This window comes from Leuciscus leuciscus (assembly GCF_965113295.1).
Source record: "Leuciscus leuciscus genome assembly, chromosome: 3".
Lineage (NCBI taxonomy): Eukaryota > Metazoa > Chordata > Actinopteri > Cypriniformes > Leuciscidae > Leuciscus > Leuciscus leuciscus.
In genome coordinates, this window is record NC_138727.1 from 37856298 (window position 1) to 37982840 (window position 126543).

The window sequence follows — 126543 nt, forward strand, 5'->3', positions numbered from 1 at the left end:
CAAGTGACTACACACGCGGTAATATGTTTTAAGGGGAAAGTACACACACAGTAGGCGGAAATATTAATTGGATAAAAAAAACGAAATAACCGACTTGGTAAAATTACGTCGGTTACAGGCTCTGAATTTCGGTTTCGATTACTTTTCGATTAATCATCCAGCCCTAGTGTGTCACATGTTGTTATATAAGCCAGCATATGATCCAGGAGCAGGAATAGAGTCCTATTTGCAAGTGACAAGGGGGTCCTTGTGTTATCTCAAAAGTACACTGGGAAGGCATCAACTGTGTGGCATATACATGTAGGTACACATGAATGCACCGGCACAGCATGCAAACACCTGCGCGCACATTCGCCCTCACATAGGTATTTGACGGATTTGAAGGCTTAAGTCACCAAGTAAAGTTCTCAGTGTGTAATAGAAAAGCAGCCACTGAATGGATGGAATCTTTTGCATGTGTGCTTTTTGAGTATATTTGTGTAGGCTATATCTGAATTTGCCCCTAAAGACTGACCTGCAGGACACCAAATGATGTTTTGGAGTTTGATCTTGTCCCTCCTATGCGGGCTGTCAGGCCCCTCTGGGCCCTTAATAGAACTGGGAACCAAATCTCAAGTGACTCCCATAAGCAATCATTAACGAGAAGAGAGCTTCAGTGCATATGAGTTTGGATTAATCCGTCATCATGACAAATGTTACACTTCGCAGGGGCCGTAATTTGTTTACAGTGCACAGTTTTGTGGGGGCTCTAAATAAATGCACTGCTGAAATCGTCACGGATAGACAAAGTGAACAGACATGTCTGCTAACAGCTCAAGAGCTCTCAAAGCCCACAAACACACAAAACACACAGCGGGAGAGGCAGAAAGTAAAAATTCAACGAATCATAAACAGTCACTCTCTTTTTCTTACACCAAAATTTTGAAATTAGCAATCTTTTTAATTTAAATTTTTTTTGTAGGTGAGATGGAGGAACTTGAGGCCCTGTGGCTGACTGGCATCTGCCACAATGAGAAAAATGAAGTGATGAGCAGTCAGCTGGATGTAGACAACATGGCAGGTGTGTTCTATATGCTGGGAGCTGCAATGGCCCTGTCCCTTATCACATTCATCGCAGAGCACCTCTTCTACTGGCAACTGCGATTCTGCTTCATGGGTGTGTGCTCGGGCAAGCCCGGCGCCACCTTCTCCATCAGCAGGGTGAGTAGCAGGTTTACTTCTGAACTTTTGATCTGCAGGCAAACAACCACAAAGGTTGACCCAACTATTATTCTGGAGCCAACAGCCTATTGAGTTCAATTAGTTCTTGAAGCTTTGGAGACTAGGAGCATTTTCTTAATTGGTGTTTTTGTCTTGCTGCCCAGTAAAAATATCTTTCCTATCCTTAAAGTTGCGAAGCAATGGAAGTACAAAAATATCTTTCTTTCCCCATATTGTGATGTACATCCAAGTGTAGCATTTTGTGAGGGGAGGGGGGACTTCTATGCATCTTGGTTGTTGATTGGATTTTGAGATGTCGGCTTTACATTCAATTGGAGGCAGATGAACGCAAGAATACAAGGGGCGAAGAAGGTGCCTTCACACCATGTTGAAATTACCGTAATTTAAGGTTTCAACTTGTAAAAAACGTTCACGTCCTTTTAGAGCTCATAATTATAGCTTGTAAGATGGGACTGTTCTGAGAGCTCCTACTTGTACCACGTGAACGCTGTACCACCTGACCGCTGCAGATTCGTTTAGGCATTGATAGTGTCACCATAGAAAAGCATAATTCCCAGTCGGAGGACGTGAACAGCTCTGAATAGAACGTCACGTGTTGTCATCTCAAGCCTACGATAATTATGACAGGGCGTGAACGCATCATGAAGTCTTGTCATTTTCATCTGAAGATCCAGTTATGACATTTTGATTGGTCAAATTAAAAATAAATAATAATAATAACACATGAACGGTAAGATCTATTACATGCATTTAGAAAATAGGGTGAGTTTCCATTTCATGCCAACTTTAAAACGAGAAGTTTTCCTGAGAAATATTAAGATGTGTTTTCAACAAATGTTTCTTGAATGTAAGTTTTAATGATTTTAATAGCTTTAAGCACAAACTTAACTTTATGCAATTGGCTCTTTTTGGCTCTTGAGTGAATTTTACTATTTTAAGAACTTTTTACTGGAAACTACACAAATACACTGATTAAGAAAATGATTTTGCTGTGTAAAAAAAAAAGAAAAAAAAGAGAAAAGTGTATAAGTATTTCCTTTTACATTAAAAGCATTAGATCTCAAGACTGAAACTTTTGGCTGATGATTACATTTGATTTGAGTTTTGTATTTTTTGTACATTTATTGAGTTTTGTATTGAATTTGTATAATTGTGATAAATGTGGTGTATTATGCAAAAAGGGTACATTCTGTTTTGTTTCATTCTGATGTGTGTGGGGTAAAGGGCAAACACTTTCAGTGCCCATTTTGTGCATATGCAGTATTTATAAATCAAAACCTTGATCTTGAGCTAACAGGCAGTTAGCTCAAAGCAGCAGTCTCTCATTCTAGACATTCGGACATCAAATCATGCCTCAAGCAATTTGGAGTGGTGCCATGACCCACATAATGTCTGGGATGAACACAGAGGGAGTAAATATCAGTTTATCGGACCAAATTGGCAAGTGGCTCAAAGATAAACCTAGGTTTACCTGAGTTCCCAAATTATTGAGGCTAACCGGAAAAACGATTACTATATTGGTTTGTTAGCCAACAGGGCAATTTGCATGACCAGTTTCCTCAGCTACAAGTACAGACACAGGAAACCGATTTTCTTACTAGATATATTTCCCTTTGAGATGTAGATGCGTGTGTTGCTGTGGTGGGGGTAAGAAGAATCCAAAATAAATAGAGGGAAAAAGGCAAAAGACAAAATGGGAGAGAATGGAACCTCTCAAGAGAAAGAAGGAAAGAGAAAAAGAAATGAGATAACACTGAATGGAGAATATGTTCCAACCCAATCGGATTGAAGGGTCAGGAGATGAATGAGAATAAGAGTCACACTGGGAAGGATGACCTGAGTTTAAAAAAAGACAGAAGGTAGTGGAGATAAGAGGAACATAAAGAGAAGAGGGAAAAATACACAAGAGTGGATAGGACACTAAGCGTGACTCAGAGCAAGACAGGAAACATTTCTGACATGTTGCCTCACTGGAGGGACAGATCGCCAGTAGAAGAGTAACCTTTAGCCTTTGAAATGTTTTGAGGAGAATTCTATTTGTTCCACATGTGTTTCATGTATTATTTGTTATGAAAAGGTTTTATATGGTTTATATATATATATATATATATATATATATATATATATATATATATATATATATATATATGTGTGTGTGTGTGTGTATGTATATGTGTGTGTGTGTGTGTGTGTGTGTGTGTGTATAAAGAATTTTAAAAGACATTCTAGTATAGTGCATCACAACATTTATTAGTCTGAATATAAATGGACACACCAGCAGTATAAAAGATAATGAAGTATTTTGACTCCCAGCCAGTCTCACAGTTTACACATTTGCCATTAAGAAATGAGTTTGATAAAATACAGCCAAAACTACACAGATAAATGGATTAAAATGCAGTAAATCTGCATCATCGTGAATGAGCTGGAGAGGTTTATTAGAATATTGTGTAATTAATTTGTCGTGGCAGTGATGAAGGAGAGACACAGATGAGTAGACACAGTGGTGTCAGCTGAATTTTAATCACATTGATTGAAGACATTGATAGACAGTCAAAACCACAGAGTTACCGCAACACTGTCACCATGTCATCATCAATCACAACCTCTTTCGCTCCTACTGTTTCTCTTTCTTGAACTAATTCCATTCTGTTTTTCTCTCTCTCCTTTCAATTCTTTATGACTCCCTCATTTTCCCTTTTCTCTTCTTGTATTTATAATCTCAAAAGTTTAAAGACAGTGATGGATAAACTGTTCATTTTAAACATGACGTGATAAAAGAAAATCCCTGAAATAAGTTTTTAAAATGTATAATAATAATTTTTTCCTCCAGCAGGCTTTATAAAACTAAACTACAGCATAAAGATGACTGTCAGAACAGTAATTACAAAACTAATTTGTAAACATAAATACTTAAAAACTATAGAACTACAAGATTTAAGACTTAAGGTTTGACTTGAACTTTGCATCAGAATTGTGAACGTTTGCTGCTAATGAAACTTTTCATTAAACGAATCTAATCCCACATTGTTTGTTTCTTCTTCTCTTTTCCTTTGTTTTTGCTTTCCCTCATTTTATCTGTCCAATAGGGCATCTACAGTTGCATCCATGGTGTTCAGATTGAAGAGAACAAATCAGCCCTTAACTCACCATCAGCCACTATGAACATGAACATGAACAACACCCACTCCAACATTCTCCGTTTGTTGCGTACTGCCAAAAACATGACCTCTGTGCCTGGGGTCAATGGTTCACCCCTCAGCGCATTGGACTACAGCCATCGTGAGTCAGCCGTTTATGACATCAGTGAACACCGGCGCAGCCTAGTAGGCCACACAGACTGCAAGCCTCCACCGTACCTGCCAGAGGACAACATGTTCAGCGACTATGTAAGCGAGGTGGAGAGGACTTTTGGGAACTTGCACCTGAAGGACAGCAACCTGTACCAGGATCATTACCTACACCACCATGGGGGCACGGGATCCGAACTGGCTCTCGGTATGTCGGGTCCCCTGCCTAACCGACCTCGTAGCTTAGGTAGTGCCAGTTCATTGGAGGGTGGGTACGATTGTGACAGCTTAGGGGGAGGGGTAGCGCCCATCTTCACCACCCAGCCACGGCAGTCGCTGACACATCGGAACAGGGAAAAGTTTGACCTGATTGCAGGTCACCCAACCCAGTCAAGCTTCAAGTCTGGCCTGCCTGATCTATACGGAAAGTTCTCCTTCAAGGGTGGGGCATCCAGTTCAGGTTTTATAGCAGGACATGACAGGTACTGTGGGGGAGGTGGGGTGGGATCGGGAGGGGACGATGGAAACATTCGATCCGACGTGTCTGATATTTCCACTCACACCGTGACCTACGGAAACCTCGAAGGGCACGGCAAACGGCGCAAGCAGTACAGGGACAGCCTAAAAAAGAGACCCGCTTCTGCCAAGTCTCGCCGTGAGCAGGATGAGATTGAGCTTGGATTCAGGAGACGCCCCCACCACACTATCCATCATCACCACCATCATCCAGCAACACAAGCACACCGCTCAGCCACCCCACCCGTGGAGCGCAAGAGCCAGAGAGGTGGTAACGGCACCTCCTATCTATTCAGAGACAAAGATGATTTGAGGGACTTCTATGTGGATCAGTTTCGAGCCAAGGAAGGGGCATCTCCATGGGAACATTTGGATTTAAGTGATGCTCCAGGAATGGGTGGAGGAGTGGGACTGGGCGGAGGCGGTTGCGGTGGAGTAGTTAGTAGCGGTGGTGCTGGGGGAGCGTGCACTAGTTTGGTTCCCATTGAAGATTTCCTGAAAGGTAAATCCAAGAAGACAGATTGTAAGGGTGGAATGGGAGGAGGATCACCTGGGCAACAGGGCCATGCATGCTGGGAAAAGGGCATCGGAGGGGTGGGAGGGTTGGCTGGAGGGGATTGGGAATGTCGCAATTGCCACAGTGGAGGGGTTGGAAGTGGAGGAAGCAAGCCAGTTTGCATGCATGGGGGAGGCGGGGCCGGGGCCTATCCAGCTGCTGGGGGAGTTGGGGGATCCAGTGGAGGGAGTGGACAAATCTCAAGCCGCCCTAGTTCCGCCTCCTGCAAGCGGTGTGATTCGTGCAAGAAACCGGGCAACTTATATGACATCAGTGAGGACAACCACCTCCTCTTGGATCAAATTGGGGGCAAGCACCCTCTGGAGAGCGGAAAGGGAGGGGGAGGCACAGGGGCCCAAACCCAGGTACAGAGGCGGAAATTTGGCCCAGGTGGTAAGGTTTTGCGCAGGCAGCACTCTTATGACACGTTTGTAGAGCTGCAAAAGGAAGGGGCGGGCAGGATGGGTGGGTTTGGAGGCAGTGGTGGAGCGTCAATGCTTCCTCCACCCCGAAGCGTGAGCCTAAAAGACAAAGACCGCTACATGGAGGGCGCAAGCCCCTACGCCCAGATGTTTGAGCAGTATGCGGGAGGGGAACGGGAGACAACATATTTTGGGGACAGAGGGAAGGGTGGGGGTTCATCATTTAGCTTATTTCGTGGGGGTGAAGGTGGGTTGCACCGTCGCTCCGTGGGTGAGAGAGACATGAGGGACAGGGATAGAGGCATGATGGGAGGAGGTGTGGGCGGTACCCGAGGGGTCGGGACTTACTCCTTGTCTAAATCTCTCTACCCAGATAAGGTGAACCAGAACCCATTCATCCCAACCTTCGGCGACGACCAGTGTCTATTACACGGCGCCAAATCATACTACATCAAAAAGCAGCAGGCACAGCCACAGCAGCAACAGACGCCACAACAGCAGCAGCAGCAACAGCTCCTCAACAACAGTCGGGCTGACTTCCGGGGCTCCATGGGGGTGACTTCCTATTTGCCTGCTTCCGCAACTTCTGGGGTGATGTCCAATGTGGCCCCTCGGTTCCCCAAGGAGCTATGTCTGGGCGGGCCTCTTGGCAACCACCACGGTGGAGGACCTAGCAACAACAAGCTGCTGTCAGCAAGGGATGGGTTAGGAATGGGTCAAGGACAGAGACCGTTTAATGGATCGAGCAACGGACATGTTTATGAGAAGCTTTCCAGTATAGAGTCTGATGTCTGAAGATGGTAGTCAGAAGCAGATAGAAATGTGGAAAAGAAGCCAACGGACATGTGGAATGATGAATGAGAGACAACTGAAAAGACAGTGTGTAATTAGTACCTTCATGCCCACAAAAAGAAGAAGAGGAAACCGTGTATAAGGAACTGACTCATGCTTTCATTAAGTTACGCGGATCATGTGCTGCCAAGCGTACGTATGTAAATAGAGAGGGGACCTGCCCACTGTTGAAAAGTTGAGATTAAGGGGAAAACCTGTTTATTCCTCTCTTTTATTCTCATGTTTTTTTTGTATATCCCACTATTTCCCTGCTCTTAACATCAAAATAGTGGCCGATCCAGATGGAGACAACCGTGTACAATCCTTTGTACAATTGTGGATGGAAATCAGTTAATCTTTTTAAACAACAGGGTAAAACTTACAATAATTGTATTGATAATGTTCTTGATAATAATATTATTATATATTATTACAATGTTTATGATGTTCCATTTGGGCTTGGTTTCTGGATGTTTTATGCTGTTATATATTTGTACTGTAGTTTCAGTTCTTGGTTAACAAACCACTTTGCGGGAGGCTTATTTGATTTGTCAATTGACCTAATTTGATTGTTAATTGAGTTGTAGACAAATGTGGATTCCATAAAGGTTCTTTATTATTGGTTATTCAAGTTTATTTTACCAGTATGGAGTGCTGTAAAATGTGTGTACAAGGCATGATTTGCAAAGTACTTCAGCTGTACTTGAGATATCATTGTGAAGGAAATGTATTCTTTTCACCTTATTTTATAATGTTCCGTTTGTTAGAAAAATATTGGTTTAATACACAGCACGTTATGTGCCTTACCAAGACTTACAGAATACCAGATTTACAGGTCATATTGCCATGGTAACTTTCTGGTCACTGCACACAGATTTGTCATTGGATGATTCATATTATTCTGGAACCTTCCTTTTAATGATATAAGCACTGATATGGAATATCCAGCAGGGAGGAGACGTAAAGTACCCTGAATGTGTTCATAGTATTAATATCGAGAACTTGGTTCTAAAGAAAACCAGTTAAATTATCATTCTGACAAGTTCTAATAATAGGAACGTAGGATATTTGAGGTTTGCACAACATTGTACAGTGCATAGTATCCTCCCTGAGAGTTGAGCTGCAGTTGTATGATGTTATCTACAATATAGAAACAAAAATCAACTGAATTTTTTTTCTCCACTGTCCCGCATTTCTTAGGAAGTCTTTGATCATGCAGTAAAATAACAACTGTGTCATGGATTTGTTTCCTCTTAGAATGCAGTTAGTATTGGATATGCTTATCTCTACTTTCCTTAGGGATACACCAGTGCACAGTATGTAGGGGTTTGCAAGATTCTCAGCAAATGCTTGCATTTTGTTATGTAAATATAATTTTTTTTCCACTTTGTACAGTTAATAGACAGAAAGGATGTAACTCTACAGATTTATGTTTTACCATATTTGTTAGATATTTTAAGAATTAGAGTGAAGGTTAACAATCCAACTTTGCTGCAAAATGTATCAGTTAAAACTCATTGGTATGGATAAACATTAAGAATTTTTCTATATCCTCCCTATCGCTGTCCAGGCTAATACAATCCTTTACTGCATCTGTACAGCAGAAGTGAAATTTTCTAGATATTTTCGTTATATTCGCCAGTCCTTTTTTAACAACTTAATAAATGATAATGGTAGGGATGACTCCAGTTATTTCCCCTAACCATTTAAAGTTAATTTGCAGTTTTAATACCCACTTATATGAAGTAGAGGTATATCTCAGGAATTTTGGATGGGCACAGGCAAAAACAAACATATCATTTAGCTAAATTGCCTAATTACCTAAATCAATAAACAAGTGAACTCATTTAATTGGATAAACGTGAGGTTCGTTGCAAGCATTTAACTTTATTTATTTTGGAGACCACAAATGACAGGGCAGTCTGAACACATTGTCTTTTTTTGAACTTTTGGCCGACACAGCTTAGATAAAATCCTTTACTTGAAGTTAGTTGTGTTTATTGCAGATTTTGTTTATACATTTTCTTTGTGAATGAACTGTTAGCCAAACAGATCTCCACTTTAAGCACAATATTTATAATATTTGGTTTTGATGTATAGCTATCAATTTGTGAACTTTTATCTTAACTTTTGCCATTCTTATTTGACTCAGTTGTCTTTTTTGTGAGTTTGTGTTTAAGACGAGCATGCATGTCTTTTACTTATTTATTGCCATATCTTTCATACATTTATGTCTATTTAGATATCATGCCTGCTCTTGTTCTTGCAATATGTTGATAAACTGTGCATCATACAGGTTCAGGGTGATTCAATAGATGTGCTGATTCTAATGAACTGATAAGACCTTTGAAAAATGGATATGTATGGAATAATACCTCGTTAGGGAAATTATCAGGCAAACCCAAATAATTTTGGTGATAATGCTAGATTTTGTCAGAACATTGCTATTAGGTAAGGAGATGACCATTTTTGTGTCCAAAGCTAATTTTGCCTTTTTTTTTTTGTCGCACAAGATTTTCTCACTTGCTCTCACGATACATTTCTTTGCATGGTACCTTTTTTTTTTTTTTTTTTTGTACCCTTAAGATTTTTTTATGCTTGATCTACTTTTTTCTTTTGTTTAGTAAATCCTTTAAAGATATCTCACAAGATATCTCATAACAGTGTGGCATTTTTTAATAGCAAGAGATGTGTTGACAGACTTAGACCATTGCATTTCCTGTCAATCTCTGTTTGTACTGGAGAGTCAAGCCTATAGTTTTTATTAGTAGCCTATACTACAGTATGTAGAGGAAGTTTTGTGTGATTGTGTGTGCGAGTGTCAGGGACATTTGCCTTTGCTCTTCCTGAAAAGCTTTCCAATTTTATATTTCATTTCGATTTTAAAGATGTGGCCTTGTAAAAGCATGCTAATATCATTTGATAAATACAGGTTTAGTGTGAGACGCAGAATGAACAATGGACATGGGCGGAAGAGGACAGGAGGGACAGTAGCCAATGTTCTGTGTCGTTACAGTGTTTTATTTCTCTTCTTATTCATTCTCATTTTACCTAAAATGTTCTTGATGACTGGTAGAAGACTTCAGTAGTTTGACTATTTTATTGGTTTGTCATTTTAGAGTCCTCCCTAGTAAGGTACGTCACATATGATTGTATGTGTATCTGAAATCATATGCTTGATTACCTGTGTGAGAGTGGGCAAGTGTGCGCACAGGTGTTTGTGTGTGTGTGTGTGTGTGTGTGTGTGTGTGTGTGTGTGTGTGTGTGTGTGTGTGTGTGTGTGTGTGTGAGAGAGAGAGAGAAGAAAACAGAGCACAGTGCAATGGTTATCTATTATGTCTGCTGTAAATAATTATGTCCCCTTTCCATAGCCTTTTAATATATGAAGACAAATATTTAAAATATTGAAGTTTGAGATACATTTTTGTCTGGAAGATTTTTTATAGCCTCATGGGGAAAAGTTATTAGACCACTGGACCAGGAGCACAGTGCCATTCTAATAGCATCCGAGAACCAGAATTTAAGACACAAATTTACACCGTTGTCTTTAATTCTGTCTTTCTTGTATTTTAACCACTTATTTTAAATCTTACTTATGGATCACAATTGTACAGATTCTGTAAATATGACAAAAATTGTTTCTTTTTTTCTGTTTTTGTATAGAGAGAGATTACATGTGTTAAGGCTACAATAATAATTTAATGAGACATTTCACAATACTTAAGCTATTGAGAATACAGACACAGTGTGAAAAGTGCTAAGATATATTCTTCTGTCTCTTTGTACAAAACAGTGTTGACTAAAAACAAAATAAAAGGGAGAGATCTCAAGCTTTATAGTCCTGTCTTTTTCCATACATTTCCAGCAGCGAGAATCTGAGAGGAAATGGTGACACTCCCTTTTTTCTTTTTTTCTTTTTTTTAGTGTCATCATCATGTTCCAAATATGAATCTCATTTGGTTTTCATGTTGTTAATATGAAAATTGTGGGACAAATTTTCCTTCGTTTCTTCGTTGTGCTCTACACAAGCTTAGGTTTGATTCGTGACATAATGTACATGAAACGTAAACGAGAGCTTATTATCCACTGTTGTTGCCCTGGATACGTCTGATTCACTGCATCATGAACAAATTGCAAGCAAAGTACTTATCGCTCTTTTCTGTACCTATCGAGTCATGTCAAACATATCATTCTGATTATTGATTCCTGTGTGCAAGAGCTGTTTTTAATCATGAGAATGTCATACATGCTGTTTATTTTTAAAGTAATAGCGGTTTATTTTAAAACCATTTGCAATTCAATATTTCACAAACCTACTCTTTCTATTCCTGTCTCACTCCCCCACTCTCTTTTTCATTCCCTTTTCTCTCTCTCTCTCTCTCTCTCTCTCTCTCTCTCTCTCTCTCTCTCTCTCTCTCACTAACACGTTTCCTTCAAGCAGCCAATCACAGAATACATTGCAACACATGTAACTATTTCTTGACAATTAACTGTTACCTAGCAACTGGACCTTTAGAGAAAAAAAGAGAGAGACAGAGGGAGAGAGAAAAGAAGAAAGATCTGTGTAGTAACTGTGACTTGGTTTGGTTGCTACAACATATAACACAGAAACAGCAAGTAGAGATGATATGCAACACCCACACGTGTCCATGGCGACAGGGAGAAAAAGAGATAAACGCAAGCAGGGAAGTTTAACGAAGAGTCACGGATAGAGGGAGGCGTGAATGGAGACTATATTCAGAAAGTAATTAATAAGGCATTAGTTTAAAGTTGACATGAAACAGAAATTACAATCTTTTTTCTTCGTATCTATTGTGACGTATATTTGAATGAAACGGCTTTTCGAACAAGAACAAATGTAGGGCAGGACTGGATTTTGTCCATGTGGTATTGGTTGGTTTGCCATTGTTGTGATGTCATGTGAGTGACAGGTTGTCCCGCCCTTGCGCCAGTAAACACATCATCAGAGAAGAGATGTCAGGGAAGTTATTTTGATTAAAGATTACGAGGGCACATGAATTTAAAAATGATTTGCACGGATAAATCATTTACAATGCAATAATCCATGATTAAAAAAGAAGAAGAGATTTGTCAATTTAGATGTGGTGACTTTAAGGAACGGTCACAGAAGAGGTCGTGAATGGAGAGATTCAGAATAGTAATAAGGCGTGGCAAGTCTAACCCTTAACATTAATTTAGAGAAGGTCAGATAACAGGGAGTCAATCGTTTACGTAGAGGTGCTAAAAGTTTTGCCAAAGCAAAAAAATCTGTACAGTAGCCTACATTCACGTATTTGCGTTCATACGTACCAATATTCTGTCAGACGTCCTCACCAGCACAGAAATACACGCAAGCAGACCCACATACTACACACTGGAGGTCTGACGTGATCTTGTAAACGCTTTTAAGTCCTGTGCTGTGCTGGCCAAAAAATAGCGCACGCAGACAGACCCACTGACTTCAGACCAGACACTCACTCCTGTCAAACAGGCACGCGGTGAACTAACCCGTCCCAACACTGCCACCATGTGGCCGGAGTTACAAAACACTCCAGATTCATTTTGCGCACATCAGTGGTGCGCAATGGTTTGTATTTCCAGCTGTTAAAATTATACCACTATGATCATGTCAGTCCACAACCTATTCTAGAAAGCATGTGTTGGGTTAAAGTGAGCTTATAAAACATTATAAACAACTGTGTTCCTCAATGCAGATGCATATTGTTTGAGGGAATTAATTTCATTAGTGATTTGTTTCAGCAATGCTGAATACTTCTGTTCTTTATTTTGTGCATATGTGTGTGATATTTAGTAATGATGTATTTTATATGCAGGGGTAATGTGTGGTTTATAATAGGATGCTTTCATAAATACATAGAGATGGAAACCATATTTAATGTAAGATTTGGGAGCCTGTGATAAATGAGGCCACCTGGCTGATATCATTTATGAAAAGCATGTGAATAGGGTGGTTGGAACATGGATTGTAATATGAGAATAATTTAATTATACAGTACAATGCTGCACCTACCTCTTTATACATGCAGAAACACATGCATATAACAGTGCCTGCAGAATAGCCTATGTAATTAAAAACAACAACAACAACAAGGTAAAACTAGTTCAAATTAATCACAAACCATAAATGAATCGTACTAATCCTAAAAACTAGTTTCAGTTGTAGACATTTTATATTGTTCTTTCTTCACAATTAAGCACTGTGCCATCCAACCCTAAATTGCACGAATCATTATTTTCTTTATAAATGAAAAAAATCAGGAATGGGTCTGTGTTGTTTTACTCAAGTAGGCTACTAAAGATATTATTTGCAACTTATTATAGTTTACTACATTAACAAAGAGATGTGAGATATTCAACAACGAATATTGTCTATCAACCCCTGTATTTAGACCTTGTATGCCTCTTTTTTTTTTTTTACAAGATGTAATAAGTCTCAGGTGTCCCCAGAATGTGTCTCTGTCCCATTTTTGAGCAGAAGGAAAAACATACTATTTTCGTGCATGTATCTTTAAATGCAAATGAGATTCTGCTCCCCATCGCGCTTTCCAGGAGAGGGCACAGCCAACAACTTTTGCCTTGGTCCGGATACTACCAAAAACTAAAACATATTGGTTTTGACTATCATCTATCAGACGTCCACGCTCATGTGACATTGCAGTTCTTCATCATCATGTAGGTTTTTTTATTTGCTTGCATTTTAAAGCCATATCAGTCTAAACTTCAGATATTTGATTTTCTGAGCGCACACAACTGATGCACGCGCGCAGAAACCTGGCTGTCAGATGGTGTGTCTGGTGAGTATTAAACTAATTTCTCTTCTGCTGTCTGAATGAAACGCATACTTTTCTAAATACATCACAACACTGAAATAAAGTCGGTTGAAACTTCCGGTTCACTGGACTTTAAATGCTCTGGCAAGCAGATAAACATGGCGGACTCGGTACAGCCATAGACAGTAAAAGAAATGGACACAGCGACCCCATTGGATTCAACGGAGAAAAGTGAAGTCAATTAGTTCAAGCACTCACTTCCTGATGGTCGAGCGTACTGCGCAGACTCAAACAGAGCTTGACGACGTAGATGTGATGTGAGCAACCCGTCTGTCTTCTAGGGGCTGTTTACACCTGGCCACTTCATGCGTTTTCTCAGATCGGATAGCTATCCGATCGTGAAAAGACCAGGTGTAAATGCCCTCCAAAACGCATTCGAGACGGATTTGAATCCGATCGCTCAAACCACTTCAGGAGGTGGTCTGGGCCGCATTCCTGACGAAACTGGACAAGTGTAAATGCATCTGGTTGTTGAAACCACATATGTAAATTGTACTCCTCCCAAAAATGCTAAAAAAATAAACGTGTGAGAGCGTGTTATAGGCTATATGTAATGTTATAGCCAGATATGACGACGCTACTGGAACACGCATCACCTCAGATGAGAAGCTGAGCATCTATTCATTAAGCCAACGTGCAAACTATCGCAAATCAAAGTGAAAGTAAGTCGTAGACGCTTAACACACAATCATCATCATTAAAAGTAAATTCTTAAGAAACGAAATGATCTTACCAGGGCTGTTGCCGCTCTCTTTTATTGCGGTCTTTGAAATTTTAGCTGATGATCAATAAAATGCAGCTCATATCTTTTGCTTTCGGTGACGTACACTCCATTAAATCTGCATATAGCGCGGGAATTGAAGATCGGATTTAAATCCGTTTCGCAAAAACACATTTATGTGACCAGGTGTAAATGGAATCGTTTTGATAAATCAGATAGCTATCCGATCTGAGAAAACACATTAAGTGGCCAGGTGTAAACAGCCCCCTAGTAGCTGTGCCAAAGAAATCTGAATCATTCCCTTCCGAAACTTGCAGAGACGGAGAGTGTGAGTAGGAGGTGTCCATGAGCTAGGAGCAGGAGAAACTTTTGCCAAGTTTTCTGATTAATTACTTTGTCATTTTGCCTCCACGTCCCCCCGATTGCGGCGCGAGCTTCTCCTCCTGTCCATACGGTAATCTCTCTACTGTGCGACAGAGAGTCGCGTGGTTATGACGCAATTGTTTGCCTATTTTTACAAAAACTGCTTCTACGGGGCCATAACGTAAGATACACGGCAATGGAGCCTTTTATACATTTTCGTGTTTCTTTAGAAATAAATAATGGACAAATGGAGTCTTTAAACACTTCAGATGTAAAGTTATTCGCTGTCAAAGTGACGCCAAAATGAATGGGAGTCAATGGAATGCTAACAGCAGGTGATGGTCTGCTAAACAATGGCGGCTCCCGGGGATGCTTCAGTTTCCGGCTGATGGATTACCCCCTTGGGTACAGCTCACTCAAGGCAGGGTTTATGCTAATAAGGCAGATTCCGTCAGCAGTTGTGGGCAGGGCCTCAGCATGTGACATCACATTGGAGCACATTCCTGAACGGCTCATTTTGTGACACTGTTTCAGATTTATGGGGAAAATAACAAATGGGGTGGATGGATTTTTACCACAATTGGGTTGTTGTGTAAAGAACACACACTGCAGACACATAAATATGTTCAAAAACAATATAAAAGTGAATTGTGTATAATAGGTCACCTTTAATATTTGAATACAGTTAAACACAAGTAATCAATCATAAAAAAAAAAAAACCCAGACAGAATTATATTTTAAAGTATGAACATTTATTCACCTGATTTTATTCCTGTCACACAAATGGCTCTGTGTAGCAAAGCTTCCATAGAGATTCCCCACATAAAATAATAGCTGATTGAATAGCTGTAGCTTTGTTTGGAAAAAGCTAGAGTGTGTGTTTTTACTCTCAATGTTTCTTTTTGTTTTTTCATTATCCTGCTGGGAAAGTTTTCCACAATCCACATTCCCAACATTTGTTTTTTTGCCAAGGAACTTTAATCTCACCTTCGAGACCTGAACATGAAGGAGTACAGACAAAAGATGATGTATGCACGCTAGTATACTAATATGCGAATTGTTCTATTCCCACTATAAAGGATATTTCCTGAATAACATTAATGTTTGATTGTAATCTTTTACCACCCTCTACCTCTCACTTTCGCTCGCTTTGACCCTTCCGTTTTGATTTTTGAACACTTTCACTCGTCTGGTTCTCACCACCCTGTTCATAGGATGGACTACTCGAACCATGTACCGTCGTGAATACTTTGTTTGACTCTGTCCCATTCCTTTCACACTCTGAGGAGCCAGTCCCTTGCCGTCCCCTCCTTCCTCACCCTCCTCTCGGTAACCATGATGACGGAGGAAGGGTTCCAGGGTTGCTAGGCGATTGTTAAGATCTGTGATGCGCCTCTGTAAGTGGGAGACTTCTCTGAAGAGATCATTTAGGGACTCCGAGAGAGGACGAACCCTGTGAGAAAGAAGAGTGTGAGACAGGACTGGAATGTGTGAGAGTGAGTGTGTTTGTGTGCAACATCTGTACGAGAGAGAAAAATAGTGTATAATCGTTCTTCTGTGCTTCTTCCGTAAGGGTTTATACAACAATTAAAAAATATATACTTAAATGGCATGAAACAAATTATTTTTTCATATAAGGACATAATTCATATTTTCATATTTCATATAAGCCCTACACCTTAAACACTCAACTCTGGATCAATGTACCAAGTGAGACCTAGGAATAAGAGTGTTAATATGGGAATGTTGTGTCAATTATGCATTATTGATGTGAATAAGGAGATTTCACATTCATTTTAGTGCACTATATGTGGGTAAGTCAAAGAACATACATTAACAGGACGTAGTTTAAAATGACAAGGCTGAGCTTCTGGTCCTTCTAGCCAAGACCTGCCTCACAAAAAGGTCACAGCGCTACTGCCTCCAGGTGTGTTAAAACGCTCAGTGCCAGAGGATGACGAGTCCTTTGTACACCACATTATGACAACTGTCCGATCCTGCTGCTTCACGAACAACAACAAAAAGAAAACAGCCTTTTCGCTCGGTAGCTCATCTGGTCTATAGCATTTTCACAGCTGGACTAGGCCTAATGCTAATCTCTCTTCTGGCGTCTACCATCCCTTACAAAAATTAACCATGGTTTTATTATAGTAGCCTAAAGCCCCTTTCACACAGAGATTCCGGAAAATACACGGATAAAGTGACCCGGGATTTGACCCGGGTTCGTTTGATTTTGGTTCACTTTTGACAATTACAAGTCACATCGATGTCACGTGTCTTTACGGCATTTTTACGGGTTGTGTGTGAACGCACTCTCTGATTCCGGAAAATCACTGGCAGTGTGAATGAACCAAAATCAAACGAACCCGGGTCAAATCCCGGGTCACTTTATCCGTGTATTTTCCGGAATCTCTGTGTGAAAGGGGCTCATGTTTTTGGTGGATTGATTACCATTTGTATAACCACAGTTTTACTACAAATAGCATGGTTAAACTATAGTTAGTGTAGCAAAACCATGGTTAATTTTTTTTTGTACAAAAACCATGGTTAATTTTCGTAAGGGATAGGCTACTTATCCTCAAATGCATCCAAAATCCTGCCATCCAGTCATCGTGTTATTTGTTCCTTTATGCTTTTACAATTTTTTACGTGATACTTATAGGCCCATTTATTCGTTGTGCTGCATCCTGATGCTTTTCAACCGCACTGTTTTTCTCACGAGCACCGCTTTTTTAAACGCTGTGTCAAGTTAACCCTTAAACGCATAGCCTACTTCAGGTCTTTTGTGACCCGGGACGTCATTCACTACCCTCCTCCTCCTCATTCATTTTTTTAAAAGATAGACATTGACTATTCGTAGTATTCCTCAATCAATTCATTATAAACTATATAACAACAACAACAAAAAAATTCTAAAAGAATTCCTGTTTTCCCATTCAGTTTTTGTAAAAATTGTGAAGGGTCGCTAACGACCCGAGGTGTGTAACTGTGTAAGTATATTTTTTTCTGCACAATAATAATTGAATCTTTCATGACTGAATAAGTGCAATGTCTGACAAGTCTGATTGCCTGATTGAGAATATATGTTTGAGATCGTGAACATGAGCCAGATGCTGAATGCACTGGGAAATGAGCTCTGAGGAGGACAGTGGTGATGGTATAAAACATCTGCTCAAACTGAACCCTTCCAAGCTCCAAAAGGTATCGAAATATGCTTTATTTTATTGTTCTGTAATTGTTACTCTGATATCAGGAGAGTTTTATATTATCGTGACAGATCCATCCATGTTAGATATTGATCCAGGTCGCTTGTCCCCAATATGTAATAATGATTGGCGAAACATTCATGCATTTAAGGATTAAAGATAGGGTAGGCAATTTTCGGAGCGGCTTGCAAGTTATAGCATACATGCCCTGGTGAAAAAAAAAAAAAGCTAAGTATACTTGCAGCCAGACTAATTTGTGCTAACACACTAAAGTGTGTTAATGATTAGTTAACTTGAAGTGTGCTATTTTGAAACAACTAATTTTGTACTAAGTATATTTTAGTTGTAATTCAATTGTAGTAAAGCACAACTTTAAGTGTACTTTTGTGTACTAAATTGGAACATCTTCAAGTATACTTGTATACTTTAAGTATACGCCTGTGTAGGGACTAATTACATGCTTGATTAGTGATATTAAAGTGTACTTTATTTGTGTTAAAAGTACATTACAAATTAATTATGAGTGTCTTCGAAACATACAAGCAAAATACCATAAGTGTATTTATAAATATATATATATATTTTTAAAGATTTATTTTTGCATGTTATTAAGATAGGACACTAGCTAGACAGGAAGTGAGGTGGGAGAGAGAGAGGGGGGACGGGATCTAGAAAGGTCCACAAGCCGGGACTTGAACTTGGGTCTTCCGAAGCACAATGGCCCATGAGGCTATCGGCACCGACTACTACAAATTACAAAATACTATTGTATACTATAATGTATGTTGAAAGTATACTTTCATTGCATTGTTACAATGATCATTTCTAGCACAGTTAAAATATACCTAAAATATATTTTTAATAAATTGCAAATAAATACACTTTTAAACAGAATTTTCACTTCTAGTATATTTTTTCTAAAATGTATTTTTAGAAAATACAAAGTAGGCCTACAATTATTTTAAAGTGTGTTAAAAGTTGCATTGTGAAAATAGGTAAAAGCATGATGCTAATATACTTTTAATATATTTAAAGATAGTAAACTTTTTGTAAGTATATTTGCAATGCACTATTGAAAAAGGGAATATATTTCAAATACAATAAAGTCTCCAAAGCCCTTATAGCTTCCGCATTTAATTGGCGGTAAATGTCTTGTAAACCTTTTTCATCTGGACTTAATTTGTTAGTATACATTTTTTAGCTAGTTAAGTAGTTTAGGTGTTTGTTATTGGTGCTTGATGTCTAGCTTCACATGCTTTGTGTATTATTAGCTTGATCTGGTGATTGGCACTAGTCGGATACTGAACAGTTGATAAAATAAAAGAGATCAGCTACCTTCAACAGTCTCAGTCTGAATTACAAGAGTCATTATTTCATGTACATGCAATACAGTCATTCACACAGCATGTGTGCCTGAAAAATCTTTTCCTGCCATTTTAAGTGCTGTTTCAATGCTTGTAGCTTAGAATGAGCTTCATGAAAACAATCTCCTTAGGGCTAAGGGAGTGAGTCTCTTAAACTGCCGACTTCAGGATAACAAACCCCAAAGGACGCTGCATTTTTCTTGTTTATATAAAACCGTCCAACAAGCAGCTTTCATGTGCAAAACAACTTTAAGTGAAAGTGGGCAAAACAAGAAAGCTTTAGTGAACATAGCAAAGCGAGATAGGCTTAGCTACTTGTTACAGATAAGTGTCGTAAGAAATGCATGTTATAACATATTGGTGGTTGGTTAACACTAATTGCTTTGTACTTCAACACCATAGTAAAAAGTCTTTGCAATGAATTTGTACAGGTATCAGGAAGTACAATGTGTTACCTGGAGTAGTCTGGCAGAAGGGCATTGGGTTGTGAGTGTAAGAGGGTCTTGATATCTTTGAATATGCGTTTGCCCCAGGCGTCCAAAACTCGAGTCACGCTGCGTATGTTAGCCACGTTCACATTCTCCGCTGCCGTGAGGGCAAAGACAATGAGGTTAGTCTTTAATAAGGCCGGCGACCACATGACAAGAGGCTGTCTGATACTTCAGAATAGGTTTAATCAGGTTTCTTTCGCCAGACTACAGGGCTTTAACTTCAAAGGGTGGAATTAGGAGATGTCTGTTTGTGTTTTAGCCAGGCTGACAGATAAGGGTATGAGTTATTTGGTGTACACTGGTGGTGGTCAGCAATGTGACTTGAATTGAATATTAGATATTAGCTCTGTAAATCCAGACTGACCAACACAATGATTTGATTGTTTGTGAAATGGACGCATCACAGAATATTCCCTCAGAATTAATCACAACTTTAAGCAGATATCCTCAGAATTTAACCTCTACACCACTTGCATGCTTATTATGAAATATAAGGCTAAATTGATATAAAAATAAGAATAAGTAGTCTCAACTAAGTTTAACACATTTTACCATTCTTAAATCCATTCTATATATAAAACCGATACATATTATTTATCTGTTTTACCTCCTTCTCTGTAGTTCCAATTCCCATAATCCACTTCGTTGCTCATCCCAAAGCATGAAGACAAAAACGCCATGGCCACCATAGGCACCATCAGTATCTTCTTTGCCGTGGGAACAGTCATGGTGAAGAAGGGGCTGAGATGTAAAGGAGAGGCAAGGAGAAATGGCAAACATTTAAACAAGTACTAAGAAAACTCCCAATGTAAGGCAAGAGATTTAAACCTTTACCCTGCCAATATATCTGGCACATGGGAAAGCACTTTGTTTTTTCCAGGATAAACAGCCAGAAGTGTTTTAGGGTCCAATGATTCTGTGGAAAATAGTGCAGACGCCTGTATTTTTATACGATTATTCATTGTATTCGTTGTCAATTTCTCCTCAGGACAATTTGGGCTCTTTTTTAATTTTTTTTTATTCAAATTTAATATTAAAGTTTTCAAGGCACAAATGTGTTTACTTATTTATTTCTTTAATTTATTTTTTTAAATGTATTTATTTATTTTTAGATTACCTTTTCTACACTATCCAACTATTAAAATCACACAACAAAGTAATCATTTTCACTTAATCTGTTGAAATAATATTTAATGAATTATAGTAGGCCTAAAACTATTTCAAATTAGATTTTTATTTACCAAAATTATTGCTTATTGATTTAAAAAAAAAAAATGTTACATCCATTTGGATTACTTCTACAGAAGGGCCTACATCATATTTTGAAAATTAAATAAAGTAAACAAACTCAAACTCACTTTCCATATTTTCTATATGTTAAGAACTTCCTCTCTTTGACCGTTGATTGAAAAAGTTAAATTGACTTTATTCTATTAGTTTCATGCTTTATTTCCGTGGCCTCATGCCCTTCACCTCCAAAGAAGAATCAGTCAAGTGTTGGGTATTTCCAGTCTATTTAAATGAATGGCTAGTTCATTCAGGATCACAGAGGGGAGATGGATGACGGGCTGATTGTCTTGTGACTGGCCTAACTGATAGCAAACTCAATTAGTTTTATTTGAAAGAAAATCTCCTTTGTGCTGCATTGAGCCACAAGTCTCAATGACTGAGGCACAGAGAGCTCTCTGAGGTAAGATAACTGTGAGAACGCACTATCAACATGATCATTAGACTAAAACAATCACATTGCAGAGAAATGCTGCAGTAAAGCAAAGAGAAACTGCAGTGAGAGGGAGGCCAGAAAGGAGAGAGAGCTTTACATAATATTGAACTTGGAGATCATAGTAATTGACTTTGTAGAGTGAGTCAGAAAAGAGGCATTTCTTAAAATGGCTCCATGACGTCGTGGCGTAGCAGAGATCTGGATGTGCTCGAGAATCCGAAAATCACAGGATTAATGTTCGATCAGGACACTTCTGTCAGTTTGAACCCATTTCACACATTTTTTTTTTTCTCTTCAAATCATGCAGTCTCTCAAATTCAGAGAGAAGGAGCTGACATACAACATGGATATCAATCAAACACTTAAAACAGACATAAATACATCCTAAACATTGATTTCTTAAACTTGCTGTAAAATGTATTTTTGATGCTTTATGAGTTCTAGACTGACCCAATTTCAAGATACGAAGGATATATCCAGCACAGACAGGCGAAAAAGCGGAGTAGTAAAACTGCAGGACACAGATACCACTTAAGTGCAATATTATAGAACACTTAATTCCACTTAAAGTTACTTACTTTTTCAGGGAACGAAATGTGGCTTTCCTCTCTCTTTTTTGTCCTCCTCTCCTCTGCTGTAATATCTCTGTCCTGTCCACTTCTTCTTTCTGAATGCCGTGTTGAAGTCTATTGACAGTCAGACACACTTAAACTTATTTCTGCCCTGCATAAGAACTTGTGTACATTCAACTCTCTCTCTCTCTCTCTCTCTCTCCTCTATCTTATCCCCTCCCTTCTTTTTTTCTTTCTATCCCCCCCATCCATCTGTTGGCCTCTGCCTTCTCACTCCTTCCCAAAATATCACCCTTTCCAGATGTGCACCTTTTCTGTAGATTTATTTTGTTTTCTCTGTCTGATCATTTGCCCTTACACACACACACACACACACACACACACACACACACACACACACACACACACACACACACACACACACACACACACACACACACACACACACACACACACACACACACACACAACCTAGTAAATACCTTTCATAGACAAACCTTTCACAGACATTATAATAATAATGTTATACCCAACCTCTAAACCAAACCCTTACAGAAACCTATTGACATTTTAAAGCAAAACACGATTTAGCTGATTTATGTGCATTTCAAATAGTGATAACCACTTCATGATAACTCATCTGTCAGTTTTTAACATGTTTGATTTTATGTGTGAGGACATTTTCTCACAAGAATAGACAAATCTACACAGAGAGAGAGAGAGAGAGAGAGAGAGAGAGAGTCAGGTAGTTTCACATGATTTCTGTTATTCAATCAAAAGGCTCTTTAACACTGCTGAGCAAAAATTGCATGAACTTGCATGTGGCTTTCAGTTGGAATGTTCTTTTATTAAAAACACTGCATTCATAATTCAATCTTCACTTCTCACTGTATTATTTCCATGGTTACAGTTGGCGAATCTTTGTCTTCCACTTCAATAAATGTCTTTTAAACCTGGATAAAAAAATGTCCAGATTTGTAATAAAAATATGTGCCAAAGGTAATACTATTTACCTTGATTGTACTTTTGAATTCAATACAAGACTAAACAATTGTTACCAACCTCAGAATCAAGATAAAAACTAGGTTGTTATGCCATTTATATCCAGGAATTGCAGCAGAATAAATATACACATTTATAATTCAAAATCAACTTCCTTTTTTTATTTCTCAAAAGTAGCCTGGAATGAACCTGTTCTGTTTAATGCCTTGTGTTTGACTCCAGAAAGAAAAAAATGAAAAAGATTATGGGACATGAAATATTTTGATTCCCTGGTATCCAGATGTTATATTTGTTGTGCTCTTCTTTGGCTCTCCCTCTCCCTCTGGTATGTGAGGTCAGTTTTGCCTGGCTTATACGAGTTTGTGAGTATTCCTTTACTTCAGCTCAGCAGTCACAAGGCACACATGCACCTGTTTCTCATTAAATAAGGCAATTTGTCACCTCTAGCTGAATTCCTTGCTCTTTTCTTCTCCTTGCTCCTCATTTATCTCTCTATCTCAGTCTTTTTATCTTTATCATGGAGTATTTGAGGTGCTTGTGCAGTCTTAATGGCTTAAATTTAGTTTTATGTTGGTGACTTTTTACGTTTTCACTTAAACACTTATAGACGTTATCATCTGCCTGTTATCTATTTTAAATCAGATAGGCTAATATATATATCTATAGTTATTTTCCTAATATATACTTTAAAGTTATACTAAACGGTGGGAAAACTTTATTTGACTACTCGCTACTGCTGTTTTTGATTTATCTGCCCTGGCGCTAATTATGTGTATTTCAGTGATAGTGATGTAATCATTACGTAATTCAAATTTGATGATTTTGGAAGTCCTCTTTATTTGATGTGAGTCAGGCGCTCTTTTGCAAAGTATCACGTGCTCTTCTGCTGCCACCTGGTGGTCAAAGACAAGGTGCACTATTTTTAAACCAAATTATTCCTTAATTCGAATAGCAAACTAGCATAGTAAAGACGCCTATTGTTTCTGCATTTAAATATAGGCTATAATTAAGCATCTGACGCGAGCATGTGACCTTTTTTTAAAGACCTGAACTGAATTTTTCCCACACGCTTTGTAAAGAAACTACATTTCAGTGTTGAAACTTTGTTTAAAAACTGTTTATATTCAGACTTAAGTATTACTACGTTTTTAATATACCAGCCAAAGAACAACAGTTCTGTTAAAGGACAACATTAAGAAAGTGAGCTTGTGGTGTGGGAGAGGAAGTGTTTACTGAGGATTTCATGAGATTGTACTTCACGATGTTTAGGGTCCTGTGAACTTCCACTCTGATGTAATATGGCTTAACTTCCTGTGTTGTTATGAGTGGTTTTTTTTACCATTTCTATTGGAAACTTTGTGCTGGATGGTGATATCTGAGTTTGATGAAACAACACAAAGAAAGAAAAGGTGGATTCTTTTGTTTTTGTTTGTTTTTTAAATGAAAGGACATGTAAATTTTGCACATATAAAGATGTATGCTGTGCTGTGTTGGATCGTAATACTGTGCTGTTGGCAGGAAACTCAAGGTATAGTTGACCATTATTTATGTGTCATTGCAGTGTGTTTCATTTCATTTTCGTTATTGTATTGCTGGATTTCTCACCCACACTCTCTCAAAACGAATTAGAAAGTTATGAACATATCATGAGAGCACAGATGGTTCAATAACACCATGATCTGTCCTCTGTCCCTCCAGCCAAATCTAAAATCTCTGTGTTGAACAGAACCAGAGTGGCACTAGCAGGAGACGAGCTTGAGTTCAACCTGTCAGTGGTAATTCCAGCAAACCTCAGCTCGAGCCTTCAATGCTACACCCAGAACAGGATCATTTGGAGTAATAATTTTATAAGTGAATTTCTTGACAAAAGAGAGTCGGTGACAGCACGTATCAAAATGCACAACAGCTCCAATTCTGGCAATTACTTTTTTCGTTATACATCTGGAAAACGTGGGGAAAATTTGGATGTGCATTGGGTGGTTCATGTGAGAGGTGAGTCTGCAGATCATTGATCATCCAGGATTGGTCTTACATTTTATGTGCGCTATGAATTAAATGCACGGGTGCCTTTTGCTAACTTAAACAGTATTAAAATATGTATGAATCTTGATAGTGGTTTTTACTTCAAAACCTTTCATTTGATAAATTTGTGGCTTGTGAGCCAATAGATAGGCTTGACTGATGAATAAAGAGGATCATTATAGATTCATAAAAAATGATGACAGCGAAAGAAGCCTGTGAATTCAGCCATGTGACATGCTAGACTGAAACTGTCACTTTCAGCAAAAGAAAAACATTTCACTCTATTTCCCCTTTTTTGCTTCTCTCCCATGTCCCACCCTAACTCTCTGTTCTCCAGATAAAGGTTATCAGGAGCCAGATGAGGAGTTAGAAAATGGCATCATCACAATGATGGCTTTCTCAGGAATTCTTCTCATCTTCAGTGTTGCCGGCTCACTTTACATATTAAAGAGCTACAAGGTAACACTTGGCCACACATGTATAGCACATACTGTAATAATTCAACCTATTCTCAAATTGTGTATACTTTATTCAGTACTTTGATGCATAAGGGGTTATAGATATGGACTGTTAACTAGACAGTATTCTGTCTGTCAGTTCAGAAAAGATTATCTTTGTTTTAGTGCTGGGCAAAGATTAATCGCGATTAATCGCATCCAAAATAAAAGTTTGTGTGTGTATAATATAAGTGTGTGTACAGTGTATAATTATTTTGTATATATAAATACACACATATGCATGTATATATTTAAGATTTTTTTAAATGTATATATAAATTATATTTATATATAATATAAATTATGTATAAATGTATATACAGTATATACATGCAAATATTTCTTAAATAAATACATGCATATGTGTGTATTTATATATACAATATAATTATACACAGTACACACACATATATTATGCAAACACAAACTTTTATTTTGGATGCGATTAATCGCGATTAATCTTTGCCCAGCACTACTTTGTTTTATTATGCAAGATGTGTAATTCCAGAGTTGCTTTGATTGCAAGATAGTGCTGTTATGAGCAGAAAAGGGCAGACGTGTACAATCCAGAAAACCACATGTGTTACTGTTAGTTTCAGCTCTAGGTTTGCCTCTTTTTTTAGGATCAACCTCCTTGTAGAGATGACAAAAATGTAGTAGCAGAGCAGAGACCCGAGGATAGTGATGATGTGATGTTGGATGAGAATGCTGCATCTGGATCACTCTACACAGTGAGATTTCTTTTTCTTTGCCTCAATATTTGGAATTTATTGGGAAATGGTTTTAGTAAGAATTTTAGGCTTAATAAGGGCTAAGGTTTTATGCATCACCTTATACTCCCTTCCAACAGGCGCTACAATACAGATCAAGCTCCATTTATGATACAATGAATCCAGAGATTATGATGCATGAAGAAAACACAAGAAAGAAACAATCTGATAAAAAGGTTTGTTTAATAGGGGAAAATTGTACAGCATTCCATGACCTGTAATAATGGCCTATGTTAAATTAATATAAATTATATTACATGTAGGTCTACATTAAAAATATGGTTGTAAATTTAAATGTAGTCTTGATTATATAAACGTTTCTTGAGGATAGAATCATGCACTAAAGGTACTTCATGACATACACTTTGCATTTATAGTAAAAAATACTTACAAACTCAGACACACAATTAAATCACAAACCACTATTATTAACAACAATACAGCATTCAATAAAAAAACATTTTTTTTGCAGGGGGGTGGTGGGGTGGTTACAGGAATTAAACCTGATGTCTCCCTTAATCAAAAAGAAAATTTGTCATAATTAGAATTTTAGTGTTGTTTTATAATACCAACAGTTTCTATTGCTGTGTTCTCTTTCAGCACTGCAAAGCCCAAGAAGAAGTATTTGAATCTATTTATGAAAACCTGTGAAGGAATGAATGAATTTTACCTACTAGAATGTACTTAGAGTCAAATAAATATATTTTGTATAATTAATATTTTATGGACCAGTGTAACATAAAATAAATGAAAGATTAAAACAACTGAAAGCTGTGTCAATATGTGTCGTTTCCCCCCAAACCTCTCGCCTCATCTCCTGCATAAAACCGATTTTCTGTAGCCTGTGAAGTGTGAAAACCAATCAAAAGACAGCTTCATATGTGTGCAACCAATGGGAACACTCGAATTGGAACTTCCTGTGTGTTTGCCCCTCCTTCTTAAGTGTCAACAATGGCAGCCGAGGGAGATTTTCTGATGCGCTACCGGGCAGTGTCAAATAAACTGAAAAAGTAAGAGCTAAAATAAAAGATTTATATTAGTAGTAAAATAATATTTTCAATGTTATCTCTGGTTGAAAATCAATATTGTATACAATATTGAGCGTGACCAAAGAATGTCATGACAGCACTACACAACCCACACTAGCACGTTGCTAACTAACTTAAATGTAAAGAGATACGAAATTAAATTATCACATTAATGTACGATTTATGTATAAACAGGTGATGATCACATCTTTTAGTTGTTTATTTGTATGCCAGCTTCTTCGCATAACGAACAATTCCTGCCGAGTGGCTAGTCGGATGTCCAGCATAACAATTTAATCTCATTTAGTGGCGTTTTAATATTTCGCTCTTCTTCAAATCACAGACGTTTTCTACGGAAGCCTAATGTTGCTGAAGCAAGTGAACAGTTTGGTGAGTACTGTATCTGAAGACTGCTCAGATAATGTGTAGCAATGCTAGTCACTGTTTATGATTGAATGACATCTTTCCTCAGGTCAGCTGGCCAAAGAGCTGAAACAGCAGGACTGTCCTCAGTATGCTGCCTTCTGTAATCTCGCCATGGCCCGGTAAACGATTCATTTATTAATGCTTGTGATTTACAATAAATTAAATATCATAGAATAAATGTACATGGATTAAAATAATAATAGTAAAATAATTTAAATGAATCAAAATGTTGATTTAACTAAATTAAAATAAAAAAAACGAATACATCTAACAGTACAGTTTTATAGATTTCCAAATAATATTTGACACAATGAATATAATTTTAATTGTGTAAATTGGGTCTTTATACATACACTCACCTAAAGGATTATTAGGAACACCTGTTCAATTTCTCATTAATGCAATTATCTAATCAACCAATCGCATGGCAGTTGTTTCAATGCATTTAGGGGTGTGGTCCTGGTCAAGACAATCTCCTGAACTCCAAACTGAATGTCAGAATGGGAAAGAAAGGTGATTTAAGCAATTTTGAGCGTGGCATGGTTGTTGGTGCCAGATGGGCCGGTCTGAGTATTTCACAATCTGCTCAGTTACTGGGATTTTCACGCACAACCATTTCTAGGGTTTACAAAGAATGGTGTGAAAAGGGAAAAACATCCCGTACACACAGTCCTGTGGGCGAAAATGCCTTGTTGATGCTAGAGGTCAGAGGAGAATGGGCCGACTGATTCAAGCTGATAGAAGAGCAACTTTGACTGAAATAACCACTTGTTACAACCGAGGTATGCAGCAAAGCATTTGTGAAGCCACAACACGCACAACCTTGAGGCGGATGGGCTACAACAGCAGAAGACCCCACCGGGTACCACTCATCTCCACTACAAATAGGAAAAAGAGGCTACAATTTGCACGAGCTCACCAAAATTGGACCGTTGAAGACTGGAAAAATGTTGCCTGGTCTGATGAGTCTCGATTTCTGTTGAGACATTCAGATGGTAGAGTCAGAATTTGGCGTAAACAGAATGAGAACATGGATCCATCATGCCTTGTTACCACTGTGCAGGCTGGTGGTGGTGGTGTAATGGTGTGGGGGATGTTTTCTTGGCACACTTTAGGCCCCTTAGTGCCAATTGGGCATCGTTTAAATGCCATGGCCTACCTGAGCATTGTTTCTGACCATGTCCATCCCTTTATGACCACCATGTACCCATCCTCTGATGGCTACTTCCAGCAGGATAATGCACCATGTCACAAAGCTCGAATCATTTCAAATTGGTTTCTTGAACATGACAATGAGTTCCCTGTACTAAAATGGCCCCCACAGTCACCAGATCTCAACCCAATAGAGCATCTTTGGGATGTGGTGGAACGGGAGCTTCGTGCCCTGGATGTGCATCCCACAAATCTCCATCAACTGCAAGATGCTATCCTATCAATATGGGCCAACATTTCTAAAGAATGCTTTCAGCACCTTGTTGAATCAATGCCACGTAGAATTAAGGCAGTTCTGAAGGCGAAAGGGGGTCAAACACAGTATGGTGTTCCTAATAATCCTTTAGGTGAGTGTATAAATAATATTGCTGTTTTATTTATTTTTTTATTGTAGAATTGGGGTCCCTCGCATGAGGCTGATCATATTTGGGGGTCCTTGGTGGCTAAAAGATTGAAAGCTCTTGCTCTTGTCTAGAGAACATGCTGAAATGTTTCTGTCTTCGTAGCTGTGAGCAGACTCTGTTCAACGCTCCAGGAGAAGCCCTAGCTCTGACTGAGGCAGCCCGACTCTTTCTGGCCTCGGAACAGGAGACTAAAGCGCTGATGGCTCCCGGTTTCGATGAGAATATGCAAGCAGCAATGAACTGCTATAGTTTTGCCATTAAGGTATTTATCTCAATCAAATGTATTAATAGTTACTTAAACTCATGCAGATAAGCATATATAAACATGTTATTCATTTGCAGAAAGTTGGGCTCAGATTTGAATAGAAACAAGTGCAAATAAAACAATGTTGCTCCTGCTTAGCTTAGCTTGCCATAGTTTTATTTGAGTATCATTGAGGTATTAGCTTTTACTTTATTAAAAAAAACAAATCTTTTAATATAGTTTTTCTACATTTTTATTTCAGTTTTAGTTATTTTAGTACATCAAAGTGAAATTAAATTTAAATGTTTCCATGGGAACTAGCTGAAATAAAACGTTTTCAACTAAAAATGAAAAACATTTTATGCATTTTGGCGGTTCATTTACACGACAACAGCGTTTTGGGGGCCTGAAAACACAGACTTTTGAAAATGGGTTTCAAAGTGCATGTTTTTGAAAAGATACCGTTATCGTCTCTGTAGCCTAAACTAGACACAAAAACACGAATTTGTGAAAACGTCATACTCATGCATATTATGTGTTCAGTCTATAGGCGCGTAGTGTTTCTTTACAAAGTGACATCGCCAACTACTGGCCTGTCAGCAGAATACTGCGATTTTAGTAGTTTTAGCAGATCCGTGTGAACTGGGATCGATTTGACAACGTTGACGTCTGTACGTGAAAAACGTGAAAAAAAACGGGGTTTTTTACACTTTATTTTATTTCAGTTAACATTTATTCTATTTCAACTAACAATTTATTTATGTTTTTAGTTTTAGTGAACTATAATAACTTTTGCCTGACAGATAATCAATCCCCCATTCACTTACTATTACCGCCTCGCTCACAGTTGAGGATGGAAGGAGGATGAGGATGGAGGACAGTACAAAGCAAAGCAACATTTGTTATTATAGTAATAGTTCACCCCAAAATGAAACGGTTTCAGCTAATTTTGGCTTGCTGCTAGCTGCTATTTCACATGCTTCATGTTAAAATGCTCTTAAAAATGTATTGAAGTCATTTGAAGAGTACTGCTGGATTAATATAGTAAAAAGCCTCAAATCTTGCAATCACATGCAGATTTTGTGTTTATTTAGATGTTATACTGCAAATATGTACTTATATATTGTTTAGGTCTATATTGAGATGAATCAGCCTGTTATGGCGGCCAGTCTCTCACTGGAGCTTGGCAATACTCTGAAGGTGAGACATTAATCATTGTAATTCATGGGGAGTCTTTCTCTTAATAAATGAATTTAAAATGCATATCGACCTTCTTCCACAGTGCCTCGGCATGATGTGGTCCTGTTTATATATTTGTGTGTAGGAGATGAATAGACCGGGGGAGGCGATAGTTCATTTCCAGAGAGCCGCAGAACTGCAGATTCAGACTCCAATTGAAGCCCTGCTATCACTGTGGGAAATGGCCTCCTGCAAAATACTGACCCGTGAGTTCAAACAGAGGAGCGTTTTCCTGATTCGTTTCATGCATTGAGTTTCAGATGTGGTTCTGTGGTTGTCAGAGCAGTGATGTGATGTTTGATCGGCAGGTGATTATGATGGTGCACTTGCTGTGCTCTCAGAGATGCAGCACATGTGTCAGGAGAGAGGACTACAGCTCCCCGGCACCAACACCCCTGTCGGTAAGAATATAATGCACTTTCACTACATTCAATAAATACAAACAATCGTAGTTTTGAAATCTAGGTGTGTGAGGTAAGCCTGTTACGATTATTTATTCATCATCTAATCGTGGTTTTTCGACCTAATCGCAATTATTTGAGATAACCGTAATAATTTTGCAGTTTAAATTTCAATCGCATTTTGCCAACAAATAAAAAAAAACTCTGTTGCCTTTTTAAATTATTTTTATTATTATATTATACACAATTCCGAGTAAAAACATAACGTATTAGGCTTATACTGTAAGTCACATGACCTAATCAGAATTAAAGTGCCCCTATTATGCTATTTTAAATGTTCCTAATTTTGTTTTGGAGATCTACTACAATAGGTTCACATGCATCCAAGGTCAAAAAACACTTTCATTTTCTCAAAATGTCCATTGCACATCACCTCATTTCTCAAAGAGTCTGAAAATTGTTTGTTTGAAGATTCAGTCTCTCTAAACCCCTCCTTTCCGTGAGCTACTTTGCTCCGATTGGTCAGACGGGCCTGTCTGTTGTGATTGGTCTACCGCTTACAGCGTATGACGGAAATGAAACGCCAGTTATCATATCTGATATTCAGCCCCGGATGCTTCCTCAGCACTGGCGTCGGTTTTTCCGTATCAATTCCAGTACGAGTCCTCATCCATTTGAAGTGAATGCAAAGTGGATTCACAGCGCTAAAACAGCGTCTTCTCAACATGTCGACAACATGAACCAAACTCTTCCAGTCTCAGCTACAACTACAGTGTTTGAGGGTCAAAGTATATGTCATTTGCGGGCAGCCAATGAATACCATAGACAGGCATTATGCAGATGTGTTACGTTGTCATGTCGGTAACAGGAAGTGAGATGGAATTGCTGACAATGCGTTTCAGCAGTTCAGAATCTGTTCTTTCTATTAGGAGACAATAACTTTATTTGTCATGCACTTTAATTTTAAAATTTTGCAGACCTTTTTAACTTCACAAAAATATGTATTATACACTGTATGAAAGGTAATATTAAAAAATATTAGAAAAATTCGAAATGATAGCACACAATTCATGATCATGAAAGGAATGAGGTTTGGTGGCCAAACTTTAGGGACTTTCACCAGATGTGCTGTTTATTTGGGTTTTCTGATCACATATTTATAAGCAGCAGTCATATTATGTTTTGTGACTGATATTCATGCTTGTCAAGAATCTGTTTTGCTGTTTTACTGAGTCAGCAGTCCTTTTCATTTTTTGTGGACATCAGCTAATAATAATGGCAAGGAAATGAAATGTGCTGTAAATGCTAAAGATTCATGCTTCAGTTGTGTTTGTCTTAATTCCAGGTGCATTTATGGATATCATAGCAAAGTGTGAAATCTCCAGGGTATTGCTGTTAATGCTGCTTGAGGTAAAGTAAATATTTTAAATAAGCTCACCTCACACGTTGGACAAAATATTAATAAATCAGACCTATACCATAAGTGGGTTTATTTACTATCCCAATAAGCATACTATATGTTTGTGTCTGTGTTTTAGCCTCCCCCTCAAAAGCTGCTACCCGAACACGCTCAGACACTAGAGCGATACGCCTGGGAGTCCTTTGACTCACATAGTCAGGGTAAAACTTTCGAAATAATAGAGAACCAGGCACAGTGTTTTATTTGGTTGCTATTCTGTATAAACTGTTGTCACCTTCTGTCTTCTAGTAAACTTCCTTCCAGAAAACGTGTTCCTTCTCCTACAGTCAGTTGTGGTATGTATTTAAAATCTATTTATGTAAAATTAGGTTGTAAAAACATACAGTGTCCAACACTCTGAGATCACATTTTAATATTTAGATCACATTTAGCGGTATGGCATTAAACAAGGAATAATAATACTTACTAAATATGCAACATAAACTACCATTCAAAAGTTTTGTGTCAGTAATTTTTTAAAAAAGGAATAGTTTTATTCGGTACCAATTCAGCATATCAGAATGATTTCTGAAGGATCATGTGACACTGAAGACTGGAGTAATGATGCTGAAAATTAGGCTTTGCCATCACAGGAATATGTTACATTTTAAAATATATTACAGTTCTAATAATATTTCACAATATTACTGTTTGTTCTGTATTTTTTACCAAATAAATGCATCTTTTACTGGCCTGTTTACAGATGGCATGTCAGGAAAAGGATACAGAATCTCTCAAAGCTCTCCAGACAGAACTATGGTAAGCTTTCTGTATTTCCCACCTCATACTAGGCATTTATCCATATTATATTTAAGCCTTTGCAATTAGATAACCATTTTGAATCACCTTGCTCTTGTCTCACAACAGGCCTCTCCTTTCGGCAGAACAGAATCATCTCCTCCACTTAGTGGTTCAGGAGCGAATTACACCCTCCGGTCAGGGCATATGATTCAGCGCCATACACCCCCACAAAACACTTCTTATTGGAACATTCCTATGCCAGTGCCTGGTGCATTTTGCATGAGGACTGTAGAAGGTCACTGGACCTACTAGAACTGTACAATCACATGTGAGAAAGCTTATAATTTCTCAATTGACATCAGGTTTCAATGTCTCTTATACAAACATGCTTCTTATCCTCCATTTTCATATTATGATATTGTGTTTAAAAAAATGCTTAAAGCTGTTAAATATTGATGTGGTAAATAATACAAATTAAAAGAGATTCTTATGGCAAGGTTTTTATTTGTGTGATTTACTAAAATTAATGTCCTCCCTGGTTTACACTGTTTGGCTTTGCAATGAAAAAATAAAATCCAATCTGCAAAATAAAAATACATCTAGAACTGACTGAAACCAAGCAAAGCAGAAACTGCATAACTCAGACAAGGAGCTTCTTCTTTGAGATGATATTGAATAATTACTCCCATAAAAATAGTACATTTTGAAATTTAAAACAAGAAAAGCATTCTGAAAGTTCTTTTGGAATATTCTGTGCTCTAGAATTAGAATCTTACAGGGTGATCATCTGACCACATGAACAATCATTCATCATGCTAATCAAAATAGTTGGCATAGCAACAGGACCCATGATGTCATTATCAAGAAAACCACTATTTTAAAATAGTTCAACAGAGTGTTTGTACAATCAAATTACAAAAAGTCTAAATGACCAAGTGGATGATCACAAACTGAGCAGCACCATAATGTATAGCAGTAACGAAGATTTTACTCTTTATCTTGACCTACAGTAGAGACTATCCTGTGCTATTGCAATCAACAACATAAATTTAAAGAAAATATGAAATGAAATAAACCCGTTTAAGACAAAGCTAGTTCTTAAAGTGCAAGTGATGTTTAAAACTACACTTTATAACATTTTTCTATATGTACTTTATATGTACAACTTAGTTTTTTTTCTTTATACATGTTATAAATACATTTTGTACAATTAATTCTTGTATATACTGTATTTACTTCATCTTTGCCATCTTTACACACTAACCCCTGCAATAAAGTTTGTTCAGACCCTCTAACTGCCCTCAGTGCTTTGTGGAAGTAGGAAGATGACCAATCAAACCAATCTATAGCATTACTCCAAATAAAAATGCTGATTCAAGGCTTTCACCTATTTTAAACTTGCTCAAATGTTTAAATGAACTGCTGATGCAATTATTTGCAGTGCAAATTTCTACATTTCCATCATAGGCCTGTATTCAAGACAACTCATTAATTTTCAGGTACTGTACCTACACTGAAGTAGTATAGTTAGTCAAAGTCCACATTAAAGTTAGCATGACAAAAGAAAGGAATATCCAAGGCTGTACATTAGCACTGAGAGCGAGGGCTAAAGTTTAATCCACTCTCTTGCGCAGGACGATGTACATAATTCCCGTAAAGAGGGTCAGCAGCCATCCAAACCAGGCCATGATGTAGGACCAGCCATACCAGCCATCCTTCTCACCTCTGTGAAAGTGATCGGTGTAGACTGACAGAGCCACCATTATGCAGAAACCTAGAGGTGCAAGAGAAACATATAAATGTACAACAAAAATGAATGTCTGTACAACCTGTATGTTTTTTTTTTGAAAAACAAAATGTGTAAAAAAAAAAAAAAGTACAAATTTTGAGACGACAATCCACACTAGTGGTCGACCAAGCCCAATATTTGGCCGGTAAGTTTGTCAGTTTGTCCGATACGTGTCAAGCGAACTTTTATTTTTGACAGTGCTGGGACTTTTATTTTGACAGTGATTAGAACTTATTCTCCATCTTTATTACTTTACTGTCTTTGTTTAACAGTTTTGTCTAAACAAATTGACAGAATATTAGACAGAACTGATAAAGAAAGAAAGCAAACAGTATATAAATAAAGTATTATAGCGTTTACCTTTCTTTTAGTCATAGAAAAGTAAACACTATAATACTTCTAAAGTATAAATCTTTTTTTTTTTTCAGATTTATTTTTTTATCAATTTAAATTTTTTGCATATTGATATCTTTTCCAAGTAATTATTTCTAATTTAGTAAATAAAAAAATTATTGCAGCAACTGTTATGCATGTGTTGTTTAAATTAAAGTGGGCGATATAAAATATATTGTCTTTATATCGGCAACCCTACTCTCTAAGATATCAGCATGAGCCATCAAAAAATCGATGGATCGATGGTGGCGATTTTGTATGAATTCGTACAATTATTAGAAAAAAGTAAGCATGAAGGTCCACCCTAACTCCACCCCTAAACATACCCGTCACTGGGGCGTAAGGAGATTTTACGAAAATGTATGAATGAGAATGAATGCGAATTAGCCACCAATTAGCCAAAAAGAAAATTGTTACGAATTGCCATGAGATTGTGTTGTAGATTTTCAGAAGCAGGGACTTACAGGAGATGAGCTGTACAACTCCAGAAATGGTGAACCGCTTTCCTTTACCCAGAGTTAAGAGTTGGAATATGAACACGCACAGAGATAACACAGCAAACAGGCAGGACAGCACTGCAAACGCCTGAACCGCCTGCAGATAGTCTAGAAGGAGGGATTGAAGGGACGTCAGTGAGTGTCCCAGTCTGTACACTCTTAAAAATCAAGGTTCTTTATTGGAATCTATGGTTCCATGAAGAAAATTAATCATCCAGGAACTTCTCCATTGCACAAAATGTACTTTATATTGGTAAAAGACTTCAGATGATTAAAATGTTTTTCACACTAAAAAAATGGCTCGCTGAAAGGTTCCTTGGGAAACCCAAAATGGTCCTTCTACGGAAATTACACAAACCCCGTTTCTGAACCTTTATTTTTAAAAGTGTAAAAGAGCCACCAGCGAAAATACACAGATGCCTGAAAATTCCTACTGCTAAAATGATTTGTCTTACCTTTCCTGTATGAGGTCGGTATATCCATGTACACCCAGACATCATCATTGTTCTCCATCACCCATCTGCCCCACAGGTCTGTGTAAAGGGTCCTTGTGAACCACCATGCCTGGGAAAATACAATAAAAAAAAAACTACCATTAGCAAATAAGAATATAGTTAACAACTGAAAATGATTGACTACTACAGTGACAATACAAACACTTACAATGCACACATATTTAATAATAATAATAATAATAATAATACATTTAATTTTAGGCGCCTTTCAAGCCACCCAAGGTCACCTTACAAATATAAATAAAATAAGTAAAATAACATTAATGTCTAAAAATAAACTGTTAACTGCTATTAAAAGAATTTAAAAACAACTAATTAGCTAATGCTAATGAGGTGGAGGGGTGCTTAAAGTTTATAAGCTGACTTGAAAAGATGGGTTTTGAGAGTGGTTTTGAATTGAGAAATAGAGTCTATAGCACGAATATGAGGGGGAAGAGAGTTCCAGAGTTTTGGTGCAGCATGGGAGAAAGCCCTTGCTCCCATTGTGGAGAGTCTGATGTCTGGTTTACATTTCATTACATATCCACATAAAAGAGGAACAATATTAACTTACATCATCTATAGTTGCCCAAAAGAGGAAGAATATTGTTGTCAGATGAAGCAAACAGATTCCAGCCAGAGCCTTCAACATATTCAGAGGATGAGAGGAGGAAACAGGGTGGAACAATATCCCGCTGAAAGGGAGGGAAATATTATAAGACATGACATCTTGTGTTTAAGAAATACTCCACATCGAAAGGTCCTGTGCGATTTAGCATCTATCTTATGATGACTGAATGAGAATTGCCACGTTTTGAAATGAAAAAGTTGAAAGAATGTATGCCAAGTGTTTAACTGTGTCAACCAGGTGTTGAATGGAAGAGGGGTTTGATGACATCTTTTCAAAATTAATATACGCTTTTCATTCACACAGTTCTTTTACTTGTGTGCTAATAATAATTAAAGCCATGTGTGTTTGCATTTAAGTCAGGCAGATTTACCCAGTATGCTGATAACGAGCAGCCATGGCCTATGACATCACCACATTAAAGCTGCATGATCCAAAGCGATAGATAGCCATTGTTTTGTTATTATAGGGTTACCTCTACTTTTTGAAAACTAGCTTTGTTTCCACCACGATTACATGCACAAATCTCCAACGACTGTTAAACTACAATAGATGTCACGAGGGAGTAGGTTTTCTTTAATGACCTTTTCTTAAAGTCACACATATGAACTGAGACGTCATTTAAAATGCTGATGCATGCTGTTCATACAAACAAGAAAGTTAAGAGAAAATATTGTGTTAAATCCCATTTAAATTAAAAACTATAACAGTTCAGAGCAGACCTTTTGCCAATGCATTCATTTCATACACATTGTATGCCCGTTCAAAATAACGTTGATGCGATCAACAATGCACAACAATCTGTTATTTATTGTCACACATACATAGCCTACATACATTAGACGAATATACAATAGAATCCTGATTGTTCCCGCGAATTACAGATGTGCGACACAGAAGCAATTCGTGTAACGTCATACTTTCGGATGCAGCTTCATCCAAATTCTAAATTATCTGAAATATATTTCCCTTTGTGTCATGTCGATTCTAATTCTAAGATGCTTAATTGCCTCAAGAAATACTAACTTAACAACCTGAATTCTACAGCGATGGTACAGATAATAAAACATTACCTTGGGTATTTTAAGCTCTCAATTTATTTCTTGCTTTTCGTAGCCTATCTGATGACCCACCATCCGAGGATCCGCACTTCCCCGCACCTCGTCCGCTGTCTCGCCCCCCTCCCGCACTCTTTTGCTGCATAGAGGACCCCACCCATCCCAAGGACTTACTTTTAAGTCCTTTACGCATCCCACATCCAGATTGCGAAATCCTAGAACTGTAATTGTCGCTCACGGGAAATGCATGCACAATGTGTAGTAATAGACACACAAACGTTGGTTTCTCTGAATGTCAAAACAGCCACCAACATATTTTATTCAAATGCCGAACAGCTCAATGTTAAGACGCCTCCTTAAAAGCACTGGAAACTGTACTTTTGCCGCATGCTCAGTAATTCTTTGCAAGAGTTTGCGAGGTCGTCATCCTATTACCTAAAGCTGTGATGTGCTACAGCTACAGCGATCTATCCGCATGCCGCAGCATCCTAACTCAGCTCTTCTGGAGATGCACGGTGACCGCAGACTCCACGCTCGCCCGGTGTCGCACACATAACTGCAGGATTGGAAGGGATTCATTGCACGGGGTCAGGGTATATTCTGGCAAACCGTTTGCCAATCACGTCTAGCAATCGGCAAAGCAAACTGTGGTACACGCCATTTGCCAACAAGCGATGGGTAATTCGCAAAGCACAATGTTATTTTCTGTATTCCCAGCACGGTACCATAGAACGGCATAAAGTAAGAGGTTTGAGAAGTAAGAGGCGGGGCACCATGTTAAAAAATTTCAAAGTTAAAGTTCACGCAAACAGGTATTAATAGACAAGGTTTAGTCAAATATTGATTGTTTATAGCTGAATTAGTAGAACGCAATTATATTTGGAACATAGAATATAGCCTATCCAATAAAGAATCTAACGATATAAGATATTGGCATGAGTAACCCCATTCTTATGTAATATCTTAATTAATATTTTTAAGTTCACACCTCCATTTTGTAATATAATTGTAAAGTCCGTTAACACAGATTTTAGCCTAATAGTGGTTCTCAAACTGGTGGCCATGCTGTAAGGCTTCCAGATGGTACAGGGTAGCCTAAGCCACACTTAAGACATTTTATGAACTAGGCTATATATTTTTTCAGAAATTCAGTGTAGCCAATCATCAGAGAAATAAGACTTCCAACCAACAGAATTTATTGTAGGCTATTATTTCATATGTATGTTTTTTAAGTTTTAAATGGTTTTGTGTCATTCATTTTCTGTGGAAAAAATCATCTAAAGCTTGATCGTTTAATACTGAGGCAAGATGCGCGGATCATATTAAACGTCACCGAATCGGCTGCTTCTAATTAATAATGCACCGCCACCCACCCGCAACATAATGCTCTGATTTATAGATATCCGCACCCGATCGCCACATTACAATTATTCTAAGGCCGGTTTCATACAGCACGCCTGAGTGGCGCGTCGGAAGAGCGTTTGCTGCGCGTGCGTGCCCATTGTGCTTTCACACCGGCTGCGTTTGCAGCCCGCACCGCGCACAGAAGCCTACAATAATCGCAAGTTCTTTATTACTTTATTTTACATACATTTATAAGCAAAACGTTTTGACTGTCAATATAGTTTTAATAACTGTGATTTGTTTAATCCACATGTGTTCGTGCTTTTCTGGTCCAGCCTACTGAAAGTTATCAGACATAAAGTTATAACAAAAATCACATAAAAATTGCAGTAGGCATACAGTGTGTATATCGTTCCTGGTGCAGAATGTCTGCTCGTTACATTAGTAACCTTTTATATTGTCCATGTAAAATGACATAAAATAAATTTTTAAAGTTCTTTAAATCGGATAAATAAGCGAATATACACTTTCAAACATATGCAAACGTAACTAAATGTGTAGGTCAAATACATTATATAATTATTTAAGAAATAATCCAGTCAAAGGGCTGTATGGTCATAATAAACCAAGTACCCCAGAGTGCAGTCTGGACGATGGGGCAGGGCGACACATTTGGGCGGGTCAACACGTGTCGCTCCGCCCACCCCCAATTTAATTGGTTTATAATACCGCAATCTTGTAGACCAGGGGTCACCAAACTCGGTTCTGGAGGGCTGCTATCCTGCAGAGTTTTTCGATTTTGTGAATGATTTGGCCTAATTAAAGAAATATTAAATGCTAACTTTAATCGTATCTTATTATCTGTTTACCATGGTAATTTTAGTCAAGATCTATTGACTATTGTTTTATTGTAGCCTACTTAAGACACAGAATAGATGAAGTTATTGTTTAAAAACAAACGCTTGGTAACGGCACCTGGGAGATGTTTTACATTAGCGCGTCATTCACTTGGCTTATTCATATTTCTATCAGGATCCGTGGATCAGCACAAACTCGGGATGATTTTATGCAAATTGATGATAATTCACTAGCCGCGTTTCCATTACCCTTCAAATTGCGCAAATTGAAATTGCGAATTGAAAATACGCTTAATGGAAACACGTCAATTTCGCAAAAACTACCATTTATCGCAAAAAAGTTTTTACGCTCTCATGAGGTGGTTTTTCAGGCAATTCGAAAAATGAATATTTCGCAAAACTGCAATGGAAACAGTTTTTGCGCATTTACAGTCACCTGACTTAGAAGACGCAGTGTGTTTGAAGTCCATGTATAGCTACGCAAATAATAATAATTTTATATTATTTTATTATAACATTTAATAGGCTATATTTAGAAGAGGCTTTTATGCAAAAAAGGAACAAAGCTGAGCGTGGAGCGCGCACTGCATGACACGGAGGCGCGGCCGCAAACACTTGCATTTTCCTATCAACAGTGGAAACAACTTATACTCTATCATTTCTGGTCAGACAGAAAATAATAATACATTATTCTCAACCACTTTTATTTGTGTAAACTCACAATAACAAGAAAATGCTGTGCTTTTGTAAAATAAAAGAAACAATCAGACGCACATGATCTCCGTAAACTGGGGCGCGAGAACTGAAACAAAATATAGCCTGTGTAGGCTAAAGCTTGAAATGTCCACTTTAAAACGAACAAATTCGAATCGAAAGCTAATACCTTCTGATTATGTAGGCTAATCCGTATGAAAGTTGCATTTCTCTCTAAAAGCGCATCTGATAACAGCGGAGATGGAGATGTGATTTTAGCCGACACTTAGAAAACAATAGTTTATTAATTAGCCTATATTAATGGCTCTTCTCATTCAGCACTGCGGGAAATACATCAATTCCAGTTTCTAATTTGGCCTTAGAAAACCAGTAAAATCGACATGTTTTCCATATTAATTTGTGAATATTTTAAATGTTTAATAAAGGGGCAAAAAGTCATAAATAAAGCACAGCAGTTGTGTGTAGCCAGTTCAAATTAAAATTTTGGTGTTCAACTTGTTTTAAGAAGACAACAACCGTTCATTTTTCGTTTTTCAATTAGGGGTTAAAAAAGGAAAAACAAATAGACACAAAAGTTGCCTACATGGATCATTTGGACAGAACACGAGACAGAATTATTTATTAAATTCATAAAAGAAACAATAATTAGCCTATAGGAATACTGGATTCTAAATCTCAAAGAAATGCCACAATCGGAGCAGAAATGAGGGCGAAACACCCAGAAACTCCTTATATGTGTCGTTCGGGGGTCTTTCCCTGCCATTAATGCTTGGATAACACGCCACGTCTCCTTCCATTAATAATAATAATAATGTCTAATGCGGTGGCTGTGATATTATAACCAACGTCCGTTGCCGTGATTTTTGGAATGACTTATCGCGAGAGAAAAAAAGACGTTTTAGTCGCATAACATCGGTTAATGGAAACGCCGTCATTTCGCAATAGTTTTTTTTATCGATATTTAGATAATAGCGCAAAACATTTGCGCAAATCTGTAATGGAAACGCGGCTACTGTAAGAATGTAAGCTGCTGATTATAAATTCTAAAGCACGACCGTTTTTTGTTGTCATTTTTTAACGAGATTTGTTGTCCAATTATTTGGTACAAAGTGCAAATTTACAATGTTTAATGGCGAACTCATGTTTCCTTGTTGTTTACCTGTTAATAAAATATGAGGGCCTATATATTGGTTTTGGTTCTGTAAAGCCCTGTTTTTTAAAGATTCATGTTTTCTAATAAGTGTCAACCGGTTAACATAGGCCCTACGAGTCTGTGACATCATATTAAAAATCCAATTATTTATTTATCCACCCCCGCATTGTGTGTTCATGTTTTAATCTGCGTATGTAATGTATGTAAAAATGGTTTCAAATATTAACACTCACATATAGCTAGCTGCATAACCATAAAAACCACTGCTGTAAATCTGTGCAATTATAATATAATAAAATAATAAAATACCCAGCAGAGAAGTGATATGAACATGTAGGCCTATTGCTTAAATACGCTCTTGAGCACGTGTATACATAATAATATTTGCTAAAGATCGACATAGCCTAATAACATCTGTTTTAGTAAAAAAAAAAAAAAAAAAAAAAAAAAAAAAAAATTATTTTCACATTTTAGCACTGCGCGGTTTTTATTCCCATTGTACGCACAAAACCGAAGAAGCATGAAGTAAAATTACGGAGCCATATGCATAGCATGCGGAAAAATATTGTCTATATCAGACTTTGACATGCCAGTAATTTCATGCAGTCATGCTCATTGCCCACTAAAAGTGGCACTGATATATCGGGTAAATTAATTTAATAGTATAACCAGAGAATGTCTAATATGGCGAGAAGTTTCACTCTCACTACACTTCCGGCTTCTGAACTGGTTGCAGTTCCACTCTGATTCCATATGAGGGCGCTCACAGGACGAGTGCAGAATGAATGGAGGTCAATGGCGGTATACCCCTCAAAATCCACTTTTCTCAGGATATAATTTTTTGTCTAGTAATTTGAATGTTGTATTCGAAAGGAGATGCAAAGAAATTACACATTGCTGGGTGTTAGATTTTTTAGAGTCACTTATTTGATTTAAAAAAGTCTTTCAAAATGTCAATGACGTCAGAATGCTGACGTCATTAGCAGAATGCTAGCGTGTTATGGGCAACAACAACTCAACCTGTAAGAAATCAAAACGACATAAGTACTCGTTCATTCAACTTTCGACCTAAAACCCATGTTGAACTTGCAAAATCTACAATCACATCTGAGATTTCTCAACGGCAATCGGGTGAAAGAGACAAATTTAGCCGTCTAGCCCCATTGACTCCCATTCATTTTGCACTCATTGCGAGCGCCCCCAGTGGAACTCTGGTGGTACTACAACCAAAATTCGGTACAATAGGGCTTAATAGGGAGTGGACAGGCTCTCCGTAGACGGGCTCTGGTATAACTAGGCTAACTCTCAAACAGTGTATCATTTATCAGCAACATATTTCGTGATATCGTCTAGCCATAAACCTGCTCAATAAAGCTTACAATATGACTTTTTGTAAAACTTTGAAACGAAAACGATGTGAATTGAGCTCTATACGAATACATTTTTACAGTAACTTCATCTAACTTGATTCGTAAGTTCATCAAAACATTATCCAATTGATTGTTACTGAAATCGTCATGGTTATCACTTAATAATTCTGTAGTACGGCCAAACAGCGTCATAGATCATTCATAAACTAGTACCAGACGTGTACGTCGGCTATGCTCATGCCTCAACCGTCTACGCCAATAAGATTGCTGTAGGCTATAAACCAATAAAATCGGTTGTGTATAATTGTATATATAACTAATTCAGCTATAAACAATCAATATTTGACTAAACCTTGTCTATTAATACCTGTTTGCGTGAACTTTAACTTTGAAATTTTTTAACTGGTGCCCCGCCTCTTACTTCTCAAACCTCTTACTTTATGCCGTTCTATGGTACCGTGCTGGGAAAACAGAAAATAACATTGTGCTTTGCGATTTACCCATCGCTTGTTGGCAAATGGCGTGTACCACAGTTTGCTTTGCCGATTGCTAGACGTGATTGGCAAACGGTTTGCCAGAATATACCCTGACCGCACGGGCCAAACGCAGCACATGGCTACCCAACAATAGGGCGAACCAAGCGCCAATCAAACCCCATCTCTCCAATCATGATAAAGTAGCGCAGGCAGAAAGTGATGCGCAGGTACTTGATGACTCATCTAAAGTAGGTTTGGAGCGACACCTACTGCGGATTGAACGGAGCAGAATAGGTTAGATCAAGGCTAGTTGTCAGTGTTTTTTTCTCTGTGCGTTGTACATTTTGTTTCCAACATTTTGTGTGTGTGTGTGAATTTTTTCCTACTTTTTTTGTGAAAATTAATCATAATGGTTAGGCTATGTGTTCGTATTGTTCATAAATGCCACGTCGAGTGTTTTTATAAATAAATAAATATTTATTTTTCTAAATTATATTTACATTTATAAATATTTATAAAAGGAAATTGCAAATGTAAAAAAAAAAAAAAAAAAAAAATCGTCTATTTCATGAATTGTTCTGTGTTTATCATGTCATCTCTAACACTTGTTTAGCTTCAAGAAATTTCAGAAAGAAAAAGAGGAAGAAAGAAAAAGAGGAGAGTCATTGAATGATTAACTCTGATCGTAGGCTACCACATAAACAACCGTTGAATATAGGCTGTAGTTCTCCATATTAAAAAAAAAAAATGTAATGTCATTAGACAATTAGCTTCAGCTGTGGTGCACAGCCTAGGCTACAGCTCAAAGGCGCCGGTTCCCAACGCGACACTTATAATCAGTAGTTCTCAGGCCCGAGTTACCATATTTTATAAGCTATAGCTCGTTAAGTAGGCTGTTTGTGCGAGCATAAGATGAGTTAAACATCAAAATTGATTAAAAGTAATTGTATCACTAAGAGCGGGAGATTCAACTATCTGAAATGAATGCGTACGGTCATCTCTTAATATGTTGCATTTTATTCGATTTTCAGCTTGTTTTCTGTAACGAATTTGCCAAGAGGGTATTCCCCCTGTTAAGGTCTAATGGCTACGACGAGATTTCAGGTGGCGATTTCTTCAAGGTTTGGCTAAACTCAAAACAGCGAAGAAGTGTGAAATCTGTTGGAGACGGAGGACTGAATGCATCTAAACAGACACGACAAATTAAACCGCAGTTTGAATGCGGCGACCGGGTCTTTAAACTTTTTCTAAAGCAAGCCGATGTCGTCAATCTCCGAATTCGTGGACGTAAGTGTTTAACAGAATGTCCTCGAACTTACTGTTAATTCCATAAACCACTAAATTGCAAGTGATTTTTATGTCAGCGAATAATAATTTATGGAAATTTAGAACGTAGGCTATTTTGTCTTTAGCCATTAATAATAAATGAATGTATATAGCCAAACATTAGTCGGCGACTTCAGATATCATACGAAATTTTCAGAGAAAGTCTTTTTAGAGCGCTGTTAAGGAAGTTGAAATTATTTGCTAATTGCACTAAAATGCATAGGCCTCAGGTCCATTTTTGTACAATTAGTGTTTTTTTTTTTTATTTAAATCCCACTCCTAGTGCCTCATTAGAGTTCCACTGATTTGTGTGAACCATTGTTAAAACATTTTATACATGAAGTTGAGTGTATTGTCTAATATAGGCCTACATCTCAACATTTTTATACTCTAGATAGAATCGCCTATTTATCTGATCTCTTTCTCTTTTTCAACCTGTCACCTTTACAGCTCTGATATTGTTTATATGAAGCCCTCATTCTGTCCCTCTGATGTTCTGCCTTCTCATATTTTTAAAGAGGTTATTCCAGCGTTAAGTCCAGTTGTTACTGCTATTATCAATAGCTCCCTAGCAAATTTAATTGTACCAGGCTCTTTTAAACATGTTATAGTCCAGGGGTGCCCAGTCCTGTTCCTGGAGATCTATCTTCCTGGAAAGTTCAGCTCCAACCCTGATCAAACACAACTGAAGCAGAACTCTGCAGGTTGGTCGGCCTATATCGCCAGGAACAGGATTGGGAATTCCTGCAACAGTCCGTCCGTTGTTAAAGCACCATCTTGATTAGCATGATCTGAATAACTAAAGACCAATTTCTAAGTTATCTTTAACTTCAAAACTTTTGGTAAAAGTTATCTATTCTTAGATTTCATCTTACCTGAGTACTTTTGATATTTTTTGACTGCTGAATTGGTTTGCATCTTACCTTAAGGGCAGATCTTTTTCTGTTAATTTGGGGAAATGATTCTCATCTCGTGCTTAAATCTCCTATGGTGTTCAGCAGGGCTCTATTCTGGGTCTTCCTCTCTTTGCCTTATGTATGCTTCCACTCGTCATATTATTCAGAAACAGAACTTATCTTATATATATGCCGATGACACTCAGCCTTACTTTCCTGTTAAAAGCAACGGTTCTGTCTAATCCGTTTGCATGTTTTCAAGACATTAAATGCTGGATGGATTTACTTTTTTTTTTTTACAGTTAAATTATGATATAACTGATTCATTGTATCTGGGTTTTCCTAAATCAGCTCTGGAATGGTTGCAATTGGTGAAAAAAGTCAGCAGCCAGATTTGACTGGCACTTGAAAACGTGAGCCAGTACTCGTCTCTCTACACTGGCTACCGGTCAAGTTCCGTGTTGATTTTAAGTTTCTGCTCTTTTGTTTTGAAAGATTTACATGGTCATGCTCCCCAGTGTATTTTTAATACTACCTCTAGATCTCTTCCGTCTTCTAGTCAATTTCTCCCCTCGGTCACATTAAAACTAAAGGTGACCTGGCTTTTGCTGTGGTTGCTCCTAGGCTCTGGAAGAGTCTTCCCCTCCACATAAGATCTTCCCCTTCTATTTCTGTTTAAATCATCTTTGAAGACTCATTTTTATTTTGTTTTAATTCTGATTGAGGGTATACAATTTTCTTTTGTCCTTTTGTTTTGTTGGTTATGTATGTTTTATTTAATTTTTTAATTATTATTTTTTTTACATTTATTTTACAGCACTTTGGTTTCAACATCTATTGTTTTTAAATGTGCTTTATAAATTAATAAACTAAACTAGTCCTGTATTTAAACTGCAGCTATGTTTTCTTCCGATAGCGCTTGGAGACCTGCTCCGCTTGGACCAGTTAGCAGCTTTTTGTGGTGTTTCCATCAGGACTTCACGCACAGATGTCCACCTGCTATTCAACTATGATTCATGTTATGTCAAACAAGAGGTAAGCGGCCATTTTGCTTTTAATTTCAGTCACCGTATAAGTGTTACTTATTCAATAAGATCTGGTAGCTTAGTCTCCTGTATTTCTTTTTTTGCTAGACAAATGAAACTTTTTGGGGGTTTTAAAAAGGTGCACTCAGTTTTAATTAAATTGAATTTTAATTGTCTAATGTTATAAATGTTAAAAATATTTCATTTAAATGAAGTGTAAAAAAAAGTTTGAAATGAATGAAGAATTGTTTCGTTCAGAGTTCTTGAACTAATGATTCATTAATAGATCAAATACATTTTAACTGTCGCTTGTCGCCATATACTGGCATAACAATTTATTTGAAGAGTTAGGCTACATTGGTTTTAACGGTCACTTACTCATTTTGATCGTTGTCACAACTTATCCAGACTATAAACATTTATACTTTTGTTATTTTATGTTTGCAACACAGAAATCGCAACACCGTGAAGTTAAACAGTTTGTGAAGTGGTTTAAAGTCCCCATGAAATCAAAATGGAATTATTATTTTTTAATTTTTTTTGGCTTTTAATACATGTTAGTCTTACTGTTCCCCATAAGCCTGTGTGCTCCAAAATAATGACTGTGCATTTAAAAGATACAAGGATTCAAAACTTGGTCTCTCACTTCTGCCAGAATGGATCAATAATTATGACATCACTCTGCTCTTCAGCTTCTGGTCAGATTTTCTGTCCAATCAAATGCTCTCTAGAATCTGAAGCTTCCTGCCCCTACATTATAAATAGACGCAGAAGCTGCTGCTAAAATCGGTCCCTTATATATGGAATAAGAAATGATTCAGACTGTGTAAATATGCTTTCCATCGGGGCGAATTAAGTTAAACGTATACAAAATGAATTGGACCCATTTGAATTCTGCACAGAATGCCATATTTTGAAGCGACATGGATGAGATTAGGAGGAGAAAAGGTTAGAGATTAGGAGGAAACTGCAGCTTAACCAAGCTAAATGGCTCTGGGCAAACTGTGATATAAGCTAATAGCTATAGGCTATTGTTTGTGTCCCGCCCTGTCTTCCTTTTTCTGTGGAAATTAGGTCAACCCATTGAAAAACGCTGCGCGTTTCAAAGTTATTCAGTGGGCCTTTAAAACGTACAGCTTTCATGACCGCTGCTCTGGCTCAGCTGCAGTGCAAAAGCAGGTTTAAATTTTCCAGTGTGATCAAATGTTTAACAAAGATAGCAGAATAATTTTAATTCAAATAAAATCATGTGTGTTTGAATTGAGAACGCAATCTTATAATTTTTAATCGTGCATACATATGGGATTATAGGCTATGCATTTTTGTATTTCATATTTGTACCAGACTTCAAAAGTAACCTGGGCCCACTTCCACGATTTATGTCAGGATCCCTTGGACATCTATCACTATGGATGTAGCAAACAAATGGTTTCATGATCAGCCATGTTTGTGAGCAGAGTCCAATAACAGGGTTTACTGGGGGTAAAGTGAGTGGTGTTTGGCTGGTCATGTAATCTCAATGTGTGGGACTCAATAAGATCACCTTTAAAATTCACTTTATTCATTTTGTTCAAAAACATTCCAGGAAGCTGAATATGTATTGTCTCTGAGCTGGTATGGGACAGAGCAGGTTCTGTCCTGTCCTGCAAGTGCGACCCCTCCCTCTATTGTCTGTAAGAACAATGCCATGGAAATTACTATTGTTGGTGATGGGAGAGCAGATGAATTGTCAGTTGCATGTAAGTATTGAGTAATGGGAATGAAGAGAAATTCAGTGGTTATTAACACTTGTGGACTTTCTGATATGTTAATATCACCTGTTTCCACAGTAAATGGGGAATGGGCACCTCTGCTTTATGTGGCCACTGAATGTTGGCACAGAGAGCAGTCTAACCAGGGACAGCTCACCTTCTCTGTTCCATATAGGAGCTGTGGTGTCAACTTCAGGGTGAGTTGTGGGTTTTTGGCAATATTTTACAGATTTGGAAATATTATTTCTGATGTTTGGTTTAAATGTGATTCAGGATGGTCACGTCATTCTGGTTTTGAAATCAAAAGGCAAGATGATGCCACTGTCCTGTCCATATGAGCCAATACCAATGTTTCCAGTCAAAGACCCGGGGCTTTCTGAGACAACCCAACCACTGCCACAAAAGCAACTCGGTGTATACCACAAGCCACCAACTGTATTTCCTAGTCAGATTGTGAAGCAGGTGCAAGCATTTCCAGTTGAGCAACAGCAAAGAAATGTACCTAGATCACCCTATCTACACCCAAGGAGTCATTGGCTGCCTAAATTACCATCTTTGCCTGGCTCTTTTAATCTGTCTGTAAACTTCCCATTTTCACTTCCTATACAAAAACAGCCGATGCATTTCAGTGATCCTATGACAAGCAAAAATGTGGTTTTGATTCCTGAAATGATTCCTCAATCGACTACTGAACCGACTACTGAACCAACTACTGAACCGACTCCTAAACCGACTACTGAACCAACTACTGAACCGACTCCTGAATCGACTCCTGAACCGATTTCTGAACTGACACATGAACCGGAAATTGAACATCGACATCCCCGTCTTGAGCCTATGGAACAGGATCTCGCTGCTACAGCCTCGACGGCTCCTGACTCTCAACCTCAATACATGGACTATCGTTATAGGTTCGAAAGACCTGTTCCACCTCAATCTAACCCTTCCTCTGCTCTGAAATATCAGTTTTCAAGGGTTCCTGTCCCTAGTACTTCCCTGTATCAGCCTTTTGGGTCGGCTCAGAACTACAACTTTCCTAGCCCTGATCCGCTTCAAGTAAATCCTTCTTTTGCCAGTTTAGCACAGCATCTTCCACCTGGGTATTTCATATGCTCTTACAATCAAAAACCACTGGCTCTCCCAGAGATGTTTCTGCCTACTGATCCAAATCCTGCTCAACCTTTACAGTATCAAAAGCCTGACATTACTTGGCCTGCACATGCTAACCCTGCTCTTCCTCCCATGAATGTTTACTCTCAACAGCCACTGACCAGTGCTGTGGCTTCTAACCCCTATGGTTCTGGTAGTCAACTTTTCCAGCCAGCTCAAGATTTCCAGCCTTCTCAACACCACCCACACTTTTACCAAGGAAGTTATGGCCGTCAGGGTTTCTCCAGAACTCCATCCACATCTCCAGCAAGTCTTTATCCCTCTTACCCTGCTATGCAAGATGATGGACTTTTCCGTCCAAAACGTGTCCAACAGCCTTTGTCAACCAGTCACCTTCCTGTAAAAAGGCTCTCTCAAGAGTCAAAACCATTGGTGCTAGCTTCAAGCCGTACACCAGAGTATCTTGAGTATCAGACTGGTGGAGATCAGTCTCTAGATCTTTATCAGAGGCCTGTTGGCAGAAAAATCTCAAGTCATTCACAATACCCACCCAGTCAGCTTTCAGATGATTTTTCTAGTCCTAAAGGATTTTTCCAGCCACGATCCATGGCTTCAGTTCCCAGTCCACAGGCCCCAACGTTTACTGGCAATCATCCCATTACATCCTTGCCACAGCCCATGCCTCGTTTTTTTCCTGTAAAGGAAGGTGCTCAGGCTGCTCAACTTCCTTACAGTCAGGGCCCTTCAGTAAGGGGCATGCGGATTCCCCATGTCTACTCTGAAAGGCCAAGTGAACAGAGCGGTCAGAAGCCTCAGAATGACACCCTGCCACAGTACCAGTTCTACAGACCGGCAAGTCAGGAGAAGGACATTTTTGGGTCTCCACAATTCAGATCTACCTCCCAGGAAGTGCAACCGCCAAGAAAGGCATCACACTCTGGATCATATTTCTACAGCCCTTCAGCTGCTGAAGCTCCTAATTAAAATGTGGCCTGGAATGGTGTACAATGATGTATTTGAAAAGATAGTCTTAAAGGGTTGGTTCACCCAAAATGTTTTATTCTGTCAGTAATTACTCACCCTCATGTTGTTCCAACCCGTAAGACTTTCGTTCATCTTCGGAACACAAATTAAGATATTTTTGACTGTAAATCTGAGAGCTGGATCACTGCTCCATAGGCTTCTATGGGATCTCAACTTGCCGGCCCAGAAAGTTAGTAAAGACAATGTTTAAAATAGCCCAAGTGACTACAGTGGCTCAACCATAAGTTTATCAAGTGACGAGAATACTTTGTGCACAAAAACCCCCAAAATAACGACTTAATTCAACTATTTGTTTTCTTCTGTGTGGGCCGTAGAAGCGTTGCGCTGTTACACTACATGAACTTACTCAGAGGCTCACACAGAAGAAAACAAATAGTTGAATGAAGTCGTTATTTTGGGGGTTTTTGCGCACAAAGTATTCTCGTCACTTGATAAACTTATGGTTGAGCCACTGTAGTCACTTGGACTATTTTAAACATGGTCTTTACTAACTTTCTGGGCCGGCAAATTTCGATCCCATAGAAGCCTGAGGAGGAGTGATCCAGCTCTTAGATTTAGTCAAAATATCTTAACTTGTGTTCCGAAGATGAACGAAAGTCTTACGAGGTTGGAACAACATGAGGGTGATTAATTACTGACAGAATTTTTGGGTGAACTAACCCTTCAATAAACTGTCTTTTCAGAGAGAATGAATTGGTATGGTGGTGTTGAAGTGACTTGATTAAACTGTTCTACTGATAATTTAATAAATATTTTGTAAACTACTTGTTGACATTATTTTTTATATTATTATATAATTGAATGCGTTGGACTTACAATACATAGTTTTTGCATGAATTGTATATCCCTAAGAGTAGTGTATATGCTACAAGAATGTAAGAGTTTTTTTTTTTTTTACTTTACGTTGACTGTCATTTTACCACTGACTTTAAGAACAGCAAAAATATCAAATGTTGATCATAAAAAGGTTTGTTTTTGTTTGAATTGTCAACAAAATGGCTTCCTACATATGGCACACTTGCTTTGATTTTTAGACATTATAAGCAATTTCGTTTTAAGCAATGATGTTTTACTATTTCAAGAGTTTTAGCCTTTTAAAAGTCTTATACAATTCCATAATCTATAGAACAATAGTGACAAAGTGACTACTATTTGTAAAAGTTCACTTAGTAATATGTTGACATGGGGATGGATGATCCTTATTTACCTTGGCATCATTTTGAAAATATTACTGACATAGATACTAGTTCTTAAACTAAATATAAAAAATAACAATTTATGGGTCATTATAGCCAACATGAAGCAATATACAACAGCTGCATGAATATTGAAATAGTACCTATCCTTCCCAACTATGTTAATGATTTCCACCTCAAAGCTTTCAAAAGTGACAGGACACCTTGAGTGTACATTCTTTTACTTTAAGTGAATTTATCTCTAAATTGTGCACCATTTATTTATATATTAAATGTATAATTTTTTTTATGCACTATTTAAGAAATAAAATAGAGCAGAACTTTTTGAAATCCAATGAGGGGAGGTAGATTGATGTCATCTGGTGGAAAGAAAGAAAATATTCTGTAATAGTTGAGTAGCTAAATATATACAGGGATGTAGTTGCTGAGAAGAATGTTTTCAGACATAATGACTTTTATTGGGTTTTGAATTTGGATATATGGTGCGGGACAGTGGCTCACTAGGTAGCACTGTCGCCTCACAGCAAGAAGGTCCCCGGCTGAGACCGCAGTCCTTTCTGTGTGGAGTTTGCATGTTCTCCCCTTGTCTGCTCCGGTTTCCCCCACAATTCCGGAGATCATGCTATATTGTCCATAGGCGTGTGTGTGAGAGTCATGTAATGGGGAGGGTTGGGAAAAGACCTAGGAACCTACCCCGGAAAAATCATTAAGTATGGGGTCTCTGCGGAACAAAAGTGAGTGTTTCTAAATTTGTTGGTGTTTTCAAACTGGTGGGTGTTTATAAATCATGCATGATGCCCTTCACACGACCCCACCCCTAAACCCTAAATCTTCACTGTGACGTGGGAAAATCAGGTAACGTGGTCAAAAACGCCCCTCTGTTTATGGCCTCGCCCACTGATCTGGTAACTCCTAATACTGTCCTGCAGAGACCTATACTTGATCTGGGTTGCCAAGAAAATTCATGGACAGTCTCTCAGATGGCCATATAATCACTGTTGGCTACAACTGAAATGCTGTTAAGTATAAGTTGGATATATATTTAGACTTTATCAAAGACTATGTTATCAAAGTTTCAAAATGTTCTAAATTGTTTATTTATTGTCTCAGTTTTTTCATTATTATTACACTCAAACCTAAACACAGAAAAAGCATTTTGACCTCTTAACTGAATCTTCTGGCACAATTTTGCCATATTGTTACAGCCATACCAGTGTGTGTGTATTATGTTGCACTCTTTGCTTTAGAGTATAGGAACCTCTTCTTTGCTGTGTGCTTTGTTTGTTTGTTTGTTTCAGGGCTGATTTGTGGTTTGTTCCTCCTAAAGATTCTCTGTATTTTTGTAGCCTATTTTTTCTTCTTCGTATATTCATTTCCTATGGCGGTCAAGTGTAGTACAACAACTACAAAAGGAGTAGAAGTGTCCAAGAATGCCCTTACCAAATACCTACACTTGCAGTCTTGGCCACTTGAGAGCACAAGTGCGCAAGACTGTCCCATATCTTAAAAATGCCAAAGTGCAGTGCCCTTAATGCACACTAACCCACACTCGAATATCACTTCAGAGTGCTATTCTAGGCTAAGCGTATCCTATCATGCATCATGTTTGGAAACTTGTGTGCCCCGAAATCGCAAGATGTCCAGGAAAACATTCCACTGTAATTCATATTAATTTGATATAGCATATAATTTGGTAGTAAAACATAAAGTGTTGCACATTTTATTGGTGCAAAGATGACTAGGGTATTTTGTACAACATTTGCAACTCTTTAAAATTGTGTCTTCTGTTAGTTAAATAGCGACTACTGAACAGACATTTAGAAGTTTATTTTAAAATGCAAAGTATTGAAAATAATAATAATTTTAAAAAAGCTCAGTAAACACTTTTTTTGCAAGACTAAGTTTGTCCCATCGGGTTCTACACCCGAACATAAAAGTTCTACACACTTTCAGTCTTTAGCCTACTTGAACACTTGGGGCAAATACAGGAAATACGTCATGTACAAGTGGTCTAGTGCAAAGACCGCAAGTGTGGGTATTTGGACAGGGCATATGTGTCACAATTCACCAAGTTTCGTAGCATTCCAAAGTTACAGGTGGTCTACATTAATTTGTTGATTGGACTCGCCGTTTGCCCATGCGAGCTTCGGTGCGCATGTGAGGTGAAACAAACTGGCGATGTCTTGCGAACTTAAAACCTCAATTACAGTGTTTATATTATCAACAATAGCACTTCATCTCAGTTATCTTACTTTTAGAGCTACGTCTGAGCAGGAAGGTTACTCAGAAGAATACAGTTTCAATATTTTTAAAATTTTTGCGGACGAAAGCGGTGCTTTGGAATTGAACCTAACAAGTCCACATTTAAAACGCAGTAGACGCGCGAGTTCAAAACTTGACGTCTCAGCAGATTCTTCCTATAGAAATGCGAATGAAATACCTCTACAGTCGAGTAAGTACATGTATGAATCGCGATCAAACGACAGCGCATCTGCACTTGAACAATGAAAAAACTCATTGTTACCAATTCATTGTTTTCCCCCCCAAAAAAGCTTTTGAAATCGAAGCTGGGTTTCAAGGTGACGCACCAGGTGTGTTTTGCTTTTTCTTAGTATGAATATAGCCTACAATTAGTGTGTTTTTAAAATGGTTAATACATAAATACGCAGTTCCTTCAAGAACCATGTTGCACGTTTTTGTGTTTTATGGACAGCATTTGGGGGACCAGGAATCTCTAGGAAAATGTATCGAAGTGGGTCTAGCTCCCAATCCACAGATAGGCCTATGTGGCAGCCATTACCCACGGTTCACTGCTCAGAAGAGGTAATGACCTTAACAGCCGCTGGGAGAGAATACACGCACATCTTTGTAGATAGAGGTGAGAATAAAGTGTCTGTGTTATTCATGTTCAGGTTCAGTGTTAACGCTGGATCACTTTTTGCTTAACATTTTAACCTGCTGGTCCTACAGACAATTATCTGGTGTGCTTCATTCACAGTGAATGCAGCACCACTGCCTTTATTCCAGGTGCCTGCATATTGTGGATATTCTGTAAGGGTCACATGGAAATATCTGGTCCTAATGGCCCCATACAATGGTTGCTACATCACACAAGAGGTGCCAAATATGTCATCTTATACTGTAGTTCCTTAGTTTGTATTTATCAAGCATGCAAAGAGAAATAACAAGAAAAAAGTAATAGCTATATTGGTTTGTGCATGACAAACTTTTCAAAGTTGTTGATGACATTACTAGTCCAGAATGTAGGCTAGAAATCCCACTGTTTTGACATATTTCTGACGTAACAGTTTGCTTGCTGTTTAATCAATAGTAATAAATACATTTTTGCCCAGATTCCACCTTTTAATCAGTCTCTCCCCTTTTCAGAATGGCAATTATGTTCTATCACTGCTGTGGGGGGGCAGTCCCGTAAAGATATTCTGTCCTATGGCACCTGTGATCTCAAAACCAACTCCTTCTTTCTTGTGCTCTCAATTTGGAATGGTCATTGCAATAGAAGGCACCCAGGAAGATGCTGAGAAACACAGGGTTAAAGGTAAGAGTGTGTTACACACACATTTGAGATCATGCTGTTTTTTGTTCTGGTTGTCACTGGAGCAGAAGCCTCACCTTTAATTAAGCTTATGGTTTTAACCTCCTTTTATTGGACATTGTTCTCACGTCACATCTATCCAAATTAGAAGCTTGCAAAAAAACTGTTATTGATACTTTTTTCACAGCTGAATCCTTTTGTTGTTCTTGAGGTTTGACATTCTTCATGCATTTTTTTGTTTAAGTGAATGGGAATGTACTGCCTCTCCTATCTGAGACGTGTGCATATCGCATACAGTCTCCTCCTGAGGTCATTCTACTTCATACCACTTTCAGTTCTGAATGCGTGACTGTGACGGTAAGAAACTGACACGTTTTAAGAGAAATTAAGGTAATCTGAGTGTTTTACACTTGAGATAAAATGACCACATTTGTGAATCTTTTACACAATTTTGTAAACCGTAGTTTGTTGATGATTGATTTTTATATAGATTTTTATTTGATCTATCCTTAATGGTATGAAAAATATCGAAAACGTGACTCTAGAGTGTGTAAAAGTTCACTTACGTGGGGATGGGTGAAAAAATAATTGAAATTGATACGAATGCTTACATTGTAGTAGGAGTACCTATCCTTGCCAACTACTGGATGTTCTACCACAGTTCATGGTTTTCACCTCAAAGCTTTCAACATCCATTGTTTTTTTTTATGGAAGCTTGTTTCCACCATGGACGTTATTTTTTTGTTGTTGTTGAATTTGCTAGTTCATATCTCAATTCTAAGTAAAGTCTGAGTTTCTATTCCAATTCTGAGTTGTTGTTTTTTTGTGAGATATAAACTAGCAATTGCGGGGAAAAATTTCGGACCTTCGATAAATATAACCTTGGAAATCCAAGGGGGAAAATACTTTTTTCCCCTCTTGCAATTCCTAGTTAGCTTGTAACTCTGACTTTTTCACAATTTTGAGGGGAAAAAAGTGAGTTATTTATTTATTCTATGGTGGAAACAAGCGTTTCATATTTAAGCAAAATGCTAAAGAAACACTTAATGTCCCTTATGTCACAAGATCCTTGATTTAAAAAAAAGTCACTGCTTGCTTTGAGAAGATATGAGCTATGTTTCAGACCAAGAAGTTTCATTTGTTTTTCTGTAGGATGGAGAGAGCATTCTTGTCATCATCTGGGATGGAAAGCAGTTCACTCTCTCTTGTCCATTCCCTTACCACCTGTCTGGGTTTCCTCCCTACCTTCATCCTGGTTCCACATGGCAGCTTGCAACACCTAAACCAGATTCATCTAAACATGCTGTGATCCCTCACCTTCCTTATAAACAACCTGCAGTACCACTGTTTCATCCTGACACGCGTCCCGTCCATCAGAGAGACAGTGTTTATCAGCACCAGAAACCGCCTGCTCACATTTACCATCATCCAGCACCTCAACCTGTGGATCAAATTCCACAAACACATGAAGAGATGGTACCCCAATACCCAGTGATGCCCCCTCCACACTATGCACCGTACCCTATATCCTGTCCCCCTTATCCTGAGTCATTCTGTTCTAAGCACCCCATCCTGTACCATCATCAGCCAGCCATGACCACTGCTTCGCAACAGTCCATCCAGCCAATGCCATGGACTTCAATTCCTCGACCCACACACAAGCCACTTATGCAAGAGCCCCTGTTCCCCCAGATCACTGTCTTTTCTCCGACTCCACCTGCAGACCCCCCCAAAATGTCTCCATCACTTTTTTGCAAGAAGAACAGATTAATAGTAACTTTTCCCTCAACAAGAATGGACTCCATTAAAGTCAAAGGTGAGCTACATTATGACTTTATTTTACGTTCCTGAATATAAACTGCTTTGATGCACATATAAAATATATCAAAACTTAATGTTTTTGCTCTTTTCTGGTTTGGTAATTTTTGAAGATGTGAAGACAAATACCTGGATCTCCATCGCATCCGTCTCAGCAGCCTGTAACTACAAACTCCGCTCCAGAGGTGGCAGTGTTGAGCTCTCTTCACCACTACCTTCCTGCCACACACACAAAAAGGTGAGCCCTCAGTGCTGAGATTCACCACATTCTTCCTATGTGTCATTTGAATAACCCAGTTATTAAATTAAAATGGAATAATAAACTTAAATTCAAACTTTTGTATTTTTCACAAATCTCATATAAAAGTAACAGTAATTGTAAGCAAATTTAGGTAAAGATTTCAGCAAATATATTGATTTTTAAAAAAAAATGTAATCAAATTAATTAAATATGGCAATGAGCTAAAATAATTACAAAAAGTGACTTTGGAAGTTAATATATTGTTGTTTGTATAGTTTACAGACACAATGGGTATGAATAAAGGGTGCTTTTTTAAAATTGTTCAAGTTGAATAAATTAATAGGTTAATGCATAACAAACATTTTCCTGTATTTGTAGAATGCTTAGAAGAATGTTAATAAGCAACTGGTCTTGGTAATGAGACGATTCACCCCTTTTCCAAACAAAAACAATGCTGCATAATGAAATGTATATATTTATTTAAATAACACTATTATATTATTTTATTATTTAAGATGCATATTTAAAAATTTACATTTAAAAAATAAGATTTTTTTTTTAATCACTTGTTTAGGGTTGAGTTAGGAATGGCATTCGGTTACATTCTGCACATTGTCCTGTGTTTGTCAGCTATCATATGACACTTTTTCACTCTTTCTCCTTTCTTTTCCTCTCCTTTTTACCTCTTCAGTCCCCTACAGTGATCTCTCTATATGTCAGGTTCTGGTATTCCCCTCAACTGCGATTCCGTACCATACAGCTTCAGTGTCAACATGTTGGAGATGGAGGCACGGAACCTACAGTACCTCACTTTACAACTGTACACACACCTGCTCAACCACCACCTAAATTTCAGGTGGCGTGTTTTAGCCAACATATGAGTGTAAAACTACCACCTGGACCAATATCTGGCATCATTGTGCAAGGTGAGTTTGAGGTTGGTTTAGGCGAAAACATCTGTGTTTTATCAATTCCCATGAAAATGGGGCATTTCTAGGTTGTTTGAGGTCAAGTGATTTATGAAAATTTGTTTAATATTTGAAAAATGTTTTTATTTTTTTAAATCTGTCATTTTCTTTTATAGATGCTTCCAGTGGGATCAAAACAGAAGCTGCACCTATTTTGGAGGCTCCAAGTCATTGTGGGTATTCTGTAGGAAAGGATAAAGATGGTGCCATCAACGTCCTCCTGCCTTACTCTTCATGTCACATGACTCATAAGGTCTGTGATGTCATTCAGTGTTATGCAGATTGTATGACTTTGACTTCATGAATATTTGTTTCTTTTAATCAGGATGGACAGTACCGAATTATATTAAAATATCAAACACCGAATGGGCGCACAGTTGAGTCCTTGCTGTCATGTCAGGCTTCTTTCAGTCAAGGTACAGTATGAATCTTTCTAGACAGTGTTGGTGAAAGTAACTTATAAAAGTAAAGCATTGTTACTTTTGCGACACTTTTTCTCATCTGGACTGGGCTTATTCTCAGCCTCAGACGTCACACCCCAGCAATCAATGGCTGAACGTCAATGGCTGAATCAGAGAAGAGTAGCTCGCGGAAAGGAGGGATTTAGAAAGACTGAATCATCCAACGAGTCGTTTAAGAATCATAGAACAATGTGGTGATGTGCAATGTATATTATGAGAAAATGAAAGTGTTTCTGCATCTTTGATGCATGTAATCCTGTTGTAGGAGACCTCCAAAACAAAATTAAGAACCTTTAAAATAGCATAATAGGGGCACTTTAAAGCTGCCATGGACTCCAGACCTTCTGCCTTCAGTCTGCAGGTCTGGCTTCACTAGACTAGGTTGCCAACCCCTGTTACTCACGCTACTTGTACTGCATTACCCCTAACACTGCCTATGAATGGATTCAAACATTGTGACTTTCTAAAAAACATTTTTAAATTTCACATTTTTGTTGTGTAGAATCATGTAATGTCGCACCTGAGCAGCGGCTGGTCTGTGGATCTGTGGCTATATCATCATCAGAGTGCCATGACAGAGGCTGCTGTTATTGTGAAGACAGCCAGTCGTGTTATTACCCCATGGACGGTGAGCTGGACAAACATTATTAAATTCAAACGGAATACTAAACATTAATTCAAAATTGGTACTTGGTGTGTAGTATTTACCAGTCTCAAAGTAATTACATAAGTATGCTTGCAATTGTGTATATATATATCTCAGTAAATATTTTGAAAAGCAGCCGCTCCTTTTTTTTTACTTTAAAACACAAAACCAACCTTTCATTAATTGACTATGGTGATGAGAAATTATTTACAATTACAAAAATGTGGATGATTTAGAATTAAATATATGGGCTAAATAATTGCTTAAATTGTTCTTTTTAACCTTTTTAATAATTTTTTTGTTACAATGTTAAACTGACAGCCATATTTTACATGGTTTTTTTTGGGAAGTAATTATTTCTTAGAATCAAACAGGAACATTTTCCGTAAGAGAAACATGGTACTTAACACCTGTGCAATTTTGTGTGTATCCCAATCAGAATGCACAATGGATCGACATTTTGTTTTCTCGGTTCACTCATCTGCCGCCGATCCGCCCTTTTCCCCAGCCACCCTTGTCACGGCTGGCAACAGCTCTTGCACACCCCACAAAGTTACAGCTGACTTGGCCCTCTTCAAGATCCCGCTGGATGAATGTGGGGTGCACAGATATGTGAGTAGATTAGTTGCAGTAGGTATGTATCTGAGGGTGTGTTCACACTTGTAGTTCATTCTCTTTTGATCCAGAACAAAACAGAAAATTATACATTTAGTCCTGGTTCGCTTGGCGTTCACACTGTCATGTTTAACACAGAACCTAAAGATACAAAACAAAAACAAGACTTTTTTTCCTCACAATTGCGAGTTTACATCTTGCAATTCTGACTTCTCAGTATTGCGTGATATAAAAGTTGCAATTGCGAGTTATAAAGTCAGAATTGTGAAATATAAACTCGCAATTTTGACTCTTTTCTTCTCAGAATTCTGTTATCGTTGTCTGCATTTTGTCGAGTCTCAATTCCAGAGCAGCAAAGGTTGCTTTGAAGTCGGCTGCAATACTAGCTCTGTGGTCTTCTAGCATACTAGCTATGCTAGCTAGCGTTGTGCTGCTGCCCGTAGGAGAAGCGTCTGCTTCAGTCTTTTTAGACGCTTTTGATGCTTTTGTCATTTCTCTAGGGTGTTCAAGGTTCTAATGTTAATTCTTCCACTCTCAGTTGGTTGGGGGTTTGAGGAAAAAGTAAGTTTTCAAAGTTACCGCTGCGGGAGCCTGAGACAACGCTGCTTTCACATGCTCACCCAAACCGGAAGCTCCCTTTTCTTCTCAGAATTGCATGTTTATATCTCACTATTCTGACTTTATAACATGCAATTGGGATATATAAAGTCAGAGTTGCACGATATAAAGTCGTAATTGCATGTAATAAAGTCAGAATTGCTAGACATAAACATGCAAGTCTTTTTTTCCTTAGAATTGGACTTTATAACTCGCAATTGCGAGTTTATATCACACAATTCTAAGAAAAGATGTCAGAATTTCGAGATATAAACTCGCAATTGTGAGAAAGTCAGAATTGCGAGTTTTATATCTCGCAATTGTGAGTTTGTATCTTGCAATTCTGAGAAATAAAGTCAGACTTTTAATAGCAATTATCTTTTAAAATGTTTTATTCTGTGGCGGAAAGCTTTCGAGCTTTCAAATGACACTCATTTTGCGACGGAACTAACCAAACATCTGAAACAAAACAAGCACATTAATCCCAGCACGCAGCATTATGTGTCTACAAGTGGTGATATTTTTACCAGCTGAGAACTCACAAAGAGCTTATAAAATCTGTAAAGGAGTCAAAACAGCGGCAGGAATTCATCTGTTGTACACAAACGAAAGATCTGCTGCAAGAAGACAATGGTTCCAATGCCTGTACTGAACTGTAATGGGCAATGTAGCTCCTATGATGAGAACAACCAGGTATTCTGTTTCTCTTTTTAGGGTCGCATCTTGTGAACGTCGTGTTTTTGGTTTGTTTAGATGTTTTTGGTCCGTGTTGCGTTCATATGTCAGTCGAACTGCACTAGAGCTCATTTGGAGCGCATCAGGGTTCGGATAGCAGTGTTCACATTTATTCAAATGGACCGAACCACATTACCAGAGCAATCGCAAAAGAGTTCGGTTTGTGTGTGCCCTGAGAGTGTGTGTCCATGCAAGTCAAACTCAATGTCTGTAGGAGGTGGGTAAAACGGTCATCTACATGGTCGAGATCCTGAATAAAGTGCAGCCCATCAGACTAAATTACGGCACCATCACTAGAGATTCGCCTGTAAGGTACGTGTGAAAATAATATCCCACCAGTACTCAAAGAACTGATCCACATGCTGAGACTTCATGTTCCCTTTCGTCCCAGGCTAGTGGTTGAGTGTCGGTATTTACCCGGATCTGTGGTAAGTGCGGGTTACCTGGTGAAAAGCCCTTCCCTCGGCCCTTCTATCAAAGCTCAGGGGGTGTTTGGAGTTCAGCTCAGGATCGCAGAAGGTTTGTTCACAACAAAACCTTGATGAATCATCTTATAAAGCATTTTCTTTCCATGTTTGGGAAACTGATGCGCACATGAAATACTATTGCAACAAAAAAAGTGGTTTGTGCATCAACTGCAGCCTCTTTTCAATCAGATGAGCTCTACAACAGCTTTTACCCACAATACCACCAGCCCCTGCGTATGCTGCTGGGGAAACCCCTTTACCTTGAAGTGCGTCTGCTTAACCCTCCAGACCCCACAGCTATACTGCTGGTGCATTACTGTGTGGCATACCCGCGCTCTGCAAAATCAGCCTGGATCATTATTTATGACGGGTACAAGAGAGATGTTTCTTTTTTTTCTTTCTAGAAAATCATCTATCTATTGAACTATCTGGTCCAGCAACTAATTATATACCTTTTTAAGGTGCCCAAATACTCTTGACCAGACCCCAACCCACAAGCCTCCTGCTACACCTGCAGAGGCCCTGACCAATCATGTTCGACGGTTCACGATCACTACGTTCCAGTTCCTGTCTGAAGATGCCAACCTGCAGGCAGATGAAGAGGTATAGAGCAGCAATAAAAGCGTTTAGAAGAATAGAAAATTTGAATCAACTTTTAAAACCTCTTCTTTTTTGCCTTGTCACAGATTTATTTTATGTGTTCAACGGAGGTTTGTCTGCCCTCGGATGATCTGTGTGTCGAGGGCTGCTTTGCAGGTGAGTGTCAGCCATTGTACTGTCTTCCCCCTGTATGCATTTATGGCTATAATTTATATCTCTGGCCATGAATAGGTCTACTATAAAGTCTCTAGAGCTCTTGACAAGAGAAGCTCAGTTTTCCTGCTCTCCTGTTTTAGTCATTTGTTCATTTTGCTGGTTGCATTTCATTTACCCAAAGCACTTTATCTCTCCAGATCCCTCTGTGAAGTTCTCAGAAGACTTTTAAACTGGATAAAGCCCAACTTGTAAACCATCGTTCTTTTTGTTTGACAGATGTACACTGTCTCACTAACAAATGTAAAGCAATAAAGCTTTGAAACTGTCATTTTCTTGTTATGCTTAAGTTTTACTTGTATGATAACTAAATAGATTTTAGAAGATAAAGCTGTGAAAATACTGACCGTCTTGAATTGTTGCGGATAGTGCATTTATACACAAGTTCAACATAACATATATTGTGAAACAAATAGCTTAAACACATGTTCTGCAGTGACTCAAATGAACCTGTGGCCGTCAGCTGTATTGCTGTTTGACTAATTTCTATATCACTGGATATGAATCAACATTGCATTTAATTGTGCACTATTTTTCTTTGCATTCATTGTATTACTGGTGTGCAGCTATGATGTCACTTTCACTCAACGCTGGCTTAAGAAATTACTTGGTTAACGTATAGAAGAAAATATGCACTTGATAATTTATAATACTTTTTGTGTTTTGTAAAGCTAATATATGTACATTCACAAAGGTTGTTGTTCAGTAGCGGGTCCTCCTGAAGGAAAAAGTTTGTGTGTGTGTGTTCAGCTGAAGGGTCTGTAGTGTTTTCTGCTGTGTGTGATCAGGTTGGAGCTCTGACTGAAGGCTTTACCACACACTTTACACACATGGGGCTTCTCTCCTGAACAAAACACAAAGTAAACCATAGTTTAAAATGTGGAGCAATCAAAACATGCACTCAATGTACTGTGAATAGAAACATTTGTATAGATTCAAATGGGGGAAAATGCAAAAGTTGTCTATTGTCAGAACATTAGAAAACCACTGCAATCTGCATTATATACAATGTTTCAATTCAACTTGTCTCACCGGTGTGTATGAAGGTGTGTTTCTTCATGTCGGATTTCTGGTGGAATCTCTTGCCACAGTACTGGCAGGGATATGGCCGTGTATCCGAGTGGATCAGGAGATGGGTGGACAGAGTAGATGAGCGTTTGAACACCTTCCCACATTCCTTACACTCAAATGTTCGTTCCTGAAATGCAAACTGAATAAATCATGCACATGCACTGTGACAATATGACTAAATGATATGACTGCTTAAGCAAACGATATATATATGTCTTTTTAAAAATTAAAAATAACTGCTTAAGGAGTGAATAGAATTGTATAAATATGTATATAATGTTTGCTTTTACAAAAAAAAGCAGTGAATAGAATTATATATACACACACACACACACACACACACACACACACACAGAAGACAGAAGTTATAATCTTAGAATGATTTCTCAAGGATCATGTGACAGACAAAGCTGAATTTTCAGCATCATTACTCCAGTTTTCAGAGGAATGAATGCCATTTTAAAATATCTTAAAATAGAAAAACGTTTTTTAAATTGTAATAATATTTTACAATATTACTGCTTTACTGTATTTAATCTTCACATAAATTCAGCCTTGGTGAGCATAAGAGACTTCTTTAAAAATGTTTATTAATTATTACAAACTTCCGACTGTATATTATGTAATAACTAACTATAATATATCATTTGTTTTAAAAGTAACTAAATTCCCCTCAACTACTAACTAAGGCTGCAGTTACAGTACGCAGCACCAGAGGGAGACATTTCACTTTTGATTGTGAATACACAAAAAGCTTTGCAAACTAATGCTTGTACCTTTACCCTGCATGTCATCCCTGGGTCCTTGCTGTCATGGAATACCAGAGAGCGTCCATGATGATGACTACCATGCGATCTGTACACGTGAGACTCCAGGCGAGCAAGAGACGAGTAAACCTAATGGAAAAGTTCAAAACAGACCTGTTAAAAGACGCCTCAGGAAGTGAAAAGCTTTTTCCCCTGTCACTGGAAAGTCTTGAGAGGCCAAAATATAGCAGTACTACTCAAGGAAAATGTTTTGTCATGTATTATTTATGGACTGGAGGAGCTGATCAAGTGACCCCTGATCACACAGTGGATTTGAAACACAAATTGCTTCAGTGTTTCATTTGTGTTACATGAGAACATAACATTGTCTTATGATTACTATTATTGTTATTTACTTTTGACGTAAAATGTTCTACCTTGCCACATAAGCTGCAGTGTTTGGGGCCCAGATCCCTCCGAGGACTCGTCAGAGAACAGTCTCTGCTGTTGAGCGCTTGCATGTCTGCTATGTCTCTAGAGTTGACAGGTAACCAGGGCACTGGAGAAGGAGGAGGGCCGTACCGGAAACCTGCTGGATCTGCAGAAACCAATGAAGAACCAGTATTAATCACACAAGACGATCTGATTATATCAACACACATTTATTGCTGTATTGGCTTCGCTACAAAAGCAAAGGTATGTGTTTTTTTAAGCTTTTGCCAAAAAAAACAAACAAAAAAAAAAAGGATCCCCCCTCACTCCCTCAATAAATCTTGTTGATCAATACCTGTTTTCCAGCCATTATCGGGACTCTTGAGTGTGCTATTTTGCTGCATGATTGGAGAATATGGTTGTATCTCTTGGCCTGGTTCCTCTGGCAGTGTAGTGACTTTTACGGGGACAGACCAGCCCACCAGGCCTAGATAGGGCACGTCAGCTATGGGAAGAGAAGAACGAAAGCCTCCCTTCTTGCTCTTCTTCACCAGAAACGAACGAGGCATGATGAACAGAGAGAGCTAGAACCAGTGACAGGGAAAACTGTCGTGCAGGGCTAAAAATGGAGAGAGGAAAATATACAGGGACATGATGCATTTTAATTACATGTTAAATCTCACCATAACATTGATTTAAATGAGGATTGAATATTGATTGAACAAATTTCCTTTTTTCCACACTATAGAGGAAAGCACAGATTCCGTTGAGTGTAAAATAATGTTTCCTATATCGCTTTGCATGATCAGCTCTGATTCAGCATATTTTGCAAGTAACAGCCTTCATGAGGGCAAAAATGCATTTCCCAAATAAAAGGATAAAGCATTTTTTTTTAGAACTAATGAAACACGAACCCAGGATACTAAACGGAAATCTGTTGTCATCTTGCAAGTCAGACTCTCAACTGCTAACCAGAACTACATGACAGCGTTTTTCTGTTGAAACACTAGACTTCTCATTATTTACAATAATTTTAAGAAATGAATTAGATGTTACGTTGAGCTTTAGCCAAGGGGAACGCTATTCAAATATGAAAATAGGAATTTCTGTAGCACCTGCTATTTTACATCGACTCATTTTATGATGTCAAACAGGCCTATGTTAAAATAATTATTTAATTTGAAATATTATGGTAATCTTCTAATAATTTTTGATATTGTTATTATATTGTTGTATATAGTTATTGAGTTGATATTATAAAAAAATTAAAATAAAAAAACTGAAGATAACTCCTTAATGGCTGTATCTGGTGTACCTAAAATATATATTTAACAGCATATTAAGTCAAATGTAATATATTAATTGAATGTGAGCATGTTACCTCATCGTATTGCCTTAGAGTTTAATTAATGCTCATACTGTAAGTTGAATTTAAACAGTGATGATAATTGTTATGATAAATCACTTTGGTCTTGTTTATGTTTGGTATATCCTTCGACATCATGAGGTTGGCAAAATATAAACACACAAACACAAAATAATACTCACTGATTATTGAGTAATGGGACAAAAGCAGCCTCCAAAACCTAAAACAAATATTTAAAAATGGTATAAAGTTTGAAAAATAAAAAGCAAATCTAACCATTTCTTCAATGAATGAATGAAGACTGCAGTGGTTTAAAAGTTATTTTTATCTATTGAATCACCACAGACAGAAAATATTTTGCTAACATTACTGTTGATTAAACATATCACACATGTATTAAAGCCATGGTAGAAGCCATTTTGTGTTTCTGCTATTGCAAGGTACTAATGAGAAAAAAAAATAATCTGTGATTACTTCAAATTAATAATATTAATCATCACCAGACCTTTTGTAACCTTGTTTAACAATAATCTTCAGGATGAAGATATTGATATTACATAGCCTATACATTTTTAAAATGTTTACATAAATATCTGCAAAACCCCATAGCAATATATTAACCCCTTCCTTCCAGGGAACCGTAGTATATCGTTTCAAATATATATATTGATTTTTTAAGATTAATATATGAATTAATTATTTAAAGTATTAATGTGGACATGCGGTTTTAGGGTTATTATCAAAATGTAGACACGATTTTGTATAGGCTAACATAACATAAAACATGATAAAACCGGAACCTAATTTCAAATAAAAAATGTTGCTATATTCAAAAATATCCGCCAGTTTAGATGCCATACGAACTTATCTTAAACTTAAACTTATCTTAAATAAATTGTCAGGACTTACCAGTAGATGCGCCCAGAGCCAGCCAATAGTTTTTTCGAGGTGTTTCTATAATACAATAAACATTAAATGCAGTAGGCTATCTTTTATCTAACTGTATTTATTTCAAAGAGATTAGGCCGAACTACGGCGTCGTATGTGTCTCTGTCACCAGCAGTAATAAATCACTGAGGACAGGTGCGCGTTCCTTAAAGCGCAGCAAAACTGAAACTTCGCGAGGTAACGCGCGTTCACAGCACCGGCCGACCACAGACGCGTCAGTTTCCGCCGCGCGCTCTGCCTCGAGCTCTACAAACTCGAATGATACTGACTTCTGCAGTGCGAAGGAAAACTACCAGCAAAATAAATCAGGTTGGTCTCATCGAAAAGAAAACACGTTCTGTTGCATACATCTGAAAAGCACTTATTTTGTTCAGCGGTGCATCGATGTGACTAATAAAAATCACTCTTGAGTTGCAAAAATTCTTGCAATAGTCATTCATTGCAAATCTAAACCATATATAGGCCTAACAGTGCGATATGGTTGTGAAGGTGTGATTATGACACATCATTCAAACTCAAATATGCTTTTGCCCCTGCTAGGAAGGCAGCAAACAGATTCAGCCCCCCATGCAGATGGATGAAGAAGAGAGGGAAAAGTGATGAGACTGTAGAAACACTTGACGAACCGTGGAGAATGTGGTTGTGTGAGGTGCAACAAGACTTTGCTTTTTTAGCCCATGCCTTGAAACCATATAGATAACTGACATTAAGTCCTCATGCATTTAGGCCAACCAATGTGACATTTCACTATAGGGCGGAGAATAGGAAGAAACTCTTTTGGTTAGACTAGGTTTACTAGTTAAGCCAGATGAGTTTTAAAAATGTTTTCCACACAAATAAATTGATCACTCTAAATAATGAGTAAATAGTTTTAACATCATAAATGCAAAATAATACCTACACAATACCAAAATGTGCACTTTGCGAATGTAAATGTTTATTCTTTTTTTCTTCTTTTTTTTTTAAATACATTTTATTTATCATCAAATACAGAACACTGGATCATCATTTGATAACATTGCCATTTATATAATCTTTAGTACTGTCATTCTTAATAACACATCAGTAAAATTGTAGGAGAGAGAGGATGTAAATTGATGGGTGTAACAGGGAGACAATTGGACATTTACAGACTGGTGAAAGGAGGTAAGGCAGCTATTGGAGCACTATAGAGGAGATGATGTCAGATCAGCCTCTGCTTTATGACTTCATGCCCTCGCTGGCCATTTATTTAATATGGCTACATCTGAAAGCATAATGTGATGACGTTTTGACCTCTGCTTTTGGGGTTGCTGTTTTAATGCACACTGTGTTTGAAATAGCACAGTCATACTACATTTGAAAACATACAATGCATAGTATTCACATTTTCTGTATGCTTGTAACACTGATGATATTACATTATGCTATATACAAAAATAAATCAAATAAATAAAAATAAATAAAGCAGGGTACACCACACTTTCTTCTCATCTTAAAAAGAGGAGGACACAAAGAAACAGGTATCGTTGGAATGATTTAGTATACTACCATTTAAAACATATCCTGATATAGGAGGCAATAAACAATACATGAACAGTGTTCTTTTGACCAGCAGTTTGCACGCATAAAAGGGTGCATCTATAGAGTGTTGTTGTAGTTAAGAAACAAATCGGAGTTTCATTATGAACATTGTTGACATGACAACCTTAAAAACAAGCAAAAAACAAAAATGGTGAGCGATAAAACTCACGAAAGATGCTGCAAATAACAGTAAATAAAGGTATTCTGCTTTAACTGGAACAGTGGTACAGTGTTTCTGAGATATGTGAAGGACCTTGTGCAGGGAAAACTGACTCACAATACCACATCATTATCATCACCATGACATTTTTCATTCATTTTTTTTCTGCTGATCACAAAATAATTTAGCCAAAAGGCTGAAACTCGAGCTCAATGTGAGACAGAAATGTGTTCGACCATACTTTCAAAATGACTTTAAAACAAAATCGACTCAATTAACAACAATGGTTACCAAACTCATTCTCTCAAGTTAATTTCAAAACAGACATTTCTGATTTCCTATTAGCAAATATTCTTCAGAAGCTAAAACGCACACCACAAAACCGTTGTGTGTTGTAACCAAGTTGTGAGGACAGTTTCCTTCGACTGTTTGAAATCCAACAGTCCCAAACCAGAACAAATGTTGGTAAAATGACTGCGTGAATAAGTTCTTCATCTACTGGGACCCTCTGAGGTTTCACTTTGAAGACCAGCGAATGAAAGGTTTACGGCAACTTCCTTTACTTGCTGCTTTTCTTGTAAAGAACACCGGTTTATAAACGTTACACAGTTCTGAAACCAGTTTTGTGGATGATTTTAAATGTTACAAAGGTCATTGCAGAACAGGAAGGATGTGCTAAATCAGAGTAAAAACCTAGTAGGAGCTGATGCTGGAGGTGTTAAGTTACTGCAAAATGAAACAAAATAAAAGTCTGTATGCATAAAATATTATGACTGAACTAATTTGCACTGTCTATTTTCTTTTTTCTTTCAGCTATAACATGTCCATGAGATATTTTGAAAAGTAAAAGGGTTATAACAGGTTTGATGAAAGGAAAAATAGCCACTCCACACAATCAATTCCATTCATAAACAATTCTGGAGAAAACAGAAGACAAGTGTCAGTCAATACAACACTGTGAGAAGTTAAAACAGCAACCCCAGATTATCTTGAGAGCTGACCACTCAAAAGTAGATATGCTTTATGAACACACTTAAACGGCTTCCCATTCAGATTCAGCACATACTGTAAATGCCTTTTTTGATGTCTTGTAATGCATCAATGTCAGAGACATTGAGAGCAGCTTCTCACTGTTTTTTGTCAATAAAGGGTGCAAATGTCGCGTCTGAGCAGAGGGACGGAAGTGTTTTGCTCTCAGAAAGTCATGTAAACACCTAAAATGTCTGATTAATGCAACGATCGATGAGCTTTAGCAGAATGAGGCAGTAGTGGGGAAAGGCAATGACACTGATGCACCAAGTGTGGTCAGACAAACACGACATCGTAGACAGTACCGAGACAGATGGAAGTCTTAGACAGGTTACGAAATAGTGGGTAGAATAATTAAAGTGACCAAACTTGCTTAAAAGGAAGAAAATTGTTATCAATATACGCATATATACAAAATCTCACATTATTTCGTATCAACTGTCATTTAGTTTAGTAGTTACGTTTGTTTGTAAACCTTCTGTAGTTCAATCAAATGCAAGCAAGCAGTAGCTCTACAAGTCAAAAAGACTTACTTCAATAACACAACCATGAGCAAGTCATCACAAACACTTCAGGAAGTTGCTTTAGAATCAGCGCAAACTCAAAATCTCATGTTAACCGTTAAAAGTCAGGATCAGTAACTGACTATAACTGGTGGTTAAACGCAGATTTGTGAAATGCAAATCAAGTTCGAATACAAGTCTAGGCAACTCATTGCCGATGAGCATCAAGTCAATAATAAGTTCACAGTATATCTTGGACATATAGATCTACTCTACATGGGAGAGGGGTTATCCTTGTGAACATATTTAAAAATAATAATAAAATAACTAGAAATGTCATAGCAGCAGTTGTTTTTCATTTCTTTACCTTTTCTGGACTAATCTCTTTTCTGGAGACCCTGTAGTTTCAGCCTCAAGCTGTTTTTCAGGATTGGCACAGAAGAATAGTATGAATTAAATATTAAATATTTTGGCCTCTGTATGCATGAAGTACATGTACATTATAAAAAAAAACAAGAAATAAACATAAATAACATAAAAAATAAACATTTGGCAATGTTGACACATAATAGTTTTCTTTTGGAATGGATTTTTTTTCCATCCAAAATTTTGATCACCTTTCTTTGTTTTTGTATAAAACACACACAAATACATGGATGAGCTACGGTAATATTCATCTATGTATGTAACTATTAACATCCCTATTATATTATATAATACGACTTTGTTCATTCTTATTCTCCTTCAGCCTTTACCTCTCATTAAAGTGATTGTAGTGTCTGTTGCGTTTGAGGAAAAACATAAGAGGTGAACATCCTCTTCAGAAGAACAATACAGAAAAATGAAGAACGTCCAGCACCATTTCTGCTGCAAGCCTCTAAAGAAACAGTAGACAAAGAGAGAGATGGTCCCTAAGTTAGGCACCAACTGAGCGTGACAATCCTATGATTTCCAAAGCCAAAGATTTGATAGGATGTTGCTAATCCAAATTCCTGCTTAATTTTTCTCTCCTCTGCCACCTCATTTCAAGCCAGATGGCTGTTGTATTGGTGAATTTGGTATGCTCAAAGGGAGCGTCTGGTTAAATTAGGGTGCTTTCACACTAGTGCTTTTTGTGCGCACCCGGGTTCGATTGATGTAAGAGTTTGGATGATGTGAACGTTGTTTTCTGAACTCGGGAGCGCATCCACAAAACGTACCCAAGTCCGCCTAAAACAGGGAGGTCTGGGGTACGGTTCGCTGCTGACATTTGATTCTATAAATCCGTAGTTGCGTCCCAAAGGATGCACTATACACAATACTGGGGTTGGGAATCAAAAATCCTTACTTAAGGTACTTACTTAATCCTAACTTAATACTTAAGTAATACTTGTTATAAAATTGAGGGATTTTAAACCATTCAAGCGCAAGAAGATTCGTGCACTTTTTTATGTGCTGCGCACACATTCAAAAAGTGTGCATAGAAAGCTGCCTCTCATACTGAATAGTAAAAAAAATCAAAATATTTGCATGTTTTGCATTAAGACTTAAAAGAACTGTGAATGATATCCAAGTTTGGAATCGAAATTAGGAATCGATAAGAATCAGAATTAATAAACAAAATCGGAATCGTTAAAATTCAAAAGATACCCAAACACTATGCACGTACACACTATGTACTTATGCACTATGAACTCAACAGCGTATGAATTTTATAAGGTTATTTTGTCATTCAACATCGGTCTGAAAGCCGAGAGAATGTATATGTAATTTCTGCTTGCCTTCAGCAGAAATGGACTCCCGCGCTCTTTAGAACATTTGCAGTACATACGCGGCAGATAGACGCAAGTGCCATTATGTGCTGACGCTTGGAAAACAAAACCAAAGGTTCAAAAACCATAATATAAAATTAAGTTGAGCAACGCTGTGTTTTACCGCCTTCTCCTGCGTCGTGAAGAGGGGGGAGCGATCGAACTCGGGTTCGGACTAGGCAATCGTGACAGCACCCTTAGAGGTAGTTTCAAAGCCACACTGTTGTCTTTGATAGGAGAAAATGGCGAAAATGACCGACCTTTCTACCACTCTGAGAGGAGAATATCTATGTTGGTAGATGGTACACAGAACTCAAATTCAGTCCTATGAATACAATACGTTTAAGAATTACATGTAGCGCAACAGACACACTAACAAAAAGACAGTAAAAGAGAGAGTAAGGCAAAGAGAAAGAATAAGAGAGAGAGACAGAGGCTGTGTCCGAAACCGAAGGCAGCTGCCATGTGGTTGTAGGAACGTACCGCCTTAGGAAACTAGTTTCAGGCCAGCTTCCAAGACACCAAACGTCACGTCTAATGATCTAGAACAAATTCAAGTGAAGTTTAGACATAAACCAAAGAAATACTTTTGTGAATACAATGCAATTTCTGTATAAAATGTAATCTCAAGTTTTCAAAAACATGAAAAAGAATCTTGTATTTCTTATCTCTTTATCAGAATGTCATTTTAGCACAAACCGCCAAACTGAATGCACAGGTTTGTGGTAACATTATAAGTCGAACAGATGGAAGGCAAACGTCGGATCGGGATATGCCTTGGTGCCATCATACTTTCGTATACTGCCAGTAAAGGCGGCGTTTTTTCAGATTTCGGACACAGCTAGAGTGAGGGAAACATATACTATGAGAGTGTTGCGCTATGCATCAGTCTCCTGCCCTACCTCTGACAGCTTTTGGGTGAATGTACATAATCTCTCTCTCACGCTATATGTGTGTGCATTTTGTGCAGTCTAATCATGTCTTTTTCTAAAGTTTTCAATTCTCCTTGTCCCACAAATTCAAGGAATCTCAGTTCTCGAGTCCTTCGGCACACACCATGCCCGGGTAAAGCTGCTGCTGGTTAGGCAGAGGGTCTTGGCAGGGGTTTTGAATGGGGTTCCTTTCCTCTCCATCGCTGTCCGTGCTGCCTTGACTGTCCAGACGAGGTGACGAGTGATGCGGATACAGGGCGGTCACAGGCAGGTGGCTCTGAAGAAGGTCCTCGTCTGAACTGAGGTAATCGCCTTCTGCAGACGCTGGGCTTTCCAAACATAGGTCCTGATAAGCACCACCACTGGTATTCTGGAACTTGGAGCACTGTCCACGCAGCTCCCTGATCTAAAATGTTCAAGAGAAGGGCAAGTTGACAAGTTCTATATTCCAGCAAATATTCTTACAAATGCACAGCCCTGCAGAAAATACCTGTTTTCAAGGTAGTTTATGCTGTATTGGTGCACGTCTAGCCAGGGTTATTATAGTTGAGTAAAACGAAAAAACTAAAACCATATGAAATTTCTGTCATTAATTACCCTTTTAATTACCCTCACCCTGTTGTTCCAAACCTGTAAGAACTTTGTTTATCTTTGGAACACATATGAAGATATTTTTGATGAAATCCGAGAGGTTTCTGAACCACCCATATGCAGCAACATCATTGCAACTTTCAAGGCCCAGAAAGGTAGTAAAGACATCTTTAAAATAGTCCATGTGACTCCAGTGGTTTAAATGTAAAGTTATAAAGCGTTGAGAATACTTTTTGTGCGCAAAACCCCCCAAAATAATGACTTGATAATAAAAATAATCAACAATCTCTTCTCTTCTACGTCATTCTCCTACACTGTTGATGTAGTGTAAACAGTGCAGCGCTTCCGGGTTCTACGTCTGAACGGCGCCTTACTATTGGCCGACGCTGGTCATGTGAGCACCCTGACACATGCGTGTGATGCTGACGCAGGAGCTGGCCAATAGTGAGGCGCCGTTTTGACGTAGAACCAGGAAGCGCTGCACTGTTTACACTACATCAACAGCGTAGGAGAATAACATGGAAGAGAAGAGATTGTTGAATAAAGTCATTATCTTTCTTTGTTTTTTGCGCACAAAAAGTATTCTCGTCACTTCATAACATTAAGGTTGAACCACTGTAGTCACATGGACTATTTTAACAATGCCTTTATAACCTTTTTGGGCCTTAAAAGTTGAAATGACGTTGCTGCACATGGGTGGTTCAGAAACCTCTTGGATTTCATAAAAAATATCTTCATATTTGTTCTGAAGATGAACGAAGGTCTTACGGATTTGGAATGACATGAGGGTGAGTAATTAATGACAGAATAAATAATAAATAAATAAATTCATTGAAACTGAAATAAAATAAAATATAAAAAAACGTATTTTATTTCACATTTCTCATTTTCATCTAGTTTAACTTGATGTGCTAAAATATCTAAAACTAAAACAAACATTCATAAAACTATAGACATAAACAAAATGACATAGTGCATAGCAAAATTACTAAACTGATGAAACTCGTTCAAAATATTAATAAAAACTGTAATAGTATCGGAATGAAGCAGTGCCAGCATATGGAAAACGTAGTGAGGGTGGTTGACCAAGGAAGTATAGCTGATTTAGCTAATTAAAAGGCCTGGTAAGCATCCAAAAAACAAAATACACTATGAAAGTGATGCGATTTATTCATAACCATAAAAAAGAACAACATTAGCTAAAATAGACACTAAAATAAATCACTGACTCACTTTTGCCCTGTTAAAAAAGGGTTAAATCTGAAAATGTTCATAACATGAGTTTGTGGTTTATTTTCTGAGAATCAAACAGAAATTTCTTTAATTAATTATCGGTAAAATAAAAACATTGACATTAAAAGGCACACCACACCACATTTACCGCAATTTTTTTTTCAACAGGTTGGTATGTTTCCATAGCAACAAGTAGTGGTCTTCAATGTGTGCTGAATTAAAGTTCTGCTTATCAGAGCAAAGTATACACAAGCTACGTGATTAAGATCAGTTTGTCACTGAGACTTCTCTGTAAAAAACCCTGTGGTTTGGTTTTAATTGATGGTCACGATTTGTTCGAAGATGTTGTTACTGTGTAATTACACAAATAAGTACTGAGTAATATGAATTAACTACATGTACTTACTATAGGGTTAAGGTTAGGGTTAGTTACTTGTAATTATGCATAATTTACTGTTATTACGATAGAAAGTATTATGTAACCTGTAACTCGCCTTAAAATAAAGTGTTACCAAATTGATTAAGAGGCTTTTTACTGAAATGTTACACAATTCACAAATGATATAATAAATTTTTGCACGAAAAGCACTACAAGATGTATGTCTTTAATTTTAATTGGAATTTAGTGGTTTTATCTATTTACCTTATTTTTTTTACCTATTAGTATATCTAAATGTATTTTTTAAATCTATTTATTTATTTTAATTTGGCTCCATATCGATCTTCAAGACTTTTTGCATGTTTGTTTTGATATGTAACGTTTGTTGTACCATTTGTATGCTTAAATCTACATGTGCCCTTGGTGAATATGCGACTATGTGAATCACGTAGTGAGTGGATTTTCTTGCGTGACAGAAATGGACCACAATTTTTCGCTCTCATTTCAGATCTTCCCTTCTGAGTCAGTGAGCCTAAGTGAGTGTGATTGCGTGTGTATGTGTGTGTCTGTCCTTACATTCGTGAGAGACTTAAACAGGTATTCTGCTAAAATCTCAGATCTGAAACGTCATGGGTTTCCCAATAAGTTCTTTAGCAATTTGTGAGTGTGGGAGTGGGAGGGGCTGTGGTTAACCAATGGAAAAGCTTCCTGAGACAATCATCTACACAAGCCCCACCTCTCACTTCCTCTGTCTGGTTGATCTCGTTTCAGCCAAAACCACAGAGCAAAAGTCAGTGCACAGCACTTCCGAATTAGGACATCACCGAGATTTTTTTTTTTTTATCTCGAAAGGCAAAAAAATTATAAAATAATAATAATAATAATAATATATATATATATATATATATATATATATATATATATATATATATATATATAGATAGACAGCCTTGACACCAGACAAATGTAATAGAAATAGATGGTTGTGAACTGCAGGCTAGTGACTGGTTTATGTTCAATGACATGGAAATAAAACAATGCATTGATATATATTGCTACCTAAAGCCACCTTTTGCGATGTCTATTCAATGGATTTGTCGGCCACCATAAATGAAATGAATGAATGTTTTTGAATGATTTAAATTTTCTGTCTAAATAGTGATTTGATTTGAATTCTTTGGCATTTCATGTAAAATTTGAATCAGCCCTAATAAATACACAATATATAACAGAAATGTTTTTTATGGTAAAGGTTAACTAGTTAGTACAGATTCATTTGACAGTATCGAAACCCCCAATTATAATATTTACCAGTTATTTTATACTGTTAAAGTACAAAAAAAAGTTGCTCTGAAATTCGCAATCATCTTGTGTTATATATTAGACTGTGGGGTTTCTTCAAGTTGATTTGTTTTGATCAAAAATGATTCTAAATCTTTAGCACTACAGAACATATGGTGACCTGATTTCATGGCTGAATATGAGCACATGTAAAACGCTGATGTAAATCCGTCCTTTGAAAGCGCCCACAATGCATCTCAACTCAGTGATTACAGTAACCATGAAACTGGAGCATAATCACTTCAAATTTGTATGTAAACACTGACACAAGCAAAGCTATCGAGCGAGAGGAAACGTGAGTGGCGATGACGAAATCAAAAAACGAAAAGATGGATGAAAACGAGAGATGAAAGACGGAGTGATACATGAACAGAGAGGTGAAAGGGAGGGAAATACATTCAAGAGAAACAGAATGTCAACACACTCTCACACCCCCCTGTCACGAAAGGTTTTTCTACAAATGAGCAAGATCATCACATGAAGTGCGTGAGACCGGGTTGTGACAGGGTGCGTGGGTAAAGCACCACAGTATCAAACCATCAAAGCCGCCTGTGTGTGTGAGGGCATATGGGGAATGGGGAAAAAGATTTTCGAGTGGTTTTTATTGTGGTTAGGGAGGCTCCCAAAGGCCAAGAAAAGCACTACAATACCACTCTAAAATGAGGTAGAAATGTAACCACTCATAGAGTGTACTAAGAAAAATGGTGGCAAAGTGCAGACTATGAAACATATAAAAGAGCCATACTAATAGGAATAAATGAAAATTTGAGAAACCAGGTTTGTGTAGTAAGGATCATGGTACAATAAGTGCTTTTTTAGCTACAATAATGTGGGTTGTAAATGTTACGGACATTTTTTCTGATCACAGATCACGATGCAAGTGCAAAGACCGTTACAGATAGCAGCTGAACTTGCATACTAGTGCATGTATGGGTGTGTTTGTTCGTGAAAATCTCACCTCGTTCTTAAGTTCAGCGATCTGCTGCCTCAGTTGAGTTATATACTGTTTGGAGTCTGAGTGATTCAGCTGGCCTTGGATCAGTCCTTCCTCTTTCTGTAGGCAATACATACACACACATTTACACTTGATTATACTCTGTATATGCCAATATATACACAGAAAACATACCATATGTAACACACACACACACACTTAGTGGTCAACCGATATTTATCAATATTGAGAGAGCTTTATCTATAGAGCAATAGCCAATGTAATCCTGATATTTGCATTAAACTATTTAATGAGATGTACACAACATTGTTAACTTATTGCTAATATTTCCTCAAAATTCAACAAAAATTGTGCATTATACCAAGTGGCATAGCTGTTTTACAGAAGAGAAATACAACTTCTGTAAAATAGTCAAGTAGACACAGTTATTGCACATATGTAGGCCTGTATTTCTCACCTGTATTTCTAGGTCGGCTATCTTTTGCCGGAGTTCAGCCATAGCGGCCATGCTGTCAGCTTCTCTTAGACGCACTGCCATCACCTCTTCTTTGCTCTAAAGGTAAGACAGCTAAATTATTTCTACTGCATTATACACATACAATTCTACATTCTAATTAATGCATTAATCTATAAATGTAATTTTGGTTGTAGTCTAGCTATGTCTATTTGCTAGGGATGCACTTATGGAAGTAGAATAATGTCAAATGTTTTTGAAATAAAAAGCCTGTTGAATTGCACTACTTGAAAAAAAAATAGGCATTGCATTAACCATGCTTGCATTTTAATGCATTGTATTTTTAGTGCTTACATTTTTATGGGCTGAAATTCAACATGGTTGAATATTTAAGCTGTGAATATTTCAATTAAAAACATTTCAAACACCTTTTCATTATTAAAAATTCAATAATCCATATTCACCTTTCATATTTCACTTCCAAAATATTCAAACTGTTTAAAAATACAACCAATAATATTCAACAGGCAATTTTCGGTCCATTTTATTTCGCTTTGCAAATTCGCTTCCACAAATTCAGTGGTTCAAATTCGACAGTAAATTCAACATTGACGTCCAGGAACTGCAGGAAAAGCAGTAGATTGCCGAGCATACTCTCCATCTGCTGTTAGTCTACCTCACCAGCAGGTGGTGCAAAAGCGCTTGTTGCTGACGAAGACATTCATTCATAAAATGAAAATGATTATCTGTGTCAGTACATGCGGAAAAGATGATAAACACACAAAAGCTCTGTTAAGCGTTGTATATGTCCAGCAGGGGAATCCTTAAGTATTGAGGGAAACCCTAATAGCCTGCATGCAGCACATCGCCACAATATAACGTTAAGGCAACTAAACAACCAAGAGAAATATATGTCAACCTCAAAAATGTAACATTGGATCTGTATATCCGCATCGGGGAATAACATTATAATCTCGTTCACGGTAGAGAAAGATGCATGTAGGCTACACAGGAAAAGTAACCGAGACACTGAATTTAACATAAAACCGCCGTCATAATAATCACAAATACACTTACATTGCTGTAAATGAGTTTTATGAATGAATGACTTGTTCTAACTGTTGCTGGTCTTCAACACGCGCTTTTGCACCATCTGATGGTGAGGTAGACTAACAGCAGATGGAGGGTATGCTCGGCAATCTACTGCTTTTCCTGCAGTTCCTGGACGTCAATGTTGAATTTACTGTCGAATTTGAACCACTGAATTTGTGGAAGCGAATTTACAAAGCGAAATAAAATGGACCGAAAATTGCCTGTTGAATATTATTGGTTGTATTTTTAAACAGTTTGAATATTTTGGAAGTGAAATATGAAAGGTGAATATGGATTATTGAATTTTTAATAATGAAAAGGTGTTTGAAATGTTTTTAATTGAAATATTCACAGCTTAAATATTCAACCATGTTGAATTTCAGCCCATAAAAATGTAAGCACTAAAAATACAATGCATTAAAATGCAAGCATGGTTAATGCAATGCCTATTTTTTTTCAAGTAGTGCAATTCAACAGGCTTTTTATTTCAAAAACATTTGACATTATTCTACTTCCATATGCACTGATATTAAAATTCTGGCTAATACTGATAAGGGGATAATTGTTTTATGTTATGGCTGATGACGGATAAATGGCATATATTAAAATTATATACTATTGTCTAAACATATAAATAATAAAACAATAAAAACTAAGATTAATCATTGTAAATGCTACAAGTGAATATAGTCATTACAGCAAGAGCATGATATTTTTTATTTATTTTGACACTTAAGAGAGTGTTTTTAAAGATTTACTTTAAGTGAGCGTTAGATGATGAAGGTAATCTAAGAAATGTCTCATGCTAGGCAATAACCGATGTGGCACAGATTTATTGTGCATCCCATTTACTGTTTATCTCATTGAATCTGTCAATCCTGAATTATATGACTGTGAATGCGTTGTACCTTGCAGTCAAACTCGGCCTGCTTTCTCTTCATTTCGTTGAGCTGGCTTTGTAGTGTTTTGTTGTGAGAAAGAGCATTCTGCAGTCTCTCCTGCAGACTGGCGCTCTCTTGCTCATGTCTGCCAACTAGTTTACCGTTGATCTGGTTCTATGGAGACCAGGAGAAAAGGCAAGGTGTTGTTTGAAGAGTTTTTTTTTTTCTATGGGTATATTGGATGTTTTCATATTTGTTTATTTTGTGTAATGGCTATTATGTGTGTGTATGTGTTAACTGGTGCTGGCCACCAATGTATAAATTCACTAACTGTGTATGTACGTGGTAGTTGTGTATAAAGATAGAGCTGGTCCTGTAGTCCATAGACCTATGTGGGTTTCTTTAAGAGGCAAATACAGTAACCCAACTTTATTGTATAAGTTTCTTGGTCTTTTTTTCTATTTTTCCATGGTTTTCTTCAGTGGAGTTGCCATATACACATACACACACACACACACACACACACACACACACACACACACACACACACACACACACACACACACACACACACACACACACACACACACACACACACACACACACACACTATATATATTTACAATTCAAAATATTAACAAAAAATATAAAAAATACATTGCTTTTATACTAAAAATATACTAAAATAACACTGATACAGACAGACATTGTAGTTCTAACCTGGCTCTCCAGCTGCAGGTTTTTAAGTTTGACCTCTTTGAGTTCAGCCTGACCCTGAGCCTCTCGCAGTCTCAAACTCATCAGTTTATCCTGCAGCTCATTCAACGCATTCTTCTTAGGAGACTCTTTCCAATGGCCTCCTCCTCCTCCTCCTCCACGAGACGTATGATTCTGAGATAAAAAAATAAAATAAAACAAAAAGGTTTGCAAAGAATTAGATTTGAAGACCTGTAGAAGAACCAATAAAGTAATGGAATGGGGGGAGAATGGGAAATAATTGTATTAGTCCATTCTTGATTAACAGAAATTCATACTTTTTTATGAATGGCAAAACAATCAACAAATGAAAATGACAATGCAGTGCAAAACAAAAACAAATTTGAATTCTGTAGAGTTCAGAGGATTTGGACAGAGTTTAATTGTGTAAAGATCAATTAAGTTGTGTAGAGTTCAGTAGGGTTGTGTAGATTCTGCACCTGCCAGCAGTGGTTGAGATCAGTAACGGCCTCTTGCATCTCTCTGAAGGAACGTAGGGTCTCCTGCTCTCTCAGTTTAACCAGCTTCAGCTCCTCCTGCAGCTGAGCTACATTAATCTCATCAGGCAGAGAGCTGTTCCTCTACAATATGCAGACAATATACCATTAAGTATTATACATCAGCACCATTTAGTACCAAAAAGCAGTATATTTTTTCATGCAGTTAAAAATAATTTCACTTTGTGTGCGCACAAGCCATATCAGCCGTATCATCGCCACTGATGATCTAATCATCACCACTGGTGCAGAAGCATCTTTCCAATTCATACCAAATTCTGACTAAAAAGTCAGAGACACATGCACACACCTTCTCCAGATCGAGCACTTTGTCCTGCATTTCTTTCAGAGCACCGAGTAGTTCTGCTTCCTGTAGACGAGACTGTTCCAACTGAGTTTGCAGCCCACTCACAAACTCCTCTGTATACTACAGATAGAAAGACAAAATGGATTGAAACACTGGTGGGTGCAGAGAAGGTTATAATGGCTGCCATTAAATCAGAGTATATCAGATATAAGGATTCTGAACACAACAAAATTAAGCTTAACTGTACAAAAAGGGCATTTCTTTAAACAACAGCACAACAGTAGGGTTCAGGAAGTAAAAATCCCAATCATTTTTATGCACAAAAAAAAACGATAAACCTTTTAAGACAGCTCTGACATCCAAAAAAAAAAAAAAGAGATCATCCTTGGGAGTGTTCCCGAAAACAGATATTCCTTGGATCCATCAATCAGAAGAAAGTGTTAACAGAAACGAGAACCACGCAAAACGAGCTGAGCAGTGCCCTCCTGCTCCCATGTAGCATTGCAAATGATGTAATCAAAATACTTATTTATTTGTATATATTTTAATATTTTACAATAAACTTTAATATAATGCAGTTTATAGGGCTAGGCGATATGATGATATATATATATCGTGGCAATACCGTGTAAAGCTTTTGCTAAATCGTGCATATGTAAATATATTTGCGCAAGCCTGCTTAAATTTATAGACACATTAGAGCGACTAAGAAACGTGCATGAATAAAAAAGCACAGGATGTGCTTGATGTTAAATGAAGCACAATAAGCCCCCAAAAATTAACTCAATGTGGTACTCGCGTCTTAAGCGCACCCACAGAAAGCTGCTTCTCACACAGCATGTGTGTTCAGTTCTCTTTGACGATGAATTTTTGAACGGCCAAATACACACACAATTATGTCAAAATGCCTGTCTTGTGTGCCAATACATTTGATCCGTGCATTAGGGCTTAAAGTGACAGCAGCCTATTATAACTGTGCTGCCATCTTTTTGTGCGTGGTTTTTTTTTATTAAACCACAAAAGACAGAAAATCACTCACTACTCTTGACTGAATAACTTTTGTAGCTTTAATAAGAATCAGTGTATATTTCCTGCAGTGAAGACTATGTTGCTTTTTATATTCTTTTAAAATCTATTATTAATTTTTTTGTGGTTTTTCTTCTTTGCATGCTACTTTTAAATAGTACAGTACTTTAAAAATGTAAAGGATTGCTTATTATATTGTGTGTCCTATTGTTTGTAATTTGTTGTGTAGTATAAAGTCTTGTAGTCTTTTTGTAATGTTCACAGATTTCAGTGCACAGATGTGTGATTTATGGATTACATTTTTTATTGAAGAAAGTTTTTTAAATGCCTATGGAGAAAAATTCTTTTGAGTCCAAGGATACTGAAAAAGTGAACTATATGCTCGGTGGAAGAATTTATATTCTAATTGTTACAATAATAAAAAAAAACACTGGTGTTATATTTTACTAATATCACTGTTGTTACCATTCTATTCAAGTGATAAGACAATCGAGGCTAAGTGTTAGTGCCTAAATTTACGGTAACACATGACCTCTAGACCAATATGTCACAAAATAACAATTTCAGCTTCTTTTGCATTTCCAAAGAAATGTAAGGTTATGTGTGAAAAACAAACAGTCATTCTGTAAATGTCTACTCAGAGCAACAGATATGCTTCTGGAAATTTTAGATAATTTGTAGCATTATCGATCACTGTAGTGGCAGTGTTGATGTGAGTGTGCTTCTGCCTTGTCCTGTCTGCATTATACTGTGGCCTACCAGAGGGGGCTGTGGCCTGCCCTGGAGACTTGTGTGAACACTAGTTCCCACGGACTTTTACTTCTGTTTTTCTTACCTCCCTCTAGTCTTCCAGTCACTTCATCATACCCATATTACTCAGACGTGTCAATCGCTAAACTCTCATTCATTCTACCTCGGTTTACTTGTAAAGCACTAGTAGAAGGACTGGACTTTTAGCTAAAAACCAAATGCTTTCCTTTCCAGACAGCAAAGCACAGCAGAAATGAACCTTTCACAAGAGAAAACTAGTGCTGCCAGTGATCCAGACTCCACTAATGACATTTCACTGAACGCTGATACTTGGAATTTAAAATGAAATGATATAGGTGAATATGTATATATGTGTGTGTGTGTGTGCTAAAAATGGATGTGAAATGTAGACCACGAACAACATTTCATGTCAACCACAGCGAGCCCCAGGTAATGAAACCAGATTCATCAGATTTAGGTTGAATAAGCAACATAAAAACTCACCCTTAAACATACAAAATCCCTGTCAGATCTAAACTGTAGTGTTTTCTTTATTATAGCTATCAAGAAATTGATATCTCTGTAAAACAATTCAATAACTGGTCTAAAATAAGAAATGTGTGAGAATTTTGAGGGTGAGCGCATGTAGATTTTTGCCAAATTAAAGAAAAAAAATGGTTTTGTTGAGTAAATAAAACGACTGGGCAGCAACTTTTATCAACTGCAAGTTAACAACAAGATTAGCTGTTAGATGCACACGGTACACTAGTTCTGTTGAGATCAGCACCGCTATTGGATGGTGGTCAATTTAGAGTGTAACACAGGAAAATACATATGACCAGAGAGTGTTGCTCTGAGTGCGAAACATGTCAGGCTCACACTCAACATGACACACACCACACCCCGACATCTTCTCACACATGCCTTTCACTCACACTTAAATGAAAAAAACAAAGATTCCGAAAAAACCCGTTAGATAGCGATGCTTTAGCATCCATTCTTCTAATTTGTGAGGATGACGACAGTTTTTAAAATGTAATGATGGGTTCAAACAGTCAAACAGTAATAATAAGTCATTTTCATAAATCTTACCAGGATATAATCTCTGAACTATCAGTGACCCAGTTCAGGGTAATTCTGCTGTGCGAAAGTAGATCTTTTGACTAAGAATAGCCTGCAGTCATGTGTACAGCGAACATAATGATGGTTTCAAAATATTAAAAGCCTGTTCATATGGCATGTGACTTTGTTCAGATTTCCGGTAAACAGCATGATCTCACACTGCCACTGTATAAAAAAGAGAATCTTTCTAATTCAATAGTAGGTACCTTCAAAAGGCTGAAGCTAAACTTAGTAATAAACCTTTTTGTTGTTTTCGGGCAATGGATGTGATTGTTAAGTCTGTTTCACACTGCACGTGTAAGCAGTGAGAAAGAATAACTGGATTGACAAGCCTGCAGTGCTTTCACACAGACAGCATTTTCAGAGCTGTGTTGCTATACATTGGGTAACTCCATTGATTTTTTCAAAATCAATTAATGGACATAAATTCTAAAATGGGTAATGTAAACTTACGTAAACTGCCTAAATCATCTATATTCAATTAGAATTGCTGAATAGAAAGTGCTCTTGGTGTGTCTGTCATGTTTTGTGCAAGTTCCACAAGCAGTGGCAGACATCTTTTTTTTTAAATGATGGGTGAGCAGTTCACTCCAGTCATTTTATGTAGCTTCATAAAAGCCTATTTTTAAAAAGACTATCAATAAAAAGGTTTTTGTAGCATTTTATCTATAGTTCTTGCTGAGGTCAGCTGAGTGCAGCAAAAATAGGCTCAGAACCGTAACTGAACTTGTAGCTAGGCATCTGCTGTTACCTTGTGTTGCTGAAGTTCGCGTATGGTGTCCTGAGCTTTTTCCAGACTCTCACTGGCTGTATAACACTGCTGCCGAACTACAGCAAGTTCACGCTTAATAACGTAGTTCTCCTCTGCCTCCTGGGCTCGTGTCACCTGACCCTGAGAGAAGAGAAATGGAGTAAGTCTCTTCTTGGGAGATGTGTCTCTTTACTTAAGGGTTAAGGGGAGATAAGTATGGCATTCCAGTCAAGGTAATGAGAGGGGCTACATGCAATGATACCTCTGTGTCATAAAACCAAAGGAAATTCAAGAATCAAAAGAATCCCACTGAATTTTGAAATGTACTGAATTACATGATTAAATATGAAAAATGCCACCAGACCTAATACGGAGCCCTGATGCACACCTATGCTTCCACATCCCACATGCAAGGCTACACTGCCGATATAGAGTGTCAGGGTTAACCTTCACTTGGAGCACCTCTGGGACATTATTCCAGTCATACAGACAAATGTGCTGTCAAGGCAGTGATGAGAAACACAGAAAAACAAATAACCATTTTTCATGCAACAGGCCCATTCTCAGAATAGTGTGGATGTGACAGTGCAGAGGCAGGAAAAAGAGTGCATTATAGTAGGAACTGTGGAAGGTTGAAGAGAAGAAGCATGTGATTGAGCAATGGGAGGAGGAAAGGAAGGAGCGATTAGTGTGCAGCTGGCTTGATAGTACTGTACCTGAATCAACCTGTCTGCTAATGCAGCACTCTCCTATAACACCACAAGAGAGGAGGAAGAAAAAAAGAAAGAAAGGATACAGAGGGAAGAAAGAAAAGGTTGGAAATAGGGAGAGAAAGAACAGGAAAAAAGGAAGGAAACAGAGGATAAGAAAAAAGACGTTAGACATAGACAGACACACATGAAGAGAAGAAAAGGGAACATTTAAAAAAGTTATGTAGGAAAAAACAAGTAGAGAAAGTTGGTAAAAGTATACAAGTGAGTACAATGAAATGAGTTTGTTTGTGGTGAAAATTGTGGGGAAGAAATTTCAACAGAGGAAAAATAAGAGAGATACGACTTTAAAAATGTACCATCAAAAAGGAGACAATACAGCTGAGCCTCTGTAAAGACATGCTCTAAAAGTTCACATTATTCACATAATAAAGATATCTACACTGTTTACTCAAACACAAACTAATCAGGGCTATTTTAGGTTCATGCATATCAGTTAGAAGATAGAAACCATCTCACTTTCTCCAGTGTCTCTATTCTCTGCTTCAGTAGTCTATTCTCTGTACGTAGTCTCTGTTAAAATGAAAGGGATTTTTTAAAATGTATTTTATTCAGAAAGCAAATGATTAAACATAAAATAAATAGATATAAAATAGTTAACATTTTTATCTAATATTTTATTTTACCAAAAATATGTTGAATAGTTTTATTTAACAATAACAACACTGTAGTTAACATATGCTATTAATTAAATATGTGTAACAGCATATGCTATTAATTAAATATGTGTAACAGCATTATCACATTTATTCAGTTTGACGTTCATCATGTTCACTAGGAGCAAGCATTCATGTTCACATTCAAAGCTCCAAGTGGAGCACTTACTGTATGTATGAGTAAATGATGGGGAACTCTTTATGGATATTTTATTTATAATTCAAACCCAGATGGGGAATTAAACAAAAGTAAAGTCATACATTCATTGTATAATAAAATGTAATTCTTAATTAAGTTAGTAAAATATCATTGGGTAAAACATGCGCATACAAATGCAATCTACACGTTATTCAAAAAGTTGCACCAAATTCAGGTTTACAAACCTTAATTTCAATCTGTTCCTCCATCTCTTTGTTCTTAATGGTGGTGTATTCTTTTTCTAATCTGTGAATGAAAATCAACAATCGAATCTAGAGAAGAACCAAATCTTTGTTTTTATCATCATAATAATATTTCAATATCATGTACTATATAATAATCATATTTAATGTGGAAGCTCAATTTACTTTTTACTCTCAAATCACTCACTTTTTCATTCTTTTGGGATTGTATTTGACCTGATAGGCCCGTAGTACAAGCTTATCCGGGCAGCTATCAAACTGATGTGGAATCACCTTCTGAAAGTGCTGTGGTGAGAATATTAAACGAACATCAGTTAAAGTATTGTCCATGTATAACATATTGATGTACATAACAGAGATGATTTTCTCCTAACCTGTGACATTCCTTCCATGTCTAGCTGTATGAGGTCTGTCTGGTTGTACTGCAATATCGCTATTCCAACTCGGAATATGATCTCCAAACCCTGAAAAAACATCCCACAGTATTCATACAATGACAGACTAACAACAACTATAACAAATATCCACATTCTGATATTTTCATGTCTCTAATAGGTTTTTACAACCCCCTAGATCAGGGGTCAGCAACCTAAGGCACGCGTGCCAACACTGGCACGCGGAGGGTTAATCGCTGGCACGCAAGCAAATGCGAGAGAAGTGTAGGCTATGTATTTCATTCAGATAAAGTAGTCTACCTGCACACAGATCTACGTTTTAATGTAATAATTCCTCATAGTAAAAAAAGCGTATTTTATTAAGTTAGGAGTAGAGATGATTGATTGGGATTGATCCGCTGGTGACCAGAATTGGCCAATTTTCAAGTGATCGGCCATGACCGGCGACCGGCCGGTCAGTCTGACATGCCGATTTTATGCCGGTCAAATGCCCTCTGGCTCCCCATGATTAACATCGCGCAACCTCAGTATCACACGTGAAACCTCGTGAATTACGGGCGTTTCACGCATATTTTTTTCGCCGTGCATGTTAATCAATGAGTGCATTCACACCGGCACCAGGAGCAGCGCGTGAGCGCCGCACTGAGCACCAGTGAAGCGGGGGTTTCGCCGCCGCGTCTATTTTGTCTGCGCTGCTCACGGTCAATTCAAGTGAAAGCACACTTTTGATGGACAAAATAAATACGATTTCAAACAAAAGTGCCCAAAATGCACAGAATGTGCATGTCTAGTGTGTTTTAACAAGAACTGGATTAGGTTATGTCAGAAAAGAAAATGAAGACTCAAAAATATTTATATAAAATTTACCCATTTAAACTTGTTTTTATTATTCAGTTTGGCTAAAAGGATATGGTATTTTATAAAAAATTTAATTATATATATATATATATAGAAAATAAATATTTGTGTGTGCTGTAAAGTGGTTAGAAAAAATGAAATCGGAATCGGCTAAAATCGGTATCTGCAGGTCAAACTCAATGAAAAATCGGAAATCGGAATTGGCCTAGAAAATTGTAATCGGTGCATCTCTAGTTAGGAGTTATAAATACTATTAAATCTAAATCTAAAACAAATTTCAAGAGAAATATTTATAACATATGTAAAATGTTTGTGTATTTATATGAGTGTGTGTGTGTGTGTGTGTGTATATATATATATAGGCTATGTGTGTGTTGTGGCACAGTGATGAACTCTGAAACTTAAAAATGGCACTTTATGACAAAAAGGTTGCTGACCCCATGCCCTAGATGCATTCACTCCTTTAAAAAGCCTGAAAACATGCAAACATATGCACATGATTTTGCTGGTCTATCATTGACTTTACTCTTGCCTTATTATTGATTTTAACACTCGTACAAAACTTTGCATTTTAGATATTATACTAAAGCATTTTCTTTGCACATTTTGTCTGATTAGGACACAATGCAATCCTACAACAACCATTTTTCCCTTTGAGAAGGTCCCTAGAAGTATGTTTTTCAGATTTTTCTAACTTCCAGGAACATTGTGTTCATAAAGCACAAAGCAAAGTCAGTAACATGCATGGACACACACAAAGTGTCTTGTGTCCATACCTCATACATAAAGATGTCAAAGATACGTGTAGCTATTGGCAGGGGCAGGAAGGTGAGGAAGAGAGTGAGGAACCAAGACGAGGCGTACATAGATGTATGGAAACTCTGAGAACGGAAATGAACGTTCAGCTCTGGCAACTGCTCCTGATCACAGAGATGAAAACATGGAAGAAATACAAGAAAAAAGTCTGGTGAATGATCTTAGATAAACGTACTTCTGAGAAGAAATTGAATTGATTCTTAGTCTTGACACTGTTTATGTACTATAAATCTGTTGCCTCCTTGTGGACAAACATGGCATTACTCCAGACATCTTGGCATGCAGAATACTATATAATAAGAGATTTGAAATCACCTCATTGGAAAAATGTTAACTATAAATAAGATTTAAACCATGTTCCCCTTTTAAGCAAATCATATATTGGCCCATATATTGGTGACAATCAAGACATTCAGACATTTAAGTAAAGCTGAAAAAATTTATCACGGTTTCCACAAAAACATTAATGAACTGTTCTGAATATTGATGGGTCGCGTCAGCATATTAGAATATATCATATCGTATCATACTGAAGACTGGAGCAACTGAAAATTCTGATTTCCCATCACATGAATAAATTACATTTTAAAATATATTCAAATATAAAACACTTATTTCAAATTCCAATAATATTTCACAATATTACTGTTTTTGCTGTATTTTTTATCAAATAAATGCAGCTCAGGTGAGCATAAGTGACTTCTTTGAAAAACATATTTTTCCTATAATGCTCCCACAATATTATATGTATATATTAGCTTGAAATCTGGAAAGTATTCTTCCTTACCTGTAGCAAGTGTTCAAACTGGTAGATGCACAGACCCAGCTCAGCCATGCTGGGTTTAAACAACTCTCTAAGCCTGTACTCCTGCATTAGTCTGACAAACACACAGAAAGCCTCCTCCTCCGGCATCTACAAACACACAATGAATTTGATTTATGCAAAGTTTGGATCACAGACATTTCTTTACATTATTTTACTTCATTATTATAAGCAAAACACAGAAGCAAACCTGCATAAGAAGCAATCCTACGATGAAGGCACTGCCCTGACAATAACCAACCTCACGATCCACCAGAGAATATGCCTGTGAGAAAGAAATACACCAAAGGTAAAGCGATAGTTTAAAAAAGAAAAAGAAAAAAAAAACTATGAAAAACCCTTATGATTTTCTTTATTCCATATATCTCAAAATCTTCTATCTTAACAAAAGTGAATGTGAAGCCATACAAAATCTGTTTGTGGCGCTCTGTAATTTTTGAAGCTTAACATTCCCTGGTCACCACGGATTTATATTGAATAGAACAGCGTCAACATTCTGCTAAATTTCTTATTTTTTTATCTACAGAAGAAAGAAAGTCGTGCAGGTTTGGAATGACAGTAAATTATGACACTTCATTTTTGGGTGAACAACCCCTATAATTTTTGTTGTTGTTGTTGTTGTTGTAATTAGTGTGAAAATTACTTTTTGTTCATTTTAAAAGTTGTTTAATAAACCACCTCTTGCCCTTTTTCATTGCTCTACAACGTCTCCACTTCCATCTGATCTGCTCTCTCCTTCTTTCATCACCCTTTCTGTCTTTCTCACCTTCATAACATTAAACAGAACTTCCTGTCCCAAGCTGTCCTGGCCTTTGAAGAAGTCGTGTTCGGGATATGTGCGGGCAATATCTCTGCGTATGAGTTTTTCACAGGGCGAGGACATCTTCAGGAGTTCAGAGTACTGATTCTTCACTGGCATGTCAGTGGCATTACATAACAACTGCCAAACGATTGCTCGGAAATGATGAGGAATGCCTTTCCTTATAAGCTCCTGTGGAGAGAGGGAGGTTGAGGCAGAAAAAGAGATCAATGTACAAGTTTCAGATTCTTTATTCTTTGAAACTAACTTCTATGACGTGGGTCATTCACATTCTTAATGAAAGAAGGACCAATCAATCACCTTCAAAAGTTTGTCCTTCTTTCGTCTCCACTCATCCCACTCGTTGACGATGCGTCCCCACAGGATCCAAGTGTCTTCTTCCAGATGGGACAGGTTAGAGGACGCTGATGAGCTTGACACCAGAGAGGAGCCACTATTCCTCCGAGATCCACTCATTGAGCGCATGGATTTGGAATCTGCTTCTAGCAACCTGAATTCAGTACAATACACTGATATTAAGGTATACAAATGGTAGTGCAGCCAAGGGGTTAAAGATCTGGGATGCTACTAATGTGTTAGTCCACATTTTCTGAAGAAACTCGATCGCATTATATGATGAACAGATTGAATTTAGGCTTTTATTCACATATAAACATTGATCAGAAAACATAAACAGAAGCTCAATCAAACCTGCTTGTTGTGCGAGAACAAACCTCATTGGTTCTTGCAGAAGCTCAAACGTGCTGCATAATACGAGAATGAACCTCATTGGTTCTTGATGAAGTTCAAACGTACTGCGTAACATGAGAATGAAGCTCATTGGTTTTCGCAAGTCAAGCGAACATGCTTGCGCTTCCGTTTACCATAACTGATGAGAGCCTTGATGAATGTTTATATGTGAATAAAAGCCTAAATTCAATCTGTTAATCATAAAGAGATCGAGTCTCTTTAGAAAATTTTGGACTAAACCGATGATTCATATGGATTAGTTTTATGATATCTTTATGAACTTTTTGAAGCGTCAAAGTGGTAGTTGCGTAGCTGTCTATGGAGGGACAGAAAGCTCTCAGATTTCTTCAAAAAGATGATTTAATGACAGAATTTTTGGGTGAACAAACCCTTTAAAGTCCCTACAAATTTCTACAATGGTTGCTGCCTTCTAAAAAGTTCATTAAAGATCATTAAAGTTCCACATTCAGCAAGGTAACTGTTGCTATTGTCATTGCCAGGCAACCACCAGAACTGATTAATAGCGAAAGGTTGTTACATATCAGCTGTTACAGGAAGAGAAGCCAGACTGCTACGAGTTTCACACTACGCTACTCGCAGGTCAAATGATAAACCACACACATAGCTTTCTGTCTCAAGCACGCACAGCATTCCATTTTTAGAGGCTCTGGTACCTTCAGAGTGATGTCTTTCAAGTATGTACACACGCATGCACATAGTGTGTTGCTGTTTGACTCATTTGACATTGCAGACACTTGCTCTGTGCAATTACTTCTGTGACTCATGTCGTTTCTATACAGGTTTGGAACAAAACTTTCTTTCTTCCATTAAACTCAAAATCAGATTTAAAAGAAAATCCTGGACACTCCTTTCAAAATATTCAGTGAATGAGAAATTACAAAAAAGTACCATAGATGCATCACAAAAGTCAATAAGACTTTTCCTCAAAGCTATCACATGGCTTCCGGAGACTAATTTAGCATGTTGTATGGACTGTTTTTAAGGTGCATTTTTGTCATTTTGGCACATAGCCTGGTTCTCATTCAAAGCGCAGCGAGGATATTGACCTAAAAAATCAGCTTTTGCATTCCAAGAAAGAAAGAAAATCATGTAAGTTTGAGGGTGAGTGAATAATGATATGTCACTTTAAAAACTGTTTGCGTGTATGGTGCTCTTGTTCCACCTGTTCTGTTCCTCCAGTTTAGCCAGAAGCTCGAGCTCATCTGGACTGAGGTTCTCTGAGTCAGCAGGGGAGGCTGCCGGGGCGGAGAGCGCAGCATCATGGGAACTGGAGTCTGGACTGAGAACTGGGCTGCCAACAAAACGAGGGTCAGTTTCCAGTCCGGGAGGCGAGTTGAGGTCCTCCAGTTGAACAGAACCTGCCATCCCTCCCTCTCTCTCTGGGCTGCTGCTAGGGCTTGACATGACGGAGGAGTCCAGGACAAGAAAAGATAAGCAGTGATGTGGGGACGTGGAAGGATGCTGCAGGGGTCTTACAGGATTGGCGCTGTGGACGTAGACAGGCCTCCTTGAAGACGTGTATATCAGGCCTGGGATAATCTGTGGAAATGAGATAAGTAAGATTATATATTGTAGTGCTGCGTAATTCATTGAAAACATTATTGAGGTTTTGATTATGGCTGATGTGATTAACCAATTAAATCACTCAGTGATTATGATGAGAGGTTCTCTAGAATTGTCTACAGGGCTTCAGACTGCGACTAAATGTTCGCATTTATGAACTTTTTTCCTGCTGGTGGGACTATATTTTGTTAGAGGTCAAACTGGTTCCACAACCAATAAGCACCGCCATTTCTGTTGCATATCAGCATTAGGCATTAAAGGACAAACGTGCCAAAAGTAACGAAACAGTGCTACTTGTTTGTACCGCACCACATAGACCATTTATCAGCTTGGCCCAAAAGACATCGTAGTGCTCACGGACCGATCTCGTTCATGCGACCATCCACTGAGGAGCGTTCGAAATACAAACTAGTACAAAATTGATGCAAACTAGGGATGTACTCGAGTACTCTGAAGTGACAGCAATGATCGATCATGAAAATGATTATCGCCGTGAGTTTCAAAAATATATTTATTTTTCGTTCTGCTTGGTTATTGCGGCCCTGGAACAGACCATCTACGGGACAAAGTGTACGCGCGCTGTGCACCCGCCTATAGGGGCATATTACTAACGCGCTCTTTAAATAACAAAACGCAATCTATTTGAGTTGCCTCAAAATAGCAACACGCCAACAATGCGCCTGAACACATCTCGTTTTCAGACCAGCACGCCCATGGGCGCACAAATGCATTAGCTATTTAAACAACGTGGCGCAGGACGTAAAAATTATAACTGCGTCAGGCTGAAACTAGCAAAAAACACTTGCCTGGCGCTACATTGCGCCGGTTGTATGATAGGGTCCTTTATATTTGAAAGCCGATAACCGATATATTGGCAGATAAATCTAAATCAAATTTGTGTAATTTTTGAGAGCCTGATTACAAAAACAAAAGTCTCTCCATTTCCCAAGCACACAATTATAATGATGTTCTCATAATTCTATGTAGCCTATATGACAGACACATGTTGCACTTAACTGTATTTTCCTTTTTAAAGTTCAAGCAATTCAAAAACATCATGGTGAACAGAGCGCATCTGTAGTGTTTCAGCTGAAGGAAATAATCCATTATTTATCTGCTTTAATATATCTGCCAAATTGTCCTATCTGGCTGATAAGATAGCGATATGGTGGCTGATATATTGTGCATCCCTAGCTAGCACGTGATTTTTTGCAGATACAAGTTGTAAGGTTACATATATTTTGTGTATGCAGGACATCTGATTAATCTCATTTAGGATGTTTTATAGAACTGGCTTCAGTTTACTGGTGTTCATTCACTCTTTAGCTTCACCACATGCAGCTTTTCCTTTTAGATCGTTGGTTCTCACAAATACACAATACTAATGTGAACTGCTAATGATTCATATGGAAAGTGCTCCTGATGAATTGAACGAACATCATATACCTGCATGCAAATTCTTCCAAGCAAACACACAACGTACCAGTTACGTAATTTATTGGTACTTTTTGGTAATTTCATGACTTACTAACTGACAACGTAACTACAATGTTGCATGATCGTAATTTGTTTTGCTCTTTATAAATAGTGAAGAAGTGTTATACAGTGTGTGCCTCCGCATTATGTCTGACTGGACAATAAAGTTCGTTTTTCTGAGGTGAGACTTTATATTTCGTATCAAGTTCTCAAAATAATGTTAGAATAATGAGACTGACATATAGCCATCTGAATAGATGTCAACATCTCATCTGACAGCAGATACTGAATCAAGACAACACGCACTCTATACTTAAACTGCGTCCGACAGAATACTAAACAGCTTTCACGCATGTCTCGGCCAACAAATGCAACCTCCCGAGAATGTGGCCTACTCTCAATGAAAAATTGACAAAAATGCCCATCCCTAATGCAAACCACAAATGTTTAGGAGACTTAATCTAGTTTAAAGCCAGAGGAAACTGTGCTGATATTCTCAACAGCAATGATGCGGAAAACAGGAGAAACATTGTTCCACAACGATCCAGTCAGGAGTATTTTCAATCCACAAATAGGCCTAACCAATGTTTACTGTAGTAAAACGGTAACCACAGTATAATTGTGGCAGATCTTCATGGGATGGGATATTCATATAATTGTATTAAATTATGAATGTACTCATGTATTAAAAGGTGAAATAATTGTAGCTATTAAGCTATAGCAGTTTTTGAGCATTGGTATTCATATTAATTATGTTTACAGGCGACTGTTTTTCATAACAAATACCACAGAAACCATTTAGTTATTTTTACCATGGTAGTGACGTGCCATGCATGGTTTAACCTGTGGTTATCATGATCTACATACTGTATGTATGATACTATGGAAGACAAATGGCTAAGTTTAATCAGAGTAGAGCCTTAACTCAGTCAGAATATTTAACTTCTACACTATAAAAATTAGGTTGCCATTTTTACGTTTTTCTGTATTTGTTAGTGAAAATAAATTTCTGCATACTGCTACTGTTAACTCTAGCTGATGTCAAATGTGCATTTCCCAGAGACAAAACATGAAATATTATTAATATTTTAATAATCTGTAGAACTTAGTGGCTCTGGTGCCACGGCTCTCAAAAAACTAGTCAAGTTGTTATATGAAACTGTGATTTCTGTCAGGTGGTAGGGACTGTAGTGTATGTGTACAGTGTAAATGTTTTGTACAGCATTACAACAATAAGCTATCTGTGCGTCCTATAACAAACCACACACAAACAGAGCAGCTAAGCCACAGCCAAAACTTTGTAAGAAAGAGAGAGAAAGAGAGAGAGAGAGAGAGAGAGAGAGAGAGAGAGAGAGAGAGAGAGAGAGAGAGAGAGAGAGAGAGAGAGAGAGAGAGAGAGAGTAATGTTGCATTACAGAATGTATGTGGTTTGTAAAAAAATAGGAATGGATGGATGATACAGACATGAAATACATTCCTGTGTTTATAAATACATTACCAAAGACAGATAAATGCAGTGTGTTCTCTCATGGGAACAATGACATTTTGAACATTGTTAGCCTGTTTTGGGCTAGGAACAGAAACGAGCCCTATTCCTGTAGCCTCACATAGTCAGACATCTGACTAAACAGTAACAGGTTTGGTCTACACTGCATCTTATTCTGGACAAGAACCGCCCACTAGACAGGAAGACAGCTTATTTTGTTTGTATGTGCCGTTTAGAGGTGGAGTTATCTGAAAAAGATCATACCAGAATATTAGGGATGCACGATATATTGGCCACCATATCGGTATCGGCGATATATGATCATTTTTAATGTTATCGTAATCGGCCCGATAAGAACATTTGGCCTATATATTACAGTCAATATAATGAATTCCTTCAGCTGAGACACTTCAGATGTGCACTGTTCTCCTTGATGTTTTTGAATTGCTTGAAATATGGTTGGATACAGTTAAGTGCAACAAAAGTCTGTCATATAGACTACATAAAATTATAATGAGAACATCATTTTAATTGTGTGATTTGGACATGGCTTTAATGGTGAGACTTTTGTTTTTGTAATCAGGCTTTCAAAAATTATATAAAAATTTGGATTTAAATTTATCGGCCAATATATCAGTTATCAGCTTTCAAATATAAAGAATTATCGGTTATCGGTCAAAATGTTCATATTGGTGCATCCCTACAGAATATAGTGTGAAAGTCTCCATGGAATGGCTATACAGAAACCACTGGAAAAAAAGCAGAAATGTGTATATACTTTATAAATACTGATTATTTCACAGACATGGACATTATCGTGGATTATCTAATTAATTATCTACTACTTCGAGCCTTAAAGAGGTGGTATAATACCCCTTTTTACAATATGTAAAATAAGTCTCTGTTGTCCCCAGAGTGTGAATGTGAAGTTTTAGCTCAAAATACAGCATGTTAAAATTGTCCCTTTTTGAGGGTCAGTAAAAATGCGTCATCTAGCACGTGTCCCTTTAAATGCGAATGAGCTGCTTCTCCCGCCACAGAGGGCGGAGCTTCAAGAGCTCGTGTTTGTGTGTGTGTGTGTGTGTGTGTGTGTGTGTGTTAGCAGCTCCGATTGCATCATGCAGACAAGCACTAAAATGTCAGAAACTGTTCTGCCTATTATGTTCAAACTGGAGTCGGACAATGATGGAGAGACTCAAGAAGAAGTGACAACATGTAGAATGCAACAGGACGTTTCTGAATGGTTAGTTGATGAATTTATGTTGCTGATGCAGAGTTAACTATCTTCTAGTCATTGATTAGCATATTCTGTCATGATAATCTACAAAATCGCTTGTGTGGCATACAGAGTGACATGCTATTGTATTTGTGTTACGTACTGTATTGCAATAAATGTGAAAAGACGAATGCGACAGCTTGAGCAGACAAATGTGCTGTACTACAACAACTCTTCCTCTTCTCAACATGGACTGCGTGTTCCAGGGGGGTGGGGTTTATGTACATTTTAGGGTTAGTTATGTCACTAACCCAGGAGGAATGTCATGTAGTCCCTGCCAGCCGTTTGTTGTAGCCTAGTCCTTAAAAAACGATTTCTTTAAAAGCAAATATCTTCATTTGCTTTGAACTTTGAGCATTATAACTTTGCAGATGTTGTTTATGCTCAAACAGCAACATTACACACTAACTAAAGTTAGAAAAGTTAAATCATAATCAACCACCCCTTTAAAGGCGTCATCGGATGCCCATTTTCCACAAATTGGTATGATTCTTTAGGGTCTTCATGTAAAGTTTGTAACATAATTTGGTTAAAATTTCTCAATGGTTGTGTCAAACAACACCCTTTTTACCTCCTAAAAAACAGCTCTGTTCACAGAGACCCATTTCGGTGCACGTCTCTTTAAATGATAATGAGCAACTGCTCACCCCACCCCTCTCTTCCGTGAGGTGTCGACACAAGACATGTAAAGTGCTGCCTTGGCAACCTGTCTTGGTGGACAGTATACAAATGGTCAGTATACAGTGGTCGTGGGCAGAGCATGAGCAATATGACATCATATTGCTCAGAAAATCCAAACGGCTTTATTATTGAGAGTGTTTAGGCTTTTTGAGGATTAAAAGTGAATGGATTTTTTTCATTGTATAATGGTTGTCTACACACTGCAAAGACACATTTATATGCAAACACCATATAAAAGTGAATTTTGCATCCGATGACCCCTTAAAAAAAATATTATAATAATAATTCAGAATACACTTCCTTTCAAGTTTGGGGCCGGTAAGATTTTTTCTCATCAAGTCTCATCAAGGCTGCATTTCTTTGATAAAAAAACAGAAAAAAAACCCAGTAATATTGTGAAATGCTATTACAATTTAAAACAAGTGTTTTCTATTTGAATATATTTTAAAATGTAATGTGTTTCTCAGATATCAAAGCAACATTTTCAGCATCATTATTGTTACATGCGTATATTGTTACAGTGTTACATGCTCCTTTTGAGCTCCTTTTTAAGCTTCCAACCATTTGAATATACAGTGATTGTTTTATTCTCAACAGTGCCCATATAAAACCAATACCTTGTAAACACAACTTTGTTTCTAGACTGATAAAAAAAACACCCTGTCCTTGAAGTCAGCCGACCAGCATGCCAGACTGAAAAAGTACTTTCCCGTTTTGAGTATAATACGCATCAGACAGTCGTTAAACGACTGTCAAGGCAGTCTGTGGGCTGACATTACTATTCCAATAGTTTGATACCTAGAAAACCAACATCCTGATTAAAAAAAATGCCTTGAATGCACTGTAAATCACTTTGGATAAAAGTGCCTGCCAAAAGAATTTTTTTTTGTCACCTAATGGGAAATTTGGTCTTATATGTGAGTGATTTACTAGCATTATAGAGTTGCAGTTGCATAAATGTAAAATGTAAATGCTCAAATGCACATGCCATTGGCATTTTCTTCTAACATACGCAAACATAAAACAGCTCATTCTACCATAATGAAGAATGAGATAGAAAACAGAAAGATAACCCACAGCTACAAATAAAGTCCAAGATGAAACCTTTTTAAACAAACTAAACACACGCACTGTGGACAATGGCAGTATTCACATCAGAGGAGCAACCCAATCAAAAGAACCATTAACAAGCGCATGAATCCAATCCCCCCCCCCCGACCAAGAAAACACACACTCATCTCCGGCCAGTCGACGCAGTGCAGTCACAACCAAACACAACAGCAATGTCCTGAACCTAGCAGTAATATCTGTGTAAGGCAGCAGGAATGCAGAGGCAGTCAAAAAATATGATTTGAAAATTAGATACGATTAAGATAATAAGATAAATAAATCAAGATTGGAAGAGTTTATTGCCATCATAATCACCGTGATTTTTTTGTATTCAGCATCTGCTCCTCATTCTATTTTAAAGCTAAAGTGTGTCATTTTTCGGATGATAAAATAACAAATGTTGACAAATGTATTGTTGCATTTCCTTTTTTGAAACTGTACCCTTCACCTTTAAATTTCAGCAGCTGGCCCCTAAAGAGAAAAATGCAACATCTAGCACAACCACGCTGCAGATCGACAGCAAGCCACAACAACATCTTTCATATTCAAAGTCAATGCTATGAGGACCTCAGCAGATTTCAGGATGAACACGACAATCTTTCTCAGATTAAAGAAAGCTGTCAAAACAGCATTAAAATATGACTGATTCATTATCACTGAAACATTTTAGATTGTCTCCAGTTCAGCCTTTGACCTTTCAAAATGTATTTGAACCGTACAAATTTACACTGAGAAAGTTAAAAAAAGAATGGCCACAGGAAACAATGAGAGAGATGCAAAGGCCTTGTCGCCTTGGTAATGGCATAGAAAAACTAAATCTCTGTGTGTGTGTGTGTGTATCTTAGTCACTGAATACAATAACACCACTGTGTGTTTGCTGCATCTGTCCTTTTCTCCTGATGAGCAGCGTAAGTGTGGTTATTGTAGCTCTTAGCACAGTGTCAATCACACACACACCCCTCCCCCAAACACACGATTAAACCCAAACCTCCAAACCTCAATCTCTTTGCCGGTACAATCACCTACATTCTTCATCGACACCCTGTCTATGACACAGAGTCTAAAACTTATTTTTGCCATTCCAGTGGCTGCTGTCCTGAAAAAAAAAAAAAATCATATTTACATTATTTTATATAGCTACCATTCAAAGCTTTGCGGTCCGTAAGAATTTGGGGGATTTAAAAAAAACTTTATATCAGCAAGGTTGGATTAAATTTATTAAAAGTGGCTGTAAGGATTCTATTTCAATTACATTTCAAATAAATGCTGAATATAGTGAGATTTCTATTCATCAAAGAATCTTGAAAAAATATATTGCAGTTTTGACAAAAATATTAAGCAGCACACACCTGTTTTAAACATTGACAATAATAATAAATGTTTCTTGCGGATAAATCTTAAATTAAACGACAACTTTTTTTTAATCATTGCCGAAGCAGAAATACATGATTTGTCACATATTATTAACTTACCATTGAAACATGTCTGATAATGAGATAGTTGAGCAGATTTCATCAGGTCATCTCAACATGGCAGCCAACATGAATAATAATAGGCCATGTAATCTCACATGTGAGTGCACAGCATTTTAAACATGCTTGTCAAAAGTGCTACATTTCTAAAAGTATAAAACTCTTTATAAAGTGAAATATTCTGTGATCTTTATGAAGTTAAGAGGATCACAAAAGTAACACAGGCACACACACATGCACGCACACGCACGCACACACACACACAGCTTTAAAGAAAGACATGGCAGAACAAAATATGTCATGCCTTATAGGCGTGGTGGACTGTATGACTCAAACATCCCACAATAGCTTTAGCTTCATCATTGAGCTCCTCTGCCCTGTGTGACATTCCACGATCATTGAGCTCATAAAGACGCACAAGAACACACCCTCTCCACCATTAACTGCCCTTCACAAAGACATCTAATGAGTCACTCACAGACTACATGACATGACTGAAGGGCTGATACAGTCTTTTAGGGTGGACAATCAAGTATAATAAATATGGTATTCCATATGATCAGTTAATCTAGGCATAAAATGTTTGATCATTGCAATTATCAGAGGAAGAATTGCATTACATGTAGGATCCCTTGTTGCACAAATCTTTCAACTGGTCTACGCAACCAAGGAGGGACGATACTGCATAAACACAATGGCTTACCAGGTAAGCTCATGAGGGATAACTTGCCTCATCAGTTCTCAAAATGAGAAAACATATGCAGCTGAACTTTAATGCCAAGTAGAGATTAGTCTCAGCCTCAGACGTCACGCCCACGGACCGCTGGATGAACGTCTGATGCATATGGCACACTTGACTGGAAACACTTGAGAGTTTCAAAGTCGTGATCTGATTGGTTGAACTCTACAGGATGTCCGGGAGACTTGTGTTGCATTGTTTAATGGTCTGCCTGGACACAAATATGCAGTGTCGCCAAATCCCCTCATGGAAGAAGAACGCCGTCGTGTTTACAACTGTGACAATGAGTGCTTATCAGGATCAACTAAACGCTGGATTTTCAAATGTATGAGAAGTATGTAAATATCGCGGCGATGAGTTTTACATACCGGCCTATTATTGTAGGGACATTGACGTTACATTTCCACGCCCCTAAATATGATGCGGAACAAAATGAACTGTAATTGGTTATTTTACATGTCAGTCAGAAGGCTTTTAGGCGGTCCTTGGCCAATGAAAGCTGCGATGGAGTCCAGACCTTTTGCCGTCAATCTGAAAATCTGGCTACGTGAGACTAAGTAGAGATCATAAAGAATATTCTTATTCAGGGACCCTGATAAAGTATAATTTCCAAGAACAGGCCAGGTGTACAATATCCCTAAGTTCATTTGCAATTTATTATCATAAAAAAAGCAGAAAGCACAAGCTTATGTTCAGGTTATGTTGAGACACTAAATATAATGTTAGAAGAGGAGAAAACTGAGGAAATGTATTCTTATAAAGTATGGTTTTAAGATCATTTTGGTCAGAACTGGCCGCTTGTTTTGCGGGATCTGGCAATACTGTCTCAGGGTTCAAACAAAAATATATTCATTTGTGTTTCGAAGATTAACCAAGTCTTATAAGTTTGGAACATCATAATCCCTTTGGATGTACTACAAAAAAATGCTTTAACTTCTAAATAGGGATGATCCGATCAGGAATTTTGCGGCCGATACCAACTACCGATTGCTTGTCATCGTCCGGTACCAATCCCAATCATCCCAATAAGCTTAATATAAGTGACATGTAAGCTCTCTGTTGATGGTCACTGTTAACCCCTTAAACCCTGAAGGCATTTTTTTATGATTTCATGCGATTTCAAGTGGCATACTGAAAAGTAATTGCTTATAACAAAAAAAAAAAAGGTATCATCAAGTACTTGGTCTCATTTGATTTTGATCACGTTTGGAGGTGTTACAACTGCTGAGAAAACCCCAGAAAAAATATGCAATTTATTGATTTATTTCGTATTATTCATATTCGTGCTTGACACGATGATTATTAGATAGTAAACAGTATATGACAGGTCATAAAATCATGTTTGGGCTTGTTGACAATCATGTCAACAACTGCATCTGTCAATCATGTCAACTGCCTGTTCACAATCATGTCAACTGCAAAATTGTGTGTTGATGTCTTAAAGAAATCAAAAGTTATGGCATTTGGAACCATGGTAGCCTTTTTAACAAAAGCCCAAAACCTCTTCAAACAAGTGATCTGCTTTTCCATGGCCTTTTTGCATGGTACGGTTCGGTGCGGCTCCATACGCCTCACTTTTTGGTGCTTTTCCACTGCATGGTACAGCTCGCTTAAATAGTACCACCTCGGTTGAGGTTCCAAGTGTGCCGTACCGATACTAAAATGTGACGTGTAAACACTGCAGATCACCGATTGGTCAGAGAGAATTGTCACTACCAGCTTCATAGGATTTGCGAAACAAGACACCAAACCCACTAGCAGAAACAGCCACCACAGTATAATTTGTTCCTATTACTTTTTTAACGACTTGCTTTAAACGACAGGCGCAACTTGAAAAAAGAAATGGCTGAATCGTGGTCATTAGACGAGGTGCAGACGTTCCTCTCGTTGGTAGCTGAGGAGCGGATGATGTCACGGCAGTAGGCGGCACAACTATAACGATCAATCTATAATACCACCCACTTTGAAGCGGTACTAACTGCAGTGGAAAATCAAACCAAGCCAATTAAAGCGAGCCGAGCTGTGGTAGTACCCCAGAGTGCAGTCTGGAGTGGACGATAGGGCGGGGCGACACATGTCCCAATTTAATTGGTTTATTTTACCGCAATCTTATTGGCCTAAACGATTCAAGCCTGAGCATGCACTTTCCTTTATGTACTATTTTGTGAATGATTTGGCCGTATTAAAGAACTATTAAATGCTAACTCTAATCGTATCTTATTATTGGTTTATCATGGTAATTTTAGTTAAGATCCATTGGCTAATGTTTTATTGTACTTAAGACACAGAATAGATGAAACTTAAGAAACAAACACTTGGTGACAGCACCTCAGTGTAGTTCAGGCTAATAGAGCTGTTTTACATTAGCGCGTCACTCACTTGGCTTTTTCATATTTCGAAGACATATGAATTTCGAAGACATATGACATATTTTCGAAGACATCGGACAAACTCGAATGCAAGCAGCTGATTTTAAATTTTAAAGCACGACCGTTTTTTTTGTTTTGTTTTGAAACAATAAAGCATAAATATATACATTTATAATTACATAGAATACAAGTAATACGATCCTGGTTGATGAGTGATGATCTTCCAGCGTTGTTTCAACAGTGCAATCCCATTCTAGGACACACGGTAAATCTAGACCTGTCGATCTGTGAGATCGATCCAATGCAAGCGCACTTCAGCTTTAAAACGGTGTCTGATTGCTCTCTACACATCGTTCCATTGTTCCATCATTCCCGAGATCCAGTTTCAATTAGTTGAACTTTAAAATGACATTGGAAAACACTGCGCCATGATCGTGACGCAACCGGTTCCCGGAAGTCCTATAGCTTCAGCCAAGCAGCATGTCATGTCACTCCGTGAGGATTTTCTCATGATAGACGCGTCATGTTATACTGTTTGTGGGCTCGTTTGAATCGAGATAACCTGCTCTAAATAAAGATGGCCGATTTACTCCGGCTTACTAATGTTTTGTGAAGTTACAAAGCAGAACGGGGCACAAAAGCCTCATCTGCATAATGTTTACATGTGCATCGGCGGCAGCTTTTTATGGTTTTACGTCATCAAATTACGATCAGTTCGTGAGATCGGCCAAATTTAGTCACTACCGATCGAGTCATAGAATGTGATTATCAGCCGATCAATCGGAGCATCCCTACTTCTAAACTTAAAACTTCCTCCCCAGTCACCAAGTTCCTTTACAGCACTTCATAATTCACATGACAACTGCCTTATTAGCTAAATTGCAAACAATGTAGTAATATGGCTTTTGGCGGACAATAAATGGCTATGATGGGGCAATTACTTTAAAATTGTGTTACAATTGTGTTGCAAGTGTTACCAACACTAAGTTAAAGGATTAGTTCACCCAAAAATGAAAATTCAGTCATCATTTACTCACCTTCATCCTACAAGTGAAATGTATAGAAGAATATTTTATGGAAGGTTCAAGGGGTTTTGTGTGTGTGTTTGTGGAATTGGAAGCAAGCAGAATACGGCTGTTTTTAGCACATATAGTGCCATCACGCGTCGACGGTTAAAAACGAATCTCAGAATCGATTCAGAATTGTTGAAGAGAGAATCGCGATGCATCAAGAATTGTTTTTTTTTATTCCACCCCAAATTTTAAATAATCGTGGTTACCTGTGACTATGATATTTGCCATAATCAATCAGCCCTACAGGGGCGAAAGTGGTTTTGATAAATAATGTTTTTCAATTAAATCAGGCAAAATAAAATCTACCATAACAATGACAACAACCACAGGTCATAACAACAACAAAAACTTTTATTTTCTATGACACAGAAAATAAAATGAGGTTAATAAACAATTCAGAAGGTAGAAAAAGAATAAGACATCTGCTGTGCAGCTGCAGTGAATTCAAATTAGTATGACTAAGTAAAACTCAACAAACAGCAGCAGCGGATGGAAACAGGAAAACGTAGTTACAGGCCCGTTATGATCGTCATGGTCAATGAGCCCCAGCTTCTCTGAAGCAAAGCCATCATCTTTCTGTCAGACACACTCAAAACCTTAAAAATACATGCAGGGTAAGCCCAGCCTTTACATTCATGTGCTGTTTGAAATGATGACGTGAAATTAGCCAGCAGCTGTAAACCAAGAGAAAGTGAGACAGTGCCAGAACACTTCAACACAACTACAGAAAGGAAAAGAGAGATACGGCGAATAAAAGAGGTCGCAGAGGGCGGATAATGCCTTTCTCTCTGGCTCTCTAGGGCATGTGTACTACATAACGGCTTGTTTGTCCTGATGAAATCACAACAGTAACCATATCAGTTTACCATTCACAGTTCACATGACCAATCAAGCACTGTATGTAAATCATGATGTCATTTCAGAGAAACACAGAGTGAAGTGCAGCCACTGGAACAAAAATGTGTCCACCGTTTATTTATATTAGTACAAAACGAAACGAGAGATCCAAAGAGTTTTAAGTTACATGGAAAAATCTGTTAACATTTCCAAAACAGCACAGGACCCAGTTGAAGTATGCGATTCGAAATCTGCAGTCTTTGCTCATTGGCACTAAATTCAGAACATTTGTGTGCCAATCATCCAAATTGTAAAAGCTATAGAACTAAGTACTCTGGAGCTGCAAGGCAATAATGTCATAACAATACTGACTGCATCACAAGAACACCAGCCGACTGGGTAAAATATAAATAGATAAATAAGGTTAATGTAGCTATGTTACTTGCTAAAAAACCTATTCCCTCCGAATACACAGTTTTCAATAGTGTATTCGTGTGTTCTATAGAGAAAGATGCTTTTTGTTGCGGAATGATGCAGCAATGACAGGTTTGAATGACAACTACCAACAGTGGCTAACTAGACCATGCTAACCAGCCAATACGTCAACCCTTGGAGAGATTATATGAATTTCCAGTTCAGTAAATTTTCCTTTTCTTTACTGTACCATCTTTACAATAACCTGAGTCTAACTGTTTCACCAAGCGAATACTGATGCAGCATGAGGGCATCAGTTAAGTTGTTCTAGTTAAGCTGGAACCCTAAGCAAATCATAATCTTCTCTAATGTCTTTAGAGTTCACACAACCTGTCGGACGCCTGGATTACCACATATTGTGTATGAAGAGCAAGGCCGTAACCACCATAGACACTGAGCAATAATTAGATATGGCCAAATCAAGTATCCCCTTCAATACTTGATATTCTTGACTTCATACACACTGCCTTGTTTGTTGTTAGGATGACAAAAGTTTAAAAAGTTACATTTTTAGGCCGGTCTGCCTTAGCGGTCTAAAATTGCTTGTCAATGTCAAAATGCTTGAGGTGGTCAATTAAAACAAAGAAGGCTGGATTTAGTGTTCACAGATTAGCCGAGAATGAATTGCAGCACAACATTTTAGTTTTAAAGGTGAAAGAGTGCGAGGTAAGATGTAAGTCGCTAAACATTTAATTTGACAACTGTTTTATGACAGAAATGTTAAACAACTGACAGTAATAGAGTACAATAGGACTAAAGGCGCACTGGGGTAAATAGCCATGTTGCCATTGATGCAAACTACTAATTTCTTTTTAAATCAAATGTAGTAAATAAATATAGGCAATTATTCATGTAATTCATAATCGAATGTGAAGAGACACGAAACATAAACAGAGACCTTTTCAGCATATTAGGCACAAGTTTAAGAGTGAATAGCCTATGTGAATATTATTTGCAAATAATTTAAAATCCTTAACAATAAATTCTAGTTGTTTAACTGTTTTATATGACCTTTACTATACCCTCCACAACCCCCCTCCCCCCCAAAAAAAATCAAGACATAGTTACGGCCTTGATGAAGAGGACTGAGATGATGAGGTTACTATTATCTTATCAGGCCTGGCTCTTTAAAAAATGTAATGGTTACAATGGTTAAGAAATTTTGCTCACACAGATTTAGTGACGTTGTTAATGACTCGAATAAAGCATGAAATAATGTCACATTCCAATACTTGTTAAGCAATAAAATATTACAATGACATATTTTTCACAGAATGATCACAATATCTACTTCTTTTAGAAAATAAATAAACAAATAATTATATAATCATGAATAAAAAAAGAAAATGACAAAAACAACGACATGAGATCCCACAAACCTTTTTTCTTTTAGCTGGTAGCACAACCACAGTCTATTCATTTGCTAAATACCAACTCAAACAAGTAAACTCTCCTCCTCCCAACCAAAACATGTAATCAGACTGCCCTTAATCATTAGGAAGAGCCAGACAATTAATCTCTTAAACTGTGACAAACCAAAATAAAAGGACATAACAGCTCACCAAGGCACATTTTCCTTTGGTTTGTCCAAAATGTCAATGACAAAAATGAAATGTGCATGACAGCCATGATGACAGTATGATGCATGTTTACGCTTCACATCGCGAAATATAAAATATAACAAGTCATAACATGCTCTTCAGGTCTTTCAAGAAGATAGGCTAAAAACAGCCATAGCCGATGGTCAACGACTTTTTACTACAATAAAGCCTGTAGTCCGGACTCAGCAAAACTGCATGCAAATGCACCACCACTGGGGATGCCAGTTCTTACTATAGGTGTGCAATGGATTAGCAACACATTATATTTGCTATTGCGTAGGGATTTTTGGTGATATGACTGTTCTGATTGTGCAGGGTTATTTACATTAAATGCAAGCGCCTTTGCAATGTAGAATTATAGCTGCACTGAATTCAAAGCCCAAAGACTTAAACGCAATGTGTATTTTGATGAATAGCTATTAAATTAGGTCACAATCACATTTGCTTCCGTGTACGATAATAAGGGGTGTGGATGAAGATTTTTCCCCCCATGGCAACTAGCAGATGGGCAGGCAGGCAAATCAGCCCTGCTGGTCCAGAGATGGGAGCACGAGTGTGATGCGCTGGAATTTCCCCGCTTTTCCCTAGACTCTCTTTGTCATATCACCCTGATTAACATTTTTTAAATAAAGCTTGTATACCAATGGATGAATGCACGCATAATATACCAGCCACCACACACTGTCAGTGATGGAAAATGCATAGAGCAATGCCCACCTGAATTTCGGTCTCATTACTGAAGCTGCTCCGGCGATCTTGCCATATTAAAGATGATCGGTCACAAAACCGGCAGATATCGGCAATCCTTTCTTGTACGAAACCGTTGGACCACTACGGTAAGGCAGGAAATGAATAGGGCACCATATTGGATTTATTGGATGTAGATGCTCATCTAGAGGAAAATATGAGTCGTCAGGGCGAGCTTCCTCAAGGAGAGCTGCGGTCAACGCCTACAAGAGAAAACCCCGCCCAAGTCCCGCCTACTACCTCTGCCGTGATTTAATAAAAATGCTGGTATAAATAATCATAAGCTATCTTATTACAATAAATACTCGATGAGAACCAATCCATAATGTGCATCTGTTTTCCGTTTATTTCACGGTCTCGTTCAAAATGAACCGTAGTGCAATGTTCTAACGTCAGCGGATCTCATGCGATTGACAAACGTTTGACCAATAGGAAGATAGACTAAACTGGAATAGCCATGATTGACAGCTCATCCCACCAATCCTTGATTTTTCTTAACCTCAGCCACACTGGGTAGCGGGCAGGTGATGTTGCGGTGTTGATTGGTGTAACTGTTCATACAGTTTTGTCCCGTTTATTATCTTCTAAAGATGAGCCACGTTGTTCTTTTTTTTTAACGATAATAATTACTGTAATGTCTCATAAATCAAAAAAAAAAAAAAAAAAATCTAGAGACCTATTATTTTTACTTCATAAAATTTAGTAAATGTAATATTTTAAGGTTTATTAATGATCCGCTCTTCTCTTTGTTAAGTGTATAGATCTAGTTCTATAGAGAATTCTTCATGGTTGTACACTATTGTGAAATCACTAGCGAAAATGTTTATGGTTTTCATTACAAACGATAAAAAAAAGTTTCAGAATTTCAGAATGTCACAGAAGGAAATTTAACCTGAGTTCAGTCAGTGTCACATATTTACGTGGTGGATAGTAGGCATTTATATTTTAGCAATTTATTTTTAATTTATATACTCCATTATTTATATATAAATTAATTAATTAATTCCATAACTATATGAATTTTCATTTTAAAGTGGAGTATCCCTTTAATACTTGTTAACTTTATGCAGTTAAATGGCAGTCTACTCTAAAACCATTAAACTTTTACACTAACCTCACATGTTTTATTTGTTTCCAAATTAGGCAGCCATTTATGTTCTGTATTGTCTATTTGAATGCCTTGTTATAAATCTGAAATATTGAAAATCTGACAATTATGACAACAAAGCTCTGGCTTTAGTGTTGTATAAACACATATAATAATATATTTTTTGTATAAAGTTTTTCCAAAAATTTCCAAAACCGAGGAATTTTATTTATTTTTATGAGGTCTTCGAGTTTTAGGTCGCACTGTTTATACCCATGGTTTATACTCATACCATACACGTTTGTCATTGAAGGCCAAAAATCTGAATGCATATAGTGACATCGTGTGGCCATTTTAGAGTATGAAGGCTGGCGACTGGTTTTTGGACCCGCCCACAACACCGACGCGCAATTGTGTTACCCAATCGCACGCAATGCGCTTCTTCTCAACTATCATTGACGTTGAATACAGCCAATGGGAGAGCTCGGTTTCTATATCCGGGAAGCGCTATAAACTTAAGGCCTAACCACAAGACTCCTGAGTGCCGACGTTCATTACAAACGTCGAAAGGTAATTTATGTTTTTCTTATACATTTACTAACCTTAATTTGTTAAACGCAGGATAATTAATGGTATTTACTTCCGGATTCAACCTTATTTTGGAGATACTTTTAGCAACAAATCTAAGTATCTAAACGGACAGTTGTAACGTTAGATACCTCGCGTTTCTCTAGCCGTGCAGCCTGCAAGGCTCTAAGCCTAAATGCGAACTCGAAACCCATTTGCGTCTAAACCGTTTCGTATTTCATGGCTTCCCATGTATCAAAAAACTTAGTAGTCATGGATATTCTACATACTTTTGAAGAATGCGGATTGTGCCGCTGGTTTAGATCAGAAGATCGGTTTAGATGCATAGATGGGACAGTGAATGGCGGCTCTATTGTCTACACGCTGAGCGGCAGGCAGTCAATCGGCTAACTTAAATTAGAGCAGGTTGAACGTGTATAGCAACTTGTATCATGGTTAACCGTTTCAGTTTTAACATTGAGTAGGTAGAACTGATAAAAAAAACAATATGAGTGCTCATTTAACGTTAAACATAGTTTCGATGAGCTGGATAATGCCATATTATATCCATTCATTAGCTTGGGCTTTTTAAAAACGGTGAGCAGCATTTTTTCGTGGAGGTAACTTAAGTTAACAGTTATAGATCTGTATAGTTGGCACAACCATGTTATTTACATCTCTGCATTCCCTCTTGTTTCTCCCAAAGTTACCATGGCCGAAAACGATGTTGATAATGAGCTGTTGGACTACGAGGAAGACGAGGAGCCGCAGACCGCCGTGGACAGTGTCGTCCCAGCCGGCAAGAAGGAGGTGAAAGGCTCATACGTCTCCATTCACAGCTCCGGCTTCCGCGATTTCCTCCTGAAACCAGAGTTGCTCCGAGCAATCGTCGACTGTGGCTTCGAGCATCCTTCTGAGGGTGAGGATTTGTGTAAAAGTTTAATGGTTTTAGAGTAGACTGCCATATAACTGCATAAAGTTAACAAGTATTAAAGGGATACTCCACTTTAAAATGAAAATTCTGTCATCATATACTCACCCTCATGTTGTTTCAAACCTGTAGGAATTTCTTTCTTCTGCTCAACAGAAAGGAAGATATTTAGAAGAATATCAGTAACCAGACAGTTTCTGGTCTCATTGACTTCCATAGTAGGAAAAAAATATACTATGGAAGTCAATGAGACCAGAAACTGTCTGGTTACTGATATTCTTCTAAATATCTTCCTTTCTGTGGGTGAGGGTGAGTATATGATGACAGAATTTTCATTTTAAAGTGGAGTATCCCTTTAAGGGATGCACCGATAGGATTTAGTTTTTTGGCCTATACAATTTTAACAAACAACTATTGGCCCATACCGATACCGGTCAATTGCTCTCTTATTTTAACTTTTGTCATTAAAATAGATTGATAGATTTTGATCATGTTTTAACATGCCTTTTTCATGCTATGGCTGATATGCCGATGTTTTTCGTTTGATCAAATATCGGCTGATACATGGGTGCATCTCTGCCCTGATTTTACCGACAGGGCTTAGATTAAGCCAGGATTAGACCTTCGTTCAAACATCGAGACAAAACAATGATTATGGCTGTGATAGTGGCTGTTTTTTTTACTCTTCTTTTAAGAGAACAGACTTTTTACCTGAATATGCCAAGACTGTGTTTTTTTGTTTGTTTTTTTTTTGCCTAAATTTGTGTGTATATAACCATTTAAAGGGATAGTTCACCTTAAAATAGAAATTATGTACCAAACAGTTGATGGGCCCCATTGACTTCCATAGTATATTTTTTTTCTCTATACTATGGTAGTCAATGTGGCCCATCAACTTTTTGGTTACCCATATTCCTCAATTTTATCTTGTTCAGCAAAAGATAGAAATTTATATGGATTTGTAAGTACTTGAGGGTGAGTAAATTACATCATTTTAATTTTTGGTTTTGAGCACTCCCATTTTGTCACAATTAGCAACAAAAATAACTAAATTTAGTACTTGCGAGCTATTTGTGAGGTGGCTTTGTGTGCGTGTTTTGAGTACGTGACCGCACCATCTCTCAAAGAGTGCGCAAGTGCTGAACGCTTTAATGTTTAAATTGGCAAGATTTAAAAAGATGTGCAAGTTGTTAACTTTAGTGATGATACTGTGCAATTGTCAATTCTTCCAACCGTGCAGCTCGCTTGTGTTGCAGATGTGATGTTAAGCCATTTGTTCATTTTGAGAAGGTGCTGATTCACTCATGCAGTTTGAGAAGTTACGTCTCACAGAAAGTTTTCAAATTACTGATTTTTCAAAAGATATTTAATAAAGATGTTAGAATTGTACATCACCTTCAGCATTACAGAAATTCAGAGGGAACTGCTGCAAGCATGTCGTTGATGCCATGCCTCTCACGGCAGGCTTTATGCGTCCTCCACATGAAATCGGTTTCTGAGATTGGCAAATTGAGAGATCACAGATTGTCATTAGAAGCAAATAGCTATCGGTAGCCGATCAATTGGAGCACCCCTAGCAAACTTATTACAGATATTTGGGCACATTTTGGGAAAATATTTTACATTTCACATATACCTCAACACCCAAATCTAAAAAAAAGGGTTGAACAAATGCTAATTTGGTAAAAATATAAACTCTGAACTAAATGAAAGCTAACTAGCAGCAATGATAATTTTACGTTTTCTAATTTTTCTTCTTCAAAATGCAATGCATGCTGGGAACTTGTACAACGTAAATTGTTTGTTCAGATGTTTTTTTTTTGTAGAGTATTCTTGGTCAGGTTGCACTTTTTTTTTGTGAAAAACTGACTCCTACTTTATAATCTTTGTTCAAGCTACTTTTTTATTTATTTTACATTCGTTAGAACTTTTTTTAAAGTACGTTTTCTTTTCTTAATGTATTTTTGTTTTTCTCCTTTCCTTAGTCCAGCATGAGTGCATTCCACAAGCCATCCTGGGCATGGACATCCTGTGCCAGGCAAAGTCTGGTATGGGAAAAACTGCCGTATTTGTGCTTGCCACACTCCAACAGATTGAGCCAGTCGATGGGCAGGTGTGTGTTAATTGCATTACTATCTCAAAAACAGATATATTGTCAAGGAATGTTGAGGCACATTGTCATGAGCTAGATAAGTAAGCTAGTTTGCTTAACTTTTTGCCTGGCCGGACTAACATTGTTCCAATAAATGATTTATTTCTCTATTGATCTCAGAATTCTTTTTAGGTTTAGCATTAAATCTTCCCACTTGCAAGAAAAAACAGCAGTGGACTAGAATTCATTTTCATCTGGGTCTATGCTGTGGTTTTCTATCCCGTTGCAGACTGTTATCTTGGATTTAAAAACTAGTATCAGTTCTTGTTGTAGTTATGGAAGGCGAAGTCAGCTACATTTTTAAAACCGCCATTTTGTCATTGTCTTCTCTGCAGGTTTCTGTGTTGGTTATGTGCCACACACGTGAACTGGCCTTCCAGATCAGTAAAGAGTACGAGCGCTTCTCCAAGTACATGTCCAACGTTAAGTGTGCCGTCTTCTTCGGTGGCTTGTCCATAAAAAAGGATGAGGATGTGTTGAAAAAGAGCTGCCCTCATATTGTGGTGGGAACACCAGGGAGGATTCTTGCCCTTATTCGCAACAAGACCTTGAACCTCAAAAATGTCAAACACTTTGTTTTGGATGAATGTGACAAGATGCTGGAGCAGCTGGGTGAGTTTTTATTTTTTAATATTGCATGGGCTGCTATGTGGATGTTTTTCCCATTCACCAGAGGTCTAACTGTGCGATTGTGTATTAGATATGAGACGGGATGTCCAGGATATCTTCAGACTGACGCCTCACGAGAAGCAGTGCATGATGTTCAGTGCCACGTTAAGCAAAGAGATCAGACCGGTCTGTCGCAAATTCATGCAAGACGTGAGTCATCCTTTTCTCTTCTTATAAATGCATTTTAATTTTCAATTTTAATTAGGGTTGTGCAGTTTTGTCTATGGATGTACCTGCGGTCCTCAAACTCTAATCAGAGACCGTTTGATCGAAGGTGTTCTGAAATGTAAAGCTTCTTTCTCTTCTTACAGCCAATGGAGGTGTTTGTTGATGATGAGACTAAGCTTACGCTGCATGGTCTTCAGCAATACTATGTCAAACTGAAAGACAGTGAAAAGAACCGCAAACTGTTTGACCTTCTTGACGTTCTTGAGTTCAACCAGGTGACTGTCATTTCATCATGTTTTTACAGTCATTTGCTTTGAAAGTGGGCCCTTGTCAACTCAAACGGTTTGTTTGGATGTAATATAGGTGGTGATATTTGTCAAGTCAGTTCCACGCTGTGTGGCTCTGTCTCAGCTGCTGGTGGAACAGAATTTTCCAGCCATTGCGATCCACAGGGGAATGGCTCAGGAAGAAAGGTAAGACACTTGTTGATCCCATGATATTGCAATGGTTGGGTGAGAAATGCAAATTCTGAAATCATTTCTCATTCTCTCCCCTGCAGATTGTCTCGGTATCAACAGTTTAAAGACTTTCAACGGCGGATCCTGGTGGCTACTAATCTTTTTGGCCGTGGGATGGATATTGAGCGTGTTAATATAGTTTTCAACTATGACATGCCTGAGGACTCAGACACATACCTACACAGGGTATTTATGCATCATGCGCTGTGGCATTCTATTTTTCACCAATACTAAAAGTGTAATAACTGCCCAACCTCAAGATTAAAACTAGGACTGGGCTTGGAAACATGGACAACTTAAAGAGTGTTAAACTTATTCTATCTTTTAGGTTGCTCGTGCTGGTAGGTTTGGCACAAAAGGATTGGCTGTCACCTTTGTGTCAGATGAGACTGATGCTAAGATCCTGAATGATGTGCAGGACCGTTTTGAAGTCAATGTAGCTGAGTTGCCTGAGGAAATTGACATCTCCACCTACAGTAAGAAATCAGCACAAGAAATGTGCATTTAAATGTTCTAATTATGTTGATCTTTCTGTGGGTTTAAGATGGAGGTGGCCTGATAAAACCTTGAGTATCTGCTAATCCAAAACATATATATATATATATATATATATATATTTATATATTATTTATTTATTTATTTTTTTGCGAGATCATACCTCATTAACTTGCGAACTACACACTGCTTCATTATAAATGGAGAAAACAGGAAAAAATAGGCTAAAATGTTTTATATATATATATATATATATGTAAAATTTAAAAAGGGGGAGAAGGGCTCTGAGCTCGGAATGTGGCCCGAACCCAGAGTACTCCCCCCGTAACTCTGGTTATGATAGTAACCAGGCTAGTGTGAGAAGATGGGGTGGTGGAGGGATGCAGAAAAAAATTGTCAAGGAACATGGATGAGTCGGCTACGTAGTTAAAGGCCTCCTCTCCTTCTGATTGGATGAATCATTTGAACGTTCTCCTCCTGAACTTTAATAAAACATCATTAAAGGTGCATGTTTATTTTTATTTTATTGGCCTACACTCCAATCAACACTCACCGGGATCTCCCAGCTAATTAGGTGCTGAGACCTATGTAACAATCCAAAAATGCAAAAAAGGTCTGCACTCTAAAAATATTTTATTGTAAACAGGAGATAAAGTTAACAAACGGTTCGGCTCTTTGCATTCGTCAGTGTTGTTAATTGGCCTACAAACTTGATGGATGTGAATGAACAAATACATTTGCTGTGTTTTTGTGCAAAACTATCGTAATATAAAAGGCTCCAATGCATAGCGACACATGTTTTTGCGCATTCCAGACGCAGAATGTTGGGATTTGAAGAGTCACTGGCAAGCCTAGCTCTGTAAGCAATACGTTTATAGCAGAGCATAAAGAGAAGAGATAGTGTTCAATCCCACAATATTTTCAACGATATATGACAGGTTTATCTGTTATGAACTAAGATTTTACAGGTCAAATTTTCATGTAAGTTTTTTTTTTTTTTGCTATATGAAAATGGAGCACTTCTAATATGTCAGCAAATTTAAAAGCACTTGTTAAAGGTATAGCGGAGGATGTTTTACTTCCTGGTGGGTAGTCTAAACTATTGGTCCTCCTAATTGTCAATCATTCTGGTGAATCAATTAAACTTTTCAAAAAGTGGAGAGGGCGGGTCTTATCTAAAATTTGGAAAGATCCTCCGCTATACCTTTAAGTCATGGTCATATTCCCTATATTCACTGTAAAGCCAAGCTTCTAAGCTTTAAACAGGGTTCGTACGGTCATGAAAAACCTGGAAAAGTCATGGAATTTTAAAATGGCAATTTCCAGGCCTGGAAAAGTTTTGGAAAATGAATAAACTCAGAAAGTTTTGGAAAAGTCATGGAAATTTGTTTTTCAAAATATCCGTGTACTTGAATTTGTTTAATTAATAATATTGGTGAAACAAATTGCAATACTTTTTTCGTTAGAGTGATCAGTCGAATCACGTGACTCACTTGCGGCGGATTTTGATTGTAGGTGGGCCTCCAGCAAACTAGATGGGCCAAAAGAAATGGGTTCCCCTTCATGTCCGTTTCAGCGCTTTTCTGCGGCACTGAGGACAGCGACTAGTAGCCATACCTGTGTGGCTCTTGTGTCGCTGTCCTCAGCTCAGTGCTTCAAATGAAAATAAGCTGCTTTGCGTTTTCATATTAGCTATAGGCTAGCTACCGTCTGTATGCGCCTTTCCATTACAGATTTGAGCAAAACTTTTTTTTTTCTTCTAAATATCGATAAATAACTATTGCAAAATGACGGCGTTTCCATTAACCGATGTTAAGCAACTAAAACTTATTTTTTTCCTCTCGCGATCAGTCATTCCAAAAATCATGGCAACGGAGGACGTTAGTAGGTTTATATCTCAGCCACCGCCCTACAAATTATTATTATTAATGGAAGGAGACGTGTCTTATCCAAGCATTAATGTCAGGGAAAGACCCTTATGAAAAACAGCACATATAGGCTAAGTTTCTTCATGTTTCTCCCTTGATTGTGATGACTTTTTGCCTCTTTGTTAAACATTTAAAATATATACAAATTAATATGGATGATTTTTTCTTTAAAAAAAATTCTTTTGTCTTTTATTTTCCGTGTTGGCATTTATGAGGAAAAAACAATGTTACGTGACCGTTCTCCATTACGGTAATGAGTGCTCTGAATGCGGCACTAAAAGACTTTAAAACTTACACAGAGACCTCAAACAGAAAGCACAAAGCCTTTTTCAAAAAAATTCGTTTTGTATTAATTGTATCTTGATTTTAAAATATGTTTCATTAACCAATTGCTTAATAAATAAAAAGTAAATAGCAGAAAATAGATAATCACGACACAGTGGCGCCGGAGTGAACTGGAGCTTAAGCTATCATCCATGAACCGAAACTCAGCGTAAAAGGTAGCCTACTCGCCTCACAGACCTAAACAAAACTGAAATAGGCCTATATCTATTATCTACAGAAATCTCTACTTTTAAACAGAACCATTCAAAACAAAATAAAACGATGTAGCCTAATCCGTATGAAATGTGCATTTCTCTCCGGCGTGTTCACTACTAAGAAGATCGCGAGTCAGTCAACTTCGTCTTTGCAGTCGACACAGAAAACACTTGTTTATTAATAAACAATTAAAATTGAGAGAGAGAGAGAATATATGATTAGTTTGACTCATTTTGAGGACTTATAATGATCTGTTAAGATAGAACGTTCACCGAATTCTGATTAGTCGAGAGGATTTATCCGTTTAGGCTAAAAATAGGGTCGGCGCTTCTCGGTTTGGAAAGAAACTGCATCTTGCAGTGGCCTACATTTTAAACAAGGAAATATAGCGATTTGGCATGAAACGTTGATGGAGCAGTGAATAGGGACAATCTCGTTTTTTTTTATGGCGTTTATCGCGTTTTGGAAAAGAGCTCTTCAAGCACATTTTTATGGAAGCTTGTTTCCGCCACAGAATAAAACATTTTAAAAGATAATTGCGACTTTTTATCTCACAATTGCGAGTTTACATCTCGCAATTCTGACTTTATTTATCAGAATTGCGAGATATAAAGTCAGAATTGCGTGTTATAAAGTCAGAATTGCGAGATATAAAGTCAGATTTGCGTGAAATAAAGTCGCAATTGCGTGTTATAAAGTCAGAATTGCGTCTTATAAAGTCAGAATTCTGACTTTTTTTCTCGCAATTGCGACTTTATATCACGCAATTCTGACTTTATATCTCGCAATTCTGACTTTATAACACACAATTCTGATTTTATATCTCGCAATTCTGACTTTATAACACGCAATTCTGACTTTATATCTCGCAATTCTGACTTTATAACACGCAATTGGGAGATATAAAGTCAGAATTGCATGATATAAAGTCGCAATTGCGTGTTATAAATTCAGAATTGTGAGATATAAACTATTCTGAAAAAAAAAATCCGTCTTTTTCCCCCTTAGAATTGGACTTTATATCTCACAATTGTGAGTTTATATCTCACAATTCTGAGAAAAGATGTCAGAATTGCGAGATATAAACTCGCAATTATGTGTTATAAAGTCAGAATTGCGTGACATAAAGTCGCAATTGCCAGAAAAAATTCTGACAATATCTCGCAATTCTGACTTTATAACACGCAATTGTGACTTTATTTCACGCAATTCTGACTTTATATCTCGCAATTCTGAGAAATAAAGTCGCAATTATTATTATTTATTTATTATTCAGTGGCGGAAACAAGCTTCCATACCCGCCCGCAAGGAGTTCATTATCCTATGGATTTACGTTAATAAATGTCTAAGGAGTTGTCAGGGTTTGACATTATTTGTGTTACTGTGCCAGCATATTTGAATAAATATTTATTTTGTATTAAAACATTGCTTGTTCATTTATTTTATTCAAGATATGGGGTGGTAAATTTGAACATGGATTTTTATTCTTATTTTACATGTATACACAGACATTTTATGGAACATTATGTCATGAATATTTACCTTTAAGTCATGGAAAAGTCATGGAAAAGTCATGGAAATTTAATGGTAAAAATGTGTACGAACCCTGTTTAAAACTACACCTATTTTGTGTTGGTTAAGTAACGTGATCACTTTTGATTTAAGAGGTTAACAATTAATTGATCGTTAATATAAATCATGATTGATTATGGGAATTTATGTGAATCGACATCCCTATTCCTAATGCTGCTTTTTTCTTTGTCTCTCTCTAGTTGAGCAGTCCAGATGAGCTAGATGTGTGCTGAAGTGAATGGTGGTGGTTGTCCAGCTCTCCGTATCTGTGTCTCAGTGTAGTTTCTGTGACAGCGGAAGAGAGAACCGGCCATTTTATTTTCATATGATCATGCCCTGAAAGCCTCTTTTTCCATTTTGTGTATTTTATTTTATTGTTCCAGGGGATTGGTGGGGAGTTCTTTTTTACTTCTGTTAATTGTGGTTGTTTGATGGATTGAGAATTAAAAACATTTTATACTATATAATTTGTCTGTATGGTATTTAAAATTATAAAAAAAATTAAGTGTCAATTTTCATTGTTAATGCTTTCTTCCATTAGTTTAATGGATAGACAGCTTAAAAGTAAGCTATTTTTCTGTTGTGCTTTTAAAAACATTGTTCTGTTTTTTGAGTGATCTAGAATGTCAACTGGCTCCTCAACATCTTCAGTGATATTGGGGTTGAACTAACTGGAATAAGGGGTTTAGTCGGCAATAGTGAAGAACTACACCTCCATAATCCTTAAGAATAACAGATAAAAAGAATTGATATCACGGAAACATGGCTTTATATTGCACTACTTAATAATTTTTAAGGGGCCAACTTAAAGTGCGTGGGCACCTCTTGAAATCGTTGGCGTTCTTATTTTTTTTCCGCTGCTGCTTCCGTATGGAAGTCTATGGCCGCCCATAGAACCACTTGTGGGAAAGTTATGAAATTTGGCACACTGATAGAGGACAGTCTGAACAGTCACCATAGCAAATTTGGAGTCTCTAACTCAATCCCTTTAGCGCCACCAGGGGCCTGTTTCAGAAAGGAGGTTCAACCAACTCTGAGTTAAAACTTGAACTCTGAGTTGACTTACCCTGAGGTGGGAAACTCTGAGTTTTCGGTTACAGAACAGCTGAAATGAGTTAGTTCAATCAACTCTGAGTTGACCTACTCTGAGTTAAGCGCGTGCACCACAACTATAAAAAGCCATTATCAATGGAGCACAGATATTATTATGAGTCACCATGGCAACAGCGCCAGACAAAAAGAGGTCTGCACGTTTCTCACCTTTACATTTTAATTAGTTATACAGTGTTGGGTGTAATTAATTACCAAGTAATCTAAATACTGCAATTTAATTAAAGGGATTTCTCTTAATTATTCTGTAATTTAAAGTAAAATCTGATGTAATTGCATTAGACTATAGAACAATTCTGTATATTTAACATACATTTTTAAAAGGTATATTTTTAATGTAACCTTCTCCCTCTACACACTTTGGTCAATTCAAGAATAATTCATGCAATTGTATATTGTTTATTTGAAAGCATTAAAAGGGCAGTTTCTTGTCTCTCTTTGTATTGTTCAAGTGGTTGAGGTTGATATGGGATTTAGTAATTAGTAATAAGTAGACATTCATCTAATTACACTGTTGAAGATAGTTAGTAATACAAGTAACTTACTCAACTGTTATAATATCAGAGGTGAAAGAACTGTATGTTATTCAACTTAATTTTAATTTTCATGTAGGGGCAATCCTGCGGGCATTAAAAGAACATGGCAGCAGCTGAAAATGAAATATAAAAACATAATTCAATCAAGTAAGGCTTGAGCATATCATGGGTGTAGGCTACCTGACTTTACATTTGACATATTTAACTAAATGGCATCCAGTGTCAAGCAGTGCAGCAGCATTTTTGGCTGAGGGAATTCCTGGACGGACTTCAGAGCCAGTCACTCCCGAAGATCCAAGGGCCTTCATAAAATGTAAGAGGTTTACATGTGTCATTTTTTATAGGCTATTTTTGATATTTCCATTTATTTTACTTTGGGTTGGGTTTTTTTGTTGGTCCCAACATATTCTGATGGTAATATCTGTCTTTTGGAGCCTCCTGTCCCAACAGAACCCCAGGCAGTTGTAAGTAGCCTATCAATACACCAGAAATTATGATAAATAGTGTTATAAAGTTATACTCAACCAAATGCTCATCTTCACATGACAATGAGGATTCTGCTGCCACAGAGAGGTAATGTTAATATTATGTGTCTACACATCACACAATCTACACATTCAGATTTTTTTCACATATTTATGTGGAGTAGCCTATAGAATATAAGTTTATATCCAAGTATAAACGGGTATTCTTCTGTTGCACAGATGAACACAGTTCAGTGATTTTCAGTAAATGCCACAGTTTAATTCAGTAGAATTTGTTTAGAACTACATTATGTAACTCTAATCTACTACTGTTTTTTCATTTGCCAGTTAAGGAGTTATATAGACTTCATCTTATAAAAATAAAAAAATTATTAAAAAAAACAGTAAAAATAGCAATATTATTTTTATTAATAAAAATGTACTGAAAGAATGAATGAGGTGTTTAAACACCACTTCCTCTTTAAAAAAGGGGAGGAGACCGAAATAAACTCTGGGTTTACCGAAGAAAACCTGCTCCCGACCAGGTTAGGTTCACAGAGTAAGTTACCATGGTAACTGACTCTGAGTATAAGTTACCTCTCTTTCAGAAACAGGCTTGACTTACTCTGCTTTCTCAGGTTTTTTAACATACCTCCCATTCTGAAACAGAAAACTCAGAGTTTCCCTCATTTCAGGGTTAACATACTCAGAGTTTTCACTTAACCTCCTTTCTGAAACAGGCCCCAGCTGTCCAAAGTTTCACTCATGTTTATGCTAATAACTAAACTAAATTCTTTTCCCCTCTGATTCCTTGGCTCAAGCTGATTCAATTGTACCCTATGATGTCATTTTCTGTCATGTAAATCTTTCCGCCATTTTGAATTAAATGATAAAAAATGGCTATTTTTGCTTATAACTTCTGAACGATTTGTCCAAAATCATAGAAGGGGTCTCATTAGATTCAGGGAGTCATGCCGAGTCGACTGATATCCAATTTTCCCATATCGACCATTTTAGATGTCGGCCATTTTGAATATTTTTACCAAAATGCTGTATTTTATGAATGTATCGTTATGAAATTCAGTGTGGGTCATCAGTACGATGCCCTGAAGGAGCCTGAGAAGTTTCAAACCAGCGCCACCTAGTGGCAAAAATTAATTTCCAAATGCTTAACTCTGGGTGTGGTTGACTTATTTTCACGCGAGTCATCTCCTGAGGTTCCTGAATCCTTGCAGAGTCCAACGATACCAAACATGCTAGGTTTCGCCTTACTGTTTGTGCAGCATTGTGATTTGGCGCTTAAAAACCATTTGCCAATATCTTCAAAACCGTTCGAGACGAAAGCAAAATGTATGTTATAAAACGAAAGAAACGTATGTTACGTTTCGAGCACGCAGGCTCTTCATCAGTCTGATGAAGAGCCTGCGTGCTCGAAACGTAACATACGCTATGCGACAGCTGTCTTGAAAATAAATATTTTTGATAATTTTGGAGCTTAGGTGTTGCCGACTTTATATATTTTTTACTACATGTTAATACCCAAATGTCAAAATTTTGATCGTAAGTGGAAAAAAAATCCAATCTATGTCGTCCATGAGTCATTTTTTTATGCTCTCATTCATATAAATGTCTCTAAAATTTTCACCAAATTTGACACACATGACGATGTATGGGCTCACTCTGAGAACACATTAAAAAAAGCAGTAGAACTGCACCACTTGGTGGTGCTATAATAGATCAAAACAAGGACATTGCCATTAATTACAATATAATAATATGATATTAAATGCTACACTTTACGAATGCATTGTGGCTCTTCAGCTATCAGGTTAACCATAAGCTACATTAGCATTAAGATAGCTTTGCATGCTAATCTGGTTAACATGCTTTTGTTTGCTAATTCTTACACTGAAGCCTCTCCTCGGCAGTTTGGTAAGTCAGCGTCAACTGAGTGGTGCAAGCTGCTAAACCGAGCCCCGAACCATTTAGGTTGTGGGTTAAAATCCTGTGTGGCACATGCCCAGACTGCGATATGCACTGTGGCCATAAGTGTTGCAAAGATGCTTCAGTTCCAGACATTGGCCCTCATTTATCAAAAGTGCGTACACCAAATCTCCAGCGTACACCTGGCGTACACCCAAAACCACGGTGACTTTGAGATTTATCAATATGGACGTTGGCGTACGGCACGCTCAAATCCTACGCCAGCTCAGGAGGTGGTGTACATGTACGCACGTTTTGAGTTAGTGTGGAAATGCGCAGAAAAACAATTCCTAACACCACAAAACGCACTGACAAACTAAAAGATATGATATATTATGACCCACTGTAAAAAAAACAACAACATAGGGATGTTAACCAATGACCGTTTGACCGATGGTTGACCGTATCAACGTTAACCGATTAAAGTTAGGTCGGGTTAAAAAAAAAAGTGATCTCTAAATTAGGCTATTATAGACAGTGGACTGAACGCTACAGTTAGCCATCTCATTCCAAGATCTTTTTGTGTGAAGTGAACAAATCCCTCACACTCAATTTTTCATAACTCGCCTGTTTGTACTTAATAAACCAATAAAAACATTTGGTTTTCTGTGTCGGCTGCAAAGATTAAGTCTGACTCGCGATCTTCGCAGTAGTGAACGCGCCAAAGAGAATTAGGCACATTTCATACGGATTAGGCTACATCGTTTTATTTTGTTTTGAAGGGTTCTGTTTAAGAGATTTCTGTAGATAATAGATATATTTCTATTTTTTTGTAGGTGTGTGAGGCGAGTAGGCTACCTTATACGTTGAGTTTCGGTTCATGGATGATAGCTTAACGTTAGCTCCAGTTCAGGCACTGGCGCCTCCGTGTTGTGATTATCTCTGCTATTTACTTTTTATTTATTAAATCCAGAAAATTGGATAATGAAACACTGATTAAAATTAAGATACAATTAATACAAAACGAAATTCGCTTTAAAGAAAGGCTTTGTGCTTTCTGTTTGAGGTCTCTGTGAAAGTTTTAAAGCATGCCGCTTTCAGAGCGGTCGCATCCGTTATGGATAACTGTCACGTAACATTGTTTTTTCCTCATAAATGCGAACACGAAAAATAAAAGACAAAAGACTTTTTAAAAAAGACAACCATCCACAACTTTATAACACTCCAGGCAAAGTATACCTCTTTTTTTTGTTCAGTAATGAAAGGCTTTCAATGACCAAAAAATAATTCAGACTGACAAAATAATAAAAATGACATTCTTCTTCTTTTAAATAATAATAATAATAATACAAATAATAATAATATTAACGACATTCTTCTTCTAAATAACAATAAGCGTCATTAATAATAAAAATCATAATAATAAGAATAAGAATATTACAAATTGTCATGCAATTATATTAATGTGAATGAATGGTACTCCACATCACATCATCATCACTATTGTACACCCCAATACATGTGACGTGATACGATATCTGAGAAGAAACTCAATAAATGAGATGTGGCGCATATAAAAATTATTCATTTTGAGTTGATTCTCACTTGAATCATGGGACATTGGCATCTTATTGAATTCACATCTTCCCAGTGGCGCAACGAGATAAGTGACAGGCATCTGATCCAGAGATAGTTGGATTGAGTCTTACGTGGGATGACTTTAGAAAAATTGTGTGGAATATTGCATCATTTCGATTCCTTTATTATTCAAGCGTTGTACTAATCGTTCTTTCTCTTGTTCATTCTGTGTTTATTCTCATCTGAACTTCTCTTCATTTTGAGTTAATTTACCCCTGTACTTCTGAACCAGCTGTTTTTTCATGTATGTTCAATTTCTGCTGTTTTGCTCTTCCTGCTCTGCACTGCTGTTGCAGCTGCTTCAGGGGCTTGGCCCTGTATCGCTGCTTGCAGCTATGTTTAGGGCCCGAGCACCGATGGTGAGTGGACCCTATTGGATCTGCTCTGTTTATTAGGGCCCGAACACCGATGGTGAGAGGACGCTATTGGATCTGCTCCGTTTATTAGGGCCAGAGCACCGATGGTGAGAGGACCCTATTGGATCTGCTCCGTTTATTAGGGCCCGAGCACCGATGGTGAGTGGACCCTATTGGATCTGCTCCGTTTATTAGGGCCCGAGCACCGATGGTGAGAGGACACTATTGGATCTGCTCCGTTTATTAGGGCCCGAGCACCGATGGTGAGTGGACCCTATTGGATCTGCTCCGTTTATTAGGGCCCGAGCACCGATGGTGAGAGGACCCTATTGGATCTGCTCCGTTTATTATTATTATTATTCTTCTCCAAAGTGAATCGCTTTTTTGAGGGCCTAAACTTGCTTGAAAACTC

The 126543-nt window shown here is 37.6% G+C and overlaps 8 protein-coding genes and 2 long non-coding RNA genes across 22 annotated transcripts in view; 7 read left to right on the top strand and 3 right to left on the bottom strand.

Moving 5' to 3' along the window:
• The window catches only part of grin2bb (glutamate receptor, ionotropic, N-methyl D-aspartate 2B-b), a 115488-nt gene extending 106774 nt beyond the window's left edge, over positions 1-8714 (top strand). For 6 of the 8 annotated variants that reach the window (XM_082163499.1, XM_082163500.1, XM_082163501.1 and 3 more), the window contains 2 exons: positions 962-1200; positions 4311-8714. In XM_082163499.1, coding sequence (XP_082019625.1) covers positions 962-1200; positions 4311-6800 — 2729 coding nt within the window. In that variant the 3' untranslated portion in view covers positions 6801-8714. The remainder of the gene's footprint in view (positions 1-961; positions 1201-4310) is intronic. The other 2 variants (XM_082163505.1, XM_082163506.1) reach the window with 2 other exon arrangements.
• Positions 8715-15502: 6788 nt separating this feature from the next.
• LOC309494252 (uncharacterized protein) lies at positions 15503-22325 on the bottom strand. The gene is made up of 4 exons (XM_082163516.1): positions 22135-22325; positions 20441-20574; positions 19798-19927; positions 15503-16225 (listed from the first exon to the last, which is right to left on the bottom strand). The coding sequence occupies exons 2-4, from the start codon at positions 20559-20561 to the stop codon at positions 15901-15903; spliced, it is 576 nt and encodes a 191-aa protein (XP_082019642.1). The 5' UTR covers positions 20562-20574; positions 22135-22325; the 3' UTR covers positions 15503-15900.
• A 2110-nt stretch (positions 22326-24435) lies between these two features.
• Positions 24436-34069, top strand: f8a (coagulation factor VIII associated). The gene is made up of 17 exons (XM_082165009.1): positions 24436-24658; positions 24829-25122; positions 25490-25611; positions 26273-26380; positions 26500-26595; positions 27020-27429; positions 27791-27837; positions 27920-27992; positions 29592-29751; positions 30865-30933; positions 31058-31178; positions 31281-31373; positions 32719-32783; positions 32912-32993; positions 33082-33128; positions 33536-33591; positions 33700-34069. The coding sequence occupies exons 6-17, from the start codon at positions 27371-27373 to the stop codon at positions 33779-33781; spliced, it is 954 nt and encodes a 317-aa protein (XP_082021135.1). The 5' UTR covers positions 24436-24658; positions 24829-25122; positions 25490-25611; positions 26273-26380; positions 26500-26595; positions 27020-27370; the 3' UTR covers positions 33782-34069.
• A 151-nt stretch (positions 34070-34220) lies between these two features.
• On the bottom strand, positions 34221-38987 carry LOC309495334 (epithelial membrane protein 1). Of its 3 annotated transcripts, none has more exons than XM_082165011.1 (5): positions 38868-38987; positions 37321-37441; positions 36708-36816; positions 36220-36360; positions 34221-35347 (listed from the first exon to the last, which is right to left on the bottom strand). In XM_082165011.1, the coding sequence occupies exons 2-5, from the start codon at positions 37396-37398 to the stop codon at positions 35187-35189; spliced, it is 489 nt and encodes a 162-aa protein (XP_082021137.1). In that variant the 5' UTR covers positions 37399-37441; positions 38868-38987; the 3' UTR covers positions 34221-35186. The 3 variants fall into 3 exon arrangements, with proteins under 3 accessions (XP_082021137.1, XP_082021138.1, XP_082021136.1); XM_082165012.1 differs by lacking the exon at positions 38868-38987 and adding an exon at positions 38607-38788; XM_082165010.1 differs by lacking the exon at positions 38868-38987 and adding an exon at positions 38448-38585.
• A 6204-nt stretch (positions 38988-45191) lies between these two features.
• On the top strand, positions 45192-52652 carry LOC309494072 (uncharacterized protein). Of its 2 annotated transcripts, XM_082163288.1 has the most exons (5): positions 45192-45633; positions 47485-47603; positions 49179-49332; positions 49423-49541; positions 49618-52652. In XM_082163288.1, exons 1-5 carry the CDS (start codon positions 45327-45329, stop codon positions 51436-51438), a joined length of 2520 nt encoding a protein of 839 aa, XP_082019414.1. In that variant the 5' UTR covers positions 45192-45326; the 3' UTR covers positions 51439-52652. The 2 variants fall into 2 exon arrangements, with proteins under 2 accessions (XP_082019414.1, XP_082019415.1); XM_082163289.1 differs by lacking the exons at positions 45192-45633; positions 47485-47603 and adding an exon at positions 48942-49080.
• Positions 52653-54717: 2065 nt separating this feature from the next.
• On the top strand, positions 54718-56244 carry LOC309495347. Its single transcript, XR_014204624.1, has 5 exons — positions 54718-55146; positions 55247-55285; positions 55408-55572; positions 55693-55811; positions 56082-56244. It is a non-coding gene; the product is annotated as an uncharacterized lncRNA (long non-coding RNA).
• Positions 56245-57632: 1388 nt separating this feature from the next.
• LOC309494394 (uncharacterized protein) lies at positions 57633-63025 on the top strand. Its single transcript, XM_082163717.1, has 7 exons — positions 57633-58063; positions 58179-58303; positions 58998-59232; positions 59391-59527; positions 59600-59690; positions 60238-60363; positions 60821-63025. Exons 1-7 carry the CDS (start codon positions 57721-57723, stop codon positions 61045-61047), a joined length of 1284 nt encoding a protein of 427 aa, XP_082019843.1. The 5' UTR covers positions 57633-57720; the 3' UTR covers positions 61048-63025.
• Positions 63026-63879: 854 nt separating this feature from the next.
• evi5l (ecotropic viral integration site 5 like) lies at positions 63880-109670 on the bottom strand. 3 transcript variants are annotated; one of them, XM_082163716.1, is made up of 24 exons: positions 101162-101344; positions 93736-94112; positions 92124-92313; positions 91770-91994; positions 91194-91268; positions 90968-91093; positions 90141-90284; positions 88486-88575; positions 88299-88396; positions 88094-88154; positions 87513-87566; positions 87000-87032; positions 86284-86424; positions 82638-82754; positions 82271-82411; positions 81795-81965; positions 81102-81248; positions 79105-79200; positions 78651-78746; positions 74347-74554; positions 65863-66023; positions 65456-65575; positions 64641-64806; positions 63880-64452 (listed from the first exon to the last, which is right to left on the bottom strand). In XM_082163716.1, the coding sequence occupies exons 1-24, from the start codon at positions 101243-101245 to the stop codon at positions 64355-64357; spliced, it is 3219 nt and encodes a 1072-aa protein (XP_082019842.1). In that variant the 5' UTR covers positions 101246-101344; the 3' UTR covers positions 63880-64354. The 3 variants fall into 3 exon arrangements, with proteins under 3 accessions (XP_082019842.1, XP_082019841.1, XP_082019840.1); XM_082163715.1 differs by lacking the exons at positions 63880-64452; positions 64641-64806; positions 65456-65575; positions 65863-66023; positions 101162-101344 and adding an exon at positions 109448-109670 and having other exon boundaries at positions 69087-74554; XM_082163714.1 differs by lacking the exons at positions 63880-64452; positions 64641-64806; positions 65456-65575; positions 65863-66023; positions 87000-87032 and having other exon boundaries at positions 69087-74554; positions 101162-104834.
• LOC309494395 lies at positions 68133-70620 on the top strand. The gene is made up of 2 exons (XR_014204315.1): positions 68133-68480; positions 68712-70620. It is a non-coding gene; the product is annotated as an uncharacterized lncRNA (long non-coding RNA).
• Positions 109671-111024: 1354 nt separating the features above from the next.
• ddx39aa (DEAD (Asp-Glu-Ala-Asp) box polypeptide 39Aa) lies at positions 111025-120571 on the top strand. Its single transcript, XM_082163513.1, has 10 exons — positions 111025-111134; positions 111838-112050; positions 114048-114175; positions 114550-114826; positions 114915-115033; positions 115195-115326; positions 115415-115524; positions 115611-115755; positions 115898-116045; positions 120305-120571. The coding sequence occupies exons 2-10, from the start codon at positions 111843-111845 to the stop codon at positions 120319-120321; spliced, it is 1284 nt and encodes a 427-aa protein (XP_082019639.1). The 5' UTR covers positions 111025-111134; positions 111838-111842; the 3' UTR covers positions 120322-120571.
• The last annotated feature ends 5972 nt before the right edge of the window (positions 120572-126543 follow it).

Excerpts from the sequence above, each read along its gene's own strand:
- ddx39aa (XM_082163513.1), top strand. The coding sequence starts at position 111,843 with ATGGCCGAAAACGATGTTGATAATGAGCTGTTGGACTACGAGGAAGAC. Across the intron at positions 114,176-114,549 it reads TTGAGCCAGTCGATGGGCAG|GTTTCTGTGTTGGTTATGTG; the intron begins GTGTGTGTTAAT and ends TCTTCTCTGCAG. Across the intron at positions 115,327-115,414 it reads ACGTTCTTGAGTTCAACCAG|GTGGTGATATTTGTCAAGTC; the intron begins GTGACTGTCATT and ends GATGTAATATAG.
- LOC309494252 (XM_082163516.1), bottom strand. The coding sequence starts at position 20,561 with ATGACTGTTCCCACGGCAAAGAAGATACTGATGGTGCCTATGGTGGCC. Across the intron at positions 19,928-20,440 it reads TTGGAACTACAGAGAAGGAG|CGGAGAATGTGAACGTGGCT; the intron begins GTAAAACAGATA and ends CCCTCACGGCAG. Across the intron at positions 16,226-19,797 it reads CTTCTGCCAGACTACTCCAG|GGTTCGTCCTCTCTCGGAGT; the intron begins GTAACACATTGT and ends TCTTTCTCACAG.
- evi5l (XM_082163716.1), bottom strand. The coding sequence starts at position 101,245 with ATGGCAAAAATAAGTTTTAGACTCTGTGTCATAGACAGGGTGTCGATG. Across the intron at positions 91,269-91,769 it reads TTCTGTTTAATGTTATGAAG|GCATATTCTCTGGTGGATCG; the intron begins GTGAGAAAGACA and ends TCTTTCTCACAG. Across the intron at positions 87,033-87,512 it reads GAATAGAGACACTGGAGAAA|GAGAGTGCTGCATTAGCAGA; the intron begins GTGAGATGGTTT and ends GTGGTGTTATAG.
- f8a (XM_082165009.1), top strand. The coding sequence starts at position 27,371 with ATGGCAGCCGAGGGAGATTTTCTGATGCGCTACCGGGCAGTGTCAAAT. Across the intron at positions 30,934-31,057 it reads AGCTTGGCAATACTCTGAAG|GAGATGAATAGACCGGGGGA; the intron begins GTGAGACATTAA and ends ATTTGTGTGTAG. Across the intron at positions 33,129-33,535 it reads TTCTCCTACAGTCAGTTGTG|ATGGCATGTCAGGAAAAGGA; the intron begins GTATGTATTTAA and ends GCCTGTTTACAG.
- LOC309494072 (XM_082163288.1), top strand. The coding sequence starts at position 45,327 with ATGAATGCGTACGGTCATCTCTTAATATGTTGCATTTTATTCGATTTT. Across the intron at positions 49,333-49,422 it reads AGATGAATTGTCAGTTGCAT|TAAATGGGGAATGGGCACCT; the intron begins GTAAGTATTGAG and ends CTGTTTCCACAG. Across the intron at positions 49,542-49,617 it reads GCTGTGGTGTCAACTTCAGG|GATGGTCACGTCATTCTGGT; the intron begins GTGAGTTGTGGG and ends AATGTGATTCAG.
- LOC309495334 (XM_082165011.1), bottom strand. The coding sequence starts at position 37,398 with ATGTTGAAGGCTCTGGCTGGAATCTGTTTGCTTCATCTGACAACAATA. Across the intron at positions 36,817-37,320 it reads TTTGGGCAACTATAGATGAT|GCATGGTGGTTCACAAGGAC; the intron begins GTAAGTTAATAT and ends GTATTTTCCCAG. Across the intron at positions 36,361-36,707 it reads ACCGACCTCATACAGGAAAG|ACTATCTGCAGGCGGTTCAG; the intron begins GTAAGACAAATC and ends CCCTCCTTCTAG.
- LOC309494394 (XM_082163717.1), top strand. The coding sequence starts at position 57,721 with ATGGTACCCCAATACCCAGTGATGCCCCCTCCACACTATGCACCGTAC. Across the intron at positions 58,304-58,997 it reads CCTGCCACACACACAAAAAG|TCCCCTACAGTGATCTCTCT; the intron begins GTGAGCCCTCAG and ends TTACCTCTTCAG. Across the intron at positions 59,233-59,390 it reads ATCTGGCATCATTGTGCAAG|ATGCTTCCAGTGGGATCAAA; the intron begins GTGAGTTTGAGG and ends TTTCTTTTATAG.